Genomic DNA, 144,179 nt, shown 5'->3' with positions numbered 1-144,179 from the left:
ATACCTTCCACTGAAACCTGTTGGTTCAGTACTACTCAACCTTCATAGGAACATCTGAATTTTCTCTAATGATTGCATAGGACATTTTGTGTGACTAAAGACTATTCACATGAGAAAAGGCTTGCAATGTTTAATTCCCTCTTCAGGAAATTGCAGACCTGTGAGTATCCTGAAAGCCTGCTGAAAGCTTCTACAATACGGTTGCCTTTTTTTTTTCTTTCAAAAATTAAGAATTAAGAAAGGTTTTATGTACATTATTGAAAAGGAGGTGAAGTTTCTTAAAATGGTAGTCTGTTTCTTAACTTTAGGAGTTCATGTCTGTAATAACAAATACCTCACTGCAAAATGAAAATGAATTTTTTTGTTGTTGTTTAAAAAAAAAAAGAAAAAAGAGGATAAAACTCTTATTTTTAGAGGAGAAAGAAAGAAAGGACAGAATGATTAAGTTGAATATCTATATATGAAGATGGCATTCACAGACTTCAATCTTTTCCCCAGAAATGTCAAAGACCTTTACAAAAGCTGGTATAACATAAGCCTGCAACTAAACACCCCAAAATGGGAGTGTACTAGTACCTCTACTTTACAAAAAAATGAAATAATGACAGAGCAGGCACTGATTTTCCTGGTGTTGAACACAGTCACTGCCAGAGTAATGACAATAACCCAAACCACTCTTTTCTTGTCCTTGGTTTTAGGCATAGGACCATAGGTTCTCCAGTGTGAATGAAGTCTGAGGTTAAAAGTGGCAAATGACGAACAAAATAAAGAAAAAATAAATGCTATTTGTATTTCAGGAGGATGAAGACTCATTCTTTGGGGAAAAATGTGTGTACAAAAGCTATATTTTGTGGCTGGAGTAGTTTTCGTAGAAGGCTACTTTCTAGAGGCAGTGAATTTGTGCAATGTGTTCAAAACAGTACTTCAGTTCCTGAAGGTTGCTCTAAGTAAAACAGTCCATAAATTTATGTGGGAATAAAATAGTCTAAAAGACTATCCTGCATTTGAAATACAGATTTCTAAGATCGTACCTATTTTTCTAAACAGGAAGAATCTAAGCTTAGCAGACCTATCTGCTGGCTAGAAAGATGGAAATGCTTCAACGGACAGGGTTTAGAAAGCTAGTACCCGTGCTCCACAGTTTTATGTCATCTCAGCCCACAGCTAAGGAAATGCTTTTGGCTAGGCCAGGCTAGCTGGCCTATCTTGTTGCCTTGGGTCAGTTAGGCCCCAAATCTCTCCTGGCAGAGCAATCAGCAAGAACTGCAAAGGCTGAGAGTCAACATCTGAACTCCCAGCCCAAATGACCTCCCCTACTTCACCCTGGGTAAGTGCTCCTGGTGCTACAGCCTTCTTGGTCTCTTTTAGTTGTCACTTCCAGACTGGTGAGTTTTCTCCACTTCCAGTCTAATTTAGTGGATATTTAGGCACTTTTGGGCCTTAGGGGGAGATTTATTTTTGACCTTCATTAATAGAGCAATATTCATCTTACTGGTATTTAGAAGGGAAAGGGATGTTCTAAGTCAGTAAGTTCACTGAAGACATGGCTGACATCCATGTATCCTAAAAGAACAGGGAATTAAAAAAAAAGGACCTGTTAGTAAATATGCAATGTTGAAATTTGTTGCTAGATATTTTAGTATCTACAAAACTTCTACTGTTTAGCAGTCATTCTTTTAATTCATTAAGGAGATTACTGAAAGAGTAAAAGATCTGAGGAAATGGAGGTTTAGAGATTTTATAACACTAACCTTAACTTCAGTGTAGCATGAATGCTGTTTAATTGATATTACTGTCTATATGTTACCTAACATGTCCTGTCTTCCTTAGTTGTTTTAATACCTCAGAATGTATTTAATCCAGACTCTTGATAATTGAAAATACCCTTAGATTTAGAATTTTAAAATAGCATTTAAATAAGAATATATATTATTTTGAAGGAGTTTTTCTGATATCCTTCGATTATAGTTTACAAATTCTCTACCTTTAAAACTGATTTTCATATTTTTCATTAAATCTAGTATATTCTTTCTTCCCAAGAGCTGTGCCTCTTCATTATAACCATTTCCATCAATGACAAGATCAGAGAGCATTTTTAATGTTAAAAAGGATATAAGGGTAGAAATTAGTACTTAAAGGGTGAAACCATTAGTATTTCTGAGTGCTTCTATGTATTCATCACTGCCTGATACAGATCAGTATTAATAATGGGAGCAGCCAGACATAATCCATCTGCTGGATATTCCTTTTCTCTCTATGCACTGACTGCCTTGTCTTCTTTCTCAGACACTGCCTGCTCCAGTCTCCAGACAGGAAATCCAGACATGGCCATTCATCAATGCTGCTATAATCTGTCTGATTTTATTAGCTTTTGAATTTTATCACTAAAATGAAAAGGAAGGGGTGTGTGTGTGTAGGGGGGAGAACTCAGCAGTATGATTCTCTCATACCTATGTATTTTCCTCAGTATAGCATATTGAGACCGGAGCAAAATTTAGAAGTAAAAAGGTGCCAGGTAAATTCCACTTCCCCCTCCCCTCAATCTTTTATTTTTAAGAGGTTGAAGTGTTTTATTTTATTTCCTCTTCAAAAAATACATGTGGTGTGGTACAGTCAGGGTTTTGGGTTTGACTGATTGTTTCTCTTCATTTAAGATTTCATGGCTGCATATAGAATATTCTATGCACACATTGTGGGGCCTGCCTAGGATTGCATCTTCTGTTGAGGAGCAGACTCAAACAGCAGTTTGAAATTCAGTTTTTTGGAGCTGTTGTATTTACTGAAGTGCTCCCACGCCAGTTGTCACAGTGGGAATAACTCCTAGTAACTCCCAGAATGTAATACCTTGGAATAGCTGGTTAATGCAAGGGGTTTGAGACTTACATAGAGAGCGACCCTCTGACAAATGGAGAGAAAACAGGAGTGGTCTTTGATCTTTTCTGGAAAAGTGGCACAAGCCATTTCAACTTAGGGGGCCACAACAGGAAATCACTGAAGGGGATTGAATATTTACTCATTGTAAATAAAGGGGGTTGTATTTACTCATGGTATTTACCCACTGTGAGGCAGAAAGTGTAAAATTTAGGTTGTGAAAAGGGCCCACCTTTGCACACACCAGCTGTGTGCAAACCACACCAGGGCACCACCTTGCACACACCAGCTGTGTGCAAAATATTACTTTTTCTCAAGGTAAATAGGTTTTCTAAAGATTCTAATGGATATTCTGTTGTGGTAGTCTAGCTGTAAATTGATCATAGATTCATATACATGTGCTATGTGAACGAAATGATTGAGTTCCCTACTCATTGCCTTTTGCAAGACTGTATAGAAGTGAAGGAAGAGCTAAGAATGTTCTTTTCCTTATACTTCATACTGGATGGGAGAACAAGTATAAACACTCTTGCATCCTTTTCAACATCTGTGAGCCATTCACCACACAGACCATCTCAGTGTAGGCTTCAGGAAAAAATGAGGTACAGTGATGCTTTTTAGTTGACACGCCTAATTCCTGGTAGACTGAAGATGAGCTTGGCAGAACTTTTGGCTTGTACTCTACTTATGGGCTCTTTCTACATGTTGTGTGAAAAACTTTGCTTAATATATACTATTCTATAACTTTGAAATATTTTCAGCAATTTCATACTAGGTTTTAGATCACTCCTTTCATGCAATCGTGCTAATCAGGTATGTGGATATACAAATGTATGGAAAGTTGAAATTCAGATTATAAACTATTCCTCAGTACCAAGAATTGTACAAATTCAATAACTTTTAAGGAATTTACCTTTCACTTAATAGTTTGAAGGAGGTGACTGACCAAATTTGCCTCTGGTAGCCTAGATGACAGTTTATTCTTTGCTTCTTTAATGAGAGAGCTGCATAGATAGGCCAGTAATTATCATTTTTATTATTCAGCTCAGTCTTTCAGAGTTTCTGCATGTTGATTTTTCAAAGTGATTCACAATTATTTTAATGAGATCTGTAGGTGTTACTACAAAAAAGCAACTTAAACTGCTCTCTCAGAGATGTAACTACAATTAAGGATATTAACACTTCATTGTTTCAGACCTTTTTGTGTATACCATAGATTTTGAGGCAAGGATTTTGCTATATTTTCCAGTGCTTGCACATATGGTTATAGGTTCAGAAGCTCTCATACAAATGATAATTTGGGACTTGGCAGGGTAGAACGTATGTATCGGCTGACAGAGATCTAAAGCTTTCATTTTACTATAGAAACGTTATATGCAATTCTAGTTGAAGGTGGATTTAACTATTAGTTCATTTTCAGAGGCATACAACTTTTTAATAGTTGTTATTCTAGAAGAAACTGGAGCTTTTTCACAAATCCATTAAAAAAAGTTCAGTCAATTTACATGCTGCTAGTGTGAGAGAAAAAGCGCTTTTTTATTTTTAGCATAGGTGCACATTCAAACAAGTATCATTGTCTTTATTTCTTGGTGTACAGATGCAGATAGAAGCATCTAGATAAATACAGCAGAATAATTAGGCATGTCAGTGCATGTAAATAATAAAATTCATCAGATCTTCTGATATTATGCAACCTGTATGTACAATGTAATCAACAAAGCAATACTTATCCTATTTTTCACTCAGTAAACAGAGCATGAAGCTGTACATATTAAATATAAATCCCTGGTGAACTGCTAATAGTATTTTAAAGTTAGAGTGCTCATACATGCCCCCCAAATGCTGTATTGTCATTTATTTGTATGGCATTTAATATAAATCACTCAGCTGAACGTCTGAACACTTTGAAACAGGGGAGTAAGCTGGAAAGCCAGGGATGTTCCTCTGGAAATTGTTTACTCTGTGGAGCTGTTCATCTGTTTCATCTGTCAAGACGCTCATTCAAAGTCTTGATCTTTAGAAGCACCATACGAGTAATAAATTCACTTCCAAGAACATATTTATTCAGTTCTCCCTCTGCAGGGTATTTGAGTACTAATCCAATACACATCTGCTCTCTTACATGGAGATTAGAAATGTGAACAATATGGAACAGAATCTGGAAAAGGCATCAAATTGATGTCTTTGGGAAAAGGCAGATTAATTTTGGAACTTCCTTGACTCCATGATGAAATTACAGCATTCAAAATTGGAATGGTGCTAATGGTATTTTTCCATAATGATATATATCAGTCCATAGTAGCAACATTGCTATGTGGTTTGTTGTTTCTTATAAATTCACTTTGCATTATAGTGTTAAATGCCATTACTGTGGCTTTACTTATTTTCCACTTCAGTATGGTATGTGGAACAGAGCAGTAAATATTCTATCAGTAGAGATCAAAGCAGCTTTTGGAGTACTTGATGTGTCTGGCATCTTGGTATATCCGCAGTTCTGTAGAAAAATGTAGAAACTCGTTACAGACTGAAGCATCTGTAAAGAATTTAAAGTTATATATTGGCATAGCATAAATCTACAAGCAGTGGAATCATACATTTATATAACCCTTGCACAAAATGGAGCCTATGACAGAGAATTCTTTCTGTATTTCCAGTTCATCAGTTTTTGGAAACCCAAGTGTTGCTCCACTGCAATTTACCAGAACTACAAATAAAGAAGTTATTTGGAATATTATTCCTAATCAAGTGAACGAGTAAATCATTTCAGAAATCATGCAGTTCAAAACCCAGGATTTTTAGTTTTATAACAGCCAGCAATGAACTGTGTGGCAGAGCCATTTTATACAATGGCTTTGTCCTCAAAATACTCATGCGGAAGGTGGGAAACCCATATTTGATCTTTTGGCCCTAAAGCTTTCAAACCCTACTCTCTTGTCTTTCAGGCGTCAGCTCTAAACTTGCTAACAATCTGTTCTTGGGGGTTGCAGCCTGCTCCTCTCTTGGAATTAGTGTTTCAAGAAAAGAAGGTAAGATGCATGGCAGAGGAAGAAAGTGAATGCTTGTGCAAAAGGCCACCTGGCTCTGAATCGAGTTGTCAGTAAAGTTGTCTATGATAGAAAAGCAGTAGGTCCCAGGTCTTGCTCCAAAGACTGCTGCCTATAACTGAAGTAGCATCAATGCACTAGCAGTTATATTTTGAAAGAAAAGTGCTTTCTAAGAAGCTGAATCTATCTAGGGTGTGAGAAATGTACTCTGAAAGGACCTACCTGTTTTTCTGAATTTAGTAATTGGATAAAAGAGTAATTGTATTATTGGAAAAGCTTTTAGAACTATAAAAGTACATTAGAGGATTACCAAAGGCTATTTGAAGTAGTTATTGCCTAATTTTGGTTTTAAGCTGTACATAAAGAGAGATGGAAGGTCAAGGTGCACACCTTAGAAAACACTTCTAAAAAACATGACTGTAGTTTTCCTTGTCTTTTTTTTTTTTTTTTTTTTTTTTTTTTTTTTAAGCTAATTCTAAAAGGCCATTGACCTCACTTCATTGAAAAAGTGAAAAAGGTATTTGACACGATAGGGAAGTCTAATCAAAACGGATGGACGTTTTCATATATGAAGGCATGTGAAAGACTGATGAATACTTTGCATTATATAGTTAGAGGATTTTCTAAAGTATTCTTTCAATTTAAGAGACTGCCTGGTTGTCATGGGTTGACCTTGGCTAGTGGTCAGACACCCACCCAGCTGCTTTCCCAGTGCCCCTCCTCAAAAGGACAGAGGAAGGAAAGAAGATGGAAACGCTCCTGGGCTGAGATAAATACAGGCAGGTTACTTACCAGTTAGCATCACAGCAAAACACACTTGACTTGGGGAACATTAATTTAATTTATTGCCAATTAAAATATGTTTGAATGGTAAGAAACAAAAGACAAAAATTAAAACACCTTTACTCCAATCCCCTATTTTTTCCCATGTTCAACTTTAGTCCTTTGTTCTTGCCTCTTTTACCTCCCCCTGGGGGGCAGCCCTGGACTCCCATCACAGAGGCCTTCCTGCAGCCCCCTAGCTACCAAAACCTGGACATGGACACCCAATGCACTAGTAATCAAGAAAGAATGTCACAAAAAGAAGAAGAAAGTGAGGACACAGGTATATAAAAACATATCTAGAGAATCATAGATTCACAGTATTGCTAGGTTTGACTGGGACCTCTGGAGATTGTCTAGTCCAACCTTCCAGCTCAAACTATGGTGACCTAAAGCAGGTTGCTTAAGATCTTACCCAGTCATATTTTGAATATTTCCAAGGATGGAAACTCTACAGCCCTTACACTAAAAGAAGGCTTTTTTCTTGCATTTAAATATCATGTATTTTAAGTAAGGACCCTTACTTAAGTCCCGTTGCCTCTTGTCTTATCACTACATACCACAGAGAACAATGTATTTCTATATAAATATATATAAATATATATATTATATATATATAAATATAAATATATAGATTATATATATATATAATATTATATAATTTAATATATAATTAATATATATATAAATATAAATATATAGATTTGTGTACAATCTAAGATATAACCTTAAGGAAGCTTGCAAAGTTTAGCAAGCTATTAATCACTTACCAGGGTTCTGTTGCATCAAGGAATCTCTTGTGAGGAGTAAGGGATCTTTGCAGCAGGCTTGACCTTGACAAGCATCCCAACTCAAGGGGAGATCCTGCCATGCAGCCAGCTGCTGTGCGTAAGAGCTCAGAGGCCTCCTAGCCTGCCTGAAACTCTGCCTTGCTCCTCCTTTCGCTGCCTGAGCAAGGCCTTGGGTGTAGCCAGCACATTGGCCACAATCTGCCTGAGCAAGGCCTTTGGTGCAACTGGCAGCATTTGAGCGAGGCAATGGCCAGACTGAAGGTGAGAAGAAGGGTAGGGGAGAGCATGCTGTCACAACATGGTCACTTAAATAAGAATTTTGAATCTTTAGTGCTGTGGTACTCCTGCTATTTTGAGACTGGAATATACATGTCCGCTATACACAGCTAGCTGACCTTGTCTGCAACCTGTTAAACTGCTTGTATGCAAGGTTATATTGTAGAGACTGTAATGCTGCATCCTTCCTACTTTTTCCAGAAGTACTGGACAAGGCACTACCTGCAGCTAGAGTCTGACCCTTCACAGAATCACATTATCTCTGAAGTTAGCAGGGACCTCTGGAGATCTCTAGTCCAACCACCCTGCTCAAAGCAGTGTCATCTAGAACAGGTTGCCAACAGCTTGTCCAATGGCTTTTTGAATATCTCCATAGATAGTCCACAGCCTCTATAGAAAATCTATTCCAGTGTTTGATTGTTTTCACAGTAAAAAAGGTACCTCAGGACCATTACCAGGTGACTTAGTGCCTCTGTCTCAGTGGGGAACAGATCAGGAGAGATGTATTGTTGCTGGCCACAGTGGTGAAAGTCAGGTGTAGTTCCTTTGCTTGCCTGGCTGCCAGGCTTGATTATGTGAGACTCATTAGATTACAAAAGAAGAAATAGGGAAAGATGAAAATTTACATGAAGATATAGTTGTAGTAGCTGGCTAAATTGATTATTTTCTTGAAAGCAATCTTTTGGCATGGAAAAATTGCATTTTACTCCTTCAGTGGAAAAGCATCTGAGCATATTGATCCTACTTACATACCCACTGACCAATATATTGCTTTCATGATCTTTAGTCTTTGCTCAGATAGTGGACTACTCACAGTTGTCCTTCTCACTACTGCCACTATAATTTAATTTCCAATTTACCTTGTTGTGCATTGTAGAAGCTAGCTTAGAAAAAAGGATAAATCACTTCTTGAAGTCAAAGAGCTATTTTCAGGCATTTCCAGCCTTTTGTGTTTGTCAAGTTCATGTAAAACAGCAGAATTCTGGCAGAGACTTGCAGCAGAAAAATTTTCTTTTACAGGAAACTCCAAAATGACACAAAGTTGGTGGGGTGAGATCTTCCACCAGCAAACTACCCTACAGCAATTCAGCAAAAGCTCTGAGTGTAGAAATGGGTGGGTATGAAAATGGATCAGTTGATGTGCTATTGTAATAGTAATTAGAGGAATTAATAGAAAATATAGTGATGTTCTGTTACAATCCTGTTGGATTCTTGCCACTGCTATTAACAATGGAGGGGCCTCAGTGTTTCACACATCACACTTCAGTATTTTAAAGCACTAGAATGTCTATATTTTGTGTTTTGTGGTAGATACTCAAGCACCCACCAGTTTCTCTCTTGGAGGAATCAATGCAAACAGCATACACTAGGGCACCATCTACTGTGCCCCACTTCCAGTATGAAGGTATGGTCTTCTAGAGCTTCTCTCTCTGCCCATGCATGGTTTGCATCTAGGACCAACAGCTGGACTTATTTTCTGGTTAATACATAATGTGGACATAAGGTCCTAGGACCAGTGGAGAGCAAATCGACCCGTAAGCCTACTGTCTGTAAAAAAAAAAAAAGAGATGGACACACCCCGAGTCTAGCATTTCTTATTGCAATCACATTGCTAGGCAAAGAGCGCATACACTTTTCTTTCTGCAAATGCAGTAGGAACAAGGAGAAAGCAATTATTTTTGGTCAGAAACTCCAATCCCTTCATGCAGCTCTCAATCATGATACTTTACTTGTATTCTTTCCCAAGCTCATTCTAGGAGATGATTTTCTAGCATTTCTGATATTTTTGTTGTTTTTTGCTTCCTACAAGCATAATCCGTGTCCTCATCTCCTTTCTGGGTCTTTCTCCAGGAAATTTTTCAGCTTGAATGGCTTATTTTTTGCTTAAGGCTATGCAACAGGGAGATGGCTTCCCTTGTTTCAAGTTAGCTTGCTTAACAAAGGAACATAATTGCTTTGACCTACATACATGCCAGTCAGACATGAGACACAGAAGAAATTCTGACTGAAAAGAGGAAAGCATCAGAGAGTAACTCAGGATGATTTAAAATAAGAGGAATAGGAGTAAAAGGCATATGATTGGGCTGCTTCACTTCCTTGAAACAAGATTATTTACTTGTATTAGTTAAACTGCAAGAACACATGATTCTTAGCTTGAGGACAGAGGAAAAAGGTATAGCAAAGAATTTTGTCTATATTCTAGATGCATATTCCTCTAGTTACCTCTTAGTTAGTGTCTTCTTACCCATCAAATGCTGTGTACAGGTATATTACAGCAGACTCAAATAATTCCGTCTGTTCCCAAATTGCAATAAAATATATTAAGAGGATATTAGGTAGCTCTATTGTGTCTGTATTGTTTCAGGATGTAAATTTAAATAGAAATCTGCTTCAGTCCCTGTTATATTAATTCTGATACTTTCATCCCTGTATGGGGTGGAACTAGATGGTAAAATACAGGATTTTCTATAGGCTGACATTTTCCTTGTCTAAGAGGTAGAAACAGTTGCCACTATACATGCATATGTGAAGAAATTTTTGTGTGTGCTAATCTGAGGTGAAAAGGTCACTCGTGTGCTTGAGGCAAGTCTCTGGAATGAATAAAGATATAATTATATGACAGGTAAAAAACCCTGCTCCATCTTTAATCTCATCACCACAGTGTAGTACCTTGCCTTGAATACAGGCCAGCAACCAGCAAGGGTACCTCGTGTGGAAGCCTGTACTGGCAACTTTTCATTACTATTATCTTGTGCTAGTAAACTTAAACTTGGAGCAGATATGTCTTCCTGTATTCAAAAGCAGCCTCATCTGCAATGCAGATAAACCTTTGCTGGGAGACATTCATTTCTTCTAATGTGCTCTCTGAGAGTTAGCTGTCTCATCTAAGCTTGTTGACTCCTTCGGCAGTCAGTGGAGATGTAATTGGTACCTCCCTACGGTGATTCACCCTACTGGGCTTACACGTCCAACCTAAGAAGGCTTAAAGCACTCTCTGGAGAGGCCAGACACTCTCTCTCAAACATTTTAAGTAGGACTAGGTGAGAGAGTTCTACCTTTGATATCAACCAGAGAGCGAGCGTTTTCTGTGTATGGACAAGTATATCTCATGCCATTCATCAGCTTTCATTGCCATTTTCAGTGAACTGAGAGTACCTTTCTGTCAGTTATACCTATATATTTCACGTGGCACCAGCCTTTTTTTGCCTTGTTCTTTTTCATTGAGCTTGTTCTTACAAACCCTTTTTACTCCTAGTTAACAGCCTGGAGTATTGTTTAAAATGAAGTGTATAGATTGAAATTTGTATTAACTCATAAGTCTTTGTCATTTTTCTTCTCTGTAATTCTGAGACCTATTAAAATGTAGATGACAGTATTGGAAATTAATCATGCCTAATGCATTTTATTATTACTGTGCACTGTAAAACACTGAATAAAATGGTACTCCAAGAAATCCACATACAGAAAGACAGAGTCACTTCTTATTATATGCATTCCTGAATAGTCTAAGCATGGATTAACTAGCTCACATTAGCTACAGTATTATTCACTTCTGTGAATTCTGTTGTTTATAAGAAGGAAATCATTGTGAATAGATCAACTGATATATGAACTTTTCATGGTCAATATCTTGACACAGAAAGCTGTTTTAAAATAAATTAAAAGAATAGACAACAGACAAGCAAAATTAAGGACTTGGATTTATGCATGGCTTACAAAGGGAATGTATTATAAATGACCTTAAGTCATGGTCAATTGCTTTTTGTTTCAGTAATTATTACAGGACTAATCACCTTCATAATAAAATGACATAAATTTGACATATATTTTTAGAGAAGAAAGTATATGTGTTATTTTGTCAGAACATGCCCATAGAGCATTTTAAATATCACAAAATCCCACCAAACCAAAAGAAAACCAACTGTGATAGTTTAGATCTATTTTGAATCCAGGCACTAAGACAAAATGACTTACAGTAGTACAAATAGTTATTGTGTTCATTTCTGGAACACTTTAAAAATGCTTCTTTATACTGGCTATCAAATACACTACTATGCTTAATCTTTTTAAATTGCCAAAATCTGAGTTAGTAGGTTAGTCTTAAAGGGATACATAAAGTAAACATGCTAAATTCATTATTGATTATGTCCTTCAGTAATGTTTGGTAATGAAGCAGCTCATTTTCTATGGACATCTTTTCACTGAATTCTGTAGTTTAATAGCTGTGGTATGTAAGAGTCAACAGTATAATTCATGCTCTGTCTTCATGTCACTATTTATATCGTAGATGAGACTTTCTCAGCAAATAAAAATTTGAGTGAGCTTTAGGTTAAGAAACAAGCAAAACTCAACTATTGACTTCAGTGAGGATCAGGATTTTGTTATTGCCTTTTTTTTGCAGAGGCATTTGTCATGTCGGTACCTGAGCCTTTGGATGCTGAGAGTTTCAGATCACTCTGAGATTAATGTGAACAAACAGCACTGTACATTTAGTAGAACCAGTCCCCAGCTACCAAAATTGATGTGAAAACAGCTATGACAAAACCTTGCTTTGTGCTGCACGTTTCTGAAATGAAATCAAGAATTCCCAGCAGATCACAAAAAAAGGTGCTGAAGACTCTTTTTTTTTTCTTCTCCTTTTATTTAGAACACATCAAAGGGTGTGTGCGTGCGTGTGTGTGTGTAAGGGATGTTAAGTGGTTGGTGGCTGAGTAAAATTAGTGGAAAAATGAACCCAGAGGAGGAAAATTAAGGAAAGCAGAAGTGGTTGATTGAATGAGATTCAGGTGGCTGCAAGAATAGAGGAAAAATGGAATGAGCTTATACCATGTATTGCAAATAAAAAATGGAGAAATAGTAACTGAATAGTAACTGAATGGTCAAAATTTGTCTCCAGTCATAGTAAGAGACTGGCCTCACCACTAAAACTGCAAATCACATCAACTCCACAGATCCCTGGTCTGAATTAATTAACTCCACACGGGCCAATTAACAGTTGTCAGAGAATATTGTTATATGATCACTTGCACCAAACCTGAGTAATTAATTTGGCCAAAGAGATGCACAAACTACAGCTTTTCAGGAATAACCTTGGTTGTGTAAGGAATGCAACTTAGACTGACAGGTTGGCAAATTTATAAAAGAACAAGCAAATATAAAAGTGCTTTTTAGGTGGTGGAAACTGAGCCAAAATCTGATTAATACATATATGGAAGAATTATGTAACAGATTGGAGAAAAAATGAGTTTATCTCTCATGTGAATATCTATTCCTTCTTTAATAATGATTACTCCTTCACTGTAGTCTTAAAAGGTCAGGGTTGAAAAAGGGCAAGATGGTAAGGTCATCATATCTTCCAGTAGATGGAATATGCATAGCTTAGATGGCCTTTGCCCTGCAAATATAGAGAAGTTTAAAAAATGTCAACATTAAGTAAGACAAATACTATTGTTTTTTTTTTTGTTAGATGAACCATCTGCCTTTTTGATGCTAGGATGAATTATGACTACTGCTTGTCAGTAGCAGTGGTGGTATTTTTTTTTTTTTTCTCTCCTGACTGCTCAAAGTTAATCACTGAAGGTTTGAAGGTTTGCATTCTTGGAGCACTAGAGCTTTCTGTACCCTTGTGACATGGATATACCGTATGGCTTTGCTGGTGGAAAAGGTTACTACCCCCAGCTCCTTATTTTGCTGTCAGAGATGATTGCCCCCTTAGATCTGCCTGCAGACTGCTTATATAAGTTCTCCCTAACCTTTTTCCAAGGAAAATGAGCTAGGGTAGCTTAAATAGTTTAAAATAATAGCTCTGCTAGGCTGTCCTTTTTTTTTTTTTTTTTTTTTTTTTTGAGTGACTGCAACCTGTTGGTGAAAGCTGCTTGCAGAGAACAGTTCTGTATACATGTGGAAGAAGACAGACACAGGAATACTATACTATCCACCCAGAATTTAACTAGCTTGTTTCTTATCAAAAGGAGCATGCCAGTATGAGTTCTGCCAATGTACTTTACTTCTGCTATAGTGTTTCAGAATCTTTCTCTTAAAAAAAGACACACTAATGCACCTGTAGCCCTGCATGATGTACATTTCCATCTTATAATTACAGAGTCTATCAACTGTAACTTAGGCAAAGTATAAGTAGTCTTCTGGAGTGCCTTGGCTTTATGCATTCAGAGCACTGTAACATGATTTATATCACTGATTTACTGTAACTTGCTCAGAATCAATCTGAGAGTAAATGTTTGCTACCAGTTATTAGCACAGTGGTCAGTGGTATCATAACAAACTAGTCTGGGTGTATATAATTATGCCACTGTAGTATAATGAACAAAGCCAACACAAATAGAGAATTTGATCAAAAGGGCACTTTATAGAATTTTTTGCTACCACATTTTCCAGACTGCTGTGAGGAATTAAATTGTTCTGCCTTGCTTGGCTTACAGAAATGCTCATACTTCTCATACTTTCTGCTCTCTACTGAAGTATTGAAGTGGAAAAGTGAATAGAACCGTCACAGTTCTTGGAGCTCTTCTGCATTTGGAATATTCCAGGGTGTTTTAAATGATCTCTCTAAGTCATTAACTAGGCTACCATGGGACTTCTTCTACCTTTATAACCTTCTCTTATCTCAATATTATAATTCAAATTATAACCAAACTGTGAGTCAAGGCTATATTTGCTGTAGCCTTGGCTCAGGCATTCTTAATGTTTTATAGCATATTCAAAAGTAATGTTAATACTTCAAGAATGTTATCTTTTATGAATACAATAATTTAAAGAATTATTTCATAAAAGTAGTTCAAATGATCTGAAATTATTTCTTTTCTTCAAAGTTCTTTCCTTCTTTCTGAACATGAAATCCCTGTCATACCGATTGGTTGAAATTAAAACTTATGACCTTGTCTAGGTTTACACGAAATCTTGGAGAAATGTAAAGGGAAAGAGCTGTACTGAAGAAACTTCATGATGCCTAAAAACAATGATAACCATTGTCTAAAACCACAGGTTAAATTTCTTTATTTATTTTTTCCAGCTGATGACCTGGGATTTCATAATATCCCTTTATTACTAGGAAAGTTGTTTTAAAAAGCTTTCTGTAATCAATTTTCATAAGACAATTTCACTGTAGATAATATCATATTACTGCAATGAAAACTCATCAGCACAACACTGTCCTATATTTTCTCATGGATCTGTAATAGTTACAAAGTGTTTTTTTTTTCCTAGTACTAGATCACTGAAGAAGAGGAGGCATTCATGTTTACCTGTACTAAGAAAAAACAGGTATTATTAATCAATAAAAAAATTACTATGTGTTAGTCTTTGATGTGCTATTTTCAACACGTAAAACCCAAGAAAACTTTGAGTTGTCTCAAAAATCAGTAGAAATAGATCTCCTGATGGATTCATGGAGTGGATTCATTCAAGCATTCAGTTTCCCTGAAGCCTAACAGAAATCACATTTCCCCCCCCCCCCCCCCCCCCCCCCACTGAGTTTTAAAAGGACTCTTCCAAAGTAATAATACGTTGAATGGTGGAGTAGAGGTGAAGTTGTAGGTAGTTACTTGTGTAATGCTTCCAAATCTGTCAGGAAACTGCTATAATTATTTTCTCATAGTCTAAAAAAACGCTTGACAGACTCCTAGAAATAGATCAAATTGAATGATATTGCAGCAAGGAATGTGAAAATATTTCTGTAAACAAAAAGGAATAGAACAGAACTTTTAAAATCTCCAGTCCCAGTTTTCTGTAAGTATTGCTTGAGGTCACAATATTATTATGATCACTGAAAGTACAAATGTCAGTTAAATTTCCATTTCATATATCAATTGACAACAAATCAGTGTCCATTCATGGCTTGCTTTTATTAGATTAAAAAAGAATCTTAGCACTATGTATGCCATCTTTTACTATCTTTTCTTTTGTATTTTGGTGATTTTTCTTACTTCATGAAGACCTTTTGAAGGTAGATGTACCTTTTTAAACAATCTTTTCTATAAAAACATTTTACAGGTTTTCATATTCATCAATGTCTATACAAGAACATAAAAAGTAGCTGAAGGGCTGTTGTGGTTTAATCCAGCAGGCAGCAAAACACTACACAGCTGTTCACTCACTCCCCTCACAGTGGGATGGGGGAGAGAATTGGGAAAAAAAGTAAAACTCATGAGTTGGAATAAAGATAGTATAATAAGAAAAAAAAAGTGGAAAAAAAACACCATAAAAGACTACACAAAGCAAGTGATGGGCAATGCAGTTACTTACCATGAACTGACGGATACCCAGCCAATCTCTGAGCAGCAGCAGCCCCCCTTTTCAACTCCCCCCAGTTTTATAGTTGAGCATGATGTCATATGGTATGGAATAACCCTTTGGTCCATTTGGGTCATCTGTCTTGGTTCTGCCCTCTCCCAGCTTCTTGTGCAACCCCAGCCTTCCCAGTGGCAGGGCAGTGTGAGAAACAAAAGTCCTTGACTTGGTGTAAGCACTGCTCTGCAACAACTAAAACATTGGTGCATTATTAACATTATTTTCATCCTAAATCCAAAACACATCACCATACCAGCTACTAAGGAGAAAATTAACTCTATCCCAGCCAAACCCATGACAGGGCCTTGCCCTGAGATTCTGGTGCAGCCGCAGTATAGGGTTTCCTTGTGCCAAAGGCTGCTGCTGAAACATCATTCTTAATAATTGCTGATAATGCTGTTTTCTCTGAATTTCTTCAATGATGAAGAATTCCCTTGTACTTTTAGCCATCCTGTAACAAAGGGTTCCAAAATTTAACTCTATTCCATGTGGAAAACAATATATTCTTTACTGCATGTCTCTTAGCTCAAGAAATAATACCAGTTTTGCTTTTCCCTAAACCACAGACATATACAATCAATGCTAAAAGATCCCTGGGTCAAAATTTGGACAGAAGGTTCTACAAGCCCTTCTAATATCTTTTGCTGAAGAGAAAAGTAGGGTGTGTATTTTTACACTCTACCCGGGAGGATTGGGTTATGTAGTATGTATGCTAGTGCCTACATATTACCTGAAGGTATGAAATCTCAGTTTTCTGGGTTTCAAGGAGCACTGCCTACAAGGCTTTGACATGCTCCAGTTGTTTGAATCAGAAAAGCTGCCAACTGCTGTTCCATTCACACTTTTCCAGACAATTACACCTTTGATTAGCCTCAAGTTTGAGTACTCCAACTAGTAAAACAGGCTTATGAAATTTTGTTTTATACAGAGGCTTCCTCACCATCTTCCTTCATGAGATCATTGCTTTCAGTGTAGCAATGAGTAGAGAGAGGTATGTAAAGACGTGAAATGGAGAAATGCAGATTCTTCCATACTCTCCTAGTTTCTGTGAAATGGACTCTGCGTATGCATATACACACCTTGTTTTGCCTTCTTTGAAATCCTAGTGGTGGCTGCAGGAGCTGATGTGCTGTATGCTTTGGTGCTCCTGTGTAGTCCAGGGACAGCGAGAGAATGTGTTGTAGAGTATTCACGACAGCTTCGAAGACTGTCAATGTGTGAAGTTTCCACTGAAATCCTAGGTTACAGGTGAATAGGCGGTGTGTGCCCACTGTTGTGACATTCCTCTTCCCTTCATTGATACCAAACCAATATACAGAAGTAATCTTGTCAGTATTCTGCTAATCATATGGTCATAACCAATAGAGTTTATGTCAGGTGTATAGACATCCTTTTTTCTGGTAGCTACCAAAAGCAAGAGAGCAAACAGAAAATGACTCCATATGTTACTATACACTAACTGGACAGACATGTTAAAGAATGTCTCTGCAGTAGGAAGTCTGTTTTAGCTTGCTGAGTGATTTTCAAGTCTCAGCAATGCCTATCAGGGTCACCTGAATTCACCAGCTGCAGATGGCTTGAGAGAGTCTTTTAAGATAATCAATGAATTAGGAACAAACTTCAGTCCAGGTAAGATCAATGTGATTTATTTATTTATTTATTTCCTTTCAAACCACCACTGAAAATTTAGATGCAATGTATTTAGATTAAACACTTCTGGACCACATGCTTGGTTATTTCCATTTAAGTCAACAGTACTACTCATATGAGAAACTGAAGTGAGTTCCTCTTTGTAGTGGCTTTTTGATGTACTTACTCAGGCACCTTTTTATTAGTTATATTAACAATCTTCATTAATGATATGAAAAAAATAGCTCTTACTACTACTAAATATTGCTAAATACTAAATTTTACTTTTAAAAGGAGTAAGACTAACATATTCCACTTCAGTACTTTGCTGAAGCTGTTAGAACAAACTTGCCTAAAAATATCTATTTGTTATGCCAGAAATACATCAATTATTTTGTCTGGTCTAGACTATAACTTGAAGGAATCATAACTTTAACACAGAGGTTCAATTTTGTTTGATAATCTTTTGTCATTTTTATGTGTTGTATAATTGATGTTTATAGTTTTCCAAGAAGCTTCAGTGTTTGCGCCTAATGGATTTATTGTGTAGTGTATTTCAGTAACTAGACAAAAGTAGCTGTAGAGCTCCAAGTGTGCTATCATGCAGTCTTGAACACTAACTTCCTATAGTACGTGTAGTGCTTGTGTTACCTTGAAAGCTGAAAAAGCTAAGTGATTGGACTTTTTTATTGCAGATTTTAGTAGCAATTGCAGTCAGGATATTTCAAGGTCATATTTTAAGTGAGGTGATGATTCTTGGTCAGGTATAATGGTGACAAAAGGTGGACGATTATAAGGTTTGTCACCTGTGAATTAAAATATCATTGAAACAGTTGTGACATTCTGGTTGCCTATAGCTGAGATCCAAAAGAGAGACACCTCTCCAGACCTTGCTCATCTCGTGGAATCACAACAGGCTGATGTGTATAGCTCCCTAGATGACCATTTACAGTAGAAAGTGACTTGAAACAGAAGTACATTTGGCTTGTCTTCAAAAAACAATACATAAACCCAGACATCTGGCCTTTTGAGATTCAGCTCTGGAATGATATATCTCATCCCTAACTTCAGCTTTAAGCTATGAATTTAGCAATAATTTTAATTTTTAACCTTTCTAAAGTAAGAATAGTTTGATTTAGTTATTCTTTTCTTCACCATACATTTCTCTCATCCCTGTTTGTGCTGTGTAGATATTTTAAAACAAAAGCACAATCTCCTCTTTTTCTGTTCCTTCTCTTTTTCAGTCTCTTGGGAAAGAGCCTGACTGATTGTCATCCCTCTTCCTACTAACAGTGGATCCGTGGAAATATGAAAAAAATCATGTTCATTTCAAAAAAAAAGTTCATTTAAAAAAAAGAGATTTTTTGGTGATTGTTGTCTTAGAGAAATCTTCCTTTAGAGGCCTTCAATGGCTCTATTTTGCCTACTCCCCACTGACTGTGTTGGATATGCAATAAGTTGCTGTAGAAGAACTGCCACATTTAAAGTTGCAAAACACCAAATGGTGCAAAACAGATCTCTGTAGTGAATTTTCAGGAGTTCTCTTCTAGTTATTTCCATGTTCCTTTGCTGCTAATATATTTAATTTATAAATAAATGTACTGGTTTCTGTAATAGGGACATTTATTAAATATGAAGAAGGTGTTTGGATGCTTGATTTGGAATAAGTGTTTTACGATTGCTTTCCCGAATAAGCTGTGAGTGCATGCCTGTCTTCTTTTAACAAGTGGCTTTGTAGTAACTAGAATGGAACATAAAAACACGTGCTTGAATAACAAAGAGTTGCTTATTTTTTTATGAGCACAGCTCTTTGAGGTCCTCTGTCCTCATGGGTTCAACAACCCTCTGTCCTTTTTCTGCTGTAGTCAGATGTGTATCATCATTTCTCTGGATGTGAAAGGAAACAGGGTTATGTTGCTGTTCTAGCCCCTTCTTTACACACTTTGGAAGTGGCATGCTAATAACATACTGCAAATAACTAGATGCAGACAAATAAATACCTTTTTTTTTTTCTCCCTGTTGATGTGTAAATAAAGTAACCAAACTAGTCCCCATTCTGCAACTTGTGGTAGACAAAATTACAAGAATACCAGAGCAAGAATATTAACTGTTTGAATAGGAAGTGAGTCAAATGGCTAATTTGCATCAAAATATAGCCTTTATAGGTGTAGGAGTAGTGATGGGAAGGTGACAATAATATGTCAAGTACAAAATTGGGCTGTATTGGACTTATAGTGGCAGTCTGATAGTCTGGTATGAAGAAGGAAACAATTAATTCATAAGCCATATAATCATGTATGATAATGCTTTGCTAGCCCTGCCTTGGCTGCTTTGAAGAGTTGTTTCTCAGTTTTGGGCCCATAGGGTTTGTGTATGTACAAATTAACCTGGACTGCATTCAGTTTTTCCATGTAAAGACCTCCTACTGTATGCAGATTCCATTACAAGAAGACTGTGCGCATATAGTGCAGATGTGCATGTGATTGCTAACCAATACCAAGCCAGACTAGTGGGCGAGGAGGACAAGAGTCATTGGAGTGGGCATATGGCTATGTTGAATACTGGATATACTAAACAGTCTGAGAATTGGCTACTACAGGGACCAGGAGATCCAGGACACCTCCTGGAGATACCATGAGGTCTGGGGGTCAGCTGGTAAGGCCAGAAGTTGTGACCATCTATGGAGAGACCCGTCTACATGTGTCATCTGTCCATGAGGCCACTCAGTACATTGGGTGTCCACCCAGGCTAGTTACTGCATAGGTCCATAGTGTGTGCATGTCTGCACGTGTGCATGCTGGGCATGAGGCGCTCTGAGTATCAGCAACTGGAGTGGGGCTGCAGCCTCAGGGACTTGTTTGTCCAAGTTCCAGTGATGGGAAGACCTGGGACCCAGCAGCTACTGCACAGACAGAATGTCTGAGCCCAACTGCTGGAGGAGTTTGTGCAGTGTATGTGTGCATAGGGGTGCATATTTTTCACTAACAGACCTTCATCCTCACCTGCCAGTGACAGGAACAAGATAAGGTCGTTGGTGAGGTTATATTTGTATGAGTGCTGTTTTCTTTCTGTGTTATCTATGCTGCTGGACATATGTATATGATATGTGTACGGGTATATGTGTGGGAATACATGCCCGGTCTCGCTAGTGGCTAGACTTGGGTACATGGAGATATCATAGGCTTGGCTCTTTTGGGCTTTGTCAGCTTTGTCAGTTTTGTCAGCTCCAAACACTGCATTTTTCTCAGTTTGGTTACCAAAATGACATACACATTATTTGCATGCATAATTTGTCAGTGGCACCTCCTCCTTACTTTGGCCAAACACAGAGAAAACTGAAATAGAATCATAGAATCACAGAATCATTCAAGTTGGAAAAGACCTCTATGACCATTTGGTCCAACCTTTAACCTAGTACTGACAAGTCCATCACTAAACCATGCTACTAAATTCTACATCTACATGTTTCTTGAAGACCTGCAGGGATGGTGACTCAACCACTTCCCTGGGCAACCTATTCCAATGCTTCACAACCCTTTCAGTAAATAAATTTCTCCTAATATCCAACCTAAACCTCCCTTGGCACAACTTGATGTCATCACAGGCCAGCCACTTTCCTAGATTTCCAAACTGCTTTTCAGATGTAGTGAACAGAGGGAACAGCCAAATCATGAAGTGGAAAGCAGTGTGACAGATCCCACGCAGACATCTGCAATTGTTCCAAACTCTCTTTTGGAGTCTCACTACCAAATTATGGCCACTCAAGAGAGGGGCATTATTCCAAGGAGAGGCAATAGACTATGTTATCAAATTTTGCTTGGGGTTTCTGTACGAAACATCAGGAAATGTTTGCTACACAGGGAGTAAGGCAGGGTATCAGCCTTTGCTTCTGTGGGCAGGACCACTGTTAAAAATGTTATGGGGTGCAACAGCAAAGGATAGTGGACATAAACTATGTTATGGCCGTATAAATGGCTTCCTGAAATGCCAATGAAGCTAAATAAAATCTATCTACCTAAATTTTCAAGCAGATAGAATTTCATTTTCTCTACTTTCAATATTACAGAGTTGATATCTCTGAATCCTGAATCAGCCAAGAACCATATCAAAGCAGGGCTTGTTAGATGAGACAACTTATTAATACAGAAAAGGGCTTTTTGAAGTACCATAGACTTGTTCAGGATGAAAGATGATATAAATGCAAATCATTACTGTTAATTGCAGTGATTCACATTTTTCTATTACTCCCCACAAATTGCTTTGGTATTGTTTTTATAATGGTGTGTGTATGTGTTTTGTGAGTTGGGGGGGAGAATAGGGAGAGGCAGAAGGAGAAAGTGAAGGGAAATACCTTCCCTTAAGAGATCTGAGACTATCTGCTGTACGGAAGATATGTTTGCAGCTGGTGAGAGGTATATTTGCTAAATAAATGATGATGTTCTCTTTTCTATAAGTTTTTCAGCAGGGAAGAATGGCTTTAGTATTTGGTGACTGGTTTTAGAATAATGTTAAGGGGCAGTAATCTTGCAGAAAACACTGCTACTTTAGATGGACAGACGTGGAATAAATAGTTTATAGATAATCCCTTGTGAATAGATGTGGCATGTCTGAGGCTGGTTATGGAGCTGCTGTGTTAATTGGTGAGAATGAAGTAGAGTTCTCCAGGAATAAATCAGAGCTGTCAAACAGTATCTAAAATAATAGTCATTTCCTGGTTGGTGCAGATAATAATGCTAATGGTTGTCAGTGGAATCTTTGTACAAAAGATATTACATTTCCCTACTATTTTATCTCTTAATAATGTTCTTATTTTCTTTTCACTGGTTACAATCTTAAAAGATGCACACTATTAACCCTCAGCTATTCGCAACAGAATCCGCTACCAGAATTCACTAGTCAGCTATGAATAAAGCAGAGACGTTTCCTAGACTGGTTTGTATTGTCAACAATTTAAGCACATGCACAGCTGAGTTAGGTTTAAGACCAGCACACACTTACCAGGTCTTCTGGAAAGCTGCTTTCTCAAGATTTTTTTTTTTTTTTTTTTCCTGAGGTGAGTATGGAAGACCTTATCTGGACTGCAGGTTGCAGTATGTGTGTCTTGTATCTTCCTAAAGTCCTTCAGAAATGGTGGAACATTTGAATTATCTCAATGGCAAGGTTACCATAGCTAAAACTGAAGTGAGAAAGGACAGATCCTCCCCTTTCACATGGGATAAAATTCTGTTTCAGGTAAAGCATAAATTCCAAAGAAAATCACAGAATTAAGGCTACTGTGAGCTTATACTTTATTTGGGATTCTTTCAGATGTAAAGCTATATATTTTCTTTTGTCCTTCTTTTTCATTTTTTATTAAAAGCCTCATTCTCTAAGCTTTCTTTACTTCATGATATTTTCCTAACATGGCATTTCCTAGCATTAATTCTTTACCATCTTCAAATTTATTTCTTCTTTTGCACATACTGGGAATACGAGTGTGTGTCCATTGACATTGACTCGGCAGAAATCCAGAAAAAAAAATTCAGATAATTTCAGATTTCAGAACCAAATTTCTTGGGGATTTCAATGGAACTTACTTCCTAAAACTTTAGAGACTCTCCCAAACCACTTCTTGTCTCCTTTAATTTGTCCAAGAGCCTGGATTTCTTGCACTCTTTGCCTGTCAAGTACTGTAATTTGACCTATGTTATCTGATGATTACTAGCACTCAGGCAGACTTGGCATAATAAAAAAATGGTAAAAAAGTCCAGCATTAATCTTGGTTAAGCGTTCATAAATACATATATATTTTAATTTAATTATCTTGAACTAGATTAAAATTTAGACATTGGTATTTCAAATGTATCTGAAATGCAGCCATATCAAATTTGATAATGTCCTCAGCAGCCTAAAATATTTTAACTGATTGGGAAAGAAGAAATATACAGTGAGTTTTTATCTCATTTGCTATGGACTCTATTCTAGTCTGGCTTAAACGGAAATAATGAGATTTAGATAACCAGTTGTTCAATGTGTGTAGGAGATAACATAGTTAAGGATCAAAGGTCTGATTTTAGATGTCTCCATTTTAGACTTCCCTAATGGCTTAATTTCCAGACAAACTCAGCAGTTTCTTAAAAAAACAAATATAAGAAAATGACACTTGACCTAGGACTAGTTTGCTAGCCATATGTATATGGAAACATGCCCCATACCTACATGGGATAGAGAGATTAAGATTAGGATACTGCATGCATGTCTGTAGGAGTCTATGTGTCTATGCAGATGTTACTTGTGAGAAGCTGCACTTTAGTGGAACAGGTGCTATAGGTCAAGCAAAATAATTCATGCCATCTAAATGAAATTAGACTCCTATGTCTCGGTAATTGAATATACCACCTTGTCAGTATTGTACAAGGGGAAACTATGAATGGCTCAGCTCACCCTAAAAGAGATACATTGGACTATTACTTTGCTCTCTATTTATATAGCATATAGTACAATGGAGTTGTTGTCCATCACTAGGGATACTGCATACTATTAACACTGATAAAGTGTTAGAATAGTTTCAAATGTAGAGTTTTGTAGATTAGTGTGTTATGAGGATAAATGCGTATTAAAAGACTGTGACTTGCTCTGATACTGTTGTAATGGAGGCTGCATAAATACCTAAGTGAAACAGATTTGCAAAAATCAGCTTGTTCATGAACAAAAAGGAGCTATGTTAGCTGAATAAATTATTTGCTGAAAATAGTTCCCTTGACTCTTATACCAAAATTGCTTTACACAAACAATAGAGCATATTGTAGGAAGATGTTTTTCTGTTCTGCCACTTACTCAGGAAAACATAAAAAAATGTTTAGAAATTAAGTACTTTTTGTTCAAAGTATCTGGCTTCACTCTAGTTACTGCAGTGTGATTTATTTAAAGTTCCTTTTAGTGGAGGCTTTGCCTTGGCATAGGGAGATGAAATAGTATTTTAAGAACCTGTCCAGGCTGTTTTCTTCTGATCCTTCTGGGTATGCACTATGAATCTTTGCTCCTCCATAATTAAGGAGTTTATTATTGATGAGGAAAGCCTATTTTATTCTTTGAATAGGGAGTGTTGTGTGACTAGAGATTTATATTATTATTATTTTTTTTCATATAAATACTGAAAATAAAACCAAAGTTCTTCAAAGCCAAGTGAGATAGTTCTGCAGCTGGACTTCAGCAGCATCATGTCCTGTTATCATTCACTCATCCATAGATACAGATCACAGGTATAATATCTTATCATACAATATTGTCCTTAGGGTGTTAAGGATGGATGTCATTGTTTTTGCAGCAGTACTTTACTGAGTAAAGAAATGAACTCAAGTGACTAGGCTTCACTGTAGGAAATGTATGCTGAACTCATCAAACATTAGAGGTACAGAACTGTTTGGACTGTTGTGAAGAGTATGGGTATCTTAAGCACTATGGGGAAAGCTATAATTACACTGAATTCTGAAGTCATCCAAGGTAAAGCAGAATGAGAATGGAACTGCTTTCTTTGTGCTAGTATTTGTATCTCTTGTGTTGGATGGTTGTCTTGTAAGATTAATCTGGAGAAGTCCCAGCCTCCAAGACTGCTGGCGTTCAAGAAGCGTTTGGACAACACTCTTAGATACGTGGTCTGATTTTTTGGGTGGTCCTTCGGGGACCCAGGAGTTGAACTTGATGATCCTTGTGGGTCCCTTCCAACTCGGGATATTCTATGATTCTGTGATCTCTTCATGAGTATGCCAATATAATTGTACAGGCTCAGGGTATCCTGGTATTTCACAAATAAATGTTTATAGCTGATTATCCAAACAAACCAGATCCTATTTGAGTTTTCACCCCTTTTCGTCCCTTTTTATGGCAAAACAACTGAAAGGTCATAGAATGTTTAATTTTCTTTCTTTCTGGGCTAGGAACTTCAGGGCTGAAAAACCAAGAAGATTTCAAAACATAAAATAGAGACATAAATACCAAAATATGCCATAGCTTTGACTTTCTAGTATGACATACATGAAATGTGAGCTCCACTTAGCTTTATGTTCTTTCTAAAGAGATTATGAAAGATTTCTTTGAGCAAAAACTATTCTTATCTGTAACTGTCAGATACGTAGTTATAACTGCATATTATTTCATTAAAAAATCCTTTACTTACAAAGATTTTTCATTATTTATGTTTATGAATTGTAAAGTTGTTTTTTTTTTTTTTTTGGCCTTTGAATTTTATGGTATTTATATTTTATGGATATTTATATTATCATATAAATATGAGTAGATTTAGAACAAAAAAAATGGAAATATGTTCTTAATTACATGTAGTAGGAATTGCTACTCTCAGTAAGGTTCTGTTATAGCAGATTGCTGATGATAAGCCGTTATTCATTTTTAGAGACAAAATGCTATTTTTGGTATTTGACTTGACAAATTTTTGCTTGAATGCCTTTATGCAGTTTTCAATCAAAAGCTACTCTGTGCTGTGCAAATTGCAACAAGTTGAAAGATAACACAGTCCATCAGAAATGTGCTGTAATACACCTGATACTCTGAAGTGAGACCATGAAAATGAAATGTCATTAACCCTAAATCTGTTCGTTAGATAAAATTCTCATTTGAAGAAATGAAGTTTCCATAATCTAGCATTATTAAATGTATACCCTTATGCTCACTTCTGTGCAAGTATTTCATGTGCATCTGCATACAATTATCCATATATACTTTATTTCCAGATACAGATTGTAAAGCTGAATTTAAATATTAGAATACATATTGGAAGCTTTAGGGTGTAAACATTGTAAGAAGGCTGTAATGATTCTAGAAAGAAATCTTAATGTTTATTCATTTCGTTCTTACATCCATTCTGGGATGCCTTTAATTTGTGGTGTTAGCACTGGTTAGATAAGTCTGAACTGGACCCAAATAGTGAATGGGGTATAATGTTCTGCTGAACATTGCTCCCAGTCCATAGGGCTGTTACCTCTGCTGGTACCTCCAGCTCTTGGAGCCGCTGCTCTGCGTTGGCTTGTGCCTGAGGCTCGTGCTGGTGCAGCAGCTAGCGCAGGCAGAGCCCCGGTGTTCCCTGATGGCACTCACCCCTGTGCAGGGGGATCCCCACATGGAGAGCATGACCTCTGCCTCCCCGCAGTCATCCTGGACAATGCCGTTGGGCTCCCAGGGCATGGTTTGCCTCAGTTTGTGCAGGACTCCATACAGCACACCGGCAACAGGCGGCGCTGTGGAGGATGCTGAGCTGTTCTCATTGCCCTGCTGGAGGAGCAAGGACAGGCAGCAGAGCGGTAGCTCCGGAATGAGCGCAGCTGGAGCCCATGGAATCAGCTCCTCAGCAAAATGCTCCCCGATGCTGTGGCAGCCAAGCTGTCAGCACCTCATGCCTGCATTTCCTGACCAAGTTTGGTACAGACACTCACACACAAAGCATTTGTTCAAGTAAGCAATATATATTGCAATTTTTGCAGAGGTCAGAGCTCCCGGAGTGAATGGACAGTCCCAAGGAACCCAAGTGGTCACTATCCAGCTGGAAAGAGGAGTCTCTGCTTTAAGCCTCCCTGCAGCGGCCTCTTCAGCTGCATGGGGTGTGCCTCCCCCGGTGCTGGTTTTGCTGTGGAGAGGACACAGGAGCAATTCCCATTGTCCACTGAGCAGCATCTTCTCCATGGCCAGCGTGCTCTGCTCTGGGGCATGTGGAAAGCAGGGTGTCAGTCAGTCAGCCACCGTAATCATCGCTGGTGTGGGGCTGGAAATCCCTCCTGTGCATGCTTGCCACGAGGGTGGTGGTCAGGAGGTGCATGATAGCTGTCTTCAAGGCATGGGTGGCAAACTTGGTGCCGAACAGGATACAAACACAGAGCTGCAGATGTCCGAGGCGGAAGGTGTGCTGAGCATGCCTAGCTGTTTCCTGAAGAACTGCATCTCTGGCACAGCACAGCTCTGTGGCCACCTCGTGGTGCTGCTAAATGGCCTCTGCCTACTCAAAGGTCAGGAAGGTGTTTGAGTTGTCTTGCTTTACCCCAAGCATGATCTCGATGGAGAGGGTTTCCTTGGAGGCGTTGGTCAGCCTGAGCTCGCAGAAGTGGGTGGAGGGCAGCATTGTTAGTTGCAGTTGGGATGACTGGGGCATAGCCACCCAGGCTTCTGTCACCAGCTCTTGGAACCAGTTTGCTGTTTTCTGCACATCCAAGTAGGAGCCGCAGCAGAGAGGGTCCAGGAGGTTTGGGTCTTGATGTCTTAACTCATCCTCAGAACGGTGGAGGAAGCACAGCACATCCCCCAGCAGCCGCTCCCGTGTGCACATGCACTGCAGCTCCACGTGGAGGCAGGAGTTCCTTGCCAGCATCTCCCCTTCGGTGCCCAGTTCCAGGTGGAAGGCATGTCCGGGGGTGGGTTCAGGGGCACGAGCAGGCAGTAGATGGTGGTGTTCTCACTGGGACTGAAAGCACTGCCTACCCCAATGGGTGGCTGAAGCCACGGCATGAACTTATTCCTGGGAAGTGTCTGGCAGACGCAGAGAAGCTTGTCCACCAGTTCCTCCACGAACTTGCATGTTTCTTCCAGGTTCCTCACTGGCCACTGCAGGTACCCATTAACAAATCTACAGGCATCCAAAATGTCATTGGGGTCTTCCTCAATGTCATCATCCTCCTTGCTTCCGGAGATGCCCTTCTCATTTCTGCTGCCCAGCTCATGGCACAATTTCATGAGCATGCGGCAGAGCACGAACAAGAAAAGCTCTCTGGTCAGTGCCCAGAACTGCCCGTGCTGCAGCACAGATAGGAACAGGGCTCCCACATATGCCCAGCTGTGCTCCTGGTCCCTCTGCTCTATCTCCAGCAGCAGCTGCATCATGCGCGCTTGCAGCTCCTCTGCATGCTGCTGCATGTGCTCATTTGTAGCTGCATGTAGTTCATCGCCGACCTTCTGTGGGCTATGGATTAAACCCTGGAACGTCAAGGCGAAGAAAATTGCCGAAACCATGGTCTGAAAGAGTTGAGAGAGAAGGGGGTCAGTGGGGCTGGGTGGGAGTTGGCTGGCGGCAGAGGGAGCTTGGGCAGGAGCCGCACGCCCCTGGGGTCAGGTAGGAGAGGAGTGAGGGAAGTGGGAGGCAGCAGGGACTGCAGCCAGAGCCGGTGGCGACAGCCGTGAGCCCTTCCCTGAGTGGCTGGGCCCTCGCTGCAGGCTTAGCAAGCCCTCGGGGGGCTGGTGTTTGTGCCCCAGCCCTGGCTCAGCCCAGCCTTCCCCCCACTGCTTCACTTACCTCGCCAATGGCTCAGGCCAAACTGCAGCAGTGCTGTCTGCTGCTGCCCTAAAACCAGCCCCCACATTGTGACACGTCCTCTGTGGTGTCACCTGTGCCCCCACCCCACCACAGGCCCCCCAGCCCTGCCCTCAGTCCCCACACAGGCCTTGGTGTTGCCCAAGTTTGGAGGCACATGGCTGGACAGAACTCCTTGGGCTCCCCTTGCACGTCCTGTGGGAGCCCCCAGGGCCATCTGCGGAAAGAAATTTGGGTGAGGTAGCCCATGGATGCTGTGCTCCTCGTGTGCCACCCGGTGAGACGGGTCAGCTCCCTTGGTGCTGGCCTCGGTGCCTTGGTGACAGTGGCGGCTGGGTGCTGGTGGCCAAGCTGGTGGTGGGATGGGGCCTCTCCCAGGCCAGATCCGTGTGCCTGCAGTGCCGGCGCAGTGCTTCAGAGGAGACATTTCTGAACAGGGACGAGGCTGTGCGGGAGGGGAGGTGCCCAGCACTGTGGGATGCTCATTCCTCCCGTGCCTGTGAGGAAAAATCTCAGTAATTTTTTCAGACAGGATCTTCTGTGAAGCTATTTTATTTGCTATTGCAGTGTTGAGCGTCCTGCATGCAGGAGCGCCCAGCAAAAGTATATCATGACCTTATATTCCCTATTCACGGGACTTCTCACAATTATTTTTCAATGGTCTTGGGAATCTGGAGAGGTCCCAGTTGACTGGAAGCTGGCAAATGTTGTGCCAATTTTCAAGGAGGGCAAGAACAAAGACCCTGGCAACTACAGGCCTGTCAGTCTCATGTCAGTGCCTGGTAAAATTATGGAGAAAATTATCCTGGGAGTTACTGAAGCGCACCTGGGGGACAGTGCAGTCACAGGTCATGGCCAACATGGGTTCATGAGGGGTAGGTCTTGTTTAACAAATTTGATTTCCTTTTATAAGTTCACCCATCTAGTCAATCAAGGGAAGACAAGGGATTGTCCCACTCTGCTCTGCGCTGGTGTGGCCTTACCTTGAGCACTGTGTGCAGTTCTGGGCACCACAGTACAAAAAGAACGTGAAACTACTGGAGAGTGTCCAGAGAAGGGCAATGAAGATGATGAAGGGCCTAGAGGGGAAGATGTACGAGGAATGGCTGAGGTCACTTGGCCTGTTCAGCCTGGAGAAGAGGAGGCTGAGGGGAGACCTCATCATGGTCTACAGCTTCGTCACGAGGGGGAGTGAAAGGGAAGGCACTGATCTATTCTCTTTAGTGACCAGTGATACGACCCGTGGGAATGGTGTCAAGCTGTGACAGGGGAGGTTCAGGCTGGACATCAGGGAGAAGTTCTTCACTGAGAGAGTGGTGTCACACTGGAACTGGCTCCCCAGGGATGTAGTCACGGCACCAAGCCTGTTGGAGTTTAAGAAGCGTTTGGACTGTGCTCTCAGTCACATGGTCTGAATTTTTGGGTGGTCCTGTGTGAAGCCAGGAGTTGGACTTGATGATCCTTATGGGTCCCTTCCAACTTGGGGTATTCTATGTTTCTATGGTTCTATACCTGAAAGGTGAAAACAGGTATAGTTATGACACTGGAAGCCACTAGACCTTTATAAACCTCTAAAACATTCTGAGCCTTAGTTGTCTACTGTGTTAAGTGTGGTGGTACACTATACCAGCACCCAGCCAGCCACCATGGCATGGGAAATATATCGACACAGTATCCCACAGTGTGTGGGTATTGCCACAAGCATTAGTCACCACTGAGTGGAGTGTATAGGAAAGGAACAAAAGCCCTGTAACACTTATTACATAGAGATTGTCATTTTAGCTAAATTGAGGTTATTTTAAAAACTTTTTTTCCCAAGTTTTTAACTTGCTTTAAAGTTTCCTTTGGAACATAACTGAAGTTTGAGCAATGCAATTTATAGGTCCACAGGTGGATGTTAGTTGATGTGAAATGCTTGAATGGTTCATACCCTGATTGCTTTGAAATCTGATATATCATGAGCAGGAAGATGAACAGTTAATGGAAAACCCTGAAAATCTATGCATATTCCTGATTCATGCACTCCTAGATTTATGATTCAGATATGGTTCTATTATATTGTTAATTTTCCTAAGATCAATGAGTAATCAATTTTCAACTGTCATTTCCATAACTGTACAAATACAGTAATGTAATCCTTGAAGCCAAAGATACAAAATTATTTCAAATACTAAGCATTTAGATGTCACTGATTAAAACCTTTGTACATGATTAAGACTAAATAATGCATTTCTCAGTTTTAAAAATGGCTTTAAAACCACATATATTAGATAATTAAATTTCTATGTATTAGAAGTCAAGGGCTTGATTTAAATTTTTTAGTCCATAAGTGTTTATGGAAATATTTAAGCATATCTTCTAAGTTCCATGTCTTACTATGTACTCAAAATAGTGAAAGATATCTGCTACGTATGTTTTTACTTTTCAAGATAAAAATTAAGTTACATAGATGTGCTTTTTCTGGTTTCAGGTGCAACTATAAACCTGTAAGACTAGAGATCATAAATGAAAATCTCAAGTTCTCCAGTTCAGAAGGAAGACTTAATCCCTACGCTTTATAAAAATTTGAGCTGAATTAAGAACTAAGAGTAATGATACAGATATTTTGGTACCAGATATTAGCTAAAGATATTAATTATCTGAATTAAATGGAAGTGGAAGGTGTAGCAACTTTCTCAAAAGATGATTTCTAATAGAAACATAAATGTGCAGGGAAGAAAAGGACTTTTGCAGCTGACTGTTTCTGGCAATGTTTTGTTTAAAAGATTGCATAAACTATGCTATGGTTATATTGCTGAGTTTTCTTATGAATTAAGACATTAAGTTTGTTTTGGATAAAAAATTACTATTTAATTAAAAGTTATGAAAATACTTCAAGTAAGTGTTCCCCTTAAAAGTTACCTGTGACAGAGTAGTGAAATTTACACAAAACTGAGATTAAAACTCAGTCGTGACTTGACATCTGCACTATTTTTCTCAGATTATAGATTTATTATAGATTAATAGATTTTTTTTTTTTTTTTTTTTAGTTTCAGAAAACTCAGTATCAGCTTTCACAGAATCACAAGCAGGGACACCTAGAGCAGATTACAGATTTTAAATAATAATAACTCCACCTGCAATGGATAAAAACGTATTTTTTAAGTTGATTTGTTATGCAGTAGGATTTGGAAGGGAATAAATTCTTTGTTTTAAGGTCCAGAAATAAGAGCAAAGCAATCTAAATCCTATCTGTATCTCTGTTTCAAATTTATGTAAAATAGGACTCTGATTCCCTATTTTTAAATACTTTTGACAAATAACTGTTTTAAGGTTGTATTAATTAATATAAGTCCATGGAAATCTTGAGACAGCAAGTAGTGTGGAATGGCGGAAGATTATAATTCATAATTTTATGCCCAATAGTTTACCAATATTAGCAGCTGCACTTGCAATTATTATATGATTTTGTAAGTTTGGGATTGCAGTCCACTCACAGGTTGTCACTTGAATTTAGAAGTATACATGTATCTATGTATAACTTGAGTGCTTAAACTTCTATTTAATTCAAGGGAAATGTAGGGCCAAATACAATTTCCCATTTGTGGGTGTCTGGTACCATTTAAGATAATTTAATCTACTTTACCTCCAGCTGCTGCTATAGAAGGATTCAGGTTACTTATAGGTCCCATTTCATATCTGTCAGCTTGGTGTGCCATGAAAGGCATTTCAAAGGCACTAGATATCTATTGACTAACTGCAGTGATTTCAGTGTGGTGCCACCACAACGGCTGGTGACTGAAGTACGTGCTCTGTGAGGAGATGCTGAGGGAGGTAGGCTTGGTCAGTCTGCAGAAAAGTCAGCTTTGGGAAGCCTGAACAGCAGCCCCAAGCACCTAACTAAAGGTCATCCAAAAGATGGAGCCAGGCTTTTCACAGAGGGTGAAAGACAACAGGCATGAGATTTCAAAAGAGGTGTTTGGACTGTAAGGAGAAACTTTTTCACCATGACAGTAGTTCAGCATTGGAAGAAGCTGCCCAGAGAGGCTGTGCAGTCTTTCTTCATCCCCGTGTTTTTTCAAGACCCTAGTGGATAAAGCCCTGAGCAGTATGATATGACTTACTTAGGTGCCTTCCAACCTGCATGATCCCTTGTATAGGTAACAGAAGTAAGCCTCAGCCTTTCTGGTCAGTGGAGCTGAGAGCTATTCAAATCACAACATGCGTGCCTGGGATTCATGAAATCTACTTTAGCTTGCCCACTTTACAATGATGTCTAGTACCTCTGAAGAGGTACTGACTGCAAGCTGAGGGTGATTGGGTCAGATGTCTAGCTTAGATGTCTGCTTTTCAGTCATGCAATGCTAGTTTAAATAATGCCTATGTATAGTTTCATATTTGTGATTTTCATTTTGAATAAAATATAAAATAAATACAACTCATTTTACTCAATTTATTTACATAACATATTACCATTTCAATTATACTAATGAGGGAAGCTAGAAGTAAGATGAAGTGAAATCTAGAATATATGAAGAACTGCACAGAGTAAATTGGCCATTATAATATTTTAAAGTTCTTGTAGCTCCCTAAAATGGATGCTGTAAATAAACTGTTTTGGTAAGAAAGAAAGTAAAAAAAATGTGCAAAGTGAAACAGAAGTATCGAAGAAATAAGTCAGTGAGCTTCTTGGAATAACTCAATTTGACAAGTGATTTAGAAGATTTGTTTTTGTTTAAAAACATAAGTACTTAGAGAAACAGAAATTTAACTGTCTGGTTTCCCATAAAATAAAATACATTCTGAAATGAGTTCATTAATTTTACTGTAATATCTGAGATTATTTGGTTAATTGCAGAGTAGCACTCATTAATTATTTAGTTGCCATGAAACAGACTCCTGTATATAGAGCCCAAGAAAAGTCTGCAGCCTCATTTAAACTCATTAAAATGCTGTGGTGTAGACACACTGGAATAAATCTCTGGAGACAGAGAACAGAGGCAAATGGAACCAAGGAAGTTTTCACCTCTGCTGACGCCAGTTCAGGTCTGTGTCTGTTATGTTATTTGGAGCACAATGGGAAAAGTAACTGACATGTATTCTTGGCCTTTGTATCTTACAGTTTGTGTCAATGCAAGTATCATAGATTCAAAGGGGAGGATTCTGCTGCAGATGAAGGCAAGAAAAAGCAGGAGTCTACATGGTATTTGCATGTGGGTTGGCTATCTGAGCTCTCACTCTAGCCTGTGTATGGCTATCAGTTGAGCCTAAAAATTTATTTAAGTCATGCTGAAATACAGTTGGTATTGCATTCTTTCTCCACAAACAGATACCTAGAGCAGCTTGAGATACCTTAGGGTATCTTGCCTGGCTTTCCCTTGGCACTCCAGAAGGATCCAGAAGGCCTTCTATAGTTCCCATGTCATGTCTGCTAGTCCCATGTGGTATGGTGCTACTGAATGTCTTGGGGTATCTTAAATGCCTTATGACATGCAAAAAAGGAGCACGTTCTCTATATGAATCCAAGAATTTATTACCAGTCCAAGTAAAATAGGATGAAAGCAGGTGCTAGTCCATTTAAATGACACCCGTCCACCAATAATACACACTGTTTGATTAAAATAATTTATGGGGATGAAGTTAACAATGAAATTAATATATAGGATTTAACCTTTGAGGAGGGGGGATAAGGAGGGTGCCCCAGGTGAGCCCATCACAGGCTGTGGCCTCGTTGACAGGTGCTGCCCCAAGTGGTGCGAGCGGTGCTGGGGTGGTGACAACAGGATTCAGACTGTAGTAACTTGACTGCTTTTCAGCTAGAAGGAGAAGAATAAGTTCTTGCAGCCTATGAACAGCAAGGAATAATTTCCTGGCTACAGGAATGTGTGTGGGCAACAGAATGAAAACTTATACCTCATATGAAAATGGCTCCTCTGTAGATTCGTGTATTTAGGAGTCTTTATTTAAAACTGCTCCATTCACTTCTTCAAATACATGTGATTGTTGACAACTCTCATCCAGCAGTATGACTGCTACCAATACTAATACAAATAAACCTGATATAGTATAAGCAACATTGGGAATATTTGGCAAATGTCTTGAGCAGGCCTTTTTCTTAAACTTCTGTTATTAGTGATTAAATGGAAAAGGAATTTTTACATCAGATCTAAGAATGGAGATAAAATACTTGGAAATTTATGCCCTATTCAATTTACTAATAGTCATTAATCTTCAGTGTAATTTGAAAGCCAGTCCCATTTCCTTGTAAAGACAGTCCAAATTCTAGACGAATTAATGGTCTGAGCAGAAAAATGTGATTCTGTAGAACAGTGTAATTATACAGAATGTGAAGTTCAAGAGCTCTTAATTCATGAAACAATTGTATTTTACTTCAATACTTTACATGGGTATTTGATACAAACACAATATTCATTTGAAAGGGATGTGTAAGAGGTGTGTATGTATTTGCAGTATGAAAATTGTGTCATGAATTTAGGGAATACAGTTAACAAAAACATTTTTTTCTGCTCTCCCAGACTTAGCAGGGCATGTATTTTTATAGTTTAACAAGCTTTCCTATTAGAGTTTGAAAAATGAATCTAGTTATTGACATACTTGAAGCATATTCAATTAGTCTTGATTTGGTATATTTGATTTAAAGGTTTTTGATTATTTGTTCCATGTTCTAACTTGACAACTTAGAAATGGAATGAAATTAACCTGTCAGGAAGGATTAATGAACTGATTTTGTTCACTAGTTTAGATGATTCACACAAATTCTACTACAGCTGATCTTGCCACTGAACCAACATTCGTTTCTGAAAATGGATTAAAGGTCAATGTTATGTTATCCCATACTTTCATATACTAATTAACATTCATTTAGCAGAGGAATGAAAAGAAAATATGTAAAACAGTGAGCTGCTCTGTAGTTTAATTAAAATGACATTGTTTGTTTGTGTTAAAGACCTAACATATTCATAGATTATTAGTGTGTACATCAAATACTGATAAGTGTAATTGATGGACAAGATAATTAATTTAAAGTTAGCCAAGCCTATTTTTATTACATTAAATATCCTGTAAACCTTCTTCTTACATACAGTACAGAACTATTGATTGACAAGGTGTGTTTCACTGAGAGGCTTAGTGAGTTATTATTAATGTGAGAAAGCACATCAATGTGAAAAAGGTTATTCTGTAGTCTATTAGTAAACTACGAATGATTTCTTAATTCTGAATATTCAAACTTCTTCAAATTCAGCTTAAGCTGACTTCAGCTGTGGAAATCAGACAAATGGCATAAGTGGAAGAAGCAAGCTTGGGTGTACCTGAAAAATAAAATAACTTCGTTCCTCACCATCTCAGATTCCAGCTGAGGGAGAAGCAGGAGAAATACGTGCACTGTGCAATTCCTTTTGTTGCAAAACACATTCACTCATATTGCTAAGGTGAAAGAACTTTAAGCTGCAACTTCACCTGCCATAGTTTTCTTCTTTCATATCATATATAAATATGAACTATAATAAAGCACAAAATGTTTGTAATAAATTTCATCTTCTGTAAAATAGGCATTATAAATACTTGTATTAAATATTAAAGAGTAAATTTTCTGCACCTTCATAGGAAATTTACAACTCCTGGCCTCTATATGCAAATAGTATGTTCCTGTTTATTTGTCTAAATTCTATCAATTCCATGGAATTTGTTTTGCAGTCTGATTTTGATTGAGGTAACTGACTGTCTTGGCTGAGATATGCCAGTGACTTGGAAGTGATTAATGTGAAAAAGGTGTTAGAATCTGTTGACTAGAGAGATGTCTGCTTTTGGTGGATGGACATGATTAATCAGCTGGATATATGCCTTGGCTACTAGTATGAGAATTAAAGTCTAGATTCTATTAATGGGTGCATTGATTTAGTTATGGTATGGAGTCAGGCACAGCTATGGTGCAGAAAAGCTAGGGTAAGATGGTAGAACCAGGGAGAAGAAATTGTTTGGGAAGAAAAACGGTGTGGTGCAACTGGTGCTAGAAAATGAGCTAATGGGGAGTAACAATTGAACTGTGTGGTCTGGCTGAGAAGCCAACAGGGAGACATTTTATGAAATAAAAGCTATTTACTGCTGTTTTCCATTACAGGTTTATGTTCTACAACTGCTTTGTTTTTAACAGAAATTATTATTTTTGCATTTATTATCCTTCCACAGCCATCGCTTGAATCATGAAAAAGCAGGCAGATTTAACGGACAGTTTATCTAAGTAATGTAGGATTTTTCATAAGACAGCTAACGATCTCACACCGCATGTTAAGTGAAAGAACCATACTGGTGCTAGAGCATGAGAACTGATCTGTAGGTTTCCAAAGTACTAAGGAAGAAATTTTTCTGTTCTTCAGAAAACACCATGTGTGCAATGGCTCTTTGCAGATAACACTTTTTGATTTTGCAGTTTCAGTGTAGTAGACCCTCTTATCCAACTGTCCTGAAAGATATTCTTTTTACTTTTTGTAAACCACTGTGCCTTAAACAGGGCTGGTGCAAGACCAGTGATTTCATTATTAGGGCAACAGTTGTAAATTATTAACAAGCTGTACGTCAAAAGATCATGTTAATTTTCTTTTAATCTGCATGAGAGTGACTTTCATTTTATGTGCAGCATGGTACATTTTGCATCAGAGTGAGATTTTAAAAAAGATGGTTTGCTAAGTAACTTCAGTGTATTGACAAATGGGCAGGATTAAAAACCATTAAAACAATGGCTCTTCAGCGTATTGCTCCCACCACAATACATTTTATTATTAATGACGACTCTAGCTCTCTAATGGGGATAATTCTTAGACATAGTGATTTCTCCAGGACACTATATCTTCTGAATTTATCTTCATTGGCAAGATCCTGAAAGTTTTAGAAAGTTATCCTGGTTATTTAACTGAAACACAGATTAACATATATTAGTAACATTAGGAAAGAAAACTTTTACAACTAGCTTAGTGCTGCACATTTTATTTATGAAGACTTCACCTTAAGTCTTTGACTTTCCTCTGAGTAAGTACAAGTGGAAGATACAAGAAGTTGGTAAGAATTCATCAGCAATTTGCATGTAAGATTATTTAAGTACGTAAATACTTAAATTATAGTCACCTTAATAATAATGTTTTAACTTCAGTTACCACAGGTTATTAAACAGTGCTGGACAAGGACAAAATTAAGCTCCTTAGAGCCTATCTATTTTGTCACATTATGATGATTTCAGTTTCTACAGAATGAATAATCCCTATGTGCTACCTTTCTGTGTAATCCTTCATCCTATAAATGATCTGGATTCTCCCTGGATTTCCCAAGTTACTTGTGTTGTCCTGTGGCCAAGTGGCTTCCTCTGTTTTCATGCCCTTTTAAGCATCTGCTGAATGAACAGAAAATGCAGAACATGGCCTCATGCACTGGTTGCCCAGGATCAAGCTTAGGCAGATGGGGACAGCAGAGGAAGAACTTCAGTTTAACATTTCCCACTGTAAGCCACTCAGGGCTCATCATTTAAAATGTAGCTGTATAGCAATATACCTCCAGATAATACACCTCCACAGCTGTATAGCTGTGTAGCAATATACCTCCAGATACATAAGCTTCATTAATCACTCTGGATCTTGCCTGTGTATATTTCTGAACTGGCATCTCCCTTTAGTTCCCTTACTTGCTTGTCCTGTACTACCCTGATAAGCATCATTGCTATTACGTATTCCCATTGTGGTAGTCCAGAAGTGTTCTAAAGGGAGATTTTATGTAAGTATATACATTAACACAACATCATGTTGATGCTCCCTGAAGCAAGACCTGGATAATCCCTTCTTCCATTTACCATCTTACCTTTTCTTTCCACTCATTACAAAATTTATACATCTTGCAGTGTCTTAATTGCACTGGCTACTTCTGAACTGGTAGAATAATTTGTGTCTGATAAAAAGGCTCCAGTAAAAAAGCGTGGATGATTGATTTTGTGCTTATTTTAGTATAGTAGATTGTTTTTGAGGTATATTGGATTTCTATTTATAGCAAATTAATGGTATCAAAGTGTTTTTATTATGGCACTAATTAGATGTATAAAGTTAAATGTCTGAAAATCTTTTCAGAACCAAGGATTTACTGTTTTTCTTTCTTCTCTTTTTTTTTTCTTTTTTAAATAATTATATCTTTCCTATGTTGCAAGTTCACTTAGCATCAGAATTATGAAAATGAGGGTTATGCTCATATACAAGTAGCAATTCCAAGAGCTATTATCCACAGCTTGACTTTCACTGTTTATAATTTGTAAAACAGCAACCAAAGGAGCATCCCAATAGTATATGCTTTTTGTAAAGGGAAATAATCAAAGTGTTTACAGTTTCATAATTTTTCTTCTTTGGGATCTGTAAAAAGACAATGCACTTAGAACTTAGATGGATAGATAAAGCTCCTTCATTAAAATTGCAAAGGTTCCTGGGGCCAGGAAAGCAATTTGTGAAGGCACAGAGGTAAACATTTTGCTCAAAGGAAATTAATAAAATGTTCCCCAGTGGTTCTGAAACAGGGTTGCTAAAATATTTTCTTCACTGTGCATGGAATAATGAGGTCACCATAGCAAACAGAGAGTTGCACACTCGAACCACAATGGCACAATGGTTCAATGCTTTCAGCAGTCTCTGGCAGCTTTTTGCACCTCTTCCCAAGGCTAGGATGGCAGAACAATTGTCTCCTGCTCAAGGTCTTTCCCATGAGGGTGCTGCCATAGTTAGAGCAGTTGGAATCTGGAGCAATGCTTCATTCCATGGGTATGCAGTACCAGAGCCAAATGCATTATTTGCACAAAGGCTGCTGTGGGGAAAATCTCTATCAGTCTTCTTGTACTTGCCACTCCATATATGTTTTCTTCCATTTTCCAATTACATACATTTTCAAAATGAAACATATATTCTGCTGAACAGGTAGCCTCTGTTTTTTTGCATGCTTTGGAAATATTCACAACAGTGCAACCAAGCAAAATATGGCTACCTCTACAAAATGCAACTGCTAAGAAAAATTAAAGAAGAATAGTGGAATAAGAGAAAAACATTCAAAAAATGTGACAAATTTCAGGGTAAATGAGCTTCAGTCCTACTGGCTTGCTGTCAATGCTTCCACAACATGAGTTGTGGAATTGAGGCTGCTCAAATACGCTTTTTGTCAGTACACTCAATAACAAGTGAAGAAACTTAAAAAATGCTGATTTAAAATTGTATATCTTACCTTCTAATTAAACTATGCCCAAATTGATTTTCTTTCTTTTTTTTTCAAAAGATAAGTAAAGATAAAATTTGTATTAAAAGTCTCAAAGTTTCATGCATTAATATGTACATGCTATTGCATGCACAGAAAAAAATAATTTCTCATAAAAAGTGTGCAGGGTTATTACTCTGAAATTATTAAACTGTAGTTGGCTAATGCTAGCTGTAGAATAGAAAAGGGAAAGAGATGAATGGAAACTGTAATTTGGATTAAGAGAATTCTACTTCTTTGAAGAAAAAGTCCTCTTGGACAAGCCCGGAGTGTTATAAGTCCAAGCTATCTTCTTTGCAGTCGTGATTACTGGAATAATTAGCAAATCACATTTCTGAATTCCAAAGCAGTAGCAAGTGACTTTTTTTTTTTTTTTTTTTTCCCAGTGTCCATGTCTGTGGACATGCTAAAAATTGCAGGAGATCTTAATTTTTTTCTAGAAGTGAGAAACTCATTTGGCTAGAAAATGTTGAAATGTTTACCCAATCATTTCTCTTTTTTCTTGCCTAGCTACAGGCCAAATCAATATTAAAAAATAATTTAAAACTGTAAAAGATGTGAAATCTGTTCCTATTCTGCCAAGAGGACACTTAAATGTGAAGAATCTCTGGAGTATGCCCTCCTTCATACAGAATGTTTTATTATTTTCTTGCATTGTCACTTCAAACAAAAACTCTAACACAGCCTTAACTGTGGTTTCTCTGGGTGTGAGATGTTCAATACTACAAATCAATTATAAAGCAGCTGTTACATTGCCATGGAACATGATAACGCAGTACATATTCTTAATCAAAATGCTTGGTTAACAAGAAAGGTCAAAGAAGCAATTAGTGGAGGAATACAGTTGTATTGTGTGCCACGTACTATTTGACTACAATACAAACTGACACCAGGGTGCAGTCTCCTATTGGAATCACAGAGGTGACCTAGGGCACTCTATCAAGCTTGGTTTGACCCTGACAGCTTTTGACCAGCTATTTGTTGTCATATCTTTCTGATTGAACAAGATGACAAATATACACAAGACCTCACTCTCAAATGCTGCATTCTGTGAAGTGAGACAGATTTTGACCTTTAATTGGTAGAGGTCCCTGGGTCTTGTGACTCCACATCTGCTATCTTTATTGTCTTGTAGTGGACAGAAATTCTGTTAACTACAGTAGCAGTATGTGCTCCCAGAATAGGAAAAATGTAGTTGCAGTTAAATGGCATCAGAACATGTTATTCCACTAGACAGTCTTTTTTTTTTTTTTAAATAAAAAAAAAGTTGCCTTGACTTTACAGAATAAGAGAGGTTTTGCTTCGAATAATAAGCCTCTAATGCTTCACGTTATTCTGTCTTGATGCAGGGACCTAATTTGATAAAACAGAATAAAGGATTTGGGCTGAGTTTGAAAATAGATAAATAAATAGACAGGAATTTTTTCCTCTCTGTCCAGAACTAGAACATTTGAATAAACATATATTTATGTACTTTTATAAAATAGAGATCTATGAGCAGTTTCACAAGTTAGCCTTTCAAAAAGAGGAGGGAGAAATTAATAATTATTTTTAGGGCTATAATCAAAATGAGAATGCTTTTTTTTTTTTTTTCCTATGAAGGATCAGATTTTTTCAGTTAACTTTTGGAGGTTTGAATTGTGCAGGTAAAATCCTTTACTATGTATGTTTTCATTTACCAGCAAATGTTATTTAAGCCCTGAAAATAACATTTTTTTAAAGTTGATTTACCTCTCTTTTGTGTTTGCTCATTTTCCCATGCATATGAAGTAGGTACCAGTTATTTGTGGGCTACTGGTCTGCCTTTCTGAATGCTAACAGTCTGCAAACTACAAGCTGAGAAAGACCGCCTTGGAGGAATTAAGAAGTGTAGAAAGACCCTTCACTGGAGAGCCAACTGGCAGACAGAAGGCTGAAAATCAGTGAGCAAGACAGCAGTAGAAGATAGTTTATAGATTAGCACATAGTATCAGTAACTTAGCCCTATGTGGCTTCTCCTTCCTGCCCTTGGACTGCTTTGTGAAGCCTTTCATGGCTAGATGCAGGTCGTTTGGTGATCTCAGTTCCTCTTCTTTTAACACATAACAGCTCCAGGAAGGCATGAAGGATGTGATTTCATCGATACCTGCTCAAAGGGACAAGACATTTTCAAGGTACTACTCAGCCGCTGTTCAGTGTCAGAGTTTGTGGCCTCCTGCTCATACCACACCCCTCTTTTGCCTGGAAGGGCCCTCATCAGTACATATTATTTACCTGGTGCCTCTGCTTGCTCTTCCCTGGTTGTGTTGTTCAGAGCTCAGCTTTTATTGATCCTGACTTTAGCTACCCTCTACCTGCTTCCCTTCCATAGGTGTTCCTTGGGCATCTACCTCTAAATAGAGCTTCATGTTATACTTAGTCCCATGCTTTTTTCCCCTGAAAATTCCTGTCACTGGATTGCTATTTTTCCCTTGTTCTGGAAGCATATCCTAGGATGGTGCTTCTGTCCTACCTATCCCATTTAGGTAGGATGACAGGATTACCAGTAAATTAAAATGTGCATTACAATATAGGTGGAAGTATATAGACTTATCTGATATGAAAATGTAGTTGCATGATTAAGGTTGTGGTAAATCATTTAAGAACTCATAAAACACTGTTTCTGGCATTAATTGAAATCAAGAGAGATTCGAACATCTTCACGTTATTTCTTATTTCAAGCTATTTTACAACAAATTATATAATGATTAATGACTTATGATGGGAGAATGTCTAGTGGACACCATGTAGTCAGCACTAAGTATTTTTCACTTAGGAAACTGTAGCTTCACTATGAAGTCTTTAATCACATAGTTAATTTTAGTAGGCATATACATAAGGACTGTTGTCTAGCTAGGATTTTCAGTGCCAGGGCATTTAGCAAAGATTTTAACAATAGAAGCAAAATAGACAGTGCTTTGACAATAAAATTCTTTAAGTACCGGACTGAGAGCTATTAGAAAAACTAGCATCAGTTAGGTAGTACAAAAAAATCTGCATAGAAATATACTAGAAATATAGAAAAAAAAAAAAACAACAAAAAACACCACCAACAAAACCAAACAAAAGCTATAACATGAGACTGAAAGAATACAAGAAAAAAGTAGTCTAGAAAACAAATATTTAGCAGAATGTAGAAATCCAGAAAGCAGAAAATAAGGCATTTGTTTGCTGCATGATAAGGAATTGAAACTAGATTTGTGTCATCAGAAATACCGTAATTCAATCTCTTATTCCAAGTGAAAGCTGTGGTAACTGTCTTGATGAAGTGTGTGCTGATGAATACTCTGTAAATAGTAATCATTTGCAATTATTGCTAGCAGTTGGATTTTGTGTCTTTCTGTTTTATGACTGCATTTGGTTCAAGAAAGATATGAAAGGAATCTCTACTCCAGCAGTTTGTGTTCTTGCCTGAATTAAAGCTGCATGGAGATAATTAAACTCACCAAACTTCATACAGCAAAAATATGGTGGTTTGGGTGGTTATTTATTATTTTATTTTATTTTATTTTATAATTTTTATTTTTTAATTTTAATTTATTTTTATTTTGTTTTTAAATGAATTATCTAAGCAATTAGGCAGTACTGTCTTCTGAATATACTACCTATCTGTGTTTGTACAATAACAATTTTTGTTCTGAAATATTCAGGGCTTTATTCAATCACCTAAAGATAGGTTTCTATTTAAGATACCCTGAGTTAGCCACATGGGGTTGGTGGGTGCCATTAAAAACTATGGGATAATACCTGTACTGGAAAGGCAGCTAGGGTATCTCATATGGTGCAGTGTGTCTGCGTCAGGCAATTAAGTTGTTTGTTCAGAAATGCTGAACGTGGAAACAATCATATCAAAAATGTTTCTGCAAGCAATTTTTTAAAAAATATATTCTGATTTCACTTTGTGTTAAAATGCACACATCAACACAAAACAACTATAGGAGTAAGGATTTCCTGTGTAGGTGTTTACAGAAGAGTGCAGGTCATGTAGTAGGGCAAGCTGAAGTGATGAATCCAAGGTGGGCTATTGCCTAAACACTTCATCAGAGTCCACTCTCAAATTGCCCAGAAGAAGTGGATCACTGACAGCAGACTTACTGAGTAGTTTGATGACCTCTTTCAGAGCCAAACTCTTTCACAAGGCAAGGATATTTCCATGCATCTGCTCTGTGCAGCTGATTTACCTCAGTGGTCCTGAAAGTCACTGGGTCTACAATGCCTGCATAAATAGGTGCTGCTGTGAGGGAGAGGGATTAACACAGCCTCTGAAACAACAAAAAAGCTAAACATGTCACATGTTTTGGTAAGGCAATAGGTATGAATCCAACACATCTATTTGTTCAAGAAATGATTGGCTCAAATATTGTCATCTACATGGTGCAAACAATGCTACATTCAAAGAGCTATGTTTTTATGCCTTCGTTGCTTAGATGTTCATGTTTGCATAAGGTACAAAGCAATGATCAACTGCACTTTTAGGATATTCCATGACAACCCCTCACCTTCTAGTTGTAATGGAAGTTAAAGCACGTAATTATCCACAGCTTTATATTTCCTCCTAGGTCATTGTTGGGTTTCCTGCTAACATTATCTTATGGACAGAATTTTAGCAATTACTACAATTTGAGCTCATATAGCAAGGGTCCTAGGCCAATTTTGCCAGCTGCTGTTTAATATTTTGAATGTAAATGTATATTTTACTGATGTTGTAATATACATCTAATTATAGCAAGTTTACCTAGATACCAGTAATAACCATGTGTTTTAGATATGAATCTGAACAAACAACTTCTCTGTCCTTTGCTAACTTTGATAGAAAAATGAGATCCCTCCCCACCCCCTTCATCTCCTGTTTTTACCTTTTTGTAGGATGTAATTTCCTTGTCCTGATATATCACGTGCCAGGTCCTACATACTCTGCTCTCTAGACTGATACTCCAACAAAAAAATATGGAATACAAATAATTCTGCCTTGATGATTATCATGAGCAGATGGTTTTATGACTTAATCTTCCAAAATGTATTTGAAAATATATTTTTCTGAGACACCACTGTTAACTCTTCTCTTTCCCTTTATGTTCTTAACATTATTGTTCTGTTTTATTTAGCCCATGAAAATGGGTTGCAATAAGAAACTGCCCTTTGACTTATGATTTGCTTCTGCTGCTTATTATTCCACTGTATCTCACATTTTACTTATATTCAGCAGAAATCAGTTTAAGCAGTCCCAAATGGTTTTGATTTAAGATCAGCACTCAGAATAGTAGTGCAGAAACAAATTAGAATATATGTTTCCAAACCAGTTTAATGTCTTTTTTCTCTTTTGCAAGGAGAGAAATGTGGCTGCTTGGCATTCCTCTCCCGACCAGCATTTTATGATAGTGCAAGAACTGAGCAGAAATGTTGCAATGCTGCCTGTAGTCAACATATGTAAGATCAGACTCCAGCTAGTCAGGTTTAGATACTGAAGCAAGACACCCCTTTTGGCTGTGACTGTTATTCAAAGAATATGTAATTTCATATTTATCTTGGTTTTCTTTCTCGTTATGCTCCCACACCAGCTTCTTCTCTTTCCCACTTGCTCAGATGTTTCCAAAGCATGAAAACACTGCACTGTGCTCCAAGAAGAGTGACATTACTTCCCATGATATTATTTCTAAAGAAAGTTCACAGTGATTGAAATATTTGGAACGTCCTCGGTAATGCTGTCAGTTTTCAGCATAGGATTTCACAAACGCAGGGCCCAGACCAGAGGGAGGGCTGCCCTCAGTTCCCAGACCACCCCCAGCACTGAGCCCCTGGGAATCCCTGTGGAAGGCTGCCTGGGCATCTGAAGGATGCAAACTGCTCTTTAAATACTATGCGCAATCACACATATACGTATGATTTATTTGGGATTCTGAGCCTCTTAGGCAGAACTGATGTGGCAAATAAAGAGTAAGACAGGAAAAGCAGATGCTTTACTTGCTCTTTAATACTACTCTCAATCTCTAGCTAATCAAATCCCTCAATAAACAAGACCAATTTGGTGCATACATCTGTTCCATATCCCGTCTATATTGTCAGTGGCGTCTCGCTGAATTCTTTGAGGCTCAGTGCCTTCACCACCTGCAAGATCAGATCATTGACTGTAACCAGTTGGTGGCATTGTAGCATTACAGCAGCTTTCTAAAGTTGCCATAATTTCACTCAGGGTAATCCAGAGAGCTATGAAAAGCAGGGTCTACATTTTGAAGGGGAAACACTGGAAAATTTTGCATGCTGAAATCAGCTGTATCCAGAGCTGAAGGAGGATGCATGAGCAGATAATTCTTCTAAAGACAAAAAAAAAAAAATGTAAATATAAATAAAATGCTATATTTAAAGAATAGTCAGTGTGTAGGAACATCAAAGCAAGCAGTGATAACCCTGTGTTTACAATACATGCACAATAATATCTAAGCTATTCATGGAGATCTTATTTAGTAATTAGGAGTATTTATGAGCTACTGGTTGTAAAATAAATTTAGGAAATAGGGAAAGAGAGGAATTACACTGCAAATATCTAAAAGTGCTTTAAATCTGAAAATGTCAAATTAGAAAAATAATATAATTTTATTTGCCTATACAACAGATTTTTTTTTTAATTATTTTTAACAAGGAAATCCATGATATACAAATTGGGGCACGGGAGCATGAAGTGGAAACATTAATTCTAACCCTCACTGTAACGTGCTATTTCACTGTCATTTCCTATAAGTTATTAACCTTCTCTGCCTCATTCTCATCAGTTCTGAAGAAAAGGAGATAATACTGTAATGCTTTCAACACTGAAAGGACTAATTAGTTAATATCTGTAAAATGTGTTGAAAAATGCTTTGTGCTAACAACATTTTAGTGTGTTGTTCACAAATTAAGGTTACAGGGGAACCTCTGTTAACCCCTTCTCCAAACCAACTATGCTTTCTAATTCCTCGGTACTTGTATGTGGTTAGCATTATGCTTGCACTGGCTGCATTTGCACTTGTACCCAGAGGCCAGTGTTCAGACTGGCTTAGACCCATTACTTGACTTTAATTTACTCTCAGAAGAATATTCTCACCTCCAGCCTTTTTTTTTTTTTTTTACTTTCATCCTGATGAGACATGAAAACATACTGTGAATCTCAAAAATCCATGTGCAATGAGATAGCTTTTTTTTTTTTTTTTTCTTCTTTTTGAGGTCTGAGAGTGTACAAGGGTCTAAATCAAGCCAAGAAACACCACAAACTGGAGGCTAGGCACTGATGACACCACACATATGGAGTGGCATCTTTCCTTAGACGGTTTTCTCTTAATGTTTTCTAAACAATAATGAATAACTTTAGCCTTAGCCTCTATGTCATGGCTGCGAGCCCATAGAGATTTTGTGATTGGTGGGATTTTGCACAGTGGCTTGATAAGGGAAAAAACTTTCTCTCTCCAGTTCAGCTATAGTCTTATCTGTCCTCTGATCAGCTGCCTGCATCACTCGCCTGCTTCATGGGAGTCGAACAGCTAATCAAGGATGTTCAAAATCAGCTAGTACATTGGAGCAAAAGGTAGGAGGAAAGTTTTACCAAAAAACAAACAAACAAACAAAAAGAAAGCAGTTTTGAACTTCTTAGCCCACTTACTGTTATTTTCAGTGGGCTTTGGGGATGTCTCTTTCATTCCATTCCTCTCTTTACGAAGTGCTAATGGGAAGATGGGGAAACCTCTGTTGCCAGCCTCTGAGCATTGGGGAAAGACCACCATAGAGGACTGGGCTAGATCTGAGAAAAGAGAATCTCTGAGATGGAGGCTGAAGGGATGAGACTGATTTTGAGCTTTAGACCTGCTATGGTGCGAAGAACACAGACCTCCTCTCTCAAGAAGTCTGTGAGAGTGCAAAATGAAAGTTTTACTTGCTCACATGAGTACAGACAGGGTGGACAGGAATAAAAGGAAAACTGAGAAATGAAATGTTTTATGAAGTTGAATGACCTTGTAATTGAAGCTAATGATTCTGAAAGGAACCTTCTCCTCATTATCACCCCTTTTACTTCTGCTCAGGAGCTTAATGCAGTTGTTGGGTGTACATTTACTGTAGTTAGCTTAAATTTACTCACAAATGAACAGTTTCTCTCAAGTAAAAAATAGTCTGAGTGAAAACTGTCAGTGTGAAATACTACCTACCTTCATAGCGGGACTACAGCCACAAGTGTATGAAGCCTCTGGGACCTGTCGGTATATCCCATGGCTGTTCTCAGATGCCATACACTGAGTTACTCTAAAGGTTATTTCCCTGTGCCCTGTGGCTCTGATATGTGCATCCCATCTGAATTTGCATGGTGAACATAGGGGCTGACTGAAAAACGATCAGGCAGAAGTAACTTAAAGATCTGACATCTCAATCTTTCAGTTCTAGCCTATACCCTCTGTGGAGAGAAAGCTTGTGTTAAAAGTGTTATCTCACCAGGATGAGGAATTTACTATGTGGAAGAAACTTGAAGCAGGGACAATTATAACTCAAGAAGTGAAGGCAGTCCACAGAAATGGTGATTTTGGCAAGAATCACATTATAAGGAATTGTGACAGACCTGGCTAAACAAATGGTAGATTTGGCCCTACCTTCTTGCGTTAACTGCAATACAGCAACATTTCCTTCATAAATTGTCCTAAAATAAATGAAAAAAAAAATCATCTTTCCATCACTTGAGCAAAAGAAGGGGTTAGCATATGGCCTGAGTTTTACCATCAATTTCAGCAGCAGCCCATTGAACCTATATTATATCTGGAGCTGAAAGCTCACCACTTGTTCAGCTTTTCATCTCTTGTGTCAGTGCAGGATGGTGCACTGTGAAGTGAAGGCATAGATGGGGACCCAGGTGTTGCTTCTGACTAAAAGCCTCTCTGCTGGAACTTCCTGACTCATTTCCCTGATTACAAGACAGCAGGTGTCAAACATAGCAGAAAAAGAACAAAGGACATTATCTATCCATACTTAATTAAAGGCAGAAATGCACTCAAGCCTAGCTGGCTGAACCAGAAGGCCGTTAGGGTGATAGTGTTTTAATTTACTTTAACTGTGCAGGAAGAAATTTAAGGTGATTGCTGAGAACAATACACATTAAAGTATGGAATTATTATTATTATTTTTTTTTTAAGAAAAAGATTATATATTTAAATTTCCTTACAGTTACTTTATTTTTGCAAGTGCTTTCTGTGAGTATTGTACATGGCATATTTAAAATATACAAGGTAACCTGATAAATATGAAATCTTATATCATCTTAGCATTAGTTTAAATGTCATTGAAGGAACAGGTTTTCAACTCCATCATCTTCAATGGTTACATTATTGGATTTTTCTTAGCAGTTTAAATTTTTCTATTACATGAATCCTATCTATTCATCAAGTAAAAATGTGGCTCACATATCTTATGGTTCACCTTGCTACTATACATTCTGCATGAATTCAGTCACCCTTTCAGTTCTGTAAAGACTTTCAGTATAAAGGATTAGGAAAAGAGATGTAATCTGTTTAGAAAAGGCACTTGGATACATTCCAATGAAAATGACTGTTTTGTTAGTAGCTTAACCATACAATAATTGTAGTGGAATATCAGTGATTTTCATACCTCGCTAGGAAAATTTACACAAATTATCTTACAACAAAAAACAGGACCATGGCTGCCCTAGACATATTCTGGAACATATATAGTTGTAGTGTGTTCATATTATTTTCTTGTATCAGTGCCTTTAAAAGAATTAAGAACACTGCATGTTGCAGTGAATGCTTTTATAATTCTAAGTAAAAATAAAAGATCTGCTAAACAGGATGGGTTTAGTGGGGGAGCAAGGCAAAATATTGGAACAATAAGGCTATCTAAATATCATGAACTCACTACTCAAAGGCACAGCCATATATGAGGTTTTAAAATGCTTTGAAAATGACCATTACATTATAAATAAAACTGCTTAACCTTCAGATACATTAATTCACTAGGTTTGTAATCATCCCATAAAGAGTCATTCTCATTCATGTGCTTTACTGAAATATTTTTTATCTCTATGAAACCCTCTCTGAGTATTTAGTTTCTTCATGCTTTTTGTTAAGATTTTAGTACCTTTAAAACCACAGTCTAACATCCTGGTTCAAACTTCAGTGACCAAGCTGGAAGGGCTTTGAATCAAATTCCAGTGCTCTGATATGATTCATGAAAATATTTCGTGTGTGTCCTTAAAACTTGTTTATATCAAGTTCCAGTAATTTATATGGGACTAAAACACTTGCTGAGTTTATTTTCCAAAATTAATCCTTAAGTCACAATTATCCCAGTGATAATTTGCAGCATCCTCAATGAAAGCTTTGGAGTAAGATTCTGCTACCATCAGTTAACATGCAAATCCTGAAGCCTTCAAAGAGTTGGTATAGATTTCATTTCACCAGTCTTCTAAATTTAGTAAACAGTTGTGGTCATGATACATCAGAAATATTTTTGGTTGTACCTCACTGTCACTTATAGAGATAACTAGGAGGAAAAAGCCCCAAAGAATCTACTTTATTTGTAATAGAGAATGTTATGCCTAAGAATTATTATTATTATTTATTTATTTATTTAAAGATGAGAACACTACCAATTAAGTCTTTTTTTTTTTTTTGTCTTTTTTTTTTTTTTCTCCTTAGCAAATTTGAACAAGCTGGGCTATTTCTGGGTATGGAACATATAAAAACCCCACTGGATTTCTAAAATTTGTGCCTGAAGTAGAAAAGTGTAATGTGAACCACAGAGCTTTGTTTTTGTGTAAATGAATATCTCTAATAGTAAAAATTCTGTTTTCATGTTTTTTTTTTGGTCTCTTTTAATAAACTTATTATTTAGGATCCTTGATCCAGAGCAAAAAAACACTTTTAAATGGGAATACACACTCCTTTTGAGTTTGCCAAGATACTGAGCACAAAGTGGGCATGGAACTAAGAGCAACAGATTGCCCTAATGATTGAATGCTACTGTTATCCATATTATATTAATTAAATAAAACCTTAATAACCTACATGTCAAAATAGCAGTACAGATTGCCTAGAGAAAGAAAGTGAAAGCTGTTCCCTGGAGCATGGGTAAGAAAAGCAAAGCTAAGTGTTATACTTCTATCAGAATGGAAAAGCTGTATGAAGCTGCATTGGAGAAAATGGTTGAGTTGCTTCTCACTTGGAATAAAATTCATTCCTGTGATATTTTGGCTGAAGGCAAATGTGGCCACAGTTATTAGAAAGAAAACCCAAACCTCAACAGATTCCCAAAACATAGTTCTACAAGAACAGCGTGAGTCCAGTAAGGAGATAAACAACATGCATTAAGCTATACCAAGATAAAGCTTATAACTAAATTTTCCCACAACGGTGCCTGTGGTTGGGCAGCTGAAAACATATTGAAGTTAATCTCTAAGGCCACAGTTCAGGAAAACTCTTCAGTACACACTGAATCAATATCTATTCAGGAAGACCCTATGCACAAGACTAAATTTAAGCATGCATTTAAATCCTATTGATTTCAATGGGATTTAAACACAGACCTAATATTAAACATCTGTTTAAATATTCTCTCAAATAGGGACATTTTCCCTAACAAGGATTGAAGTTCAAAACTATTAGTTTTTTATGTCCTTTTAATTCATTTAAATTCAAAAGAAAAACAAGGAATTTTCCTTGTGTGGAGCACTTTATGATCACATTATATCATAGTCTGTTCCAATAAATAACAGTTCAACTATTTTCCATTCAGCAGTTAAAACGCTTGGTGTGTGAAGCTGAGCAGGACCCTGGAAAGTCATTGTGGAAGTGTGGCTGCCAGCCACATGATTGACGTTTTCCAGTGTGTGCCTGTTCTCAGATCTGCATTTCTGTAAAGGAAAATATCTATGTTATATGACTTTGTGTGTTTCACCTCAGTCACCTTTAGTTGTTGAAAGCTGAATGAAAAGGCTTAACAGGTTGCCCTATGCTCCTTTTGTAACAAATGGAAAGACATGGGTATCCTTAGAGGGTAATTCACCTGATTTGTCTTAGATTAGTGTTTCAGATGTAATAAATGACACTTTAGAGGTGGGGGCATTTAGCTATTTTTCTCTGCAAACTGTAGGGGGATGTAATGAGTTTCATTTAGACACCTACTCCTTAGATGTCAAAACAGGGTTAGACAACATGATAAGCGTATATGTACATTCACACAATAACGTACATTTGAAGGGAGGGTGCAAAGAAGATGGAGCTTTTTTTTTTTTTTTTTTTTTTTTTTCCGTTATGCCCAGTGCCAGGGAGAGGCAGCGGGTACTAAATGAAACACAGGAGGTTCTGTCTGAACATCAGGAAGCATTTCTATGCTGTGTGGGTGACTGAGCACTGGCACATGTTGCCCAGAGAGGTTGTGGAGTCTCCTTCTTGGAGATGTTCCAAAGCCACCTGGACGTGGTCCTTGGCAATCTTCTTTGGGTGCCCCTGCTTGAACAGGTGGGTTGGACCAGATGGTCTCCAGAGGTCCCTTCAAACCCTAACCATTCTGTGATTCTGTGATTTGAGATGGTCATTAGCTTTATGAATTCAAAGTAAGAGAAAAAAAGGTTTGATTAAATATATACGTGAAACATCTGTCCTCTTTAATTTGCTAGATGTTTTTTGAATGTTGCATGATGATAAAATTTCAAATGTTTGAATTTCTGTAAACCAACTGCATTCATTAAGGGTGTGTAGAGAAACATTTTCTTCTGGTCAGCTATAAAATTTCTGGTGAAATGTCAATATTTTTATTTTTATTTTTTTTCCCTTGAAAAGTAATGGATATAGAAAACCTGGCACAGAGCTAAGCAGGTTCCACCCATTTTGCTGTCTGCTCTCTGAAACTGTTGGTGCTCAGGTGCTGCAAATTAGACACTCACAAATACTGTAGGGAAAAGGGAATGGTGAGTGTGTGAGTAAACTGAACAGGCAGGTATGCACTTCTAGCCATTCATAATTTTTCACCTGCTAGTCTTATATTAATCTTTCTTTTCTAGGCTTTTCCCAATGTTGTTCAAGATCAGAGCACAGTGTATTTGTAGTATATTCCCTTGTACATTATAATGATATGACAATTTTTGTACACACCTTGCAGTCTAAAGGTGATAAATATATTTAGTTTCCCTAAAGGAATCAATTAATCACAGGAGTCAGAGATCAGTGAATCTGTTTTCCTCACTCATGCAAGCACACAATATATTCACTCATAACCAATCCCATAATAAATTTTAGCTAGAAGCCCAAGAGGTAGGTAAACAATGACACATTTGGCAAACAGCAGAAAAGTTTGGACTCTTAATGTGGACATTCTTTCAATTAAACACTATCATTGTCTTAGGGGAATTAACTTTAATATAAGCAAGTGGTGAGAAATATAAAGCTTGCTAAAGTCAAGTTGTGGCTAATCAGACTATATTAAAAAAAAAAAACATTTCTATGTTGTTTTTCCAGTATATATATTTAATCTTTATTTTCTGCATTGAGTTTGATGCATTCCTTAAAACAGTGTTCTCCTTTATATCTTTTTTATCCCTGTCTATATAAATATTAAATGAAACCATAATCCCTTTGATTTTAAGAACAAATACATTGGTTTACTTCAGCAATGCACAGCGCTGTCTTACTTTTTTGGCGATGGAACGCCACCTGGACATTTCTGGCAAAGTATTGCATTCTCTTCTAAGAGTTAAAACGGATTTTCATTTTAAGTAGTTTATATTCTACAGGAATAGATTAGAAGTATGGAGCATACAGGAATATGTGAGACCAAGACTTCTGATAAAAAATACATACTTATTGTCATGAAAAGAGAGCAAAATGTAAACAAAAGAGAGAAAAGAAATAAACATGCATTTGCGAGCAGTACATGGAAAGAATGAGTAGCTAAGATTAGCAATGGGAGATATTGTTCCTTAGTGCATACACGTATGATCCTGTAAAGTCATGGTAAAATGTGAGCAGTTTTATGAGCAGAAAAAAAAGATGTCTGAAATCAGTGCTTTAATGAAGCTGCTGAATTTGGCTGAAATTGGGTGTTTTGTTGCTATCAGAACACTGTGCTGGTGGTCTCTGTAATTCTCTTCTCACATGAATTGCCTCCTGCAGTGATCTTGCCTTCACAGAAATGTGTTTTTTTTTTTTTTTCTTCTTGTTTGTTTGTTTTCCAAGATTATGATCACATTTTTCTGTTAATCCCTAACTTTTCTGTGTTAGACACGCTGCTGAAAGTTCTCATCATAGACCAGTCAGTGCACTCCAGATGTTATATGCTTTGCTGGCTAGTGAAATTGTCCCTCTTACTGTGGCCCCAAGATAGGCAATTTTGAAGCTAAGTTGTCATGAAGAGAGAAGCCGATTTTTTTCATATTGAATTTGATGTATTGGCAGGACCAGATATTTTTTGCAGCATCTGTTCTATTGATATTGTATTGATTACAATACCAACTTTTCTAGACAGCAGCTTGAGAGTTCCTTTGATTGCAGGTAGGTGTAACAGGAGAAAGCAAGATACAGCAGGTCTCGCTGGAAAGAGAAACTGATGTTTTCCCACATATCTCTATATATGAATTTTTAAAAGATTGATTCTGACATGTCAAGTCCTGGGTTTTCTTGCAGCAAGGCAATTTTGAAATTCTAAAGCTTTATGTGATTCAAAGAAAAACTCCTGAGAAGCAGGCAAGCTACGATATGTTGCTCATAGGTGTGTGTGTCTGGCTTTCCCTGCCCCTGCTGTGTTGGAATCCTACCACCCAGAACTAGGAGCTGGGATGGGATAAATGTTTCCCATCCAGGTCTGGCAAATATTGGGCTGACTCTGTGGCAGTTCCAGCATGCCTTTAGCACAAAGGCTGGTGTCCAACAAGCCAGGAGAGCTGACCCAGGGTTGTGTGTAAAACCAGGCATTTTTATATCTCATGGAAATATGAAAGAGTGGAGAAATATGTGAGACGTGACTAAAAAGGCTGCAGTTGAGGAGGGGGATGGGCTTCCTTGTATGGAATAACTTCTGACTGGGAACAGAACCTATTGGAAGTGTTATTCTGTGGGCACTTAGAACAGCAATGCATCTTTGTGGCATAATATCAAACATGCTTGCGTTCTTATTTTTTGTTGACTGTTGACACACACTTAGCTGTATGTTGCCAGAACAAGCCTGTATCAACTACACAATTAGATGCTACCATATCCTAGGTAAGTCTTTACAGATATCATCATAAATGATCAAAAAATATTTCTGTCTGGATAATCTCCTTTTTGTTAAAACATTTCAGTAAGGTGTCCAAGATAACTCTGTAATTGACCTATGTTTTTTCCTCACATGACCAAAGAGAAATTCTTTATGGCAGATCTTGGCTGGAAAACCTCCAAGGACAATGGTACCATTCTTACAGCCTCTAGATTCTTTTGTGTCTGCTTCTACATCTTCTTTTGTGAAAATTTTCATGAATTTTAACTTAGAAAAATCTTTTATGCTCCCTTTAAAATGCCTCTGATAATTCACAAACTTCACAAACAAATAACTTTCATGGATCACTGACCTAAAGGGGGAAAAGACTAGACTTCATCAGTGAGGTGACGACTTCCTGAAGTTGTTCCACAGACAACAAGCTGCAGAGCCAGTGACAGCTCCCCTTCCCTCCAGACTGATATATGTATGGATATCAAAGTTAAAAAGAACTGGGAAGGAGTCTTTATTCTGGATTTTTTCAGGGAGCCTTGGTAACCTTCAGATTTCACCTATAAAATCAACAACAAATATTAACTTGTCCAAAATAATTGAAACTTTTGATGGAACTTGCGAGATAAGTACGAACATGTTTCAGAAGTTTAATAGTAATCAGGTATTCTAACCATAAATAATCAGATGTTTTATTTAGTTTCAAAAATAGGCACATACAGAATACAGAGAAATGTTTTCAAGTTTGGCCATCTGATATATATTGTTGTGTTCAGTTAGTGCAGGTAGCTCTAGTATCCCTTCCGAGAAGAAAGTATTGGCATTACATTTGAAATAGCGTCTAGCCTAAGCTAGCTGATAATAGGTCTGCCATGCCTTTTTATTCAAGGAACCTGGAAAATATAATCTTAAATGGAAGAACCAATAATGTTGTGTAGAGGCATTCAAGGTAGCTGGCTTAAGCTGCTGATTACTGTGGATGCTAATTTTGCAGTGCTGCCAGGATTTTATGTTAACGTTATTGAACAAAAGGCTAAAGTATTTTTTAATTTAAAACTACTGAAGTATAAAATTGAACTATTAGACTTTCCATGGGTTTAAGTGGACAAAGAGAATATTATGTCAAAGGCTCAATTCAGTCACCTTCAAGCCATTACACCTTTTGAAATTTGAAGCAGTAAGTTGCTGTGGTCTATTATTTTAGGCTGAAGTTGTTCTCACATGGTTTCTACTACAACCCTTAAATAAACTTTATTATTCATTGCATTCAATACCAAATATTAGCACAGAAAACTTCAAATGAGTCCGTTCCCTCCTGTGTGTCACTCAACCTGCTCAAAGAACGTGTTTTTGGGTAGCCTAATTGCATAGAGATAGAGAACTTGGCCACTAATTTTAACCTAGCATAACCTTGTAATTCTTCACACCTCAGCAAGCACAGGATTACAGCACAGTGTGGAGCAGTCTGCTAACACCCTGTCCTCTTTCTTGTGCTCGGGGCAGAACTGAAGCTGCACTACCTGGGCATTTCACATGCATGCATCGCTTCTGTTCTCTGTTTATTGTTTACTAAATAGAGAAACTACAGAGTAGTGCATTGCTGTTCAAAAGTTTGCCAGTGACTTTATCCCACCCTGTGAGCCTGGTTATGGAGTGTGTGTGATGGCTTATTGACCTAATTGTGCTACAGCTAGAACAGTGTAAGTGGAAGAGAATTTAGCTGTGACTTGAGGATTGGTGCTGTTCACTTGACCATGTGATATATTTTGCAATATGAGCTAAGTCCGGTTCTTTTCAGAGCTTGAGTACTGGCCTATATCCCCAGAGAACAGGGCAGGATATTGAGGAGCCCTCAACAATGAAATCCAATGCACAGGAGATCTAAGTCCTACAGCAGACTGAACAACAGTAGCAAACATGGAGCTCTCCTTATGAATTTAGACAAGTGTGTGTATGAAGTTTTAAGGAGCTACGGCACAATTGTGTGAGAAAACTGTGCCTCATTACATGCATCGCCAGGCATCACCCTTCCCCTTCTGGCAGAACTCAGCCATCAGGTACATCAAGTGATTTTTCTGGCCTTTACATGTGTCAGAATTTAGAGACTGTAGCTACAACAAGAAAGATAGATATACATATAAATTTTTAAGAGCCAATCTCATTTGCTGCTGCACAGTAAGTTTAAAAAGAGACCTAGACGGATTGCAATGCAGTCACTTGTGAAGATGGGACAGTGGACTGGATCAATGCTTTAATCAAAATGTTTGAGGCTTTTATTGCATTCCAATGGAGGAAAAATGCTTTTGAGCACCATGTGTTCAACACTTGCAACCAAATAGCAGATGAAATATTTGATTCATTTGCAGCAGACCTTTGATTACTTTCCAGAAAATGCTTGACTGTTTTTTTGATGAGATCACTGCTAAAGTTGTTGAGAACAAATTGTGCTATAGGCTGAATGTTATTCCTACTGCTATTTTATATATTTTCTCCTCTTAAGGAAGAGTAGACTAGAAATCTTTTCCTCTTCTTCTGGAGATGTAAGCTGTTAATGTTTGAATTATGCGAAGTGTGATGTAGGAGACAAAATCCACAGGGTACTAACTGGCGCAAGGTGGCAATTCATACAACAAATGGATAATCTGGGTAATTTGTGTGCTCCCTAGAGAAATGCCAGACTTATGGAAACTGGGACCACTGAATCCAGTTCTCCATGTTGATAGAAATTGCTTTTCCATTTTTAGAAAAGAGTATCTAACACTGGCATTCTACATATTGCTAATATCAGCAAGAATTATGTGAAGATGCTGAGTGCTTCATCTGACCAAGACTATAAATAGTGCATCTTGTCTCCCTGTGTGAATCCTACTTTGGGTGGTATGATCTTCATAAAAAAGGTGCAATCTCTTTCCTTTAGCTGCATGAGCCTGTGCATGACTTGCATATAATTAATTTAGGAAAAGGAAGTGGGATAAAGGAAAAGTAGGGCAGCAGAACGTTTGTAGTAGATGTAAACTCTAATGATTACACAAATAATCCAGTTGAGAAGAGATCATATAATATGACAAAATTAAACTACGCTGGATGACAAGTGTATTTAAAGAGGCACATCCTTTGTTTAGAATTTTAAGCAGGAAGCTACATGTGGATCAGGCAAAAATCAGCTAAACCGTATGTCATATCTTTCGATGATATTTCTCCATTTTTCTGTGAGAGGATAGATTTTTAATTTTTTTTTTTTAAAAGAATATATTTGAAACACAGGCATATTTTTTGTAAGTTTTGTAAAATAATAATTTTCTAACTGTGTTTCTTCCCTCATGTTTCCTGAGGCAGAGTTCTGGGAAAGTTAGGCTGTGCCTCATTCCTGCCTGGCTTTGTTCTCTCCCAGCAGAGAAATGTTCAACAAGAAGGAGCAAAACGCAATTCTGCTTGATTGCAGGTGAATACGCAAAGTACCACAGACATGACATACTGATACCTAAGGACTCTTCTCTCCTATGTCTCTATAGTTCTGAATTGATGGATCTGCCCTCCTCCTCCTTTTCTCGGGCACACTAGCTGGTAGGGATTTTCTCCATTTAGTGCATCATGTAAAGGCATATCAGAGTTTACAGCAGCAAAATCTCTCTGTTGGAACCATACACATAGGCACGAGATTCAGTGAAGCTGCACCATGTGGAAGAAGGTGAATAAAGGGATTAAAAAGCATAATGTTACTTCTCCAAATAGTAGCAGATGGCAGGGACTAGCAGGTCAAATTAGTTTCCTGTTGGTGGTGAAAAAAAATCAATGACTCAGAGTCTTTTTACCTTCTCATTTCAATTATGTTTTCCGGTTCCCAGAGAGAGTTACACACAACTTGTTGGCAGTTCTTGTTTTCAGGAGTCTCAGTAACTATGTTGAAGCAGCTCAGCCCCCAGGAATGAGGGTAGAGATGCTAACCATGACTATCTGTACAGCCTAAATTGTTCTCGAAATGAACTCATCTTGCCACTACATGTAAAAATCTCAAACCTTTCTCAAAAAAAATTAGTTCTGTAGTGGAGTTTTGATCTTCCAGGAATATCAGGCCCAGGTTCAGATCAGAGTGCCGTCATGCATCTTTCTGTTTCATGGATACAATAACTAGCTAAGTACTCAGTACCCTAAACATGTGAAAGTCAGAGACAGGAACCAAAACCCTGTGAACAAAAAATATTTTCTTCCACTCCTTATACTCCTTTGTTCATGTATTTAAAAGACAAACCTATTAAATGTCAAACAAAATAATTATGCCCTGAATTTTTCCAGAGTTATGCTATTTCTAAACTATTTGTCTTTTCCTTTCTCCATAGAGTTTTGCAGTTGTTGTCTTCACCTAGCTCTTCAAAGCTGACCTCATAATGGAGGTTAAAGAAAAGAAGAAACAATTTCTGTTTTCTCCATGAAAAAGTGTCTCTGTGGGAGGAGAGCTGCACATTGCTGGAGCACGAAGGAGCATGTTGCAGAATGAAACCAGGCTGTTGCACGAAGGAGCCAGCAATGGTGATGGAATTGCTGAGTGTCTGGAAGGAAGAGGTATGAAACAAAGGTATAAAAAGCTAAGTGGTGTTAGGAGAAAGCTAAGAATATGACTGCAAGTTTGAGTATTTGAGTAATAGCTTGGAGTTCACAACGGAGAACAGTACTGTACACATGACCATCCCTGGAAGTGTTCATCCGGGTTGGATGGGGCTTTGAGCAAGCTGGTCTAGAGGGAGGTGTCCCTGCCCATGGCAGAGGGGTAGGAACTAGATGATCTTTAAGTCCCTCCCAACCCAAACCATTCTATGATTCTGTGACAAAATATGAAAAAAAAAAGAAAGAAAAAGAAAGCTTTCCTAGCAGTCATGAAGGGTGGATAGACCTTGCTCTATAAAGGTGAAGAATAGAGTCAAGGTTGCTAATTAAAACATCAATGTTCAGGTGTCTCCACCTGGGTGAGATATCAAGGCTTTCATTAGAGTTAATAGAGAACTACTCAATATAATCCAGGGAACCTCAAGAGCAATACAACTGACCAGCTGACCTGTCAGTTTCTGTTTTAGAGTGAACTGAGAGCATAGACTAAATCTCAGTTAACTGAAATTAATCTCATTCTGGATGCTCAGCCCAAACTATGACCTGATTTCTCTTTGCTATCAACGGGGAGTGATCAGTCTTGTAGAAGGATGTTCTCATTCCCAAAATAGGCTGTTGGCCCCTATTTTAGGCTGTCTGTCTCAGACCAAAGACTTGATCTTGCTGCTCACCCACAGGTATTCAGATGCTTGAGATGCCTAAGGGTTTCTTATCTAGTATCCAGACACTGCACCAGAAGGGCATGGGTCTTCTATTGCTACTGTGTCATATCTGCCAGACACAAGCATTTCAAACAGGACTACCTATGTGTAGACAACTGAACTGAGCATGAAGGTCTATTTTATACTATTGATTAAAATGTCTTTCATCCTAACTCTTCACAATTTATTTCATGACATAGTTCCTGGAATTATATAGCTCTGAAGGCTATTTTTCTGCTTCCTGATAAAAATGTGACAGATTGACTGTTTATTATAGCTCTGTACATATCAACTAAGAAAAAAAAAAGCCACATAATAACTATTCTATGGATCACCCATCCAGAAGATGGTTTATAACAAGTGCTGTGGTGTGATAGTAGACACAAATTTTGCATAACTGAAAATGGTTACTGATCTCAACTTTATGATAGAGTCATGTAAATGTAGTCAATAGGGTAAAAAGCAACATTGCTGCTTGCAAAATTGTCTCAAGACTCAATATAATATTTCTTCAAAGGCTGCAATATACTTTGAAAATGAACTCTTTTTTTGTTTGTTTTTTACATACTAGCTGATACTGTTATAAAGACAATAGGTAGATGCAGAGTTGTTAAAGGAAAATACTGTAATGTACTTAGAGTGCATTTTGTTTAGATGGCATGTTTGAGTATGCAGCTAAGGATTACCCCTTGAGAATCTGTGTGCGTCCTTGTTCTAGAATACTTCTTGATTTTATATACTTTCTTGATTTTCTGTGTGCTAGGAAAATATATGGAACAAAAAATATGAAAATAACATGAAAGCGGGCATCCTATTTTAATTAGAAAGCAATTGCATGGCAACATTAAAGTGACCAGCTCTGTCATGAAACTGAAAAGCTGGGATCAGTACTGGGCATAGAATTTATACAGGCAATTGTAGATTATTTGTTCTAACATTAGTTGCTTGGGGAGAAAAAGCCCTATTTTAGTGGAAAGGACAAATATCACAACCTCAGCATTGTTAGTGTTTAAAGTCTTGACACTGGCAATGGATCATGTTTGTAATGACATTCTTCAGACAAGGTGGAATTCAGAGCAGAAGCTCTCGTCAAAGAAGTAAAAAACCCAATTGCATCTCACAGAAAATATAAATTTCCTTAATAAGCTAGTTAGCTTCAGGCCAAGGAAGGCTTAAGGACATTACTCGTCTGCTATTCTATATTAGTATTTTATCATATTATTGTGTCTGTGACATAACTAACTCATTTGGCAGAGATATAACACTATTATTCCTCACCAGAAATTTCAGAAAGTAAAAATAAAGGCATGTGGGGAGCTTCTATGTGACAGTTTCAGACAAATCTATAGCCACTATAAGTATAAAAAAGAGCTGGATGACAGAGAGGTAAGCAAATTAAGTTACACACTATTAGATGCTCTGTGTATTACACATTAGTGGATAATGAGCGCAACTAATAGATATTTTGAAACCACAAACACAATGCAAACTCACTCCATTTTTGTTTTGTTCTATGAACAGATCATCAGATATCAGAAAACACAATACAGACTGCCAAGATTTAGAAATGACTATGCACTGTCTCATAATTCACAGTGGGTAATGTAATTAAAAATCATTACTTCTATTAATGACAAAGAAAATAAGCCATATACATACTTATTATTAGCAGAATATAATTTAAAACATTTTTTTTTCTTCAGAATTGGATATTCTACAGAAAAAGACACAATCAAAAGAGAAAAGGAAAAAGCTGATCTTTTTATTAAACCATAAGTTGGAAGTCATCCAAAGATAACACTTGTATGGTAATTGATGTAGAGGTTATGAGACAGCAAGCCAAGGAGATACACAAAAGGTTGACATATCCATGTGTGAATTGTATGGAGTGTTTGTTTTCTGTGTTAAAGACGTCAATGTGCACTCCTCCTGAATGTATTCAGAAAAAAAAAATTAAAAGACAAAGGGAAACAGAGACCTAACATGCCTCATTATTACATATTCTATCTTTCTGTCTCTTTGTCCCAGTCTCTTCAATCAGACCGTCACAACATTTTCATAACTTTGTCATCATTATACACAAGCGGAATATCAAAGATGAAAGAAGGGATAGAAATAAGGTGACTGCAGAGTATGCATGTCATTTGGTCATGTCAGTAGTTGCTAATTAACTTATCCTGTGTCTTATCACTGTACAGTGCGTGTCATACATACAGCCCAGTGATGAGCTGTTCATCAGATATTCAGTTGAAATTAACTCTGGCATCTTAAACCACAGAATCAACTAGCTTGAGAAGAGAATATTGTAAATAATTAGTTTCTTCCTCCATTGCAATTACTCTAATGTGTACTTATAACCACCCAAATTACTATAAGCCACCTCCTATATAACATGCTTATTCTCAGTTTTTCCCTTAATTCTGTCCCAGTTTACAACATATCAGTATATTAAATACAGAGCTGTTATAGTGACTGTTTTCCTTTATTGAGTTTTCTTTTTAATGTCTGTACTTTTAAATAAGCCTTGAAGTGTTTGCTCTCTGCTGCCTCCTGAACAAGCAATGTCTGAGATTGTATGCATGTTTTTGTTTTGTCTGAAGAGATCAAGGCAATAGAGAGATTTAAATTTTATTAAATTGTAAAATGGGAATTTCTTCCTTAAAAGGAAAGGAAAGTGAGGGAGTTTTTAGTATCAATTGAATTGAATAATCATTTTCTTACTGACACAAAACAGCACGAACTTCTTAAAAGTGTAGATCCACCTAATTCCTCTTATGAAGACCCTACTGACAAAGAATGGTCTTTAAAAATTACTCTGAACTGGATAGCTGCCTTTACATCATAGAATCATAGAATCATAGAATATCCTGAGTTGGAAGGGACCCATAAGGATCATCAAGTCCAACTCTTGGCACTGCACAGGTCTGCCCAAAGTTTAGACCATGTGACTAAGTGCACAGTCCAATCGCTTCTTAAATTCAGACAGGCTTGGTGCAGTGACTACTTCACTGGGGAGCCTGTTCCAGTGTGCAACCACCCTCTCGGTGAAGAACCTCTTCCTGATGTCCAGCCTAAACTTCCCCTGCCTCAGCTTGACACCATTCCCACGGGTCGTATCACTGGTGTTTACAGTGAATAGGTCACCTGCCTCTCTACTCCCCCTCGCGAGGAAGTTGTAGACTGCGATGAGGTCCCCCCTCAGCCTCCTCTTCTCCAGCCTGAACAGGCCAAGTGACCTCAGCCGCTCCTCATGTCTTCCCCTCTAGGCCCTTCACCATCTTTGTCGCCCTCCTCTGGACACTCTCCAACAGTTTAATGTCCTTTTTGTACTGTGGTGCCCAGAACTGCACACAGTACTCGAGGTGAGGCCGGACCAGCACAGAGTAGAGCGGGACAATCACTTCCCTCAACCGACTAGTGATGCCGTGCTTGATGCACCCCAGGATACGGTTGGCCTTCCTGGTTGCCAGGGCACACTGCTGGCTCATATTCAACTTGCTGTCAACCACAACCCCCAGATCCCTCTCTGTGGGGCTGCTCCCCAGCGTCTCATCGCCCAGTCTGTACGTATAGCCAGGGTTGCCCTGTCCCAGGTGCAGGACCCGGCACTTGCCTTTGTTAAACTTCATGTGGTTGGTGATCGCCCAGCTCTCCAATCTGTCCAGATCTCTCTGCAAGGCCTTTCCACCCTCATCAGAGTCCACAACTCCTCCAAGTTTGGTGTCGTTGGCAAATTTGCTCAAAACACCTTCTAGTCCTACATCCAAATGAAGAGGACTGGTCCTAAAATGGAGCCTTGAGGGACCCCACTAGTGACCATCCACCAGCCAAATGTGGCCCCATTAACCACAACCCTTTGAGCCCTGCCCATCAGCCAATTGCTCACCCATTGCATGATGTTTTTGTTAAGTTGTATGCTGCACATTTTGTCCAGTAGGATCCTATGGGAAACCGTGTCAAAAGCTTTGCTGAAGTCCAAAAAGATCACATCAGCTGGTTTCCCTTGATTGACTAGATGGGTGATCTTATCATAAAAGGAAATCAAATTTGTTAGGCAGGACCTACCCCTCATGAATAGCCACCTCTTAAAATATCACCATGTTTATGCACCATGTGACTGTGCCTAAGAAGGGAGCAAGGACTGCTGGCTCTGTACACACCCAGGGCTCTGCCAAGCAAATTTGGGTCTTTCCATCTAGCACCTCTTCGCATGTGATTAAAATTGAACAAAAAAAATCTGGAGATGTTTCTGTTGGGTAATGCTAATTCTATAGCATGAAATAATTCTGGTAAACTGTGCCTATTCTGTCAGATCTCTGGGAGGTGTCAGCATTTGAGAATCTGAACCCAGTAGCCGAGGGGCTTCCAGGCAGTGGACCCAGGCAGCCACCAGCCTGTTTTGGGTTTTCCCAAACTGTAATTTTTAAAGTTTCTGTTATGTATTCATTTTCCATTTTGCTCTTTGAATACTTACTTTTTGTTGTTGTTTTTGTTTATTTTTTGAAAAAATTCTCAAGGTATGCCTGTACTGATGGGAGTCATGGAGTTGCTGGGTTTAAAAGGAAAGTTTGCTGACAGCTACCATTAAGTTGTGCATGTGCAGTGGTGGAGAGTTTGTGGAAGCCTGTCACATCAGGACCTGCAAAGCTATGGCTGTATTTCAATGTTGGAGCCAACACCCAAAAGGTCTGAGGAATGAATGTCTTACATTTTTCACTTCGTTATAAAAAAATCCACAATACCACTCACAACCTTTTCACATTGATTCACCTTTTCACTTGCACCTTTTTCACATTGATTCTCTCTGAGAAAAACATTAATACCAGATTTTTTCCAAAAGGGTGGAGATTCCTTTTTTTTTTTTTTTCCCTATTAATTTGACCTTGTCTGCCTCAAAAATGTAGGCATGATAGTGTAAAGATGTGGACATGTGGGTAGTAAATAATGAGCAGAATCATCCCCCGCTGCTGGAGTCCCATCAGGAGAAGTTTAGGGTGGTTGGGATGTGCTCAGAGGGAAGGTGCTGCCAGGACAATCATGTATGTGGTGGGCTGCCTTGTGAAGAGCACTCCTTTGAGAGCACAATAGTGACAAGCTCATTCATTACAGTCACAAAGAAGTTTTGCAAAGTAGGCTGAGGACAGTTTCTGAGGCAACATCAAATGACTTGGAGGTTAGGAGTGAATTAGCAGCAGACAGAAAGCCTTAATAAAAGCAATGTTTCTGCTTCCTTTCTTGTGTGGGCTTGCAAAGCTCTGGAGTCCAAGCTCCCTGAGTCAGATTTATTTCTCATGGTTGACTGAGGGGGTAGCCTGGGGAACTAGAGGATTATCTGAGGTAAATGCACTCATGAGCTGATTACTCAGATTGTATTCCCGCCTAATTGGGTTTTCATTTGATGCAGGATGTCACCCAGCTTCCACTGAAGTCAGGGGAAAGACTCTCTTTGAATTCAGCTGCCTTTGGATCTGCTCTGGGTGCAGAGTGCTGGCACCTACTTCAGCTGTCAAAAATTTTGGTTCCTGTCATATAAATGACAGGAGATAAAGCCCAATTTAAAGACAGAGAAGGAAATTTAAATATGTTTCAACATTTGCTGCATTTGGAAGCTGAAATGCTGCCGGCAATTTGAGGTGTGTTTTCATATGCTGTACAAGCTTGCATTTTTGTTTGTTTTTAATACAATAGAACAATAGTCAACAGACTGTGGCCTTAGACTCAGGCACTGACAATTCTTTACGCTTCCCTTTTACAACCATGTGAAGCTCTGACTTTGCACATTTGGTATTTACATCTTATCTTATCTTATCTTATCTTATCTTATTTTATCTTATCACAATTATTCGGATATTAGCTTGGGAAATGAAAGCAATAATACATGTTGGCATATATGATGCTGTGTTTTTGCCTCATTTCCTCTTTTCCTTTCTATTTAATTTCTATTCAATATTAAAACAGTGGTAACCTGTGACCACTTGTTCTGGGAACTACATATGAATACATATGTCGGTGTGCCCATGTCTAGTTATAAATACATGCTGCAGGAAACCAATATCTGAACCCAGGAATTCACTATGAAATTATGAGGTTGGCACAGTGAAAAAATAGATGAAGCACAGTGAGGCACAATTATTTCCTCTTTTTCACTTCAGTGCAGGGAAAAATGATCTAGGTGTTTTGTTTTTAGGCAAGTATGACATCTTTCAAAGAGGTACAATTCTTCTATCATCTATTGATTAGCAGAAAAATTAGAAAGCCAATATACTTTCCAGAAGCTGGCAAACTCTGCACCTAAAGGGAGGTGTTATAAAGTTTTGCACAAAATACTGAAGGCTTTGCTCAAGGGAAGGCAGAAATATCAACATACTGATCACCAGTGTAGCAATAGGTTAAGGTCAAAAGAGTAAATTAGACAGTGAGCTGAACTTCTGCTCTCCTTTGCTGTAAAAGGAGTGAATATGAGTAACTAAGATGACATTAGCTCCTTAATTTCTAATTTCCTATAATAGAATTACATTGATAAAACTGTTCTCCTTGTTTGGAAAATGTAGAGGTAGATCCCTGCATAATAAGATTTCTCAATTTGCATGCAGATTAAATTGACCTATTTGCACCCCCAGGGTGCAGCGAGTGTAATCTGCAGAAAATTTGGGAATTCCTGCTGTATCTAATGTCAGGGAGTGACGGTTGCACACTGTGGTACTGTGGAAGCTCCTCAAAATGCTGGGAGCATTCAAACGATTGCTAGACTCTTTCACTGAAAATATATAAATATATTTTTCTGCCCAGGATGTGTTTGTGTGGGAAGAAAGAAGACAGATAGGTAGTCTGGTCATGTGTCCCTATTGTATCTGTATTTGGAGTTCTGAAAAGGCCAGTGGCTACAATTTTTTGACAAGGAATAATTGCCTCAGAGCTATCAACACATTTGCCTTTATTTCCTTAACAGGGGTAACTTGCAACTGCCATGTCTTTAAGGTTAAGTCTTCCACTCCCGCTTTAATACTGTGCTTCATCAATCACATGGAAGTGTGGAAAGTTCAGCTGCAAGCGACCTTTGGGAGAAGGAAAATAATTTAGGGGGAATTAAAAATGAATTTTGTCAAATCAAAAATAAAGAGACAGTTCTTTTAAAGAAGGTATGAATACAGGGGTTGACTGGAACTGGTAGCCTGGATACTATTTTAAGAAAATTTTATTGTATTTTTATTTCTGTCTGGAGCAAACTTGGAAAGGACTAGAAATATCAGAGGAATTGGCCCTATGCCAATAGTGATTTTTTTTAAGAACAACACTTTATTGTTTTCACACACATTGACAGCTTTTCTTTGGTCTTCAAAATTATATTTAGACACAGATTGATTTAAAATGCTTTCTTTAGAAACTAATGGTAGGAAGCTTGTTTCATTTTGCCAAAAAGTTTGTATGTGGGAGGAAGGGAGGAATCTTGTAAAGTTTGGAGGCTGATGTATTGTACACAAGGACCACCCTTCAATGAATGAAAAAGCAAAAGTTTAAAGCCTTTCAGGCCTTTCTTAGACTGGGTATGGATCTGTCAGCATTGTCGGTACAACTTATTCACACTGTTCAAGTGCTTATGAAAGCTACTGAACAGCCTGATCTATAAGTGACTGAACAGACAACACTCTAGAGCTTTGAGTAAAATAAAAAGCCACTGTTTCAGGCTCCATGCATCACAACTAGTGCTTTCTAGGAACACAGCCAGTCTAAATAAAACACAATCTTGCTGTAATTTTATACAACACTTGAAAAGAAGATGAAGGCTGTGCCATGCCATTCAAAAATGCTTCTCTCCCACATTTTTCCATAACCAAGTGATAATTTGACTTGACAATATGCATGCCAGATTTAATTATGCTTTCATATTCTGCTTTCCATTAACTATTATACTTTCCTTTGTTAGCTGATTATCCTACAACATTTCATTTTCCAGTGCCAGAATTTCCTGATGCCTCATTTACTTGCTTTGAAAAAATAACATCTAGCCTAGGTGTTTGATCTATTATGCATTTGTGAAGGATGTATTCTAACGAATACACGGTTAATCCATTGAGTCTGACCATCACTTCACAGTATAAGGCTAAGAGGGCAAGTGTTTTTGATGGCTGAAACTAAGATGCAAGTACCCATCCTTGTATCTCTTTTGGGTGCATATGGCATTTTCATGTGAGGTGAGGATACTAGGAACCACCAAGGGCAAAATATAGCCTTCATTCATGTACACTGAAAAAAAAAACAACTCTCTGAAGTGCATAGAACTTACTCTTCCTGTAACACCTCTCTGGCTGGGAGAGCCATACCAGAAAGGTTTTATCAAATTGTCTGGAGGATGCTAACTTGGTTGAAGACATGAAACAGCCTGACAGTTAATGAATTTGATATACTTTGGAAGCTTTCCTTTGGATTATGGCCATGGCATATTTTATTTTATTTCTGTTTGAACTGGTACTGTAAAGACCTCACTTGTATACCTAGATTATTTTCTATTATATTTAATGGAAAATTTCCTGACTAGATACTGTATAAAGCTCAAGATTTTGTTCACTTCTTTACTTCTTTTTATGGACAAGATTATTATTATTATTATTATTATTATTATTATTATTATTATTTTATTATTATTATTATTATTATTATATATTATTATTATTATTATTGTTATTATTATTAGTCTCTGCATGGGCAAATCTTCCACTAGACCAGGTTGCCCAAAGCCCAATCAAACCTGGCTTACACTTCCAGGGATAGGGCATCCAGAACTTCTGGGCAGCCTGTTCCAGTGCATTGTCACCATCATAATGAAGAATTTCTTCCTTATACCTAATCTAAATTTATCCTCTTTTAGTTTAAAATTTATCCTCTAAATTTATCCTCTTTTTAGTCCTGTCACTATACTTCCTGATGAAATGTCCCTTCCATTTTTCCGGAAGGCCCCCTTTAGTACTACAAGGCTGCTCTAAGGTCTCCCTGGAGCCTTCTCTTCTCCAGCCTGAACATCACCAGCTCTCTCAGCCTTTCTTCATAGGAGAGGTGTTCCAGCCCTCTGATCATTTTTGTGGCCCTCCTCTGGACCTGCTTCAACAGGTCCATGTCTTTCTAATGTTGGGGGCCCCAGAGATGAACGTATTAGTCCAGACGGGGTCTCACATGAGCAGAGCAGAGGAGGAGAATCACCTCCATTGAGGTGTCGTGTAAATCTGCATTTTCACTGCTAAAGAGTGGTATATCTGAATATTACATTCTTTAGAATAATTTAATTCTAGTATCTTGGATATTCCAAATTAATGGTGTCTAAACTGCTGTAGATAGTCTTATACTGAATATAGGTTTTCAGAATAGTTTAATCTGTGAAATCATTTATTATCATGCCTTGACAAAACAAACAAACAAAAAAAAACATACATTCCTAAACTGCTGCTTTTAAAAATTGTTCTAAAATAGGACCTGTTTCCAATTGCAATCCCCAGTGTTCAAAAATGATGGTACCAGCTTAAAAATTATAAGCTGCAAACATAAATAAATTGCAGGGTCTTTTTTGTATTTTGAACATTTAGGTTTCATATTTTCAAGCAATTTTTTCTCAAACCACAAGTGTGGATGATTCATTTTATTTTAACAGAATATAGATGAGAAGAGATAACCACAATAACATGACTCTAGGAGGAGAAAACAACAATTCTCATGAGTTTAAAATATAATCATGAAAATTTGCACTGCTGGATTCTCCAAAAAGGCTGCTTTTTATTATTATGCTGAAATAAAATTATTTAACTGTAGCAGGAATATAGTTTTCTTTGTAAACCAGATTAAGCTGAAATTGGCTTCCATTAAAGTAAGCAATGAACATCAAGACTTACTGACATGAGAGTTAATATTTTGCTGAGGTAAAGCCAAAGTCTACATTCATTTTGAAGGGCAGTAAATCTTCAGTTTTCCACAACATTAAGTCTGTAAATGTCATGTATTAATTTCCTTTATTTATCTTTCTACCACAAATACTAACTAAAAAGAAAATGCACTGCATAGTGGAATCAGGTATAAAAGTACTTCAAAAACACTGAACAATGAAGTAAATAGATTGGCCCTGAAACAACTAAACAAAAATCTGATTCTGTTATACAAATTTGCACACGCCAGAGCCAGATTTTCTCTATTGATGTTTTCTGAGCTTGATAGCTATTGTCTGTCAGTGAAAATATATTTCTTTATGCTAACCATTGCGTGGCACTGATGACAGGATATTTCTCAGGTCACCAGGAACTGTGTGCATGCTGCAATGATCAGTAACACCTTCTGTTACGCATGAAACAAAGCCAAGAGGAAAGCAAGACAGCCTATGGAGGACTTTTATGATGAATCCCAGACACAGCATCTGTAGGTCAGGTTGTATTCTTCATTCTTTGAACTTTCTGATTGCATAAAAGCAGAAGATTGCTTTTTCAACTTCGCGTCTGACCTGAGTCACAGTGACCCAAGATCTCAACTCTGATGCTCATGACGTGCAACTGCTCGCTTTCAGTCCTCTGGTCTGCAGCATGGCCTCCTTCACACTTCCATAACCTAACATGCCCTCTAGGACTGGGCTTCTATGCAGCTTCTGTTTCAGTGCATGAACCCATTTTGACCCCCCTTTTTCTGTACTGACTACATTTCAGCCTTATTATTATTATTTTTTTTTCTGGATGTTTCCATATCTGAGTTCTGTAAATATCTTTTGAAAACATGGTGAGACTTATGGTCGTTTTTCTCTAATTTTTTTTTTTTTCAAAATCAGGTAGATAATTTTAGTCCAAATTTAATTACAAAATTACATATACATAGTTAATAAAAAAGTATAAATGACCCCTTTTTGATATTCCTTTTCCCAAAATAGATTGACTGAAAGTGGCAATCAGTCATCCTTAATTACACAGACTGTGACAGAAGAAATACTTTCTAGCTTCTGTTCCCTGTTTTTTTTTTTTTTTTTTTTTTTTTTTTCTCTCTCTGTAAAAAAGGACAAGCAGAAATGGAGATATTTATCTGCAATGTGTACCCAAACTCCCATTATAGTCAGGGGTAATACAGGAAGTGTAACAAGTACAATCTAGACTGTGATTCTTAGTCTAAAACAGATATCTAAAATTGCTTTGCAAAGTGCTTATTCTCACTGCTTGTGAAGAAAGTCTGGAATAGCTGTCTAGTTTCAGAATCCACTTCGTTTGCAGTTAGTCATGAAGTCACGAGATAAATCCCATTCCAGGCCTTCCTATTCTAAGCCTTCCCATTCTCAGTCTTTTTTATGGTTTATGTATGAAATTCTCCTGAACAACTGAACTAAGTTGTCCATTAGCTAACTGAGCTAATATCAACCTGACATGGTGGTGGTAGGACACCAGCTGGTCTTCTGTATTGTCTAGTGTTGGGTTAGAATACGATTTCCCAAGCATCCATTTAATGTTTAAAATTGACTGAAGAAATCAATAGAAAAGAAAATCTATTGAATGCCTTCTGAATACAACCTAATAATAATAGGCAAACAATTGCTGATAAAACCCAGCAATTGCTGACATATTAATATCAGAATTTCTCTCACTTTTTTTTTTTTTTAAAGAGAAACTAATTATTTACTGTTGATGTTTTCCTGACATCTTCATTCCTATAACATGAAAATAAAAGAATAATAGGAGTTATTATGATATAAAATTATTCAGACTATATTTTATGAAAATAATAGAAAAGTTCTTTTCAAGATTGTAATAGAAAAGAAAGAGAAGAACAGGGAATATGATATGGCAAAGCTTTAGCTAAGTGACATTATGTTTCCATTACAAGGAAATGCTCAATAATCAAAAGATCTTATGGTGATTTCACTGACTTTATTTGTGCACTATTACTGATGGCTGAAATTTCATTCACTCACTATAATTTGCACTACTTGTACACTAGTTCATAGCTAGAACTGAAATCTACTTTTTCACTCTCTTTCCTTTTTTCCTCCTCCCTAATGGTGTCTAAAACTATAGGACATCCATACTGCAACTCAATTAATTACAAATTCTGTGAAGAGTATAGGTAATGTATCTGATAGCAAGTCTTAGATCCTGAACTTTTGTCAACAAAGACATTGAAACAGGTCTCATAGACTTCACTGAGGGGATAGGTCATGAGGTGATGGAAATTTTGCTGTTGTCAATAAAGATTCTATCTTTACTATGGGAATGTGGAAATTTATAAAAGTGCTGATGGAGGATTATCACAATCTAAGTTTCACCACAGTTGCAGGACTGTAAATGTAAAGAGTTATACTCTGAAGGAATAACTGAAGGAATCTTGTGGGCATCATCCAAAGCAGAATAATGAATGGGTAGGAGGGCTGCATTGTAGCTTTACTCTGTTTCCTCTCTGACGCTTGTTAGGTCAATCTAAACATTTGTCTAAAGCAGTTCTAAGAAGAACCTTTTTCTATTCCTGGAAAAGATGTATGTTCCCGCACCCCCCCCCCCCCCCCCCCCAGCCATGTGCTTTGTGTTTTGTAGCTGATGTCTGTGCAATCCTTCATGAGTATTTTTCCTTCTTAGTCAAATAAGTTTCTCTGCTACAGCATAATATTTTTTTTTTTTTTTGAGAGGATTAGAAAGAAGGAGAAGAAGGTTTGAAATGAGAAAAATCCCAAGGAAAATAGAGAACGTTAGAGGAATAAATGATTACAGAGAAGGTCTGCTCAAGGGGTACAATTAAGAACTACGGTGAAAGGAGGAGATTGACTTGGCATGGGACAAAAAAAAACTGATTTTGGAATATTTCTTTCTGAGTCCCACAGGTGTCTTTAAGAGAGGGATATCTTTAAATTTTCTTCATCAAAAAGAAAGGCTCAGATTTTGGAGAAGACACTATTGCCTATTTTGATTTGTTTGCTTGGAAGAACATGAACAATTCAAGTAGGCTTGGTTGGAAGACTTGACCAAGCTAAACATGAAACTGCTGAGGCATAATAGGAACTTTTTAAATTCCTGTTTCTGATCTTAGGGTCTGGCTTAGGGTAGACTGTACTACAGTCTGTACATTCTGGTGGAAGGTTTATTTTTAAAAAGTAACTAAAAACATGCTGTCCCCACTACATTCAGAGGAGATACACGAGATTATGATTGGAAGTGATTGTCAGCAAACACTCATCTTACATCACTATCTACGGTGAGGCCATGGCTCCTAGTGCCACCAGAGTAGGACTTGAAATAAATATTCCAAAAGAAGAAGAAAATGTTACAGACAATCCTGTAAGCTACTTTTGGAATAAAAATAAATGTGCTAAAACGGGAGTAAGTTAATCCAATCAGTCTACTAAGTGATGTGAATGATATGGAGGAGCTAAATAAAGAATGATTACTGTTTCTTGTAACAGGAAAATATGGAGACTATTCAATGAAATTGTAAACCAGCAAATCTAAAGAAAACAAAAGGAAGTAATTTTTCCCACAATATGTAGTTAAACTGTACAACATTTTGCCACAGAATGTTGTGATAGTCAGAATATAAACTGATGGAAAAAGAGATTAGAAAAATTCATGGAATAAATCTTGGCCGCAGAATTTAAATGCAAAATTCAGCTCAGAAGGTCATAAATCTCTGATTTCCCAAAAATGAGAAAACAAATGAGCAGAAGCAGCACTATCTACTGATCAAGTTTCTGATCATCTTTTCCTATGCGTCTGCCACTGGTTACTGTCAGAAACATGATATTGGACTAAACAGACAATTTGGTATTAACTAGTATGAAAGATATTACACATTAAAAACAAAAATGGTAGAATATTTTTCTCAAAACAGTAAGTTTGTAAATATAGAAACAGAAAAGTCTTAGAGATTAAACAATATTTCTTTTACTCGGCAACTGTTTTTCACAAAGAAAATGTTCCAGTAAACTTTACTGACCTAACAGTATACAGTTTTTTTCCTCAGTTGTGGTTAGAAATAGTAAAGCTGAAATAAGTTATCAGTTTAAATATTTTCTATGCATTTATTCTCTGTTGAGAAAAGAGAAAAGGCTTACTTGTGTCTGTTACAAAAGCACTGGTCAAGTAAGATGGGTAGCAAAAAGTGACCATCTGTCACATGTTATTTTAGTGTTAACCTCGGTCTCATAAAATGGGGCCTTCCCAACTCTCCTGTGGCAGTGTAAAGCTATTTTAATTCTACTCACACCCTCTGGGCATCAGCATGATTTGGAAACCTAATAAAGTAAGTCATCAAAGAACAACCCATGTGTCCAGAATTTGTATTACTACACTATGGGGAACCCAAGCAGTGCTATCCTTTAAGCCATATGTCTTCTAAAGCTCTATTTAAAGACATAGAAATCAATGTGATTTTGTTGGAAAGTGCCAAATAAGACTAAGTAAGAAAAGGTACGCAGAATGCTGACAGTGCACTGGAGTGTTTCTCCCACAGGAACAGAAATGTTGCTAGCTGGTTGTTCCATCTTCTTGAATCAGAAGAATCAGCCTCTGTGCATTATTTTTATACTAAAGAATGAAAACAAAACCAACCATCCAACCAACCAAACAAACAAACCACAAAACTCAAGGCTTTTCCTAGTCTGTCCCACATTTAAACGTGTTTCTAGGATGGAGAGAAGAAATACTTAACTTCAGCCCTGTCCACATTGTGTGAGAGTTAAAAGAGGCTTTGCCCATTATTTCCATGGAATACTTTGGGAAAATTTCTTAATAAGAAATTTGACATGTAGGCAAGAAGCCTGAGATAATCCTGTGCTGTTGGCTCTAGTCATTTAACATCAATACGTAGGCTTAGACTTCCTTGATAATCATGTGAACTTAGTCATTCTAGCCCTCTACAACTATTATTTTCATCCTGAATTAACTGTTTAATGAAGATTAGATAAACCACATCCTATCAATGTTCATTTTCTTCTATCAGCTTTAATGGAAACATATGATGACTAGCTCCAATGAAGCTGCATATGCTCTGGATGTGTAAAATTAGGTGAGATGAATCTTGTGTACTGTTCCCTGACTTCCCATGTCCACCTACTGGAGCAGGTGAAAGCCTCCTTGTGTGATTACTCAAGGATTCAACATTAATTAACTTGAGAGTCCATAACTGAGCATTGACCCAGTCAATATTGTATACAAAGATATGCCCAGAAAGAAAACAAATGAGATGATTCTTAAGTAGCCAGCACTCTTCCTTTCTCTAACTATTGCTTGCATTTGTTTTCTTTTATTTGTTGGCATTTAATCCAGTGAAGTGCTAAAAATCTTAACATTTGGAAGACCCTTTCTCTTCCTCTGTGCTTCCCCTGGCACAATTGTTATAAATAAGAATATTATTAAATTCTTTTAAGGTAATACCCAACAGTCTCCATGGCTTGTCACTGTATGACAGTCACTATATGACAAGAGGCTCAGACCTACAGGCAGTTCACCTAGGACAGTACTTGACATATCAGTACTTAGACATCACCCAAATCTCAAATAAAACTTTAGAGTAATTGAGAATTAAGGACAAACATAGATTGAATAAGGAGGTAAATAGCCTACATGAACTTTAATTTAGTACAATTCTGAAATAGACCTCAAAATATTGTTCCACTCACATTACAAATTCATCTGTAATTGAAAACATGTGCATCCTTCAGATTACCATTATTAGACCTAGGATATTTGAATACAGTCATTTATACAAAAGATCTAGTTTCCAAGGAGAGTGTTTAAGCTCTTGCATTCTTTTTGTATAGTACACAAACATTTTGGAAGCAATATATTCTCACTTTTTTTTATTTTTTTATTTTTTTTATAAATATTAAAGGCACATGTGGAGCACAGCTAGAGCTTAGTGAAAATGCAAACTCAGCACTTGGTAGCTTTTGTTTGAATTCTCATGGACTGGCAAGTTCAACAGTGATTAGAGTAAGAGACTGAATGTCCAGATTTATAGGCTCATTTCAGTATTTTTTTATGAATTCCTATGTATCCTATGCATAAATAAAGTTACTTATAAATAAAATTATGTAGTCTCTCATGATAGGCAAAATACACACAGAAGAGAACTCTTCCAGTTTAGCTGAGCTTTCAGTCACAAGAAAACCAGGTGAAATAAACCTAACATAGTGCTGAGCTTAAGTAAATATACTCTGACTCTCATTGGGGTTCATCATTTTGGTCTTCTCTCATCTTCTCGTGTTCACTGAATCTAAAGATTTAAACCTGTTTCTAGAATGAGGACAGGACCTTCTCCCTGGAGATCTTCAGAGATGTCAGGCTTTCTCTATTCTCTGCAGAGAGAACTGAGGAAGGCATTTCAGAGTCATAGTATCATAGGGTCATGGTATAATAAAATCATTTAGGTTGGAAGAGACCTCTAAGATCATCTGGTCCAACCGTTAACCTAGCACTGCCACGTCTACCACTAAATCATGTCCTAAGCAAAACGTGTACAGATCCTTTAAACACCTCCAGGGATGGTGACTCAACCACTTCCCTGGGTAGCCTGTTCCAATGCTTCACAACCTTTTCAGTGAATAAATTTTTCCTAATATCCAACCTAAACCTACGCTGGTTCAACTTGAGGCCATTTCTTCTTGTCCTATCATTTGTTACTTGGGAGAAGAGACCAAACCTCACCTTGCTACATCCTCCTTTGAGGTAGTTGTAGAGAGCGATAAAGTCTCCTCTGATCCTCCTTTTCTCTAAGCTAAATAATCTCAGTTCCCTCAGCTGCTCCTCATAAGACCTTTTTCTAAGACCTTTTCTCTGGACCATGCTGGCCATGATATTTCTGATACAAGCCAGGATGCTGTTGGCCTTCTTGGCCACCTGAGCACACTTCTGGCTTATATTCAGCTGACTATCAACCAATACCCCCAGGTCCCTTTCCACCAGGCAGATTTCCAGCCACTCTTCCCCCAGCCTGTAGTGCTGCATGGGGTTGTTGAGCCCCAAGTGTAGGACTTGGCACTCAGCCTTGTTGAACCTCATACAGTTGGCCTCAGCCCATCAGTGCAGTCTATCCAGATCCCTATGTAAAGCCCTCCTACCTTCAGTCCTACCTTCAAGCAGATCACCACTTCTGCCTAACTTGTTGTCATCCGCAAACTTACTGAGGGTGTGATCAATTCCCTTGTCCAGATCATTGATAAAAATATCGAAGAGAACTACATCTGATTCATTAGTTACCTAAAACTTAAAAGCAAATTAAATGTCTATGTAAACTGAGTTGGATCCCATCCCAGAGGTCCACCTCAGTTGGACACTTAGACAATACTGGTAGAGGAATCTTATTGTTATTATAATTGTTAATTCATACCTTAACATGTAACTATTTTTCTAACCATGTTAATCTACATATTTTTTCAGTATTCTATTGTGCAAAATAATTAAATTGAAATACAAAACCATCCAGAATTCTTGAGAATAAAAATAGTTGTCTGCAAAATTACATGAAACAACATTTTAGTATAAACCAGGGATTTTTTTTTTTCCTGTGAAAACTATTTCCATCAGTTTTCAAAAAAGTATAAAGCTATTTATTCTGAGTGGCTGCTATGATATTGGTGAGATTCAGAATGGGAGCAGTAACACAGAAGAAGATAACTTGATGGTACTTTCATTCCAAGACGGGGAAAAGTTGTGACATTAGTTTTATTATTTTTACTTTGGAACCAGATTTTTTTTTGTGATTATTTTTTGGTGATTTTTTTGGTGATTTTTTTTTTTGTGATTAAAGCAAAGAACATTAGCAAACCCTGCCTGTGGTGTTTCTGCTTTTTTATTTTCATGCCGGAAGACTCACAGTGATATAGGACAAACTATGAAGCTTTGACTGGACTAAACCTTCTCTCCTAAGCACTATGTTTCCTGAGACCATAAACTGTAAGTATTTCATAATCAAAGCAGCTGACGTACTATTTGTCCTGGGTGTTTTATCCCTCTCTGTAGTGACAGATTACAAGGAGCTGATTGAAAGCCTACTGAAGTCAATATGGGTCTTTTAAACGACATCAATAGGCTTGGTATAGGTTCTTACTTCAAACCATTTGTGGCTCAGGAAAATGTTTACACTTTATCATCACAAACACATAACAAGTTTGAAAATGATATCTGCTCAGAACTAGAGCTTCTGTCTCACAAGATAGAAACAGTGGTTGTATTTTGGAGGAAATCCACAAACACAGACTGGAAGAGAAAGAAAAATGCTTTTCCAGGAGATTATATTTTTTCTTTCTTAAGGAAGCTTTTTTTTTTTTTTTTTTTTTTGTACTATCAAAATCAATCTTGTAGAGGTGGATTGGAGGTGGAAGGGAACAGAAAATAGGGTCAAATAATATCACAACAAACAAATATCACAACAACTCAACACAAGTATGATGTGTTTGAGTTACATTTATGCAGTAGGAGAGGGGAAGATGAAGGTTGGACCTAAATGATCTTTAAGGTTCCTTCCAACCATTCTGTGATCCCATGCTTCTATAGCAGTGTATATTCAAACAGCATCAGGTTTGAGAGGCTGTGATTTTTTTTTTTTTTTCCAGACAGAAATGATCAAAAGTTTGCTGAAAATAATAATCCATTTTGGTGTGGATAATAATAGCAACCTATGTTGATAGGAATAAAACAGTTGAAACTAGATTAATTTAAATATAAATTTCCCTCTATAAATGAATCCTACAGACTACTTAAGAGTGCAAGAGAAGATTTTAGGACGCTGACATACTGCCACTGGTTTTGGAAGGCTGATCCATAGGCTTTCATCTGGATCTCTTCTCTGGGAGAGAATGCCTTTTTATGCTTGTCCAAGCAAGACAGTCAACCAACTGTGAACTGTTGGATGCTCCAAAGACTCATATGTTATACAAAAGATGAGCAAATTATAGCAAAATCTTAAAATGGTCTCTAGGGCTTAATCATAACAGTGGTACAGGAAGCAACAGCCTCTGCTCTTTGTTTTCCAGTCTCCTCTCTTTCAGTAGTCTGTGGTATATGACCAGCACAAAGTAATTTGTACAGGGACAGTGACAGACAAAACAAGGAGGGAACTCTCTTTATTAGAGGGGGAATTCTTTCTACCACCTTTAGGAGCTACAAGCAGTGCTGGCAGATCGTGAGAAATCTGCCTAAATTAAGGGATTCAAAATAGGTAGTTAAAATGATAAATGTTTGTAGCTTCTTCTTCTTCTTCCTTTTTTTTTTTTTTTTTTGACTTTCTCCATTTAATTAAGCTCTGTTGCTTTAAAAAGACATTTAAAAACTGCATTATAATCTAAATCAGACAATTAGTAATATCTCTGTAATTGTATGAAATTGTATGTGGGAGAACAAAAGCTTAATGTTGTTTTGGGGGAAGCAAGCCAATTGTAAATTTAGCCCTGCAGCTGATTCCTCAAGGGCATTGGCACGTGCCACTGTGTATAGCAAAAGGAACATGACCCACCTAATGCATGCATGATCTTCATAATGGAAAAGAAAAAAGACTGAGGTCTAGTGAGGTCTAACAGAGGGCAGGGACCAGAATTTTGAACAGATGGTATTCAGGGGCCCACCGGCTGCTTGAAAGCCAGGGAGTGAAGAGAATAGGCAGACAGTAATTAGCAGAAGGTGATAAAATAAAAGGGCATCCAGGATCCCCCAAACATCTGTTTAAAAGAATAAAGAGCCTGGTCTGACCCTGAGCCTTAATGATCTTAAAGGATACAGTTTAATTGCTTGGAAAAAAAATACACACGCACTCCAGGCTGAGCTACAGTGAGTCCTGTTTGGGGAGCATTGCAGGAGTTTGTGTAATTATTAATTTGGTGTATTTGTTTTAGAAAGATTATATACAGCATTAAGCCAATAAATGAAGTGGCTATAATCAAAATGCCAACTGTCTTTTCTTGGAATCAGCAGGCTCTTAACAAAAATTTGAATTTCAGATAACATACAAATTGATATTACTTGCTCTGCATTTTAAAATGGCTATTTTTGCCTGTTAGTCTTGTATTTATATGCCTACATCTGTCTCTCTTCCTATTTATTTACATAGAAAGAACCTAGATCCTGAGTTTGTTTATCTGATTTAAAGTATTTTGTGCTCCACAAATAGCTGCTAATTACAGCATCAGAGACCTGATTGCAGTTGTCATCATTTACTACTGACCTAGTTACTTAAGAATTACTGCTGAAATTCAGCCAAGGAAAGCCCCGACTCACAGTGAGGTTTCATTCTATTTTTTTATTATTATTTTTTTTTCCATTCTAGCAACAATTCAATACCAAAGTCCATGATGAAAGTGTCAGAAAGTGTTGTTTACTTGCTAGGTATTTCTTTATTTTATACATTTAATACATATATATATATATATATATTTTTTTTTAGACTGCCTTTTATAACAAGTTAAAATGATTTTTTTTATTGCTGTTTCCCACAATGAATAGCTTCATTCACTGTTATTAAACAAAACAGAATGAAACAAAACAACTTCTTTTCAAACCAGTGGTAAACAGCAGTTGCATTGCAGTAGAAAGATAGAGCTAATGATTTTCTGGAAATGCGTGTTTATATATCAGTGTGAGTGTATGTGTTAGATCTGACCTTGTAGAATATTTTCCTTTACATTCTGAAAAAGAGGGTAAAAAGCACTTTGAGAAAATCACAGGTGATGCTAAATTGGAAGGTGCTGTAAACATTAAAAAAAGACAGAAATCGGTCTAAAGGGACTTGAAAGAGATGAGAAACATGAGAAGAAAATAACTGTGTGCCCTAAGGAGTTTGAAGTATAGTATGATTAGTAGATGCAGTGCAGGTGCGGTAATTAAATGTGCATAGTTAAAGGCAGCTATCATTATCACTGCAGAGGGGTGCTATTTCCCCATTCAGTATGAATGAAGTTGCCTTAGTTTTGCACAATGTAATAAGTACATACTAAAATAAGCGTTGCAGAGATCTAAAAAACCTTCAATAGCATACATGGAAATTACTTAAAGATCATCAGGACAGAAATTTAAGGGTTCTTTATTAAAGCACTGTATTCAAAATGTCATTTCTCTCAGCTTCAAGCTGAAAGTATATTAAAGATTCCATACAAATATATATATTAAAGATTCCATACAAAATTTGCTTCAGGACTTCCGTGTTAGACTTTAACAGCTAGACTAAATTTAAGCCTGCTTTATTTAAAGTAAATTTTCTTTGTAAGCACATCATAAACACAACAACATTATGTTCAGTTGGCTGTTGATGACTCAAACACTTTTTATTTGTTAATTGCTAAATTCAGGCAAAAAGCAACCAAACAACTAAACAACAACAGTCAAATCCTATTAGTTTTTACTAAATTCTTTATTAGGGTCCAAAATGTGTTGAGGAAATATCTTTGAATGTGGGAGGCTTGCTTGCAAAATCTTGATCTATGCACTGTTCCTTTTGGATTTTATCTCTGTAGTAAATGGAAAAATGAAAATAGATTAATGGTTACAAACTGGTCTCAGCAGAAGTTAGAGAAGACTCCAAGCTTTACAGGGCTCTTCTAAGTAACATCTGATATGAATAGAAGTAGGGTATGGTTATTTTATTTTGCTATGTGATTTTGTAATGAGTCTTCACCACAATCAAATGAAAATAAACAAGAAATTGAGCAATAAGAAATGTTAATGAACAGAATGAACAGAAATGAATCTGAATGGTGCATCGTCACCTATATGGATACATTCCTCAGAGCATCCTTTCCTTTCTCCATCTCCTTCCAACCTCAGAAGGAATTTGCTTAAGAAACTGCGGCCCTAGACACGAGGTGCTATGAAATGGTGTGAGCCACGCATTGGTAATTAGGTGCAAGTCAGTCTGACAGACTTTACAAAAGAGCCCACATCAATAATAATTTATACTTTCATGCACTATTCCCTTTGGCTGTGTTAACCAAGGGATGAGGTGATAAATATAACAGCACAGTTTTGCACAGTAGTCAGTGTAGAAGTGCATCTGCACAAAATGCTGAAATGCTTAAAAATGGCACTATCTTTTTAATTTTTCTTTTTATTTGTGGCTAATTATTTTGGAATTTTTATTCTTACCCCAAAAGGCTAGAAAAGTACTTTATTCTTAAGAAATGAAAACTGCTGTTCTCATGTTCTTCATGTCTCCAATTACTTGGTTGAGAAACCAAGGCATAATGAAAAATACCAGGAATAGGGAAACTCAGAAAACTCAGGAATCTGACCATAATGTATACGTTGTACAAGGCAAGAGAAGAACACACACTAGTTCCTCTGTGTAAATTCTTCATATTTTATGAAGTCTCATTTCCTCTATATTTTATTTTTTTTCTTGCTGATTCAAAGAATTATTGTATCTTTGGCCTGCAGGCCTTAAATATTCAGGGTTTATAGCATAAACATAAAAAGAATATAAAGAATTTGTAACTTTAGTGATATTGCATTTATTTGTTCACAATGCAGTTCAGTGGTTTAAATATTTTTCATCACTTGAAAGAATTTGCATATAGCTTCTGATTTCTTCTGGAAAATATCATTTTTGAGATATGCTTGTGCTCTTTGTTAAAGTGCCACAAAGGCATATTTCTCACATGCCTGTAATACAAGTGATTGGATCTGCAGGTACAATCTCTATAAACTTCGTAGTGGTTGCATAATGATCAACATTTTTGGTGAAAAGCACTTGGAATATATTTTGATAGCTATAAGAATACTTCAAATGATGAATTGCAAGGCTTTGATTAAAAAACAAAATATAAGAGCCCCTGATTTTCATTTACCAAATGGTCTCTCTATATCACATTAGCAGTGAACTTTCAAGCCTTTTTATAATTCCAAGGCACTGGTAAAGGTCATCAATGTATATCCGCTTAAGAGTATCCTGGAACTCTTATTTGTGAGGAAATTCATGTGAAAAGGTGAACACTGCACTGTGAGAGGCATATGTCTGTTTGTTGGTATTGTTATACCCATCGTTGAAAAAGCATTCTGTCATTAGGCTTGTGTGTATGACTGTCAGCTTACCGTGGGTCAGAAGACACTACCTGAGGAGGGGATGGGGAATGATGGGAGGAAGGGGATGACAACCCCAACTGGTACTGGGCTACAGAGACTTTTTGGCCTTTTGGAGGGACCCTCCTGCTGCTGGCTGGCTGAGGACTGCAGGCCTGAGCAGAGCAGGAGTTGAGGTTTGCTCCTGCGTATCCCCAGGAGGGCACACACCCAAGGGAAGTGCCCAGAGGGTAGCAGGATATTTTCAGAGGATGCCCAGGCTCTGCTGACTGGTGGGGGGATGAGTAAGAAAGATGCTTTGTAGATGCACCCTCTTGGCACCCGGGCTTATTAGATATACCTAATACAAGTAGGCAAAAGCCATCCCAGTCTTAGTGGATCAATTTACTATCATTAGCTAATGACCAGCTAATGAATCCCCTGACTTCACCCTTTTACCTCCTCTGCAGAATATGAAGAGGAGCCCGGTGGTCAGAGCACCCCTGTCTGGGTGGGCAGCAGGGAGCTGACTCATCAGAGGCACCAACATTAAACATGGTGATGGTGCTCCAGGCACCCCTAGTTAGATGTGACACTGTCAGCTTAAAAAGTAGGTTACAAATAATCTGCATTCCCTAAATTTATTTAAAATAAGCGTGTCAAAGTCAAATGTGATAGGCAAGAGGTAGAATGACCGTAACTCATAGAGAAACGAGCATCATCTGAGAGACCCACTACAGTAGCTCACAGGTAGAAGGTGCTTTTAAAGGCTGTTTATGCTGCATTGTCTTAATACGGACGGGATGCAGCCTAAGCTAGGGTAACAGATGAGAAAGATGCTAGCAGTAAATATTATTAAAACACAGATGCTGTTTGCACTGTAGCTCTACAATTGGAGCTGGCATAGTACAGTTCTGCTGTTGTTTTATATCTATATATATAATAAATATATATTTATGCACAACAACAGCAGAACCTTATCTTGAGCTAGACAGAAGAAATATTTCTATACATTTTCATGTTATTAATGTGACTAATTCTCAAAAAAATGCTGCATTATTAGGCCAGGAGAGATAATCTCCGAGCTGGGCATCAGTCATCTTTTCCCAGTGAAAGACCAGGATACAACAGCATTCCAAAATCCTGCTTAAGAGGTGAGTCACTACCTTTGCATTTCAAATCAATTTAAATGCAGTTCCTGCTTACTTGTTATACCCGGTGCTCGGGCTTCTGTGTTTTCCCTACACCTGCTGATGACAGCACTAATCCATCTAAGAGGAGGAAAAAACACTGAAAAATGCCTGCACTCAGATTTGTTTGGAATGTCATTAGTCATCAGAAGAAAGTGCAAAATCTCCCAGAGATAGGTACAATTTTGATTAGTCCTTAAATAATCAGAGAAAAACCTAATAAACTTTAAGTGCTGTAAATGGTATTTTGAGACAGACAATGGAGATTAATTGTAGGAATTTCAGTAAATCAGGATCTTAAGAATCCAGTTATATTTTCTATATGCTTATTTTACTCCACCTTGATTTCTTATATGAGTTTACCTTGGGATTGTACTTGGTTGAGTCCTGTCATGTTGGGTTTATGTGAGGGGAAAAAAAAAGAGAAAAAAAAATTAAACCAACCCCACCTGCCCTAGGCAGTCCGTATGGAATGACTGAAGTCATGGTCACACAGTTGTTAAGTCTAAACTGGGCATTAGTGACTACAGGCTTAGGTCAGGTATGAACACATGTTTTTACAGCTATGTATATCTGTTGAATTAGCCAGGGTGCATGATGTGATATTTATGCTGGCTGGTAGTATGGCTGCCCAACACTCCAGGTTGAACTACCTCCTAACTTCTGCTCAGTCAGTTGCTGCATTGCCCATATAACTGAGAGGCTGTACACATGCTTTGAGACTAACGAATGTAGCAGACATCTCAAGCTCATGAGCAGCCACTGGTGAGGAGGCTCCTTGTGAACAAAGACACAGACCCAAGCTCTTTGGCTCTAAGGCAGACCCCCTGTGTCCGTAATGACTGCCTTTTTTGAAAGAGCTCTCTGGAAGATAACCATGGGGCGGATGCATTTTCATTTGCACTGCACTGCTGTCCACAGCACACCCTGGTCTTCAACTTTCCACATCCTTGATCCCAGCTGTAGGCCTCAGTTAGCTATATATATATATGTATACATTCTACATATATATGTATACATTCTATATATATATACGTGTAGTCCAGTTAAGTCTGATCATGGCTCCCACACCAGAATCTTGCTTGCCATAGCCTAAGCAATAATAGTGTGATCAAAGAGGTGAATGAAAGATGGAAGGAAAAAGACAACAGAGCTGCCATTGCCTGTTAAGGACTATTAATCTGCCTCTGAGAACAGGAAATACCAAATTTTAAGGAGTATTCACAAACCGTTTCTGCATTAAGTGCTTCACTGCTGCTTGTGATTTAACTCAAAAACACACTTCTGAGCTTCTACAACCTTCCCTCAGGGCTCATCTCTGATCATCCAGGTCTACATTCATTCATTCATATAATCACAGAACAATAGAATGGTTTGGGTTGGAAGGGACCTTAAAGATCGTCTAGTTCCTGCCCCCTCCCGCTAGATCAGGTTGCTGAAAGCCCCATCCAGCCTGGCCCTGAACACTTCAAGGCTGGGGTGTCCACAGCTTCTTTGGGCAACCTGTTCCAGTGCCTCACCACCCACAGAGTAAAGAATTTCTTATATCTAATTTAAACCTACCATCTTTTAGTTAAAGCTATTACCCCTTGTCCTATCACCACACTCTGGCAAAGAGTCCCTCCCCAGCTGTCCTGTAGGCCCCTGTTTAGGCATTGGAAGGTCTCTATAAGGACTCTCTGGAGCCTTCTCTTCTCCAGCCTGAATAACCCAAATTTCCTCAGCCTGTCTTCATAGGAGAGGTGCTTCAGCCCTCTGATCATCTTTGTGGCCCTCCTCTGGACTCGTTCTAATACTTCCATGTCCTTCTTGTGCTGGGGTTTCTAGAGCAGAACACATTGCTCCAGGTTGAGTCTCATGAGAGCAGAGGGGGAGAATCACCTCCCTTGACCTGCTGGCCATACTTCTTTTGATGCAGCCTAGGATATGTTTGACTACAAGCACACATTGCTGGCTCATGTTGAGCTTCTTGTCAACTGACTCCCCTCCCCTAGATCCTTCTCATCAGGACAGCTTTCAATAATTCCCCCAGCCCTGCCTGACCTTGGCCACTCTCACTTACAACTCGATTCATTAGACCCCCACTTCCAATCCTCAAGGAATGGAAACAGATTTTTTTTTTTTTTTTTGGCAAATGAATAATATATTTGGTTCAACTAAAACAGTATTTTTATCTTTGAAGAAGATATTATAATCTACTCTGAAAAAGTGAATCTGTAGGGTTTTTAGCAATTAAGAATAAGAGAAGAAATGCAGGGTAGTAGTGGGTAACAAATAGCATAAAGACAACCCACTTTTCCTGGTTCCTCCTGGAAGTAAGGAGAAGTAATTTTTTTATTTCTCTCTGAAGTGGACTAATGACAATTTAAAAGAACAGCAGATAGCTGAGATGCTCTGCAGACCAAGAATTATTACAAAACTGAAAATATCCCAGAGCAAGAATTACTTTTAAGTACTCCAATGCATTTCAGAAGGATGCTTCAGAGAAATCATAAAATACAGTCATTACTCCAGAATTTTAGTCTTTCTAATTTATGTGCTTAACAGTAGGCACTTTATATCTACTGGCTTAGGAACAGAACAATCTTTGCAAGGTTGGAGCTGAAGACCATAGTTCTGCAAATGTTTATTCATGAGTAGAGAGTAATGACAGAGTCCTAAAAATCGCAGTAATCGCAGTATGCTGTGTGTGAGGAAAAAAATCTTAAGGAAAGGCAAAGGAGAGTCATATTTTTTAACCATAAATAATGTGGTATCCTTCAAGACAACTATTTTAAGGATGTTATGTATTGAAAAGAAACTTCTGTTTTCATAAGTGACTGGCCTTCTAGAAATATTAAAATTTGGAAGAAAGAAACCTGCAACCATCAAATAAATCTGCAATGTTATTGAAATAATATTTTAATTAAAAAGTTAGGGCATTCCCCGCCCACCTACCCCACTTCCATCCTGAAAAGCACTCTCCTTGCTTTCATGAGCACAAGCAAATCAACACTCTGTTAGCACAAGGTAGCTCTTGTTTGAATTGTGTACCCTGGAGATGCATAATGAGTGTACAGGAACTGTTCCTAGGGGGGTTTTCAGATTCTGCAAAAGGATAGAAATTAAAGTGCCCAGCATATGTGGTCTGGATCCCATGAAGGGGGTAGGTTAAAATAAAAATAAATCAGTTCTGTGAATTTGAACTTGATACATAAAAGTTGAGCCATAAAACTATAATTTCCTTCACCCAACATTTTTATAGCTGAAATTTTCATCTCTTGGGGAGAATTTTTATGGTGAGGAGGTTAATGGCATTCAGAAGAGATTCTATTACTTCCAAAGAGGTTCATTCAGAGCAGGGTGTGTAGATCCAAAGCAAATCTGTGACTCCTCAGACCTAGAGATAGAAGAATATACAATTTTTAAGTCCAGTAAATAAACCAGTAATGAGAATGAATTTCAGGCCATGGTGGGGTGAAACAGAAATTATGAAATAGTTTTGGCAAAATCCTGTAATAATAAACTTAGTTGATCTGAAAACATTAATTTAAGCTGAATTACCTTTTTTTTTTTTTTTAAATCTATAGCAATTATTTAACCCTTTTTATCCTTTACTTGCTTTAGAGTTATGACACAGATGGAGAAAAAATCTGAAAAAAGAGTTCAGAAGTTCATTTAGAAAGTGTTAGAATATAGAAGCAAAATATGTTGATAATAAAATATAATTTTATTTTTTTAATTTAGTCACTTAATTCATTAATATTTTTGTTTCCCTGAAATCACTCTGATTGTAATCACTGTCTTTTCTGACAAACATCTAGACTATTGACATTATGTCATACATGTAATATAAACTATCAGCTTCGTCCATAGACAGACGCAGTTGGCTTAAAGAGTGCATTTCTTCAAGACTTTGTATTCACCGAAAGAACTAAAAATTGTGAAAATGATATGTATGAAGAGTAACAACACATTTCTGATAACCAGATATAATATTCTAAAATCATTTTACTTTGAAGCAGTCAACAAATGCATGCAGATGTTACTGGACAGAGCTTTCAAGCCAGAGCTTTCAAACTTAAGTGTCATCTTGACCCTTTTGGTGTCCACAGCAAAACACTGACTGCTACCACTGCACCTGCACATCTGAGCAAAAATAATTTATATGTGATAGTTAGGCTGATGAAAGGTGACAAAAATTCAGTTAAAAGTATTGGTTGTTGAAGCAGGTCAAGGGAATAGTAAATTATTTGTGAATAAATTAATTTACTAAATACTGGCAGAAAAGTTGCTATTTGTTTGCTGACTGGTGATGTCTACAGTCGATTTATTGACTCCAAAAGTCACACATTAAAATCTTTACACAGCAATGATCCAGAAGTCAAGCATGATCCAGAAGACTGACTCAAAAATGCCAGAGTGGAGAAAAACAGCACCCATGGGATTCCACATCCCATTTGTAACAGAACTGGCAAGCCGTTATGTCCCACTGCGTCTTCACTATGTTGATGGTTTATTCATTCCACATCCTATGGTTCAGCCTGAGCAGCCCTGCTGAGGACTTCCTGGGAGCTGCAAGAAGCAGAAACCACAAATCAGCCAACCTTGATTTAATAATCCTTTGGGAGAAAGAGTGCTTGTGCTCTGCTCTGCTTGTCTTTTTGTCTGAAGAAGTTACTTTTGAAATTACTAGATATTTTTAATGGGATGTTTCACTGATAACTACAGTTTTAGGAGATTGATTTTTTTGTTCAAAGCTCTCTGTTCCGATTTGCTATTATATTTCTTATTTTATTCGTCAAACTATACTATACTTGAAACACCTTCACCACCAATCCGCTCTCTAATTCCTTTGTTTGCGATCAGTCTGTGCCATTTAAGACTGAAGCCTGAAAGGCCTAGATAGTAGTATGAAAGCAGTCAGTGTACAATATTTACTTTCCAAGGAGCCTGTCCATTGCAGGCCTTATTTAGAATTGCCCTGTCTGCTCTTAAAACAACCTTATTTCTGTCGTAGAGGCTTGTCGTAACTCAAACAGCCGTGCGTATGGCTCATAACATCAGTGGCTTCTTATGGACTCCATCTTCCAGTAAATCCAAAGGGCATTTAATTACTTTGTCCTGAAAGATAGGTGTTTGGAAATTCCCTGTGTCCTGGGGATCTGTACTGCCTCTAAGTTGGGATATCTTTCTGTAGTTAAATCCCTACATCCCACATCACACTCTTAAATGTCATGACTGTTCCCTGGCACTCTGGTAACCTGTTCTGGCCGATGCAGTCACTGTCCAATTAATTACTGAATAAAATTCATAACCAACATACTTGATATGTTCTAGGGTAGGAAGATCTGTCATGGATGGAGTGCTGAGCATGGTGTATAGTGCTGGAGGCTAGTGCTTTCGTCTGATTCAGCATTCCCATGGCCACACAGATCAAAACTTGGCTTCAGGTATAAGCCAAGCATAATTGTGGAATATATTATGAGAAGCAGATTTGGGACTGGAGACTGAGCAGATGCTCTTACAAAAAGAATATATCCTCTTGCCCTGCTTCTGTGTTCTTGTCTTTGGTCATCCTTTGTCCGTGTTTAACACTCGCTCTATTAAGAAAATATTTTAATGTATGTCCTTAATGGGTGACTCAATTTTCTTTTAAAGGAAGTGTAGTAAGTAAAAGTCCCTGTGGTCAGATTCTTAGCATGAATAAACATTCATACTTATATTCATTCCACTTTGGGATTGGCAAGTGCCTTCTCAAATACTCAGCAGCTGCCTTAATGCTCCATGGCTAAAAGTTCAAGGTGGTGACCCTGTAGCTCTTAATAGATTGACATACAAATGATACAGTTCTGGCTCTGTTGAAGGTTAGAGTACAAAACACACTAATCAGTTTGTTATAGCATCCAATGTCTCAATATTCTCTTTATCTTTCTTATTAAAATGTACAGGCCTTTGCTATTCCCTATCGCTGATTTTGTAATTTAAAAACAATTTCCTTGCTGTGAAACCTTGCACATTTTTATTGCTCACTTGTATGCGGAAGAACTGGGGAAGCTGGTGATGTCTCCAGAGTTTTTGTAGCCCTCAACACACTGGAAAATGTCTGCTTCACCCAGCTTACGGTCACACAACAAACAGTCACTAAACATTTTGCTATGCCTAACATTTTGCTGCCATAGGCAACCACTTAATCTGCCTACATAGTGGAGCTAGCCCTGAGGGGATGCAATATGTGTTGGAAAGGACAGATTTATAATAAAGCATTAGCTTTCAGGACTGGTAGAAAAAAATAGCTGTTCATTTGAGATTTCCTGCTATATTCTCAGTTGTTCCAAAAACACACGTGTTAAAAGATTTCTACAATCAACGTTCCACATGGATTGCTTCTATAAGCAGATTTGTTTCCACCTCACAATGAGTACTATATTTCTGCTTTAGGTTGTACCCTTTTATCATATAAGCATCTTCTGTATAAACCAGACTTGAAAGGTACCCTTGTGAACCATGAAGAGACCAAAGTGAAAACCCATGACAGCCAGTTGGAAATGAATTCAGCTCTCATGGTTTGACTCTCCTTTTTGTTTACATTTGCATTAAGTAGCACAGCAGAAGGAGGCACTATGCCCAGGGTAGAGGGGAACCCCTCTCCTTTGGGAGGCAGAGTAGACACTGAGTCTCCATTTAAACCTCATTATGACATCAATTCATGTGAAAAAAGAAAAATCACAGGTTTGTGGTTCATGCCTGTAATAAGCCCTTTAGAAACAAGCTGCTCTGGCAACGTAATTTAATCCTCGCTACTTCCAGTTTTTTTAATAATTATATATTCCTCTGCCGTAAGAGAACCAGGATTCGTTGTGAATCAGGTCACCCTGTAACTGTTTTGTATGAATGAAGAACTCACACTGGTTCTTAGAGTCTGTTATGACTCCTCTAATTTAAGACTATTACCTGAAACAGACGTATTTTATTTGGCCTTTTCCATGTTGACAGAGTGTGCAAGCTTGCAAAATGATCTCCAAGTGCCTCTACAGAATAAGACTCATAAGGCTCATTGTGATAAGTGAGACCAAAGTAACCATAAAACTTGTCAGGCTGTCTACGCTCGACGTGAGATGCTTGGGGCTCAGTGGAAATGTGCACCCCACTCCTCCCACCTAGTGAAGGAAGAGGGGCTCAGTATGGCTCTTTAAAAAGAGATAGATTTGCCAGGAAAACCTTGTTCTCCCAGAGGTATATTAAAACAGCTGTGCATGGCTGCGCTACTGCATTCCAATGTCTTAAGAAGGAGCACGGTTCTTGGAAAAATGAAAGCTTTCAGCTCCAAAATGTTTCATTAGTCTTATTTTTTTTTACCCAAACTGAGTATTGTAGTGCCAGCTAATGAGCATACAGAATGGACAAGAAAGGTGCTCACTGGCAAAAAACCGCGTCTGATATTATGTTCCTCTGTTTTGGGATTTGAAAAGATCAGGCCTGACCTCTGAGTCAACTCCTGTTTCTTACTCTGTGAAGCTGTGGGGTTGATTTTTTGTTCAAGCTGAGATATAGTCATTACAAATGAATAAGAAAAAACGTGGTTTTATGCCACCTTTGTATTTGCTTGTATTTGCACTCTGGCTTGTTGGCCAGCTGTTGTTAAACTCCAGCTTGTTGTTAAACTACAGCCACTCCGATGCTAATCTAATTTACACTTGGATTGGAAAAGTTGTTCTGGCATCTGAAAACAGTGACATCTGACAAGGGTGCAAAAGCAGCCCCGTGTTTTTTTTTTTTTTTTTTTTTTTTTTTTTTTTTTTTTTTCTGATCACATTGCATGGTATAAGAGCATGCACCACATCACCTGGAGTCTAAAGCCTTTGTACTTTTCCAATAAATCTCCATCAGCAAGCCTCCACTCTCCCAGCCAACTCTTGAAATATCTTTAACAATAGGCATAGTAGTCACAGGATGAGGAGGTCTGTGCTGGCTTTGCTTCATTCAGATCTAACATACATACTTTTCAGGCATGTGCCCTGTTATGATCAAAGTTGCATAAAGGGACCATTCAGACATATTCAGCTAAGAAATCATTCTCCTGTCTTGAATCTACAGACTTATGAGTAATGTGACCAGTTCTTTTATGCACCAGTAGATGAAGCTGTTTGTATGTATTAACAATACTCTGAATTTTAAAAGAAAAAAAACAACACTCCTTTGTTTAGAGAATATATTTTTCTCTTCTTTTTTATACTCTTTATTTTTAGTTCTTCGCTGAAAGTCTGGGAATATGCTCTTGCCATGCATTTGAGGTTATCTGAGAGCTTGCTTTGGTCACTTTGAAAAGTTAATGCATCAGAGCTCATAAATGCTGCTGACAGGCATGGTTCAAGCTTAGCATATGTGTTAATACAATCATCTCCATTTTCTGAGTTTGAAGATCTGGCAGAACAAATTCAAATGTAACATGATAGTGATCTGTGAAATCATGAGAGGCATGGAGAATCTGTATCGGGACCAAACTCCTTCCCTTTCAATAAAAGAACCAGGGCTCATTACATAAAATTACGAGGCAGACACTGATTGAACACCTAAAAGTGTTTTTTCAAAAGGTCTAGCTAAGCTTGCCTTGCCACAAGATTTGGGTGCACTGAAAGCTTACAGAAGTTCATGGTCAGCCTGGTGAAGTTCCTCAGGAAAAGAGTAAAGGAAATCACTAAGCACATACAAAACATCCATCTCAGGAAGGCACTGAACCTTTGGTAGACGCCTGCAGGTTACGTAGGTCAAGTATTACTTGTGTTTTTTGGAACTCCTTCTCAAGCATCTGATTTTGGAGACATGACAGGATATTGGATTAGATGTGCTTTTGGGCTCTTCCAGTGTAGCAGCTCTATGTTATATTATGTTATCCATTATATTACAAATGCCTGAAATATGTTTGTGAAATACCTTGCATTCCTCTGCAAGTCACATGCATTCTTCGAAGGGCCTGCATCTTCCTTTAGACACTGAGATTTTAACTCTTAATCATCTAAAATTAGGTGAAGTGAATCATTCCCTGAATGACACAAACATTTCCCAGACCAAAAAGTATCTCTAGTTAAAAGAGACTTGGCTAGGAAAGAGATTGCTCTCTTGCTGTGTTCATAAAATTAATTTACACTAATAAAGCTTTTCACGTAGGAACCTTCTCAAGGAATGAGCTCTAAGTCAGTTTGAAAAACCTGGATCAAAACTTATATTTTAAGTCAGTTAACTGTTCATAAGTAGGTTTATATACTACTGTTGTGGTTTAACGCGGCTGGCAGCTAAGCACCACACAGCTGTTCACTCACGCTCCCCTCTCCGTCTCTGGGTTGGGGGAGAGAATTAGAAAGAAGTGAAAGCCTGTGGGTTGAAATAAAGACAGTTTATTAGGACAGAAAAGAAAGGGAAATAATAATAGTAATAATAGTAATAGTAATAGTAATAATAATAATAATAATAATAATAATATAAACTACTACTAATAATGTGTACAAAACAAGTGATGGACAATGCAATTGCTCACCACCCACTGACCGATGCCCAGCTTATCCCCAAGCAGCCGGTCCACCCACCTTGGCCAGCCCCCCCATATTAATTGCTCAGCATGACATCAGATGGTATGGAATATCCCTTTGGCCAGGTTGGGTCAGCTGTTCTGGGTCTGTCCCCTCCCAGCTCCTGCTGCACACCCAGCCTGCCCACTTGCAGGACAGTGTGAGAAGCTGAAAAGTCCTTGGCTTAGTGTAAGCTCTGCTCTGCAACAATTAAAACATCATCATGGTGTTAACATTACTGTCATCCTAAATCCTAAACACAGCACCATACCAGCTACTAGCAGGAAAATTAACTCTATCCTAGCTGAAACCAGGGCTACTATCCAATCATCTCTAGACTGCACTGAACTTTTGTGTTTTTGGGGATATAGTGTGTATTTGGGGTTATACAGATATTAATTCTTTTTAATTTGTCTATGTCAGTATAATATTCGTGAGTCAAAGATGCTGGTCTAGCAATTTGAGGTGGTCTGAAGGAGCAATATTTGGGTAGCCTTCTTTTATGCATACATTTAACAGTCTTCAGAATTATATGCCATTTTATATTTAATGAATAATAATGTATAGAATAGGATAGGATAGGATAGAATAGAATAGAATAGAATAGAATAGAATAGAACAAAATAAAACAGAATAAAACAGAATAGAATAGTTGAGTTGGAAGGGATCTACAGAGACAATCAAGTCCAACTGCCTGACCACTTCAGAGCTAAAAAAAAGTTAAGGCATGTTACTGAGGGCATTGTCCAAATGCCTCTTGTAAAATGACAGGCATACACCACCTGTCTAGGAAGCCTGTTCCAGTGTTTGACCACCCTCATGGTAAAGACATTTTTCCTAATGTCCAGTCTGAACCTCCTTTGGCATAGCTTTGTGCCATTGCTGTGCATCCTGTCACTGGTTTCCAGGGAGAAGAGACCGGCACTTCCCTCTCCACTTCCCCTCCTCAGGAAGTGGTAGAGAGCATTAAGGTTGCCTCTCAGCCTTCTTTTCTGCAGACTAGATTAACCAGTTGTCCTCATGGTACACGCCTTCCAGTCCTTTCACCAGCTTTTTTGCCTTCCTCTGGACGCATTCAAGCATCTTAATATTCATGTTATTTTGTGGACCCCAGAACTGCAGGCAATATTAAAAGTGATACTGCACCAATGTTAACTACAGCAGGAGAATCGCCTCTTTTGGCCAACTGGCTATGCTGTGTTTAATGCATCTCACAATGTGGTTTACCCTTGTGGCTGCCAGGGCACACTGCTGGCTCATATTGAACCTCATTCAACCAGCGCTCCCCGATCCCTTTCCACAGGGCTTCTCTCTAGCCACTCATCTCCCGTCTGTACCTGTGTCTGGCATTACTTCAGGGTGTAGAACCCCGCATTTACCCTTGAACTTCATGCCGTTGCTGATTGTCCAATGCTCCAATCTATCTAGTTCCCTATGCAAGGCCTCTTGTTCCTCCAGAGAGTCAACAGCACCCCCCAGTTTAGTATCATAAATGAACTTCTTCAGGATGCATGCAACTCCTGCAGCCAGATCATTGATAGAAGCACTGAACAGAACTGGCCCTAGAATTGATACAATTTGTATAACATATAATTTATAGTAAATTAGAGATTAAGTGAAGTCACATAGATAAGTTAGAAAAAATTCACTATTATATTTTTCACTATGGGAATACTAAATAAAAAGGTAAAATGACAATATGAAGAGGAAATATAGTGTCTTCACACAGCTGGAGTGTCAAAAATGTATGATACTTAGTGTCAACTAAGGCTGAAATTCAGGTATCGTGCTACAACATCATAGCTTTTCCATCATTAACACATATGACATTATGTGATGAAGGTTTAAGGATCAAATCTGAAACACTGCAGTGCTCATTATTAAAGTAAAATACATGTCTTAGAATGATTACAGTTCAGTCACCTTTTAGTCACAATAACAATTTATCAGAAGGTAGTATATTTGTTAAAAGTGTATTTTCTACTTGTGTTCCTACATACTGGCTATAGATAGAAGTCTCACTTGTGAGATCTACATTTGTGATTTACAATGGCCATCCTCAGCTACTGATTTTGCCTGTGTAGTATTATATGTTGTTGGAGCATTCTGATATGATTAATGTCCAAGAAAAAAAAAGAGTTTTATAAATGGAAAAATTAAAATGATACATACTCCTCTTATCTGGACTACATGCCACTGTCTTGTAAATAACACACAGGTAGGTCACATAACAGGTTCAGTTCTCAGTTAGACCTTAGAGTCAGCAATATTTTCCTTTCAAGGCAGATGAAAAGCAGGTTGTGAATAGGCCCATGTGTAAGGAGCAGAGGAGAACACTACATCTTAAAGCATCTTATGGAATAATTTTTCATGCATTTGGTTGACCCGTTCTTTGCTGCTGATCCTAAGTAACAGAGGACATACTGCTATTACTCTTTTCATTCAAGTCTTCTTAGTAAAATTTAATGTTGACATACTAATGGAGTTTCGATGTAGGTGGAAAGACTCCAAATCTAGGAGGCACCATGAAGTGTTATTGGCTAATCAGGGCATGTATTCTCCTATAGTCATGCAGCCTTAAAGCAGATGTGGGGCAGACATGGAATGGGATAGGATGTACTTCAGTACAGATTTCTTGGCAATAATTTGCTTTACAGCTGCTCCAGATGGTTTACAGCTCTTGCTCAAGCTCTTTGAGTTTAAGAAAGTGTTAGATTAGCAGAGAGTATTACAAATAAAAAGTGTGTTAGAAGCCTGTTAAGGATAGAAGCCAGGAAAGGCTCAAAAGTTATGGAAATTCTGGAAATAAGGTTGTCTTGCATATTTTACTACTCTTTCTGTGTGTGCACTTTACACAGCCCTTAATTATAGGAACACATTATGTTTTCATAAGATCTCTGTCTCACTCAGTGCTCACTGACTGAACAGTTATTCAGTATATTGTTGTCATTCTTCAATGTCTGGCCTCTCATTTATTTCACACTACTGAAGATCCCCTCTGGAGTTCTCAGTTGTGCTTATCAATGTGACATGTAGTGCTTTCTAGACAGTAATGTCTGTTTCACTGTGTCTGTGCAGAAAGAAGAGCTATTCTCTGTCTCACAGACAAAAAGCTGAGCACATAGGCTATGTATCTGAGGTAGCCAATCATGAATGCAATGGGTGCTCTCTAGATTTGTATCCGTGACTTCATATTACCCTTAAAAGGTACGTGACTTCCTATCTGAAAGATACCTATTTATTCATTTGAAACAGGAAATATCAGCCCTTCTAGTAAGACCTGGAAGAAATTGTTGCCACTCTTTGACAGCCATGTGCCATCGTATGGTTACTCTGTTTATACAGTCATAACCACACTAATAAACCAGAGACAACCACACTATAGAGTCAAGCACTGGTTTGATCTGGCTTCATATACCCAGTGTCTCAATAGCAGAGGACTGTTCTCAACAGACAGAAAAGTTATCCTATGATGGGATGAGAAGAGAGTTTAGCTCTAGGGAAGCAAGTTGTGTGTTTCCAGTGGGTGTTAGGATCAGACAGTAGATACGTTTTATTTACTGAAGTAGATTAAGACATTTGATGGCATTCATGTCATCCAATTTAGATGCCTGTAATCTTATAATGTACTCTAGGTTACTTTTGAGCTAATCAGAAATATTAACTCAAAGCATATTCTTGATAGGAAACAAAGTTGATAGTAGCAAGGTAGGTTCTAAGCCCTTAAGACCATTCAATAAAGGCAGTGGATAGATATAACCAGGGAGATTTGATTCAAAGGGCTATTACAGACAAGTTTTTTTTTTTTTTTTAATAAACTTATACAGCTCTAAGTACTTTTACAACATTTCTCTGTATGGAGAGTATAAAAGCCATATTTTTCTCAGAGGTGTACTCTGACAGGATGAGATTTCTCAGGAAATTCAGGATTTCTCAGGATTTCAAAGGAACAGATTTCTTTGACAGCATAACCCTGGGCTATATTTGCCATGTGATGCACTCCTGACCCTTGCCTAAGAGAGTGGTCCTAAGGAAAAACTAGGAAACCCAGGTGTGACTGCAAGCTCTAGGGAAGAAAGTGTTGGGACATACCTCTTCCAATAACTCTCTCATTCTCTTATTCCCATTTCCTCAGTTCTCCTCATAGTTCCCATTGTCTAGCTATCTTTATCCCTCCTCTGGATGCCTAATCAAATAACAAATCAAATGTCTTCTTCCCCTTCCCTGCCACTCCATCTTAGCAATGGAATCCTCTATCAATTTCCATTTACTTTCTTCTCATGTCCAAATTTTTCATCTTATTTACCTTATTTGCCTTCCTGATTTCTCTCTCTCTATATATATTTTTTTCATTTTTCCCCCCACTTTCCACACCCCGGACTACTCATTTGATCTCAGCCACATCTTCTAGGCTGTTCTCAGTGTTGAAGCTCAGGCAAAAGGCAAATTTTCATGGAAACATGAGAAGACACAAGGGAACAGGAGAAGACTTTCCTTGCCAAAGTTCAAACCCTCAGCTACAGTAAGACCCTGTTTAGCAAGGTTTTTAGCGTAGGTAAAATAATATATTATTTTCCTTTAAGAAATATCTTAAGTACTGTTATGAAATTTCAAGAGATACATTTCTATACTGAAACAGACACTCATAAGGGAATTTTTCCAATTCAGTGGTTAAAGACTGGTAAAATTATAAGCAACTTAAGATATGGTGTTGTAATGGGGTGTGACTTAAATCTCGAGAGATCTACCAGGGTTTAATAAGAGCTAGCATGGTTTAAAGCATTGCTTACGTTATGCTGTCGAAGAGCAGAGTCTATTGAATCCTGTGCATGTATAATTTGAGAGGCATTGGTGATGAGTGAAAACAGTGTGCCATTCCTCACTTTGATGCACAGAGAGAAAAGCATGATAAATCATATCAGCAGTTGAAAATGTGCCAGGCAATAACTGGGAACAATATGGCCCCTAATCCTGCTTCAGTAAGACTGTTCACATTTTTGGCAGTTCTGATTGTCCTCTCTTACTGCTGGTTCCAACCCACTGCAAATTGAAACTGTTTGTAAACTGTCCATAATACTGGCATCTGATTTTTTTTGTCTGGCAGCATACTTCAGAAGCCAAGTTTGGTACTACTTTAATTTACAGATGAAATTAATGAGAACTTTCCAGGCTTAGAAGAAATTTTTGCCTTCATTACATAACTTTCCATTGTGGAACATTTATACTTTTTCATGGAGAGGTTGGTACTCCTATTACTAACACAATAAACTTTCTTTTTTAAATAAGCTTACCAGATGAAAAACACAGCACCCCCAAACATTTCTGTTCTTTTCCAAATTCCAACTTGAACATCACCAAACAGGACATTTAGTTGCTAATTTTCTATCTGTTGTTTGTGAGCTCGAGGACCTGCAATTTATTCACCTAGCTATCTAGGTATAGATACCTAGGTATACTCCTAGGTGTCTTTCTGAGAGCTAGCAATAGAATTATTTTAAATCATCAAGAACATGAAAGACTAATGCCACATTTTGTTCTATCATTTTGTTCAGGTAACATGAGCCATCAAATAGAACAGTCAGCTAATTATTTTAAAGCTGAATTAAAGACATTGGCTTATATAAAACACAACAATTAAATTACATAGCACTTACTGGATAGTAATGTATCTGAACAAATCAGTATTGATTTTATATAGCCTACATAGAAAATCCAATTTAAGTGTAGTGTTTTCGGATTCAGTTTAATAAAGTTAAAATCTTCAAAGAAGAGATCATTAAAGTAGTTATTTCACAAAGGATTAAAAATCTATCAAAAAGATGTAGAAATGATCACTCCTACTATCTTTCCTTGAATAAGTTTTTCTAAAACATAAATCTTATACCAGATTAGACAAATACCATGCTGAAAGGACACATCCTATTTACTTGTGTGTGAAGAGACAGCATTTGTCCCTTCCTGAACAGTCTAAATTTTCTGTGCAATAACTTAAAAAAAGTCAGTAGTTCATTGAACCAAGAAAAAGAAAGTGGTTGTGTTCTGCTTCATGAGTGTGATGGCGATCTGTTTCTTCAAAGTTTGTGTTGTTTGCATGCTCAGAGACTGAATATGTGAATGTAGTTGCAAAATCATGTACATGCCCTTTAGCATAGTTGAATATGTCTCCTAAGTCACTTGGCCTTAAAGAAAAAAAAAACACGCTATACTTTTGTACATCGGTGGATGATTAATAGATCTAAAAATGATTAAAAATATATATTAATCTGACAAATTATCACTTCTTTAACTTATCTTTTTGATCTTATCATCATCTCATCATAAATGTTTCTGTTTCTGAGGCTTGAATGTACACACAGTTAATTTGTGCACCTGTTAAAGAGCGAGGCAGTTGTGATGTTGTGGATTTTGTACACAAATGTGGTAAGGCCATATTCTTTGCTTACTCTTCCAGACTAAATACATCAGACATCTGCTTCCATAGTGAAAAAGCGGCTTTCTATAGTTAGTGTTCTCCCTTGTGCAAGCATGTGGAAAGTGGAAGGAGCTATCACTGTAGTAGGTGTTCATGACTGCATGAACGATTATTCTATCCACTGTGAAGTACCAAGAACTGAAAGATGAGAAGTGTGGTTATTTTCTTCCTCCTTCATCTAGAATTAGAGTTCCCCTTGCAATGTCAAACAGTAACACAACAACATGTTCTACCTAGTTCAGATTTACTGATTTTTTTCATATAATTTATTGCAAAAATATGAGTTTATGTTGGCACAAAATACTGGTCTCAAACACAGGTAATTTCAAAATAGCAAAACCACATCTTGTTTTGGGGATAGTACTGGTGATTTAATTTTAATTTTAATTTTTTTTTTTCAAAAGAGAACATAGAGATGGTGTCTGGAAAGGAAAATATTGAGTGTGTTGGAAAAAATGTCTTTATTTTTGTATGAAAAATGTCTAAATCATGTTTACCTTTTAAATTGCTAGCCACTGCAATAATATGATCAGCAAACACAAAATGGATGCATTAGTTATACAGTATTCAGTGATGATATATATAGGGACATACCAGTGCCCATTACCAAATAAGCAACCCATCACTTAAGTGAGACAACCCCGTAGAGAAGCTTCTGATGGTATGTGGGATATGACGTGCAGACCAAATGTACATTGCATTTGTCAGTTTTCAGTGTGGCTTTTGCATCTGACTAAAATGGCAGATGAGGTTAAAAAGATATCTCCCTGCCACTCAGCCTGTACTAGCTGGGTTATTTGTGTTGCAGGCTCTGTCAAGGAAATGCCAGATATGCAGCTCTCTCTGTTGAGTGCTTTGCTCTGCAGTGTTTTAACAAAAGACTTCCATGAAATTCTCTCTCTCCTTCTGCTGGCCTGTGATAAACTCTGTGTGACAGAAGTTAAAGGCATTTAAAGAGGACAGCTGTGGATGCATAACATCGAATTAAGAATTTTCCCATGTAAATGGATTTTTTTTTTTTCCCAATTACAATTAAGTGGCAATATGCCTGGTAAACTGCTTTATAGAAGTTTGACCTTAGTCAAAATGTTTAAATTTGTTTCTGGAAAAAGTTAATTGGCTATACTGATTAATGTGCACCCTTCATTATGTGCAATTGCTGAGTACTGGCTAGTATCAAAGGATATCTTTCTCAGTGGGGGATAGTCCTACATCTTTTCAAAGCTAAACCAATCACATGGAAAAAAGTTCCCCGTATGTGGAGCTACTTATAAAGATTGTACACCTTTGGGGAAGTGATTTAGCTGATTCAGCAGAGATAGGGGGCTTCAACAGATGAAAATTGCTGTAATCCTTCTTTTATTTGATTGTAGAATTTTAGCACAAGACCTGGAGAAATACAAGGATTAAAAGGTCAGAATATTGGTAAGTTTCCAGATACTACAGCAAGGAAGACTATTATTCATTCAAGAGAGGAACATTTACAGTACAAAATGAGATTTTTTTCCTTTATATTAACTGTTCGATGATATTCATTTTAGAGAAAATTGCAAATGCTTTTCTTTTTTTTTTTTTTTTTATTTTTCTTTTTTTTTGTGTGTCTTCTTAAAATAGACTGATATGTAACCACTGCATCCTAAGGTATAGCTAATTTGTCATCTGCAGCTTGATGCACTAGCAAACTAATATAGTGACAACAGAAAGAAGATTAAGCATTTCATATCAGCTAGAAGGTGATCATGCTTCATAATTTGTCCACTTTCTCTTTAAAACTGACTTCCCCAATACAAATAGATATTTGCACATGATGCAATAGATTTTGAAGTGATTGGGGCATTCTTCACTTATCTCAATGATAAACTTCCTCTAGCCTATGGATTTCTACCACTTGCATGGCTTTCAACAGTTTCTTCTCCTGTGGGATCAAAAGATTATTTTGGGGGCATAGAATAGTCTATGTTCCTTGAGATCTAGTTAAAACTAACCAGATTTATTTATTTTTATTTATTTATTTTATTTTATTTTATTTTATTTTATTCTATTCTATTCTATTCTATTCTATTCTATTTTATTTATTATTTTATTTTATTATTTTATTTATTTATTTATTTTTGTCTAAGAGTTTATAGCTGAAATTATTGAGTTCTTTTTCCAGTTATGTAACATTTATACAACAGTAGAAACAAGAGCCTTAGTTAAGGCAGAGCCTTACTGAAAGATGCTCTAAAACCATTCAGGAAATATTCCTTGCATTAGAGAGCTTGAGCACAGATCTACAAAACATTTAGATGTTTACTTTGCACATGAATCCATAAAAAGTTTTAGATTTAGCTCACAAATTAAGACCACTGAATTTTTATGCCTGCATGTACATGACTTTTCATGTACACAGCCTCCACCTTGCTGTACTTAGTGGTTATTAGCTGTATACCTTGGCTGCCTGAAAGTGGCCATGAAGTACAACTTGAGATGATCTAACATATTGCAAGCAGGCTCCAGTTGTTAGTTCAGAGGGACTCAGTCCTCTTGTAGGAACTACCATATTGCCAGTGTATTGGAAAAGCCAGGTGTCTCAGAGGTGTTAGATGCTGCATGCAACTGAACCAAAACCTTACTTACCACAGCCAGAGGAGTACTAACAGATATTCAGTGAACTAAATTTTAGTATCTACTTAAAATGCCTGGATGTTAGGCACCCATGTACCTTTGTGGATCTAGTTCTCTCTGTCTGCAAAATAGATTTGATCCCACTATTCTTTACGTTCTCTTCAGCACGTGGCAAGTTTTCCAGCTCTAATAAACACCCATTCAAGGTTAGTAGAATCCTTAAAACAGATTCACCTAGAGCAGGTTGATCAGTTGGGTTTTCAAGAGCTCCAAGGATGGAGACTCCACAAGCTCTCTGGGTAATCTGTTCCAGTTTTTGATCACCCTTACAGTAAAAGCAAACAAGCAAACAAAAAAATGTAAAAAACGCATTTAAGTAGAATTTCCTGTATTGCAGCTTGTGCCTATTGTCTCTTGTCCTCTCACTGGTCAACTGAGAAGAGTTCATCTCTGTCTTTTTTATGGTCCTCCTTTGTACATATGGATAAGATTCTACCCTGAGCCCTCTTTTCTGCAGGTTGAACAATTTCAGCTCTCTCAGCCTCACCTCATATGGTAGATGATCCAATCCCTTAATCATCTCTGTAGTCCTAAATCACTAGATATTTATTCTTATTCCTTCCAAAGGAGCTGTACTGCTTTTTTACATTGCACACTTTGAAAACTTATTTTAGCCTGAATTTTCCCATCCAGTGTTTGTGAAGAGAAAATAGCATTTCCACTTTTAATTATTGCTTATTCTCCCTGATTTTTACTTCTGACCATAGGTTTTTCACTGCCAAACTGTCCAAGAAAGTTGGAAGAACTCCTAAAATGCTTGGTTAAATTATTCATTGCAGTTTTTTTTTTTTTTTTTTTTTTTTTTCCCCAAGCCTCATTGGTGGGGTTTGGAAAAGAAATTGTTGTTGTGCCTTAAACAATCTGCAAAAAACTTTTATATGTAATTTTGAACTTCTCCATTCACAGGCTCTCTTTCCTTTCCAGACCAACTATTCTCACCTCTGCCACCAAATACACTGGTATTTAAGTGGAGAAAGATAAAGAAATAAGAAAACATGGAACTTTCTGATTAGAAATTGAAAAAGAATAAGTACAATTTTTGTAGGTTTCTTACAGAAACAAATCTTTGAGATATAAAGACATAGCCTCATTAAGTAACAGTTCATCAAGAGCCAGTAATAATAAAAGAAATACATTTCTCACTGGGAAGACTTTTATGACCTTTTGACCAAATCACATTTAATCAAAGATAAAGATAAATCAAAGATAAAGAAAAATTGTCAGTTGGTAAATGAAAATCAGTGATATTCCACCGTCCTTATCCCAGGGTGGCTGACAATCTTAACTTGTAACCAAAGGATTTTACTCTGTCCACTTTCAGTTACTTTATTTTAGCTGATGTGCTTCTGATAGACCTCTAGGCTCAAGAAATCAACGATTCATTCGGTCTGCTTTCTATCCAGGGTTGTGAAAAATACTTTTCCATGCTGTCAATGGAAAGCAATTGTCACAGCACCTCCCATAGAAACCTACTTACAGAACTATTTTGAGGTTTCAAATCTACAAAACCAGCTATGTACACCTGGGTTTGGAAATAGTTGTTGAAATAGATTCATCTAAAGCTGACTTGTTCCTTCAGAAAATATGGCACATGCAGCTTAATGAGTGACAGTGGAAAACATAGATTTATGTGCCAATATTTAAAAGAATTTGTTCTAGTTTGTTCTAGGAGTTATCCTGTGCATACTTATACATATGAGCAATTTAATTCCCATGATTAGAAGTGAAAGATTATTATTATTATTATTATTAATGGGACTTGGAAGATGAAGGACTTGGATGTCTTAAATTTAGTAGAACAGAAAGAAAATGTGAATCTAGAGCTGTCTGGCTTTGACTGTGCTTGTTTAAGCTAAATATGAATTCAGGTATGCTAAATAAATGTTAGCAAGCCTATTTAACAATAATAATTATTAATATGTTACTTCCTGAATCTTTTGTTCAGACTCAGCATCACCATATTACAGAAGAAGCTCTATGTACTTGAATTGGTTTGTGGAGTATGGTGAGCAATGTTCTGTGAGCAATGATCAGAAGTATATTTTCACTTTGTTTTTTTTGGCAAAATAAACCTTTTTTTCATTCCCTCCCCCCTTGCCACAACATAACTTCTCATTTTAAACTTCGTTGTTGTTGGATGCTGAAATATTTATTCACAATTTTTGTATTTTGAAAATTGAGTTGCTTTCAGCTATCCTGGTGTGGCAGCTGCACACGTATACATTGTGTCTTGGAATCTTCTCTGAAAAAATTAAAATTATGTTGTAATGCTTTAATTTCAAAATGGCTACTGGAGTGGCTCAATGCAGAGCTTATTCTACAAAGATTGGCAGCTGTATTATGTAGCTGCAACAGTTATTGCTAAGCTTTAAAACAATAATTTCACTGTATTATAGCAGACTGATGATCATTAATTATCTTGGACTCTTATGTCTTCACATAGTGTGTCTGTCCTATATCTACCCAATCCCCAGGACATTGTATATGTTCTTTTACTTAATCCAAGATGGATTTTGCATTCCACATATTTTTACATGTTGTTTTAATCAGTAGTGCCTGGGTAAGCAGCATTGTTATACTGTAGGTTTGAATGAGACCTGGTCTGAGCCATACTTTTTGTCCTTTATAGCAAAAATACATTTAAGAAAGAAAGAAAGAAAAAACATATATACTGAGGGTCCTTACAACTATTTATACCCAGATTTTAGTATTATATGATAAATTTAACTTCCTCTGTTACAATCATATAATTTAGTTTCCGACATCTAGTGCAGAATAGATGTTTTGGTTCACTATTTAATTAAAGGACCATGTTGTGCAGTATTAATAGAAAGATTTTCACCCTCAGATAAACATTATGGTAAATTTTATTTACCCATAAAGTTGGTTTTTTTTTTTGTTTTGGTATTTTTTTCATTATTTCGATTGTTTCTTTGCTTGTGTTTATGTTAATGTGTGCCTATGTTTTATTTTGCTTTCATTAAAAAAACAACAACACGACAGATTTCACAGACTGATGTTTCATGGACCACCTTATTGTCTTATGAATGATTGTTCATGTCTTATGAATACTGATTGTTTCTTGGACCATAGTTTAAAAAATGGTGCAGTACAGTTGATGTTACGATATACAGTGGAACCATTAAAGAAAGCAAGACTTAAGTCATAACAAACATTAAAATAACATAGTACATTTGGTATGGAATGCTATTCAGGGTGCACAGAGGAAAATCATCATCTTGGCATGGTCTGACACCCTTCAGCTTTTTACTTCAGAAATTCTAGATAAGATTATTTTTTTTATTATTTTATTTTTTAATATATGTGATAGTATATTACCCTGTGTTCCAAAGAAGAGAACTGGTTGCTTAGAATAAGAAGTAAATGAAAAAATATCCTATTGTGCTGTGATTCTGCTGTGTGAATGATGAAATTTACTATGGCAAGAAAAACACATAATTTTTTTCACTTAGATGCTGGCAGATAAAATATTTTTTAGCCTACTCCAGAAACTTTATTTTCACTCAATATAATTAATTTGAAGCAATTGCTTTCAATCAGCACCCACCCACCCCATTTTCTGAAAGGTGCTGGAATAATAGATTCAGAATCTGAAATCCTTATTCACATTTTGTGTGTGTGTTTTTAACACAAGTGGTAATGCTGATGATGTCTCACATTAGTCTGGGAGTAAACCAAGTATTGTGTAAAACATTTTTTCCCCCTGGAATTTAGAGTATGGATCAGCCTCCTTGGCCTATTCTGTTCTGTGAAAGAGCTTAACTGATTAGAGTCATATAGCCAAGCCAAGTATTTTGGAAAAAATATTACTATTTTTAGTATTAAAGAAGAACAGATTTATTTCTGTTTATTGGGTTTCTACTGAGACAAGAAATGAAAGAACTGAAATGCAGTCCTATGAGAAAACCATGTCATATTGATATTTTTGTCTTACCTAACTTCAGGAAATAGCAACAACTCCTATAAAACCAATTATATTTAAAACCAAAGAATATTAACTATCTAATACAAACTCTGGACTCTTTTATTTTCATTTATTGCATCAATGATACCAATTCTCATTCATTTTGTTTGGTCAAGGAAACATGCATGGAAATCGGTACCTTACATGGAGCAGAATCATTCTTTGTTTGCTTGTTTTTGAATCTACTCAGCTTCTTTTCTCTGCGTAATTTTGCATAGTGCAAAAGGCAACAACTGAAAATAAAAATAGGCAAACACTACCTAATTTATTTGCCATAGATTTAAGAGTTTGTGACAGATTGGTGAAGTTTCTTGCATCCTAGAATAGCCTTAAAAATGCTTTGATAATCTTTCTTAAATCTTTGGTGGCTGAGAAGATCTGCTTTATGTTTTTTTCCTCAGTTAGTTGGCATAACAGATTTGACTGAGGAAAATTCCTCTCTTCATTTCGCATGTTTGTGCCTGTTCACCTCTTTCAGAGAAGGTTTCTTGGGAATCAATGTTTGTCACTATTCTGCTAAAGCAAACTTTCTTCCTTACTATAAATTATAATTTATAAATTATACCTGCTGAGTTTAAAGTAAGGGGTAATATTTTTCTGCTAATTCCTATTTGCACATTTAAAAAAGATGGAGTAGGCGTTTCAGAGAATTTCCAGGTGAAATTCACTAAATTGCAGAAACATTTTAGAAATTACTGGGAAACAATATAATGACAGTGAATTTGCATGTAATGGTGCAACAAAGTTACAACACTGAAAATTAGGTATAATCTTATTTAATGATTTTGATCATTTTAAAGGAAAAATATTTAATCACTTGAAAATATATTTTTGTTTTGCTGAATTTGATGGTCAGTGAAAATTCCTGGAAGCTGGCAGTAAATTATTATTATTATTATTTTTTTTTTTTTTGTCAGACACCCCATGGTAGCAATCACCAAATCTCAAAATATGAGAGAATGAATGCATGTTTAAGACCCCATGCTTTTATTATTTGCCTATCACTTAAATCATAGGTGCTCCAAGATGAGATAAAAATAAATTTTGTAGTGGTATATTAATGAATCTGCCCCAGACAATTATCTTAAAATGATGAGGATAAAAATTAAATTCTTCTCTACTGTTTTGGAGGAATCTTCCACTCAATTCAACTGTCAAATCAAGTCAAATGTCAGCATAATTGGTTGCAAAGTAGTCCTTAATAAGTCCTTAGTAATCAGTATTTCATCTGTCAGTCTAATTTAGTGTGACTGCAATGTTCATAATTATAAGAAGTTTTAGAGCTGTAGTTAACAACTGGAGAGGCAGGGGGGGCCACAGAATGCTTCGGTGAGCTGTCAAGAGATCAGAAACATTTTAAAATTTGAATGTGCTTTTAACCACTTTACTGTGTAAAACGAGTATGTTAAATGTCATCTTTAAAGGCATCTCTGTGATAATAGCATGGACCCAACGAGATGTGAATAATACAATAATTTGCTGCCATTTTACTAAGTGATATGATAATAGTGCTGTGCCATTACTTGGAATACTTCTTATTAAGTGCTAGTGGATTAAATATCAAATGCCCTATTGTTCTAACTAAACAACTTATCCATCAATTTTCTGATATTTTTATCCAAAAGAAAAGAAAAATTTAAATGTTACCATAGTGTTCCTATAGTAACAGTTTTGGATGGAACACATTCACTGTGCTGATAACAGGAGAAAACAAAACAAAACAAATATTGCTGAATTAACATAATAGGCATTAAATGGCAGGAAGAGTTGCTTATGTGACCTTGGAATTCCTGAGTGTCTTGCCTCTTATTTTAACTCAGCTCTAATTTGGGGAAATAAAGCATAGCATTTAGAATAATCTTAAAGAAGGTTATAGATGATTAATTTATAGGACAGACTCCCTTTCCTTTCTTCTGGTATTATTTAACATGATTAACAATTGCATTTGATAGACAATTCCAGTAGAACATGGAACTGTACTTCCTTGTATACATTTCCATGGCACCTAGAACAGAAATATTCAGTTGTCACATTTTGGTGAGATTTACTAATTTGTACCAAAGCCTTCTGGCTATTTTAGAAGGCCCACTCAGCACACCTTCTTCAGTGTTTTGGATCTGGGACTAGCTGGCTCCAAGCAGCCTGAGAGAATATTAATAAAAATGTACTTATGGGAAGATAGGGAGGATTCAGGAGTTGGACTCAATTATCCTTGGGGGTTCCTTCCAACTCAGATATTCTATGATCTATGTGACCCAACTCAGACCTCCCAAAATCTCTAACCTTTTAAGGTTCAGGAGGAAAAAATGTGTTCTAGGGTATATCTGCCTACTTGCAGATGAAGTAGATCACTCCTTAGAATTACCTGCTCTTTCCATCAACTGAAAGTTAGATAGGATGAACTGTACACTTGTCTGTAATTTTTGTGATGCCTCGATAATATCTGTGTTGGTCCAAGTGATACCTTAGTTTGCCATTTGAATAGCTCCGGAGTAGCTACTGCAAAGATTGCTGGGATCATGTCGCAGAAACATAAGGGTTTATGCACATAATTTAGATTAGGCTACCTTTGACTGGATAGAGTACGATACAGTAAATAGAAGCTTGTATCTCTATTATCATTAGAGAAAGATGCAGAATGGATAAGTTAGGCACCAGCTTTTGTTTCTGTTGTTGTTTTAATCTGAGCACACTTCGCAGACACTACTGACAAAAGCTGGGAGAGTTGGGAGAATTTACTCTTCCAGTTAATATATTTGGTTCATTGCAACAGATTGCGTGATACGCACTATGTATTAAAGAAGTTATTACTTTATACATATCTAATTTATTTTCAGCATTCAAAACATACATTCTGTGTTGGAGGTTGATTTTAAACCTCATTGGAATTTCTGAAAAGAAGGAATAGTAGTAGATAAATGAGAAAAAATTCTGAAGAGAAAGATTCAACTGAAGCAGGATCATGCTACAGCTGCAGTACTGACACAAGACAGATGCTACAACCTGTGAAGGTAGAAGACATATTTTCAGCACTTTCTCGTTATAATTTACAAATTTTAAGACAATCTTAAAAAGAGCTTTCCACAGTTAAAAGTGTAGAGGCAGTGACTTTGTACTTCAGCCACATAGAAGTCACAAGTCAAGAATTACAAGCATAATAGTTCAACTTGTCCATTCCTAGGTTGCAGAAAGACTTCATGAAGAACTCAACGTATGGTGTCAAGAAAGTGCAAGTGACATATTTCCAGTTCTGAGAAGCTGTTTAAAGTGTTCAGTGCAGTGAACTACCACATTTCAAATATAAATCCCTACAGAAAAAAAGTGATATGTGTTGTTCCAAAATCCAATAATCATAAAACATCTTTGTTTTGAAATATCAGAGGAAACTACAACAAAATCACAGTCAACAAGAATAACAACACCAAAAACCAAAACTACTCCTTACTTCCCTGTAATCATTTCTGACATTAAATATTAGAGGCTTTTTTATAGATGAGCAAAAAAACATGAATTTCTGCTCTGACTCTAGCTACATATGTGAATCACAGCAATGTGAATCATACTGATTAGAGCTATGGATGAGCTGTGAAGATATTGAGATGTCCTGCCTAAGAGGAAGAACTTCCCCTTTAAAATCTCATTCAGTATTGATGGTAATGATGAGAGCATACAAATCAATGGTTGGTGTAATTATAAGCAGAATCAATTTTATCTGTTGCAGTCTTCAAAAATTCCTGGAAATGCTTGTTCTAGACTCTAAATTCTGTTTAGTCCCTCTAATTTCTGTTAAATAGTCTGGAAAACTAAAATTAAGCCATTAACTACACTAAAATATTATATCACAATTAATAATGTTTGGGGCATCTTTTTATGCTTTCCAACAGTAGGTCATGTTTCCATTCGAGAGCTGTCAGAGCAACTTTAGCACATATAGAGAATAGCAATAATTATAGTGCATTACTGAACTCCTTTTGCTCCAAGAAAAAATCTCACAGATTTTAGAATACACTTATCTCTAAAAAAAATGAAAACTTTCTGTGTTTTACTTAAAAGATTTGACCACTTTTTTTAGACATTATGGAAAGTGTTTTATTTTTCCTTGTAAAGCCAAATACAAATGATACAGTTTAGAAATTGAATCAGATTTAATTGCTTCTGGTGCCAGATGGTATAAAGCTGTCAAGTTTATGGTATTTTAGAGTAGATGTTTCTTTCAAGCTGGTAATATTACCATGTGAATCCATTTTTTCCTGATTGTCAATATATCTATGCAGACATTATTGCACAGAAGGGTATTTTTCAGGCAGTGTGGGGCAGAGTCAGTGTGGTGGGGGTCTGTCCATACAAAGAGCAGCTGGCAGTTTAAGAATATAATTTTTAATGCTGCTCTGATGCTGTATAGGAATTCAGCCAAAGATGCCTATATTATACTACTATTTTTTTGGAGACTAATCTGCAGCATACGATTTCCAGCTGTGAATCTGAGATTCACACTCAGAAAAACAGAAAAAGAGAACAAGATAGGAAAAATCCTCAAGTGTGATTTTATATTCATTAGTCTGATGTGTGGAAAGTGTTATTCCCTAAATCAAAAGATAAAAAACAACCAACCAACCAAAAATCTTTAAAAATCAATAGCAAAAATACCTTCTCCAGGTGTCTATGTTGTTTAGATATAAAAAGTCAAGAAAAGATTACTCCTGTAGAGATTGTTATCTTTCTCCTGAACTTTCAGGTCAATTTTAAATTTACTAAGCATGTTACTGTTTCGTTTTATCTGAAAAATTGATATACAAGGGGTTCTTAGTATTCTGGAAACTGTAACACAATTTAAATAGTTTTATGAATGTTGTTCAAGTTAAAATATCATCCATTTTATCTCAGACAAATAGATACTAACTAGTTACCTATTACAGTGATTATTTTTTTTTTTTTTCCCTGCAGAGGTTGCATATGTCTCTTCTGGCACACATTTTATTTGCCATGTCTTGTGATTGGAGTGGTTATATTTATGCAACATTTTACATGGTTAGAATATGAAGGGATCATTTTTTCCAAAATCAAAATAATTAGTCACAGGAAGCAGAAAAGCAATCCTCCAGTCCTTTGTGGTGATTCATGCAAGTGAAAGGCTGTATTTGAAATAATTCTTACTGAAGCCAAGAATATATTTATGGTAAGAACATAGCCCACACGGTTCTCAATGTGAGATTGTTTTGCTAGATTTTATGCTATATAAAATGGCAGTGCTGTAGAAACATGAGCCTCTTACAATTAACACCGTGTAATATTTATATACATTTTCTTCACCTATGGGTTAGTCAATTTCTTTTTTTCTAGGGCAAAATGATCCATTGTTATGTAATTAAGAATAGTATCAGAGTGCAGATCTTGGGGTGCATGAGCTTTCAAGTATTTTATGACTTACAAGTCCTTTCACTTCAGTCTGAGGTTTTGCGTGCATTTCTGCATTGTTGATCTTTGAAGGTAATCAGGATGATGCATTGGATTACTGACTATTAAAATGGCTGTCATTGGTAAAAGAAGACATAAGCAAGATATTTTTAGGGATGTTTTTGTTCATTCTCAATGTTTAAGTACATAGCTGTAAAACTGCTACAGTCCTGGGATCCTGCATGTGATTTTCTGCTGATCACATGGCCCCACCAGCTAGGGCTGTGGGGTGGGACTGGGGCCCCAGGATATGCTATAGCAATGCAGGAACGTGTAAGCCGTAAGCCATTTGTGGGGGAACTAGAAGGGACAGGTTTTGTGTGTTTTGAGGTGAGCATATGAAACCTGAACAGTTTTAGGGGACAGCTTCCAAAGTGGCTATCCTAGCACCCACTGGAGTGACTGTTCTGGACTCAGACCTGAAAATCATTGCTGCCATGCTTGATCAAGAGGATGATAAGATCATGGGACAGTTCAGGCTGGATGGGACCTCAGGAGGAACCAGCTTAAAGTCAGACCCAGCTGGCTTATGGCCTTATCCAGTCAGATCTCAAAAATCCCTGAGGATGGTGAGAGACTGTACAACCCCTGTGGAGAGCTTCTTTCAATCCTTGACCATCCTCATGAAGAAAAATGTTATCTAGTCTGAACATCTCTTGTTCCAACTTATGCACATTGCCTCTCATTTGCCTACCATGTCCCACTGTAAAGAGCCTGGTTTGTCTTCCCACAACGTCCCTGCAGGTGCTGGGGGACTGCTGTTTGTTCTACCCACAGCCATTTCTGCCCCAGGCTGGCCAAGGCCATCTCCCTCGGTCTCTCCTCACAAGTGCTCTAGCTTCCAGCCATCATGACAGCCAGGTGCTGAACTCACACCTGTCTATTGATGTCCGTCTTGTACTGGGCAACCAAACCTGGGCATGGTGGTCAAAGATGTGGTCAAAGGAGGGCTGAGTGAGGTGAGATAGTCCCTTGATATGCTGCCTCTGCTGATGCAGCGCTGTAGGCTGTTGGCCCTCTTTGCTGCCTGGGCACTGCTGGCTTCTGCTCAGTTTGCTGTCCACAAGAGAAATTAAAAAAAAAAAAATAATAGTAATAATAAAAAAATATATATATATAAACTAGGATTCTATTTTTAACTAAATAGCCTATTTTTATTGGGGTCTTATGTTACCCAGCTGTCACTCTCTCACTGCCTTTGTGATGACTTTGTTTGCTGGTTTCAAGAAACCATATGAAGAAAGGGTAGAAACAATTTTCTTTCCAGATCACTCTTAAATCCTCAAACCAGCTCTGCTGTTTGGACCCTTGATCTGGACTCAGCAAGAGGAATATCAGTCATGACAGTCCCCTACATCATTGTAGATTTATTGAGACCAGTTATGTAACTAATGTTTTATATTCCAGTGCAATTAGTAGGAGTATTTTCATTTTATTTCTTACAACTTCTATGTGTGACTGCTATGGTTTTCCCATATTTTGTACAGTTTCACGTGCCTCCTCCTGGGAAAATTAACTGTGTAGCAGTAAAAATTGCTAGCATGTCTGTCAACCCAACCAAGTGTTTGGGAGATGATCATTTTTATTCTTCTGAATGACTTAGGTTGTTTATCACAAGCTTTTAAGACTTCAAAGGAAAAATCAATATTAATCCCCTGCTGAAAACTAGAAGCATCCATTTTGTCAATGGGTCTAATCTGCCATATTTGATGCAACTGCCAGTGTAATAAGAAAGCCTCATTAATACCAATGAGGGTGGATGATTATCTGCCTTTTTAAATGATCATGTCCTGAGTTGCTTAATGTTCACATTTTGGAGAAGAAAGTTTACACTATCATATTTCATGGTTTGGACACAATTAAAGCTTTATTTTTTAAAAATTGAAATCCTGTTGCAAAATGAATTTAAGTTGCATCACGGCACAGAATAAACATTATTTTAACTCTGTGTTTTACAATATTTTAGCCTCTTGAGACTACAACATATCATAGGGTACAAGCTTCAGATATTGTTTTTGCACACTTATGAAATCTGTTTCTTAAGTTGATGTTTTGTGTGTCTGTTATATCAGCTTCTTTTAGCACTTCTGGGGAAGGGGGGGAGGTTTTTCTTTTAGGAATAACAATACAGATTAAAAAGTAATCCATGAATGTTTATGTCTTTTTATTTTATCATTTATTTTAGCATAGGTCAAAAATGTAGAATAAACTTAATTAAACATACACTTAATTAAGGTGTATGTTTCCGCTTTACTATGAAATTTCTGATTTTGATGCCTTCAAACTCAAATGAAAAAACTATTTACCAGAAATTACCACACTTGGTTACCTATATGCAAGGCTACTATAATCTTTTAAAATAATTACTTTTGAATCTCATAATTAAGGGAAAAGCTAGAATATATTTTATGAGCAACCTATGAATTGTGTGGCTCACAGTGCAAAAAATAAAATTATAACACCTGGAGTAACAAACTAAGTTTTGCTGAATTGTAATAAGGTCATTGATCTAATCTCAAAGAAACAAATTCCTTAGCACATATCTGCATCCTCTTTCTTTGATTCCTTATTAATATTTAAACAAGTTTTAACAAAAAGACATTAAGAAAATTATGGTGAGCTATAATCAAGTCTTATGAAGCATTGCAGTGAAACCATTTTGAATTAAGATGAACTTTTGTCCTTAATGCATCGTGTTAAATATGCAGTTTTTTTTTTTTTTTTTTTTTTTTTTTTGGGGGGGGGGGAGGGGAGAGGGAGGCGACTATCATTTTTAAATCATATCATAACACTGGAAAACAGCATTTACTGTGCTACTTTGCAACTAAACTGGTATTTGTTTGTTCTTCATGTTTAAGAATGTTTTTAAGGCCTTTTACGCTATTCTAGGGGCATGAAAAGTATTATAACTTTTTCTAGGTTTTCAATCTGCCTTGCTTATGCTCAGTATATAAAGAAATACCAGTTTCAAAACCTGCTTAATATGTTCTGCTGGAAGAAAGGACTATTGCATATTTTCAGTGGAGTAAAGTAGGCAGTAGAAAACTAAAGAAAACCAGAATCTGATGTGAAACAGACTCCAAATACCTGTTCAATCTTTGGCACTCTAGATCTATGTATTTTTATCAAAGGAAAAGGATCACAGTCTTTTCTTTTACAGAGTTCTGAAATGTTTCTGTAGTTGGTAAGACAGATCATTTGGTTTCAGGTTTTTCATTTTTTTTCTTTTTCTTTCTTTTTTAGAAAAAGAAATCAATACTGTAATCAATCAGAGAGGCACTGACTGATTCCACTGGCAGTCCCCTAGAACTAGGAGTTGATGAGGTCAGATAAGGACATGACAGACTGTCAGTGTTGGATAAACCATTTCTCTTGGGTGGATTAATACAATATTTGTAGCTGCAAGGAAAGACTGCCACTTCTGAGTGTTTCGTGAAGGGATTGGGAGGAGGGTCAAATAAAAGTTATTTCAATCAGCTCTATAGTCAAATTACCAGTCAGTTAGGTGACCTTAAGTCAGTCAAGATGGAAAAAAAACAACAACAAATAAACAACAGCAAAACGAAAATCAAACGTAATTGTGAACTTTTGTCTTTAATGGATTCTGTCATGCCCTCCTTTGACTTCTGGTAGTCTGTTTTTCACTTGACAATTGTCTACTTGCCAATTATGAAAGCATAGTGGGAACTATGTCAGTCACTCACATCAGCTGTAGGCTCCTTGCTTCCCGCATGGACTGCCTATTATGCTATAAAATATGAAGAATATCTATTAAACACAAAGTTATCTTTACCATCTTCTGCCTTTGGATTTTTACAAATAACAGTGATAATAAAAGGCCAGAATCATCTTCCTCAAGTCATGACAGAACCTTCTCAGTAGTCACATAATCTGTTGAACTCTCTCACAGGAAAAAAATGCTGGAGGGTAAATGGGAGAAGGCTTTTATAAAACACTGGCTAGACAGTTACAGCTTTGCATTCCAGTTGACCTTTATTTATAACATTTTCCCATTTATTTATGTGTGACAGTAAGAGAATTACACAGTGACAAGCCAAAACCCTGCACTCGTATATGCTCTGTGGAGTTGAAAGGCTTGTTGAGGGAAGGGAGCTGAGCTGAAGTGTTAGGGAATGGAGGTTATTGCTGGGCTGTTAGCCATCAGATCTGTGGTAATTACTGAGTAGAACCTCATTGTCCCTGGTTCAGCGAAACCTCCTAGCTAGTGGGATATGATTTTATCCTCAGCTATCTAGTGAAACAGGACATAGAAGAAGTAGATCACTTCTCACTCTATAAGCAGGTGTCACAGTTCTGGTGTTGCATAAATGATGTCTGTAAGCACTTCTGATTCTTTCTCATTGGTGAGAATAAAGCATGCGCTGAGGGCTTGGCAGAAAAGCAATGGATTTAGGCAGTTGGTTTTCTGAGATATATTTAATGACACTGCTGAACTGGAGTCTTGCTGAACTGAGAATGTTTTGCTTAGAGAGGACACATTAGATGCCTTCACTATACTGTTATAATGTCTCCCACAAATGTTCGTCCACAAAACACTGCCCTGAATTACCTCATTTTATGCTTAGAAATAAAGATCAAAAAGAAGCAACAAAGTAAGTGTGCATCTGAGCTAGGTGTTTGCATTTCCTTCTCTGGCCATAAAGAGAGACAAAGGGAAATTAGATTGTTTGGCACCAGACCTGAAGTATAGTGGTGTGGAAACCCTTGCCAAAGTGGTGTTGGTGGTGATTTTGTTCTTCTATCAGGAACATCTAAAATGTGGAGGGAAATCTCTAAAAAACCTCTCACAGTCAATGAAAAAGACACCTAAGGAGGGTGATCTGTCTTATTCTACAACATCTTATCCTAAATTAAATTGGATGAATCGCTCTCTGAAGATAACTATTTCCCTGATTAATGCAGTGAGATGAGTCCCAATCTGAGTCTGACTTTATCTAAAAAAAGCATGCTTGGCTTCAGCTAATTGTAGCTAAATATACAATGTCTCCATTATCTGAACATTCCCCAGGCATCATGGTTAGTTATTATGTACCAGTATTTGTAACTGTATATACGTTGGCTTTATCTAATGTCTAATTATTTTTACTAACAAAATCCTCTCATGGACAAGTGGGTTTGACCATCCCTGGTTGAGGTGCCTTACTTCAACGACTGTCTACTTCAAAGCTGGCCATACCTCACATTTATCTCTTGGATGCATTTGTATATGAGTGAATTGCAAAGATCACAAAAGTTTGTATGGGAAACCCACTAAGAATCAAGAGCATCTGATATTCTGTGTCATATGTTATCCCTGAAACTATTCTTTTTTTCTCTCTCTCTTGGAGGGGCAAGATAGATCATTCCTGCAGAGGTCATTGATGACCTTCAGAATAGCATTTCTTTTATATTAAGAGATGAATTAAAATACTGCCTCAAAAGATCCTGCACAGCATTTGGTGGTTAAATGTCTTATCTAAATATATGGAGGAAACACACCTTTCTTTGTCAGCTAGAATGAGAAGTAGTTTCTAGTAAGTGACAAATTACATGAGCTGATCTAAGTAGCCCAGCAATGAGGAAGTGCTTGTTACAATAAGAGAATCTGATTATAAATCAGAAGAATGTTTTCTGCCTGTCCCTCTTGGTACTATAATTTTGCTGTAGTCAGCCTTTCCTTCAAGAACTGAGCTCTGAGCTGCCCTAGAGAAAAGGGCTATGCCAACACTAATGAGAAGGGTAGGAATGTTTGGGAGTAACTGGGGAATAATTCCTTTTTGTTTTGTTAGCTAGTGAAATAATGACAATAAAGATAATGTTAATGAGGTACAAATCTTCCATGCATTAGTCCTATTTGACCTTGGCTAATGAAGAGCAGACAAATCCTCTTGAAGACTGAGATATGGAGATTGCTGTGAGACAGTGACCACCCCAGTGGAATAGCATGAGTGATCACATACCAGGATACAAACATGCTGTGCAAATACACAGACAAACTGTGTGTAAAATCTAAACATTATTTTAAGGTTAGTTACATCACATGTAATATCAGAGAGAGAAGCCAAAAGCACTTAGACCAACTCAGCTGCACATCACTGTAAAGCACAAAATCCCCTGTTGAGAGGTACAAAGCACTCATTTCTGTTGTTTAGGATTCACAAACCACTTGGGACTAGATTCATTTCAGCTATCTGAGGCGTTTAAGTGGACAGAATAGAGAGAAGATGTGAGATGGCATTTTTAATTGTTGGGATAAGACTGACACTGCCAGCAGATGCATCAGCTTTTTGGAGGGACTATCTCAGTGATAGGACTTACCCTTTTGAGTAGCTTACTTTTCTAGCGTATGTTTTTCGTGAACATATCAATCACAGAATAATGTCTGGGCTGTTTTTGTTGCAGTTCAAGGTGATGGGGTGAAAAGAAGTGGATCAGTTCAAAAATTAAATTACTACACTTATGTATTTGACACACAGTAGCAGAGCTGTGTCCTAAATCAATTAAACAACTAACAACCATGTCAGTATTTTGATACCGTGGCTGTGTCTCCTTTTTTTGTATGTGGGATCTCTGTCTTTGTGGCAAGGTAGAGAAGTAATGTTGGAGTCATTACAGTGATACTGCATACTCTAAAGATTCCTCTCAACAGATAGATTTCTTCTGACAGGATGTACTGGCTTCATGATTGCTTTGTCTTTTGCAGTTACAGAGAGTCACCTGTACAAAAACAGATCTTCCAGATCTTCCTGTTTTTTTTTTTTTTTTTTTTTTTAATCATCATTTTGGGCAGGTGTATAAGAATGGGTGCAAGAGGACATAAGTGAGCTCTGGCTGTGCTCCAAGTTGCTTAGACAGGACATGAACCATAATGTGACTTGCTGGAAATCAAGCTCTATATTTTCAGTTCAGCTCTTTCTCCAAGAGTGTACAAGCTTTTCTGAACTCAGGCTGACTGAGTAGGATGGATGAGTAGGTATAAAGATAGGCCAGAGAGTTCACATTTAGACACATATAAAATTTCATTTATTTATTTATTTGGCATTTGGCATGTGGGAATCCTTTCTAGTTGAAGAAATAGAGAGGTTGGATAATCCCTTGCCATATCTCCTAAAGTCTGAATTCCTGATTAAACCTGAAATTGTGAGAGATTGTCATTGAAGTGAGGAATGGGAGCAGCGAAGTGGCTTCATCAAATTTCCCTAAACTTTGTGGAATTTATCATGAGCACAGATGGTTTTAGCATACACTGTTAGGAAATACTGCAACAATTTTTAAAAGAAAATGTTGAATAATTGCACCTTTAAACCCTCGGGGAAAACAATATCCACTGAAAACTTTAATAAGAATTTTAGTTCCAGATAAAATATGAGCATTAGCCTATGCCCAGTACATACTTAATTGCTGCTTCTTTTCTTGGCAGAGAAAATAATCTACGTAAAAGTGTAATTATGAGCAAAGAAAGTAGAAATCAAGTGCTAGAAGAGAGCGAACTTGTAAGTATGTCCTGGTCAAAACTTTTTTCCCTTAAGCTAAAAGCCATAGTTGGGACTTTATTCTTTGTTATTGGCTAGGGCTTGCCATACCGCTATTTAATAATATAATGTTGTAGAATAAGGAATGGAGAAATGCCAGTCGACTTACAATTGTATTTCAAGGGTATTAGTTTCAAGACACCCTCCTAACCTATTTTCCCTTTAGTAATTTTAACCTCTGCTAAATCAGAAATTTCATTATGCATATTCTTTATCAGTGATTAATTTCACAAAAGGATATACTACAAAAGGATTTTAATCTTTTGTATATGGCTCATCACATATCTTAGTGTTAAAAGGCAGAATTAGGAAAGTGAAGAGAATCTTCCAATTATTGCTTAATAATGACACAATTTGAAGAATGAGTCTTGTGAGAGGAAATATTTTAAATCTATATGACACTTGAAAATTGCTTTAAGTTACTTCATGCATTTTGACATATGAAATTCTTCTTGGGGCACAACAGATGAAAAGAAATATTACATTTAAAAATTCAAGGAGCTTATTGTTTCATTAAATATTTACCAGCCATTCAAACTTTAGTGGATTTACTCTGCAACTGAACAAGAGACCTTAGGGTCTACATCTGTAAATCTTTGTGCTAGTGCCTACCAAAAGTTATTAAACTCCAGCCTTTGCCATGGTTGTAAGCTATTTAATAGATGAATTTAGAGTGCAGATGCTCTCCTGTATGTTTTAATGGTTGAGATAATAAAACCAGACCTTTTAGATAAAAATTAGTAACCAAATGCTTGAGCTAAGCAAAAATTATGCATACACGATATTTACATCATAACAAAAATATGATAAGCATGTGCATGCAATCTGTCACTCACTGTCAGGGTCACCAACTCCTCCTTAGAAAGGGGAGAAGAGAGAACACTGGAAAGGAGAGAAATGTTTTCCCTGAGGCAGAATTTTTCAGATGAGGCTATCAAGAACTGGTTAAATATCTTAACTTTTTGGCTCAGAATATACTTTAAAATTGTAGACAAATATACCACATTTGCTTCCTTTAAAATATATTTACACCTAATTCCTTTTCTTATCTAGAGGCTCCAAGGATTACATTCACCTTGCAGGTTAACATCAGATGGTATGTCTGGACTGAAAATACTCTTCAGATGTATTAGTTATATCATGTGCATAATACTACATAAACAAACACGTGTAATCCTGGGGCTGTTTCAGTGATGTTAAGAGTGATGTAATTTGATTAACTGCAGAAAATGATCTGGACCACATTAGGGTCTAACTCTGAATCTTTCCATAAATCTGCCAACTGCAGAACGGTAATATTTATTTTAATAAGTGCATTTTTCTATATGTTCTGTTCTTTTTGTCATTTTCATTATTGCTGCTGGGTCTCAAATTCTGGGAGTCATATGCCATGGAAAAGTCACACTGCTTTACTTATAAAACATAATAAAAGTCTCATAGTAGACCATAACATACCCTATTCTGTCAGTTTTTTGTCTTCCATCACTTCTGCTTTCACCCTCTGTTGCTTGACACATTAATATAAAACACCTTAATATAATGTGGAATACTGTGTATAAATATTTAAGATGATCTCTAGTTATATAAGCATTTCTTGTTTCAATTGTTGGAGAATTACTTGGTATTAACTTGAGGTAACTATTCTTTATTGAAAAATAACTTTATTTTTCATGAAATCAGACATGATGAGGAGTGAAATGAGCTGACCAGAAAATCACTTTTTTCTTTGTGAAAATGTTTAGAGGTTTATAAATTCCTTAGATACTTTTCTTCAGTCTTTTCCAGAGACTTGGGTTTTCAGCCAGAGGAATTTTGGAGATGAAATGGTCTGTTTTTCTGAAAAAGTTTCACTGGAAACTTTTAAGACAACTTTAGAAATAATTTCATTAAAAAAAAAAAAAAAGTGGAAAGTGCTGCTTTAGGAGAAATACAATTACAGCTGGGACAATGAGAGAGTATCCAGAGACGAAAAGAGCAATCATTACACCAGGACTTGTCTTGTGGCATCGGGGAAAAATAATCCTGTAAGTTCCCTATGCATATGTAGGTAAGCATAGCATCCCCATCAGCCATGCAGAAAAATCAGATTCAAATTTGATGGTAAATGGAAGGAGAGAGGGAAGTCTGATATAGCAGTAAAGTTTGGAGAACAAAAACACACAGCAGGTACTAGAACCCTTCTCTAATCCCCTGCCCCTATTTGTGTGTGTGTGACTGGCAGGGCTCTGCCTCTTGTCCCCGTGATATTATAGCAAAGAATAGGCAGCTTTGAGTGAGTAACTTAACTGAATGTTGGCTTGCCTTCAGTATCGCATCACAGTCAGATGCAGAAATTATCTTGGTCAGGATCTGATTCTTTACGTACTCTATGACACAGGCAGTGGCTCTAATCTTAGTGACATATGTGGAGAATGCGTTCACTATCCTGGTGTTTGTTCTGAAACACCCAAAAGTCCTTTAGCTCTTCAGATACGCCAAAGGTTCAGAAGCACTGAGTACTGTGTGGTTTCTCTCAGCCTGTACCTACAGGAGATTTGTCCAGCAGTGATACTGCTCTGCTCATGTGTTGAAATTCCCCTGCCCCTGCCCTGTCTTCCAGAGTTTAGATGTGCTGTCACCAGCTCATCTTTACCGTCAGAAAAGAACAAGACACCTAATTTTTACATGTAGTGACTCATCTCAGCTGAAGACACGTATCTAAAATATATGGACTGAATCACCCTTTGAAGACATGTTTTTCTTTTCTTTTTCTATAATGGGAGCCTGGGGAGACAAATACAGATCTAGACATCCTACTTATTGTCATCTGAATTGCTTCAAGGTGATTCCCATTCTTTTACTGGAAGAGCTAACATCTATCCTTGGGTCTTGCCCCCAGAGCACATTAAAGCTTACTATTATTGACTGGTACTCAGGCACAATGCTGGACTCAACTGTGAGTTGACTTAATAGGAGCTTCCTGAGCTGTCATTCTTCATTATAAGGGTTGATATAGTTTGGTGAGCTTTTGCTCCGTTTAGTCTTGTCCTGCCTTCAGTCAGAAGTGACTGAAATCCAACCCAGGTTCAGAAGTCCATTGCTGCAGAGGCAGAGCCTTCCAGATGCCTTCCAGAAAAGTCTTGCATTCCGGGACATATTTCAGCCTTGCTGCAAAATGTTCTCTTTTTATCTTAATTAAGTGTGGTAATGATGGCAGCATGTTGGGGGCAGCAGCACCACCTTAATGTCCACAAAACATATCCTGTTACAACAGCATTCAGCCACTTTCTCCTAAATGACTCCCCCATGAGTGGCAAGTGGAAGCAGCAGGGTGATGCCGCAGCACTTGGCTTCAGGGGTGGCCAATAGTCTGCAGCAGGAATGGCAGCAAGAACACCAGTGGGGTGAAGAGTGCTAAGCAGGAGTAGTTATCATAGCTCTGTTTCTGAATCTTTGTTTCACAGCTGCTCTACCAGGCAGTCCATGGAAATGAAAATGTTGCGATAACAGTTCTGTCCAAGCTGATGAAAACTGTGTGATAAATTGCATGGATTACTGGCTAGCCTTTATCAGTTTATGTAATAAGACCTCAGTTTTTCTCTTTTCCCTCTCATTTCAGCTCATTTTTGGCATGCACACAATGATTTTATTTTGATAGTCTGCTTAAAATTTCTTGTTGACTTTTCACTCTTGGTTCACATTAGTCATCTGAATTGTAGTGTGCAATTGGTAGTGATGGGGACTTTCTTTCAGGGCAAGTTTTGGAACTGTAATCACATTTTCACCTCATCATGTCTTCATATTCTCACTTTTGCAGTGTGCTGGCCCCTGGCAGTCGATTCATCATGCGTCCCTAAGCACAAACATGGACTGGGACATAGAAAGCAATAATAGAGTAGAATAAATCATATTACAGCCTCATGTCTGGGGGAAAAAGATCAGAGAAGGCATGCCAGCTGTGAATGTAAATGTATTGTATGGCTTCTGGTTTGTCAGCTCAATGGTGTAGTTGTGAATTTATGGAGTCTAGGTTTTGAAAAATGCAATGCTAGCTGCTTTGATCAGAATCAATACCAGTCAACAGAATGAACCAGATTTAACTGGCCAAATGCTCTGGCAAATTATTTAATGTCTGAACTCAAAGAGATACTGTATGTGTTGCTCACAGTAAAACAATACTTACTGATCTAAACTGGACTATTAAGCACATGCTCGTTGCACTGGCACATGTTTAATATTTTTATTAGCATGTGATGGCAAGAATATGTTATTAAAAATTGAATGAAGACAAGAAATGAGCAGGCAGTTCTATTGAGTTATTTATTTAATCATTCATTTGTTGTTTTTGTTGTTGTTTTTCTCTCTGCACAATTGCATGACAAGACCTACAGTATTTCCATGCATGAATAACAGTGATTTATTGAAGAACACACTTGTTCTAATCATCTGTGATACATCTTCCAGAAATCTCATATGAAAAATTGTACTTCCAAAGTGTCTTGAAATTGTTCACAATTATCAAAACCCTTTCCTTTCTGTTGAAAATTCCCATCCCTCAATATAGAAGTATCATAGATGGACTTAGTACTAGGCATAATATAAATGCAGGTAGCATGGTTAACAAAATGTTAGTTTGCTATCTATGTATATAATGCTGTATCTCTCTGAGATGGTAAAAATAAAATCAATGCAGTTCTTACATGTAATATTTGTCCTCAAGAAAAAAGATTCATACTATAATTCACTACCTAAGAATATATAAGTTATAAGATTTTAAAAAAGAAAGCTATATTCTTACATCTTAGATGCACAAATTGTTAAATTTTGCTTTGGAAAGCATAAAAAACAAAGGGCTAACTCTTCTCTCTCTACATAAACCCATATTTCATGTAGGTTTGACAGGAAACTATAATACCTAAATTACAAAGGACACAGGCGGCACAAAAATAAAATGTTAATATAGTTGAGATCATGTTTTCTGTTGTGTAAGTAAACATAACTGACGTCTAGAATTATGCAGAACTAAAGTAGCCCTATTAGGAATATTTAGTCCTTTTTTTTCAATTATAGTATTTTTCTATTATTATTATTTTATTTATTAGCAATTTCTTCACTAGTTTGAGTATCTGAAAGTGCTTATGCAGCAAATGCAGAACACAAAAATGAACACAATAGGCTAACAAGTCACACAAGAAATACATAGAGCTCTTGGAGAGAGTCCAGTGAAGGGCCACAGAATAGATTAAGGAGCTAGAGACTTTGGCACAGAAAGAGAGGCTGAGAGAGCTGGGATTGCTTAGCCTGGGGGAAACAAGGGATCTTATTAATGATAGACAGTTAAGAAAGAGACAGTCCCTTTTCAGTTGTGTCTGGTGACAGTAAAAAAGGTAATAAGCACAAACTGAAGCACAGGAGTTTTCCTCTGAACATCAGGAAACTTCTTTATTGTGCGGGTGATGGAGCACTGGCACAGGTTGCTTGGGGAGGTTGCGGAATCTCAAACCACGGAGATATTCAAAAGCTGCTGGGGCATGGTCCTGGGCACCAGCAGCTGGTTGTGCTCTGCATGATCTAGATGATCTGCAGAGTTCCCTGCCAACCTCAGCTTTTCTGTGATCTTGTGATCTGTTCAGCTTTTTCAATTCTCATTTTCTGTCTGCTGTTATGTACGCAGACTTAGGAGAATTCTTGACTTCACTATAATTTCTTTATTACTTTACATGATTACTTGTAGTTATGTAGATTAATTAATTAATTATTATTATTATTATTTTTCCTGGGAGATTGTACATAGGTCTACAGTATTTCTGATGTCTCTTTTGGAATCATAGAATCATAGAATATCCTGAGTTGGAGGGGACCCGTGAGAATCAAAAAGTCCAACTCCTGGCTCCACGCAGGACCACCCAAAAATCAGACCATGTGTCTGAGAGCACTGTCCAAACACTTCTTGACCTCTGGCAGGCTCAGTGCCATGACCACTTCCCTGGGGAACCTGTTCCAGTGCCCGACCACCCTTCTAGTGAAGATCTTTTTCCTGATATCCAGCCTGAACCTCTCCTGTTGCATCTTCATGTCATTATAGAATCACAGAATATGTTTTAGTCCATCTATTTGTGCTTTTTGTCTTTTAGGTGTTTTTAATAATTTGTTAATCTCTGTCATGTTTTGGAGTTAAAAATGGATTTATATTTTATTTATTTTATTTATTTATTTAGTATTTTTCCCAAACAAAGCTGATATGGAACAGATGCTAGAAGCTACAGGTTAATATCTGAATATCTTTCATTTTAGAGAATTCAGAAGTGCTTTGTGTTTCCTGAGTTAAACATAAATCCTATTTATACTAATACCCTTTACAGTGTTTACATTATGTTCTGAATGAATTAGAAAATTTTATTATTTCAACAGTTTGGCCAACTGACTCTGGAAACATCACATAAGGATGTTTGATAATCATTACAAATAATTCACCTGTTTCTTCTCTAAGCAACAACTCTGTCCTCTAGTATGTTTCAGAAGCAAAAAAAATTCCAGCCATTAATTATGGGTACATGTAAACCTGAGTACCCACTCATACAAAAAACAAACTTCACCATATACCAGATTCTTTACAAAAGGTTTTTGAATTTTAGTAAGACAGGAGTTAATAATGCTGCATTCTCATTTTATTTCAACCAAAGACAGATATGACCCAGAGCAACAGTGATCCATGCATATGATCCCAGAGAAGATGTCATTTTGTATAAACATTATGCCTGGTCCTTAATGATGCATTCAAAAGTACAAAAAAATGAAGGAAGCTGTAATGGCAACAGGGTACAACAGAAGGAATATCATCAGTGGAGGGGTCTCCAGCCTGGGTGGGAAGACCCAAATGCCAGGAGACAGAAGGGAAGTTACACTGGAAATTCCCATGTTCCATTCCAGGTGGAGGGAGTGGGGTGCAATGTGAGTAATGTATCTAGATTAGCTGTGCAAAATTTGGATGACTCTGCTTTCTTTAGGATCCTTTCCTTATTTTGTTCATATCTCACCCGTGAAAATTTGGAAAGAAAATGAGGCAAAATGTCCTTTAAAGCAGGTGTTTCAAATTTCAGGCTGGAACCTGTGTAATGTTCACTCTAAAATATACGACATCTTACTGGCAGATTTAATCTTAGACTGTGCAATATTTACGTTTTGTGATCAGCTTGTTTAACAAAAATTGACCGATCCATCTGTTTGAACACATTAGCTCAGAAACAAAAATGTCTCCTATACAATATCAGTATCTGTATACAAAAAGAAAATGAATAGAAGCTATAAATACCTGTTTGGTTTCCAGGATTGTGAAACGTTTCTTCAGGCTCTGCTGGTTTAATCAATGAATGAAATAGATTGCATTTGTTTATGGTGGTGATAGTCTGGCTAATGACTGACTCCAGTTGGAAAGAAGCATAAATATTCAGAACAAGAAATGCCCAATGACACTTACAGAAGGAGTAGTTAATCCACCCACATTAAAAATGTAGCGGTGGGATTTGGAAAATGACAGCTTTGAAATTGCCATTCAAATTTTCTATATTACATAATGTGCAACAAAAAAGGACATATTATACTTTAAGTAGTAATAAATAAAATGTGTTCATAATAATAGTTTGCAGAAGTATTAAAAGCATTGTTTTAAAGGGTCCACTCTCCAGTCCCATGTTTTTTTAGACATTCAGGTGCAGAAATTTGTATTTTCTATATTATTTATCTGCTGATGAAGCATTATGGAGTTTTCTGATTTACTTGTTAAATGATTAGCCAAAAAATTGTATTATTTGTGGTTGCTACAGTTAGGGAGATAAATTAATAATGAAATTATTTCTGTTTTGGGAAACAATACTAAATATTTTTATTCACTCTGGTTCAGGTGCCTTTGAAATTGATGCTGTTTTCATTAGGATTCAAGCCAATACTGTATTTGCAAATGGCCAATCAGTCCAGAATTTTGATTTCAAAAGGGCCATGTGGTATGGTCAGGCATGCAGCACAGGTTTTAGTCATGGAGGGATTCTTCATCCCCAATGGGGAGTGGGCAACATTTCCCACCAAGGAGGAATCACAGCCTCTTTGCAGCTCCCTGAGGTCAGCATACAGTGTTGTAGTAGCTGCAGAAAGGTATAGCATTATATTGTACTTGGAATAAACATAGCTCCACAGCTGTGGCAAAAAATAAGGTTAGAAACTTCTTAGACCTTTCTGCCTGTTCCCTTCCCCCCAATTCTTTGCAGAATATAGACATATGAGATTGTTGGGGTCTGATGGAGTAAAGAGAGGGCTTGACTTTGTGTTAGCAGCTATACATGGGTGTCCACAGAACAGGAATCAAAGGTCCCTCTTTCTAGAAGCAGTAAAACTTCATTCTGAATATCTCCAAATAACTTTGACACCTTTGCTAACATTTGTAGAGTTGTAATGAATAGCAAAAATAATTCAAAGGTATTACCTGCATAGTTTTGGCCATGCATGTGGTGAGAGAGATTAGGAAAAGGACATCCCAAGATATGCAGACAGGATGAGTGGAAGAGGTCCCTCCGCAAATTTTGCCAATCCACCCTTCTGAACTGGAAGCCAGAATATTTTTTGGGGATGGAAGTGTTAAAAAAAGTCTTCAAAATAATGCTTGAAACTTGGTTCAGTTCCAGTTTCAGAAAAACTTGGCTTTGAATGGGTTGAGAAATTTGAGTCTACTTCATATTCTCATTTTATTTTTTTTTCCCAGAGAACATACAAATTCTCTTTTTAATTAAAATGGTAAAAATAAAACACAAAGACCCTGTGCCTCTGCTCACAGCTTCAAGCCTCTTTTGTTATTATTCTCTGACAGCTTTTAGTTCTCTTAATGCTTTTTTCTCAAGGGCCCACATTACTAACCTATGCCTGGTGTTTCTTTCCCTTCCCTTCCCTTCCCTTCCCTTCCCTTCCCTTCCCTTCCCTTCCCTTCCCTTCTCCCTTCCCTTCCCTTCCCCTTCCCTTCCCTTCCCTTCCCTTCCCTTCCCTTCCCCTTCCCTTCCCTTCCCTCCCTTCCCTTCCCTTCCCTTCCCTTCCCTTCCCTTCCCTTCCCTTCCCTTCCCTTCCCTTCCTTTTTTTTTTTTTTTTTTAAAATTTTATTTTTATTTTCAGTAAAATCCTTCCAAAGCCACTGGCATATTCAAGAAACAAAAACCAGTGAAAAGCCTTCTCTCCCCATGGACTTTTTTTTTTTTTTTTTTTTTCCTGTGAAGAAAGATATCTGACTTGGAAACTTCTATATTCATAAAAAAATCTTTTTTTTCACAGTCATGACAAAGTTAGCTTAGGGTGTTACACACATAATACACAGGTTTTCCAGCTCCCTCATACTCATCTCATAACGTGGAGAGAGTGAGACACCTCTAAAGAGAGATCACAGGTGTCAGTATAGTAGAATCTGTGTTTGAGACTCATGGGATATACCATGAGTGAAATTTGGAATTGCTGTTCTTTGAGAAATGAAAAAATTCCTCCCTCCTCCCACAATGTTGAAATGTTTATGCTTTTTTTTGTGGAATCATTCTGTTTGACATTAAACTGTGGTGCTGCGGGAACAACTCAGGCCTCCTGTGATCTACAGTCTCCATCTCCCACAGTGTTTGTAAGGAGAACACAGTGCAACAGTGCATGACGTGTGTTTTCTTTAGGCTAGCTGATGGGAGAGAATGGGGACCTGATGTGTATGAATACCAAGAGACATCGTAGTACTATAACCAGTTTAATATCGCACTGATGCAAAACAGCTCAGTTCAGTTAAACAAATGAATATGTTTTTATACATGTTCCAACAGAATATTAGAATAATGTATTTTTTCTTAAGAACTTTGCAAAATCGTTTTTACTAGAAGAATAATTACCATGAAAAAGGTAATATTCTTGGGTCTGATTTAAAAGGCAATTTCTGAAACAAAATCACAGCATAAGTTACAGTCACATAGGCATACAAAAAAACATTTTATTTCTTTTTGGGGACGTGTAAACATAGTACCATTAAAGGGCTAGATTCAGAGATACAACGCTTACTTTTTAAATTAATGATATATTTTCATATTCTGAAAATGGCTGCAGATCAGCGTGAAAATCCTGTCAGTGATTTGTATGATTTTTCAGCTTATGTAGTTCTAAAAAATGACTTTTCATACTTAAATAACTATTCGGAAAAGTTTGGTCTAATATTTATGTTTGTTGTGTCTAAGAAACTCTAATAACTACAGCTTTCGCATTGGATATTGTCCTGGTTTCAGTTAGGACAGAGTTAATTTTCCTCCTAGTAGCTGGCAGGGTGCTATGTTTTGGATTAGAATGAGAAGAGCGCTGATAACATGCTGATGTTTTAATTGTTGTAGAGCAGTGCTTACACCAAGCCAAGGACTTTTCAGCCTCTCTCTGTCTTGCTAGCGAGCAGGCTAGGGATGCAGCAGGAGCTGGGAGGGGACAGACCCAGGACAGCTGACCCAAACTGGCCAAAGGGGTATTCCATACCATCTGACGTCATGCTGAACAATATATAGGGGTGGCTAGCCGGGGTGGAGGGGGGGGCCGGCTGCTCGGGGATAGACTGGGCATCGGTCAACGGGTGGTGAGCAATTGCATTGTGCATCACTTATTTCGTACACACTATTACTATTAATACTATTATTATTATTATTATTGTTGTTATTCTTTTCCCTGTCTTAATAAACTGTCTTTATCTCAACTCACAGACTTCACTTTCCCGTTTCTCTCCCCCATCCCAGAGAGGGAGGGGGGAGGGTGAGCGAACGGCTGTGTGGTGTTTGACTGCCAGCCGGGCTAAACCACAACAGATATAAAATAAAATTATGATCTACAGCATATCTGAATAGTCCAATATTCACATTACTGTCATGATGATAAACAAAAATGCTGTTCATCTATATGTATATGGGAAATTGGGAAAAAAACTATGAGTCCAAAAATCAAGTAACATATACATATCTATATATGTCTGGCTTTTCTTGCTGTTGTAAAAAGAAAAAAAAAAAAAGTGTGTAAGGCAATACTCAAAGATATTCCATGTTTTGTAGTATGACAGATTAGATGTAGAGACTTGATTGAAGGCCAGGTTAAACAATTGAAGTGGGTACAAAATTTCAGAAGACATTCAGGCAAACTGAGGGAGAAGTATAGAAAAGAATAGAGACAAAATCAGAGAACTAAGCTGTAAAACTGAAATTTGTAACAGGGATCTTGTGGGATGCTTGTTTAGCTTTTGCTTTTGATAGCAAGGTGCATTTTATGGATTTGGTTAATTCCTATGCCTTCATATTGGGGTAGAATGTAAGAGAAATGGAAGGAGAAATCTGCCATTTACACAATGACGGCAAGAAAAGATATTTAAACTTTGGTACTTATTCACTGAAATGGAATAATGAAAGGTTACTTCACCACCACCACCCTCCCCTCCCCCCCCCCCCAACTGTAATTTTAGTTTAGTCTCGGGGCAGGGAATTCAGTTAGTTGATAAGGCTGACCAGAGAAGCATCTCTAAAAGCAATATAAAGGAAAGAATCAGGGCAGCAAAAGAAGCTGGTACAAGGAAGAGAATAGGGATTTGTTTTGATGGCATTGTGAGGCTGGCCTAACAAACACAAAACATAACAGTTTCTTTCTTTAATGTCTGCTTTTAGGAAATCCCAAAGAAGAAGAAACCATAAACCATGTTTTCTGGCTTGCTTTTTAGTCAAAGTGCAGCTCAACAGGGCTGATCCATCTTTGAAGCCTGGCAAAGTCTCTTAGGCATCTTTTCCCAAATCTGAGCACCATACACATTAGCTTTCCTCATTTGGCTTACTGTCAGGCTATATTCTCTTTTATTCCCTTTGCTAGCGTTTTTGAAGGAGCTTTGGAGTATCTTTTTTATCTTTTCTCCCCCCCCCCCTCCCCCCCCAAGAATGCAAGTGTAATACTGTGACAAGATGTAAGTAAAAATATGAAGTAAGTAAATGTAAAAGAACAGCAACAAGGACGTCTGCAGAAGGATGCTCCTCCTACTGTTTGCATTCCCTTTTTGTCCCCAAAGATTGCAAGGAAAAAAAAAAAAAAGAGGACAGTGGTTTCTCAACCATATTTGAATAAAACTTCTACTCTGTGAAATTAGGGCACTGCTGGTAACAATCACCAAGAACTAATCACAACCCTCTGGAAAGCCTGGGCGTACACAGCCCAGACTGATTTCAGTGCAGCTTTTTGTAAATAGTACCAGGAGCGTGCATGTGTTGTGCTCTTGCAAGGCTGAAATAGACAAAAATCATTTCAGTTCAACTAATCAGCTTCTAATTTATGGTAAACTCTTTCATGAACATGTCTCCATGTCTCTCTCCCCTGGGAGAAGAGAGAACATCTTGAAAATACAATATTAAGAAATGGAACTACTACTGGAAAATGGCTCTCTGTAATAACAAAGAGCATGCTGACTGCCCTCATTTCACCCTTCTTCTATGCTGCTGCCCTCCTTCTCACATCATTTCAGGTAGTTTCCTTGTCTCTGCAGCTCCACGTCTTGCAGTTTTGCTCTTAATGTACTCTGCTAATTGCAGCTTTTTGTACTCAACAACATCCTCTCCCCAGTACTCTCCTTTTTTCATTTCTCACACCTGTAGTCCTGATACTTTCCTTTGGGGGATCTTCTCTGATATGAAAATCTTCTTAGTTCCTACAGTATGAAAATCTCTTCTCTTCCCCACATGAAACCCTACTCCTTCTCAGAGCATTTTTATTACTTTGATTCTCTCTTTGGTGGCACACATTCCCATCCAGAATTACTTGTGTACTATACTCTCCTGATTAAATTATAAGCTCAACAGAATTGGCAGGTTATTCAGTTATACATTACATAAAATACTACATAGATCTAATATCTGATTTAGATTTCACCCTCATTTTCCTATCACAATTTGGTTAGCAGTGCCTGCTCTATCGTTTTACTTAAAACTGTTATTGACACAATATAGTTACCAGAACAAAAGAGTTTCTTGCACATTTTTGTAAAGACAGATGTGATACTTTGGAGGAATTATTATCTCTCTCTAAGACCTCAGATGAACCTTCACTTTGCACAGGGGAAACCTGAACGGCTCTAATCCTTACAAGTCAATTATCATCTAAACTGCTCATTTCCTGCTGCAATTCAAGATTCATAAAATCTGAATGGGATATGCATTTTTAATGTTATGGCAGGAACCATAAATATTGTTGGCCTTGTTTGCCAGAGTCTTAATACAATAATGACTATAAAGCTGCAGGAAGGAAAAATATCTAAGATGCACTGATTCAGTTTCATAACCCAATAATTCTGACAACCTTTTCAAATGATTAAATAGGCTTGGAGAAATCCAGGCCCTGAAGAATTAGCTCCATTTGTGAAACACTAAATGTTTTTTTTTTTTTTTTTTTTTTTTTTTTTTTTAATAATGCAGGAGCAGGTGCTGGCATTTCAGTTCAACTAATTAGCTTCTAATTTACTGTAAACATCTTAGAATTCCATGAACATGTCTCAGCAGTATCTGAGAGGAAACAATCTACTGGTTCAATAAATCTTTCCTGAAATACCACTGAGAATTGACTACATGAAGTGCATGGCCTTATTTAATATAACTGTTTCTTTAGAATACACTGAAAAGCAAGAAAACAGTTCCGGTCTTTCCCTCATATTATCATTATCTGTTTAAAGAAGTACTCCATAATAACTTTGTATTAATGATGCCATTACTTTAATTTAAAAAGCTATGCAATATTGTTTGATATTTCGGTGGACTACTGGAATTCTGCCAGACATTAAATGTGTTTGTAGTAATATTGCCACAGGAATCTTCAACAATGCTGTATTACATTTCTACATAGGTGTGATTTGTGTGTCTAATGTGATTATCAAAATGCAGCAGTAAGTATTGCAATATTTCTCTCATGTCTAGGTTATAGTCTTTCATAAAGTGGTTGCATTTACAATTAGAAAATTTAGATGCAACCATACATGAAAAATAATACAGGAAATCTATCTAAACAAGCGAGATTTCAAAATGTTTATGCACATGTTAAGTATATCAAAGCTTAGAGTTTTCCCAGCTAATTAGAACTGTAAACACTATTGACTTGAATTTCCATAATAGTACCTGTTAGTCACACACTGATTATAGTAAAATAGTATAAAACAATGCTGCCTGCTCCTGTTTCTATTTCAGTAACTTTAGTTTATTTCTAAATTAAGACACTTCTTTTAAGATACTTCATAGATACAGAAATGTATGAAAAAAAATGTTTTATTTTTCTTCTGACTTCATCTTTGAAAACAAAAGATAATTCCTATTGTCTTGGTACAAACGGTAGGATTTGCATTTCCTCATCTGACTGGAGCCCTAATTACCTCTAAGCATGTTTGCAAATCTCTTAGGCATGTGCAGAAGTAGCCTTGCTGAAACAGAGCTGGTGAAACAGTGAAATCCATCTCAGTATTGCTACACTTACAGACTTGTTGGTATCAGTGCCAGCCAATGAACATTCTCTGTCACAGATGTTCATAAGCATCATTTGCATTGGTATAGCTTGTTGTGGGAATATGCAATGAACTGAACAAGGAACTGTCTGAGGCTAAAAAAATGTTGGTTTTGGTTGCAGAGCTTTTTTTGACTCACAGGTGTTCACTGATCTGGTTCTTGTTCTGGAAACAGAAACAATCTTCCCAGAGCACTGGAGAGGGTGATGATGGGGCAGTAATGAGTTGATTAAAGCATTTTTGTCACCAGAGGAAGTGTATTTAGAACTGTAATTTCTGAGACAACAAAAGTAGATATGCAGAGTCTTGCTGAAAACTTGTCAAGGCCTGCTAATACCAGACTAAATTAAGATTTTGGATATCTGTATTGCTTCTTGAACTTCAAAGATACTAAGTTCTCATCATGTTTGAGGAATTCACTCCAGAAGGAATGGTGTTTTTCTGACATGACACTTCCTCAACTTTTCATGGAATATTTTGTGGGAAAAAGTGAACGTAGATATATGTGTCTGTTTTTATCTACACGTAATCATTTCATAGTTTGGATTTTTAATTAGTAAAGGAAATCTTAAAAGTAATTACCATGGATTGCATAAGTGGCTAAAAAGCTGGATACCAGCTGGAAAGAAAAATGATAGAAAACTCTGAGGCAAGTAGTGTTAATTCTGGGGGTTCTGGTGGATGAAAAGCTCGACTTGAGTCAGCAGTGCACACTTGCAGTCCAGAAGGCCAACTACATCCTGGGCTGCATCAACAGAGGAGTGGCCAGCAGGACAACGAAGGTGATTGTCCCCTTCTACTCTGCCCTTGTGAGGCCCCACTCGGAGTAATGTGTCCAGGTCTGGGGCCCCCAGCATAAGAAAGATGTGGACCCACTAGAACAGGTCCAGGGGAGGGCCATGAAGATGATCAGAGGGACAGAGCACCTCTCCTAAGAAGACAGGCTGAGAGAGCTGGGGATGCTCAGCCTACAGTAGAGAAGGCTTATTGCAGCTTTTCAGTAATTAAAGGGGGCTTTTAAAAAAGATGGAGAGTGACTTTTTGCTCAGGCAGGCAGTTACAGGACAAGGTGGAATGGTTTTAAAGTAAAAGAGGGGAGATTTAGAATAGAGATTAGGAGGGAATTCTTCACTCAGAGCATGGTGAGGCACTGGACCAGGTTGCCCAGAGAAGCTGTGGATGCCCCATCCCTGGAGGTGTTCAAGACCAGGTTGAATGGGGCCCTGGGCAACCCGATCTAGTGGATGGCATCCCTGCCCATGTCAGGGAGGTTGGAACTAGATGATCTTCAAGGACACTTCCAACCCAAGTTGTTCTATAAATCTATGAATTCCTGTGGTTTCTGTACATGTTCTTTTATTTGATATCTATTTTATTTAAATTAACCGTGTTTTGTTAAGTAGGGGTAAATAAACGTTATAATTAAAGTAACGTGAGTTGAGAAAAATAAGTTATCTCAGGAGTTAGGATCTGTTTGGAAGAGGGCTGAGAAAAAGTCAAAATGCATTTATGTTTATGTGTGGAAAAAAAATTAATACAAGCTGATATTGATGCACACAGTAGAAAAACAAATTAGTGTGGAGTTGAAAATCATGTAATTGCTGCCCTTAAGTAATGGGGCTTGACACACAAACTGATAAAACTCTCAAGTTGTTTCAGTAGAGGTTTTCTGTCACTCCAGTACAGGAACCACTGTGCAGTTCAGTGCCGATGTCCTTGTGCAAAGGAAGCTTTATTCCAGTCTTAAAATCTGTTTCTCATGGGATAGTTTGTATCCTTGTTTCCAGGTTTTCTTAGCAAGATAACACTTATCCTATACCCTAATATAAATCAGTTTAATTGTATTTAACTAAGTTAAATTACATTAAACTAAGAGTGATATGTGTTCTCAATGTACATTCCAGGGTAGAGGAGGCTCTGTCCTACTTCTCAAGGCTTAAACTTCGTCTGTGCTGCTCTCTCTCTTAAAGGAACCAGAAAACACTCCCTCCATTCCCAAGCTCGATTACATAGATGCAACTGTTTAACAGAAAGGGATATTTATTTTTTTCCTACAGTTATGATATTTTAGAGATTTTCTTTTTAATATCCTGCCAGATTTCCTGAACTGTTTCCAAACTGAACTGAATTGTCTTCCAAATAGCCTCAGGGAAGTTTATGGCTACATATCTTTATCCTGAAAAATGCAAGCCTTTGGTTTTGAAAGGAATCAAGATTTTTTCTCCATGCTTAAAGGACCAGGCCAGGGAACCAGGTAATCAGAAGTCCTAGATTTTCTTCCTAGCAGTGCTACAGATGCTAGGAAGTAATTATGTATGCTTTTTTTATTTTTTTTTTTAACAAATCTGAGACAGAACAGGTACCACAATTAGACTGTGTAGTGTTGAACAAGATGCAGAACAACCTCAGTCTTTCTGTCTGTGAACCTGGGACAAACAATCCCCCTTTTTGGGCTAATAGCAGGCTATTAATTAACGTTCATTAATGTAGCTATTTCTATATAAGGAAGATATTTTTGACATGAAATGATATTATGATTCTCCTAATGATGTTTTTCATTTCTCATACCTGATTTATTTCTATTTACATCCAGGAAATGGAATATTCTGGAGAGTGATAGACAAGTTATATCTTTATAGAGAAAATAGGAGGGCTTGTGATTAAGGAAGTCAATACTTATATACACTTCAGTAAAGCTGCACCGGAAAAAGAGGATACCTGGATCTTTGCAGCACTGAGATCTAACATAGCCAGTTAGCTGAATACTGATGGATTGATTCAGTGCCTGACACTCAGCTTTTGTATCTGACTATAGTGTTTTTTATGAATTGCTGGTTGTCATTCTCTCCACATGACTAGCTTTTGTCTACAAAGTCCTCTGTTATTAAGTCCTCAAGTTATGCCTTGATGGCAACGGACAGCACAATTCCTTAGCAGAAAATTCTTAGCAAGTACACAAGTGACTGCTCAGTGAAGCATTGTAATTAAAGAAGTGATGGAACACAATCTACTAAATTACTTCAGTATGTCAAGGTGGTGAGGAAAATGCTAGTGCAGAGTAATAATCTGAGCAGTAAACTCATAAAATACCCATTCTTTGTTCTGATGTAGACCATTTAAATCTCTTTTTCTCCTAATTCAATAGCTGGGGAGATTCCCATAAATAATTATAGTAAACATAAAAATGTTTCTTTAATATAAAACTATTGGAACCTTTTACAGAAAACAGCAGCTGATAGCTCATAAAGTACTCAGTACTGCATTCCTAATGATGATGATTACTAGGAATAGGTTACAGTGTTAACCCTAATATGTCACTTTTTACAGGATTAATGTGGGAGGTATTTGTCTTAAAACGGGGAAGATTTTTTTGTATACTGGGGTTAGTCATTTTTTTTTTTTATTACTAGTAGTATTTTACTTTAAAACATATATTATTTGCCTAAAAGTATCCAAATATATGCAATCATTTTTTTGTCATTCACAGAACAATAATCCTATTATATTTTTATAATGACTTTTTTTTTTTTTTTTCAATATCAGGGAATATTTAGAGGAATAAATGAATGCTTTTAGGCTTAATTGTTATGCCAGTTTGTTCTATCACTGTCCACACTCATTTCTGATGTGTTCAATATAAGAGAAAGTAATGAGCACAGAGTGGCTGAAGTGATTGCATCAGAATCTCTGCAATTCATAAGTATGAACACATACTGAAGATTTTTAATCTGTTTTAAATTGATCACGAGTGATGAGGAGAAAAGGGGAAATGGTATTTCTCCTTCAGGACATCCATTTGGTGTTCCATATGTTTCTGTATATTTGAAGTTCTGGGCATTGCATTTTCATCTTTTAATACTATCTAAAGGTAAAGCTTTTAACACTTTTCTGTATCATTAAGGAGACTGGTATCCTTTTGGGAGACATGTAGGTTTGTGAGCAGAAACAATTATTCAATGAACTGATAAATTCCTGGCTCCAGCCCCCCTCTGCCCTCACTTTTTTTTTTTTTTTTTAATCTTCTGGAATTATGGCAAAGGCTCATCCATCCCAAATTTTAGTTGTCTAGAAATTATACATATGATTAGTATCCTAGGATTCTTTTACATTAAAATCTACAGGCCCCTCTAAAGGCATAGTCACCTTATTTTAAGACTAGAAATGGAGTTAATCTGTTCAGATGCCTGTAAATGTCAACAGAGAGAGAAAGGCAGTTTTAGGGCAAGATTCATCTCTCTTAAAGTAGACATCTAAAATAGATCAAATGAATCCATGTTAGGAGAGGTGAACTGTGCCCTAACACAAGAAAAAATGACTATTTATTGGCATTGAGTATTGGGGGTTTAGATGATTAGTTTAGATCAGAAATCCAGCTTTGAGATACATTAAGTTGATTGATACTTGCAACACAGAGTGCCTGTAAAAAACTAGCTCTGCATAATGTGATAACTGTTTAGTTGATATAAAAAATATAAGTCCATGGGACTTGAAAGGGCTCTGAGTTTACAACAGAGCCAACTCTTTCATTGGCATAAATTGATGCAAGAAAAACAGAACAGAACAGAAAAGTACCATGCTGTTTTTTAACTGCTGAGAGACTGACTTAGTCAAATTTTGCTTAAGCTATTTAAGAAAAGCTTAGAACACGCTTACTGCACCATCTAAACAACCATCCTCTATCATAATTACCTGAATCTTGAAAATTTTGTGCTGTACCTCCAACATCATCAATTATTCCTTGAAATGTGTAAACGTGCACTAATTAACTCTATGTTAAGGTGTAAGATACCCCACAGATGGATACCCAGACTGGGGAGTTCTGGAATTATCATAGATTTCCACTGTTTTATTACTGAAATGCACAGAATCCTGTGCTGTCATCCTTATATAGCTGATAAGGGGATCATGAGCAGTATGTTTAGCAGGGACTTCTATAAATGAATGACACTAGCCTATGCCTGATCACCATTCCCTCCCTTCCTCCACACTATTATTTTCCTTTTTTTTTTTTTTTTTTTTCCCAACTTTTCCTGCAGTGGAAGTGAGTGAGGCTGTCTGCCATCAGTGAAGATGCTGTCTTCCAATGAAAGGTAATTCTAGAAAAATAGGTAGCACATTAATATCATCTCAGTTTAGTCTCCCTAGTTTTTTTTCTGGTATTTCCTGGAGAGACGTTCATAGGACCCATTTAGCTCACTTGTGGTAAATTCTACACGTGTGGGGCATACTGGTTTTACTGTACCCACACAAACTACTTGTGTGGTGTCTTCTCAGTGCATGTGAGACCTTGGACTCCTTGGGTATCCTGTAAGGTAAATGTGCCCATGAATAATGAACTAGAATTTCTGGGAGTCTGGCAGCCTATCTGGACTCACTGTTATGATTGTGCTGCCACTCTTCTTGAATGCCCAACCCTCAGATGCAGGTGTGCATTTGCTGCACTGTATGGCAATTTTCTATTTTAGAATTCCAGTGAAACCTTATCAAGTTCAGTAAAATCTGTTCTTCTGGATTTCTATGCTATAGAAATGTCTGCCAATGCTTTCCTTTCTTCTTTCGGTTTTTGGCTGACAACAACTTCTTACATTACTATAATTATCTTTTATCAAGCTCCACCCATTTGAAAGCCATCTACAGTTTTGACTGGGAGGAATTGAAGCCACTTGTCCCTTGAGCAGGGTAAATAAAGAAGAGTATATTAAACTTGTAATCTGATTGTAGAGTGCCTGCATTTTTCTTTTGTTTGGAGAGCAGAACACAATGATATTTACTCTAGGAACAAGTATTCTGGGACTGCCTCTGATGCAATGACAGTTACAGCAGCTATGTTAAGGACCGCACTAGCAATGGAGCAAGGCAACTGAAATGAGGAACTTTAGGCAAAGCTAATTGTTAGACATCTCTGTTATACTTGGTTATGATTTCTGCCTTGCCAGACCTGCTTTCTTTCATGGTGTAGCATAATAAACTTAACTTTTACCTGCATTGTAAATAAGAGAGCCTGACTATATCCTGGTCATTTCTATTGAAAATGGGACTCGATTCAGTTATACGAGGACAAACATTCACTTTTGTTGCTTTGAAAGTGTGTGGGGGACTAAATTCAACTTACAATTGAGTAAACATATTCCAACTTATTCAGTTGAATAAATAACACACAAACTTAAGCACACTGGTGCCTTACAATATTAGGATACAACGTTTGCTTATTTTATTCTAGGTGATACCATATATGACAGAACTGCTGTGCCATAGGCACATAATAATAATAATAATTATTATTATGTTAAAATAAATAGTGCCTGTATATTAAAGGACTGTTTTTTATTTGGATGATGCATACCCTGAAACATACTGTGCAGCGATTTATGTGTAGAGTATACACATATGTGCCAAGTAGAGAAAGCTTCTCACAGTGTATGCACAAAAATACCGTACAACAATTTTTTTTGTAGGATAAATCTTTTCAGCATTATATCATATTTATATATCCTTCCATATGTTTTAAAATATTTTCACATACAAAATGGTATGAATAATTCAGCTTTCTGGTTGAAAATTATTATATATATTTTAACTGTATTTAAAATGCAAGAATTCTTTAATTTAAAGGAAAGATTAGTCAGATAATTTATGTTGGCTACTGATATCTTCACTAATGAAAGTTGTTTTAACATGTTTGTTAATAATGTGTTTTCTTTAAGTCTATTTGAACATAAAATTGTTCACTCACACCAGCTTCATGTCATTTAGCAACCTGGATTATATTCAGTCCTATAAAATTTCCCAGACAGCCCCATAAAAATGTAATAGATCATCTACATGGTAAACACCTCTGCTATTACACTATTGACAGCTAAAAGTTATTACATACTTCTCACTGTGATGGTATTAGTGATGACCTGCAGGAGATAAATTTTCTTTCAACACACTGTGACACCTGATGAAATGTCGTTAATATGTTCAATGGTCTGTCTGCTATCTATCTAGATAGATACACATATATATGCTGCTCAAGTGATGAAGAAGTTAAAATAAAGTTTTATGCTGCAGTATATATCAATATCCAGTACTTCTGCAGGGTAAGATATGGCCAGCAGTGTAGGACCTGTCCAGTCTCTTAACACATCAGTAAACTGTCCTTTATAAATTATCTGTAGAAAATATATCTTCACTTTTAAGTGAGATGAAGGATCTTAGTTATAAAGCAGTTCTTTCCTCACCCTCTCACTGTTGTCCTCATTGTGCAAACATGTAGTGAGGAAGTGTCCTCTCTTGTTGCTTTGTCTACCTGGTGAGAAAAAAAAAATTGCAACAGAGAGGGCAAACCCTATTATCAGCAACTATTTTCTAATACCTTCTCCTGTGGGTGTCCAAATTCTTCAGGGAAGGGACTCTTGTATTGGAATAGGAGATAAAGGTAAAGTACTCCTGCTAGGAATAATCTACTTTGATTTTCCTAAACAAGCATGAAGTTGCTCTTACTGTTAAAGGCAGATTTACATCAAGTGCATAATGCCAACACCTGCTGAATCCACTTAGTACGGTGCAGGAACACTCCCGCGGACAAGTCCTGAGCACATAAAAGCAGGCAACAGGTGGAGATGACATGCCAATGAGAGAACAGAAGGCAACAAAAAGGCAGCATTGGTCAGAGGGATAAATAGTTGTCACAATGCACCATCTGCTGAAAGAGTACCATGAAATCTGTTGTCACAACCACAGAACAGAGTATTTGTGTTATATATATATATATTCTTTTCCTAGTCACTCAAGATCATCTACAGTTTGGGCATCCTCCCCAGTAAGAAGGGAATTTAGAATATAATTTTAGGTTTTGTACATTGACAATGTAGCCCAGACCTCACTCTCGCTGTTGTACATTCTGTCTGATCGAATCTCTGAAATTGAGAAATCTTACACTTAAGTAAAGTGGGGAGGTGTTGTATGTGACACTTTTTGCCCATTACTATATGAAATAGGGATGAAATCATACTAATTTATATTTATTTATTTTTTATTATTTAATATCAATATTTATATTTAAATTTATATTCACATTTACATTTATTTCATTTTTATTTTTCCTTTCCTTTTTCCCTTTTTTTTTTTTTTTGTGGTCTTTTTTTATTATTATTATTTTTACTCACTTGTAAAATCTTGTGCTTAAACCAAATATTTAGCAAAATTAAACAGGGCAGCAATTGAATGAATGATTGTTATATGTGTCCAGCTATCAGATAAATGTTATAATTAAAAAAGCTAAGATCTTAAGCTTTATCTGAAGTATAATAATAAAGAGCCAGAATGAAAGAACTCTGATCACTTAATGATGGACTGGTCATCTGAGCAAGGAAGCTGCATCCATTGGGGTTGTTTTCTGGATAGCTGGAATATTTATCCAGATCTCACCAAATATTCATTAAACGCATCTCTGCCTCAACGGGTTGGATATTGTTTGATTTCATGAGATTGAAAGGGTTGTACCTTAAAAAGGGTTGTATCTTAATCTGGGTTGCAAGATGTGGAATTTGTTATTTTTAAGTGGCAGGCTCTTATTGCAAATTGGCTGGAGAGTGGTTTTCTGGGAACATAGTACCGTGCAGCTTGGCAGGTCCTACGATGCGGAACATGCCATGTCACTATCAAGCTCTGCAATTGCTGCCAGGCCTGCTATCATGAGTATCTCTTACAGATACAGATAACATTTCACAGCTGCAAACTGAGTCTTTCTCAAAATAGCCATGGCTTTCAGAGACTTTGAAGGCTTGTGCAGGACGACTGCAACAGCTGTGGGAATGTAACATATGTAACCTGTGATCTTCAGGAAACAAATCTATGACAGATACTCAGCATAGCTTATCATGTTATGGTTCAAAGACAATATTGCAAACAACATGGTGAGAATTTTCTTTTTTAACATACAAGTAAAAAATGGTCCAAGCAAACTGAAGAGACTTTTTTAGAGATCCTGGGGTCCTTGCACAGCTAATTCTCATAAA

Source organism: Cygnus olor, chromosome 1 (assembly GCF_009769625.2).
Source record: "Cygnus olor isolate bCygOlo1 chromosome 1, bCygOlo1.pri.v2, whole genome shotgun sequence".
In the NCBI taxonomy this organism is placed as follows: domain Eukaryota; kingdom Metazoa; phylum Chordata; class Aves; order Anseriformes; family Anatidae; genus Cygnus; species Cygnus olor.
This window is presented reverse-complemented; position numbering follows the sequence as displayed.